General features: G+C 41.7%; 3 protein-coding genes and 1 long non-coding RNA gene across 7 annotated transcripts in view; all 4 read left to right on the top strand.

The window, feature by feature from the left end:
• Window positions 1–1,146, top strand: part of LOC132112320 (cytoplasmic dynein 1 heavy chain 1-like) — a 42,852-nt gene extending 41,706 nt beyond the window's left edge. Inside the window, exon 78 of the mRNA XM_059519760.1 lies at window positions 817–1,146. Within this exon, the coding sequence (XP_059375743.1) occupies window positions 817–945 (129 nt within the window). The 3' untranslated portion in view covers window positions 946–1,146. The remainder of the gene's footprint in view (window positions 1–816) is intronic.
• A 12,235-nt stretch (window positions 1,147–13,381) lies between these two features.
• Window positions 13,382–39,988, top strand: wdr20a (WD repeat domain 20a). The gene is made up of 4 exons (XM_059519759.1): window positions 13,382–13,679; window positions 31,855–32,037; window positions 32,396–33,616; window positions 38,708–39,988. The coding sequence occupies exons 1-4, from the start codon at window positions 13,422–13,424 to the stop codon at window positions 38,759–38,761; spliced, it is 1,716 nt and encodes a 571-aa protein (XP_059375742.1). The 5' UTR covers window positions 13,382–13,421; the 3' UTR covers window positions 38,762–39,988.
• A 12,670-nt stretch (window positions 39,989–52,658) lies between these two features.
• Window positions 52,659–52,981, top strand: LOC132113114 (uncharacterized). The gene is made up of 2 exons (XR_009425083.1): window positions 52,659–52,726; window positions 52,808–52,981. It is a non-coding gene; the product is annotated as an uncharacterized LOC132113114 (long non-coding RNA).
• Window positions 52,982–53,440: 459 nt separating this feature from the next.
• LOC132112318 (von Willebrand factor A domain-containing protein 5A-like) lies at window positions 53,441–71,095 on the top strand. 4 transcript variants are annotated; one of them, XM_059519756.1, is made up of 19 exons: window positions 53,441–53,599; window positions 62,499–62,550; window positions 62,650–62,852; window positions 62,931–63,153; window positions 63,790–63,950; window positions 64,272–64,386; window positions 64,715–64,890; window positions 64,971–65,059; window positions 65,149–65,293; window positions 65,375–65,454; window positions 65,536–65,650; window positions 65,735–65,893; window positions 67,967–68,070; window positions 68,518–68,774; window positions 69,651–69,689; window positions 70,102–70,158; window positions 70,467–70,603; window positions 70,683–70,806; window positions 70,914–71,095. In XM_059519756.1, exons 2-19 carry the CDS (start codon window positions 62,508–62,510, stop codon window positions 70,991–70,993), a joined length of 2,307 nt encoding a protein of 768 aa, XP_059375739.1. In that variant the 5' UTR covers window positions 53,441–53,599; window positions 62,499–62,507; the 3' UTR covers window positions 70,994–71,095. The 4 variants fall into 4 exon arrangements, with proteins under 4 accessions (XP_059375739.1, XP_059375738.1, XP_059375741.1 ...); XM_059519755.1 differs by having other exon boundaries at window positions 70,464–70,603; XM_059519758.1 differs by lacking the exon at window positions 70,102–70,158.
• Window positions 71,096–112,500: the final 41,405 nt, after the last annotated feature.

Below are 112,500 nucleotides of genomic sequence, written 5' to 3'. Positions count from 1 at the left end.
ACTTCATCTGAACAACTTTAAAGATGATTTTCTCAATATTTAGATTTTTTTGCTCCCTCAGATTCCAGATTTTCAAATAGTTGTATCTCAGACAAATATTGTCCTCCGAACAAACCACACATCACTGGAGAGATCATTTATTCAGCTTCAGATGATGTAGACATCGAGGTTTCAAAGAATTGACCTTTATGACTGGTTTTGTGCTCCAGGGCCACATCAAAAAATTTGTTTTAATTAATTTACTCCAAAAACAATATAATACATGAAATACATTTTAAGAAAAAAAAAACTATTACAAAACAGCTTTAAAATGATCCCTTTATACAGCTTTTCTAGAAACTATTTCATAGTTTATTAGCCCTAAATCTGATCAAGTATTGTCCTCTACAAGTGAGAAGATTCATATTTGAAAATTGATGAGTTAACGGTAAACTGATTAATTTAATTAAAATACATTCTAGAATGTGCGGGAGTTGTAGGAAAAGGAGTTGCTCAAACTACATTACAATATGAAAGATAAATTGAAGTATAATAAAACACAAGCAGACGCTCTGCAGTAACGGTTTAACTTCTCATGTTATCAACGAGTCTCATCAATAAAAACTCTAAAAAAGAATATAGTAGTTTGTTCGTGAGGCAGCTCGATAGTCATTTTTGATAAATCATTAGGGTGACATTTTCTTCACTAAAAATAACACTTGATTTTTTTGTTTATATATTTACAAATAATTAGTTTAAATGAACCCTAGCAGACGCAGTTAGAGCATGGTGTGCATGTTTAATCAGTGATTCTGTGTTCTCTGTTCTCGTCTGCAGGTCACGCTTCCCGTGTATCTCAACTTCACTCGCTCTGACCTCATCTTCACCGTCGACCTCGACATCGCCACCAAAGAAGACCCGCATCATTTCTACGAGCGCGGCGTGGCCATCCTCTGCACCGAGTAGATTACTGTAGTGAACCATAGCTGTGTGTTTAACTGGGAAGGGTTCGGAGGTCAGACGCATGTTGGAAGTGGATTGTGTTGGGGTTTCTGGGACAGATGTTTCAGCAGAACTGAAGAGGATTGTGTGGTTTAGATGGAAAAATGGAAGTTGATTCAAGTTTTGCATGATTGGTGGTTTCCAATAAAGTACATTTAGATGAAATGTTACTCAAGTGTATTTCATGTGTGTTTAATTCATCTGAGGCTGTAATAACGTTAAATGTAGACCACACCAGTCATAAGGGTGAGTATTGAAACAAACTGACACTGAACTTTCATTAGATCATGAAGCTGAAGAAACTAGCATTCAGATGAAAAACAATGGTCCACACACATTAACATTATGAAGAAGGCTTCTCTGGATGCCAATAATAAATCTCCACTGCACTCATATTTATAAGAAACTCAGTGAAACTGGCCTGTTTTCTCCAGACATTCGCTTGCTCACTGTGCAAAGACAAACTCACTGTGAACAGCCTGAGGTTAGGTTTATTAGTCTTAATTTACAGTATTTCACAATTACTAAAACATTAAACCCCATTCTCTGAACCCAATGCTCAGTGGCCTAAACCCATTTGTCAAATCAGTCATTTTGTAGGCAAAACCTTAAACAAGTTCGGGTAGTTAAGACACTGCAAATCTCATCCACTCTTTTTGCAAAACTAAACCCATTCTTACTCACTAAAACACATTTTGCACTGTGTTGCAAAATGGTAAAAACATGTGGCAAGAGTTAAACACAACTACAACACAGCTGTCATCGTTTACACACAACTCAAAATTGTTCACACTTGTTTCTAATGACGTGATCAAATCAGTTCTAGAATATGAGCCCGTACAGGTGACCCAGGTACAGTGAGTGAGAGGAAGAGCTTGTGTAAGAGGTGGACGAGGAGGAAGAGTACAAGGACAACGAAGAGCAAGACCAAGAATAGTAATTTCAGATCTAATTCGGGCAACTGTGATAGACCATGTTCTTGTTCATGGAATGACAATTAGGGAAGCAGGACAAAGAGTACAGTCGTGGCCAAAAGTTTTGAGAATTACATAAATATTGGTAAAATTTGGAAAAGTTGCTGCTTAAGTTTTTATAATAGCAATTTGCATATACTCCAGAATGTTATGAAGAGTGATCAGATGAATTGCATAGTCCTTCTTTGCCATGAAAATTAACTTAATCCCAAAAAACCCTTTCCACTGCATTTCATTGCTGTCATTAAAGGACCTGCTGAGATCATTTCAGTAATCGTCTTGTTAACTCAGGTGAGAATGTTGACGAGCACAAGGCTGGAGATCATTATGTCAGGCTGATTGGGTTAGAATGGCAGACTTGACATGTTAAAAGGAGGGTGATGCTTGAAATCATTGTTCTTCCATTGTTAACCATGGTGACCTGCAAAGAAACGCGTGCAGCCATCATTGCGTTGCATAAAAATGGCTTCACAGGCAAGGATATTGTGCTACTAAGATTGCACCTAAATCAACAATTTATAGCATCATCAAGAACTTCAAGGAAAGAGGTTCAATTCTTGTAAAGAAGGCTTCAGGGCGTCCAAGAAAGTCCAGCAAGTGCCAGGATGGTCTCCTAAAGAGGATTGAGCTGCGGGATCGGAGTGCCACCAGTGCAGAGCTTGCTCAGGAATGGCAGCAGGTGTGAGCGCATCTGCACCCACAGTGAGGCCAAGACTTCTGGAAGATGGCCTGGTGTCAAGAAGGGCAGCAAAGAAGCCACTTCTCTCCAAAAAAACATCAGGGACAGATTAATCTTCTGCAGAAAGTATAGTGAATGGACTGCTGAGGACTGGGGCAAAGTCATATTCTCCGATGAAGCCCCCTTCCGATTGTTTGGGGCATCTGGAAAAATATGGAAGGCATTTTCTGCCAAATTTAAATAAATAAATGAAATGATTAAAATTAAAACCAGATTAACTATTTCATTACAGATAACTGTACGCAAAATATGTGACAAAATTGAGAATGAAATTAAATGATTTCATTTTCACGGTGACATACCTGTCCAATTGAAAAATAAAATGCAATTGCTGATTTCACATTTCATTTTCAATAGAGTCTCGAGGCAAGACTGCCAATATATTAAAATGAAAAGCAAACGTGAAAAAGAAACTACACATACAGTTTTTACAAAGCTCTTTATTAACGCTCACGCAATAATAGTGACACAATTCAAATTTAAATGTAAATTTTACTTATTTTAATTCCTCTTTTATTTCACTGTTTTCATTTTCGTTTTCATTTTCAAAGACAACCTGCATACAAATTATATGTTAATGAGTGGGTGTGGCTTATTCAAGTAACGGCGCTAGAGACAATCGTCGAAGTCTCGTGTGCATGAGTTGAATGGTGGTTGAAACAATGTGTGAAACGACATTAAAATGTGAATATATTGTAATCGAGACATGGCGAATCTGTTAGTGAGCTTTTGCGGGAAGCTGCTGCAGCATTAGAACGTGGAAGAAACAACCAGCCTGACCAGCATGCGTCAAACCCTCGACCCACTGCAGTTCCTCGGCCTGAGCCTCCACGAGACTCCCCGGAAAATCTGCTGTCTGCTGAGTTTGTGACGGCTGCAAAATGTCCAAGTGTATCCAAGATTAGGGCTGCTCCGATCACGATCGGCCGATCGTTAATGCGCATCTCGTCAGTAAAGCCGGTTCTCTAATCAGCGGTTAATTCCATCAGGTGCGTGATTTCACATAGAGCAGCTGTTACTACACAGAGCCGTTGTTAACTGAGAAGATGCGCCAATAAACGCTGAAAATGAACGTGGATTTGCGCATCTTCTCAGTTAACAATGGCTCTGTGTAGTAACAGCTGCTCTATGTGAAATCACGCACCTGATGAAATTAACCGCTGATTAGAGAACCGGCTTTACTGACGAGATGCGCATTAACGATCGGCCGATCGTGATCGGAGCACCCCTATCCAAGATAGATTCAACTCGTAGCAAAATGAAGTCATTATCATCCGAAATGTTTGCTAGCTGGTTTAATTCTGCTGCTATACTGGCCATAACCGCCATTATAGCTCCTCCACGTAACAACGTAATTGAGCCACACCCACTCATTAACATATAATTTGCATGCAGGTTGTCTTTGAAAATGAAAACGAAAATGAAAACAGTGAAATAAAAGAGGAATTAAAATGACAAGTAAAATTTACATTTAAATTTGAATTGTGTCACTATTATTGCGTGAGCGTTAATAAAGAGCTTTGTAAAAACTGTATGTGTAGTTTCTTTTTCACGTTTGGCTTTTCATTTTAATATTGGCAGTCTTGCCTCGAGACTATTGAAAATGAAATGTGAAATCACCAATTGCATTTTATTTTTCAATTTGACAGGTATGTCACCGTGAAAATGAAATCATTTAATTTCATTCTCAATTTTGTCACATATTTTGCGTACAGTTTTCTGTAATGAAATCGTTAATCTGGTTTTAATTTTAATTTTAATCATTTCATTTATTTATTTAAATTTGGCAGAAAATGCCTTCCATAGAAAAAGGCTTGTCCGGAGAAGAAAAGGTGAGCGCTAGCATCAGTCCTGTGTCATGCCAACAGTAAAGCATCCTGACACCATTCATGTGTGGGGTTGCTTCTCATCCAAGGGAGTGGGCTCACTCACAATTCTGCCCAAAAACACAGCCATGAATAAAGAATGGTACCAAAACACCCTCCAACAGCAACTTCTTCCAACAATCCAACAACAGTTTGGTGAAGAACAATGCATTTTCCAGCACGATGGAGCACCGTGCCATAAGGCAAAAGTGATAACTAAGTGGCTCGGGGACCAGAATGTTGAAATTTTGGGTCCATGGCCTGGAAACTCCCCAGATCTTAATCCCATTGAGAACTTGTGGTCAGTCCTCAAGAGGCGGGTGGACAAACAAAAACCCACTAATTCTGACAAACTCCAAGAAGTGATTATGAAAGAATGGGTTGCTATCAGTCAGGATTTGGCCCAGAAGTTGATTGAGAGCATGCCCAGTCGAATTGCAGAGGTCCTGAAAAAGAAGGGCCAACACTGCAAATACTGACTCTTTGCATAAATGTCATGTAATTGTCGATAAAAGCCTTTGAAACGTATGAAGTGCTTGATATTTCAGTACATCACAGAAACAACTGAAACAAAGATCTAAAAGCAGTTTAGCAGCAAACTAATTTTGAAAAATAATATTTATGTAATTCTCAAAACTTTTGGCCACGACTGTACAACCCAATTTGTCCAGATTCTCTGTGGCCATTATAATCAGGACAATAGGAGAAGAGAACAGGTAAATGTATTGTTGTTCTAATTTGACATTTGATATAGTACATCAGTTTGTCATTAGAAAGGGGAGTGGGGAAAAAAGGGAAAAAAAGATTTACAATACATTTTATATATGAATGTGAAGTCCATTACTATTGTTTCTGTATGTATACATTTGTAAGAGCATTTTCCCTTTTGTAGAATTGCAAGACAACCAACTGAGGGTGGAAGGACTGCTTCGTTCTCCCAACAGCAAGAGGCTCTCGTTGTTCATATGGTCCGTCAAAACAATGTCATCCGACTGCGTGAAATACAGCAAATACTTGTAGAAGACAGTGTAAGCTTTGAAGCTATCAACAGTGTCAGGCTTTCTACCATTTCCCGTGTCCTCCATCACAACAGGGTAAGCATGAAGCAAGTGTACAGAGTTCCCTTTGAGCACAATTCAGAAAGGGTCAAAGATCTACGATATCAGTATGTGCAAGTAACTGTACACTTTCAGCACTGATGCTTACAGGACAAGTTTGTAGCCTACAGTTATTATCCTATAGTGTTACTGTAACTGCACTACATTGTAGTGTATGTAAATCAGGAGTGCATATACATATACATACACTTTTGCAGAAGTACGTCTTTCTGGAACACTTACAAACCTAGGAGAGGCCAGCGTGCCATTGTGGAAGTCCCTGGCCAGCGTGGTGGCACTGTCACCCTATGTGCAGCCATAAGCAGGGGGGGGGTTCTCCACCGTCATGCCACCCTGGGGCCATATAACACTGACCATCTTACATTTCTGGGTGGTCTTCGGAATGTTTTGTTTGAACGTGAGCAGCAGGATCATCAGCAGGCAGTGCATCCTGTCTATGTTGTGGTTTGGGACAATGTCCGCTTTCACCGTGGTGTCCAAACATGTGAGTGGTTCAACATCAACCAGCGATTCGTGAATATTTGCCTTCCACCATACAGCCCTTTCCTCAGCCCAATAGAAGAGTCTTTCTCTGTGTGGCAATGGAAGGTCTATGACCGTAACCCATATACAAGGGTAAGTATTTTACAGGAAATGGAATTGGCCTGTGATGACATGGGTGTGAGGTGTTGTCAAGGCTGGATCTGGCACATGAGAGGGTTCTTCCCCTGTTGCTGAGGAATCGCATGTGATGTGGACGAAGTCCTCTGGCCGGACCCAGCACGAAGACGGGATGCTGAGACAGAATGAGTCTCTCACTGACTTTGATTTTGCAATTGCACAATATTTTGTTCTTTGGGCTTATTTTATTTTTATGCTGAAAATACAGAAATTCAATACTGTATTACTTGCAGTACTTACAGTATGCAATATATTTGCTGTACTGAGTCGTGAACTATCTACTTTTATTTATGGCATAATTATTCTCTATATGCAATAAACACTTTTTTTTTCTCTGTAAGTACATGCCCTGGACACTGTGTTGTCGGGTTGGTGTTTTTTTAAATTTATTTTAATTTTTTTTTTTTTGATGTAGTGTCTATATATTGACTGGCTGTGTTTGTTTTGAAAGCAGTGTTTGATTTTGAGCACAGATCAAATGGTTTTGATGCAAGTGTTTGATTTTGCCAGAAGAGTCAGGGGTTTTGTGAATGTAGTTTAAAGACTGGGTTTTGTGTTTAAAGTTTTGAGAATATGGGTGAAGGTTTCAAGAAATGTGTTTTAGCTTTTGTGAACTACTGTATTACTGGAATAGCTTTGTGACATCAGTGTTGAAGCTGTCTTGTGCATATTTCTATGCCTGCACGTCAACCTCTTTCTGTCATTAGAGAGTCTCTATTTCCAAACGACTGACCCTTCACAAGCAGCACAGGCTTCAGTGACTCTGATGTGCGTCCACAGCCGTCTGGGGTTCGATCCTGACCTCCACGACACTGATGCACCGCCGCTCACCGAGAGTGTGTGTGTGTGTGTGTGTGTGAGAAAGAGAGAGATAAATGGACATTTGTATCTTTCATAAAACGTGGTTTCGCAGTAATGAGACTTTATATTGTCCAATAGGATACAAAGAAATTGTTGTGCCTTCATTAAAAACTTCTAAAATAAAATATGGCAGTGACTCAGAAACGCTTGATAAAAATGGTTAAAATTGAATCAGAATCAGAATCAGAATCAGAATCAGAAATCAGAATCAGAAAGAGCTTTATTGCCAAGTATGCTTGCGCATACAAGGAATTTGTTTTAGTGACATAAGCTTCCAGTAAACGGAGACAACAACACACAGACAAAAAAAAAAAAAAAAACTTTACAGGAGATTAACAAATTGGCAAATAAATAAGTGTATAAACAATTGTGCTATAAATGATAATGGAATAGGATTGAGTGAGATGCAGGAATGTTCTAGGATGGAGGGGTAACAAATAAATAAGGATATTGCACATTTTTGCATAAGCATACGTTTAAGTGGGAAACATTTAACTGTTCATGAGGTAGATTGCCTGGGGGAAGAAACTATTCTTGTGCCTTGCTGTTCTTGTATTTGCGGCTCTGAGGCGCCGGCCAGATGGCAAAAGTTCAAAGATGGGGTGACTTGGATGTGAGGGATCCAGAGTGATTTTCTGAGTCCTTTTCCTCACTCTGGATGTGTACAGTTCTTGGAGGGTGGGCAGGGGAGCACCAATAATCCTTTCAGCAGTCCGAACAGTTCTCTGTAGTGAAAGTGAAGTGACATTCAGCCAAGTATGGTGACCCATACTCAGAATTTGTGCTCTGCATTTAACCCATCCGAAATGCACACACACAGAGCAGTGAACACACACACACACACTGTGACCACACACACGGAGCAGTGGGCAGCCATTTATGCTGCGGCGCCCGGGGAGCAGTTGGGGGTTCGATGCCTTGCTCAAGGGCACCTAAGTCGTGGTATTGAGGGTGGAGAGAGAACTGTACATGCACTCCCCCCACCCACAATTCCTGCCGGCCCGGGACTCGAACTCACAACCTTTCGATTGGGAGTCCGACTCTCTAACCATTAGGCCACGACTTCCCCGATAGTCTTCTGATATCTGATTTTGTAGCTGAACCAAACCAGACAGTAATTGAAGTACACAGGACTGACTCAATGACGGCTGAGTAGAACTGTTTCAGCAGCTCCTGTGGCAGGTTAAATTTCCTCAGCTGGCGAAGGAAGTACAACCTTTGTTGGGCTTTTTTCACAATGGAGCCAATGTGATTGTCCCACTTCAGGTCCTGAGAGATGGTGGTTCCCAGGAATCTGAATGACTCCACTGCAGTCACAGTGCTGTTCATGATGGTGAGTGGGGAAAGTGCAGGGGGGTTTCTCCTAAAGTCCACAGTCATCTCCACTGTTTTGAGCGTGTTCAGCTCCAGGTTGTTAAGACTGCACCAGACAGCCAGCTGCTCAACCTCCTGTCTGTAAGCAGACTCGTCACCGTCCTGGATGAGGCCGATGACTGTAGTGTCGTCTGCAAACTTCAGGAGCTTGACAGAGTGGTCTTTAGAGGTGCAGTCGTTGGTGTACAGGGAGAAGAGCAGAGGGGAGAGAACACATCCCTGAGGGGCACCAGTGTTGGTGGAGCAGCTGTTTGACATGAATTTCCCCAGTCTCACTAACTGTTGCCTATCTGTCAGAAAGCTGGTGATCCACTGACAGATAGAGCTAGGAACAGAGAGCTGGGTCAGTTTGGTTTGGAGGGTTGTTGGGATGATGGTGTTGAAAGCCGAACTAAAGTCCACAAACAGGATCCTCACATAAGTCCCCAGTTTGTCCAGATGTTGCAGGATGAAGTGCAATGCCATGTTGATTGCATCATCCACGGACCTGTTTGCTCGGTACGCAAACTGCAGGGGGTCCAGTAAGGGTCCAGTGATGTCCTTCAGATAAGCCAGAACCAGTTTTTCAAACGACTTCATGACGACAGACGTTAGAGCCACAGGTCTGTAGTCGTTAAGTCCTGTTATCTTGGGTTTCTTTGGAATGGGGATTATGGTGGAGCGTTTGAAGCAGGAAGGCACTTCACACAACTCCAGAGATCTGTTGAAGATCTGTGAAAAGATGGGGGCCAGCTGGTCAGCACAGGTTTTCAGACAGGCTGGTGTAACGCCATCTGGGCCTGGTGCTTTTCTTCTTTTGTTTTTCTTGAAGACCTGGCACACATCATCTTCACAGATTTGAAGAGCAGGAGGTATGGAGAGGGGGATTGCAGGAGGTGTTAATGGTTGTGTAGGGAGATGGTCAGAGTGGGTGTTGGGGGTTTCAAATCTACAATAAAACTCATTCAGGTCGTTAGCAAGTCGTTGATTAGCCTCAGTGCAAGGGGATGGTGTCTTGTAGTTTGTGATGGCTCTCAGTCCTCTCCAAACTGAAGTAGAGTCGTTGGAAGTAAACTGGTCTTCCAACTTTTTAGCATAGGTCTTTTTAGCCGCTCTAATCTCTTTGTTCAGTGTGTTCCTGGCCTGATTGTACAAGACCCTGTCCCCATTTCTGTAGGCATCCTCTTTGGCCTGACGAAGGTGTCTGAGTTTTACTGTAAACCATGGCTTATCATTGTTGAATGTTAAATAAGTCCTGGTAGGAATGCATATATCCTCACAGAAACTAATATAGGATGTTACAGTCTCTGTGAGTTCGTCCAGATCGGTGGTAGCAGCTTCAAAAACGCTCCAGTCTGTGATGTCAAAACAAGATTGTAAATCCTGCTCTGTTTCGCTGGTCCATCTCTTCACAGTCTTTACTACAGGTTTAGCAGATTTAAGTTTCTGCCTGTAGGTCGGTATAAGATGAACCAGACAGTGATCAGAACGTCCCAAAGCTGCTCGTGGAACAGAGTGATATGCATCCTTTATTGTGGTGTAACAGTGATCCAATATATTACTGTCTCTGGTGGGACAGGTAACATGCTGTCTGTATTTTGGCAATTCATGGGAGAGATTGGCTTTATTAAAGTCCCCAAGAATGATTAAAACAGAGTCCGGGTGTTGTTGTTCTGTGTCTGTGATCTGATCAGCGAGTTTCTGTAAAGCTGAGCTCACGTGCGCTTGAGGTGGAATGTAAACACTAACCAGAATGAACGAGTGAAACTCCCGCGGCGAATAGAACGGCTTGCAGTTGATAAACTGCGTTTCTAGATCAGGACAGCACATCTTCTTTAACACAGTTACATCTGTACACCACCGTTCATTGATGTAAAAGCATGTCCCGCCGCCGCGCGATTTCCCCGTTGATTCTGCGTCGCGATCCGCTCTAAACAGCTGAAAGCCCGGCAGATGGAGCGCGCTGTCCGGTATGGCGTCATTCAGCCAGGTTTCCGTGAAACACAGAGCAGCAGAGTGAGAGAAATCCTTATTTGTCCGAGAGAGCAGAAGGAGTTTGCCCGTTTTGTTGGGTAGAGAGCGGAGATTTGCGAGATGGATGCTAGGCAACGGCGTTCGAAATCCGCGCTTCCTGAGTCTGACGAGCGCTCCCGCTCGCTTTCCCCGTCTGCGCGTCCTGAAGCGCTTGATCAGCGCCGCTGCTCCTCCGATAACAATGTTCAGTAAAACGTCTGTATAATAGAAATCCGGAAAAATATCATGTGGTGTGTTCTGCCGAATGTTCAGCAGTTCATCCCTGGTGAAACTGATCGTGTTTGTTAAACAAAAAACAGGAAAAACGAACAAAAACAGTACAAACACTGGAGAGCCAAGCACTGAAGCAGCCATGTGCGGCGCCATCTAGATGAAAATTCATCTATTTGGCTTGAAGCGAAATCAGTCGTATCACAGCATAATCTCTAGCTCTGCGTGCTCTATATTCCACCTCATGACTCTTTATTACAAACCAAGAGGACATATTCTCATATGTGGAAACATAAGACCGGAAAAGAAACTGATTATATAAATATTGTAGATAATAATCACATATCCAAGGACACCACGTTTCAACTCTTCAACTCAAACTCTGGCAACTATGTCTAACATTAAACAACCAAACAAACATAGAATAAACAAACCAAAAATAAAAAAAAAGAATATGTGGTTTAATAATGAATGCAAATGTCTCAGAAAAGACATTCAACAACTTGCTAACAAAAAGCACAAAGATCCGGCCAATCATACGCTACACCTCGCCTACTCCAGCTGCTTGAAAAATTATAAAAAGCTAATTTGTAACAAAAGAGAATGAAGCTAAAATTGATGAAATCGATCAACCAATAGACGAAAACAATTTCTGGAATATCTTAAAAAAATTTGAAAGCCCCAAATCAGACCCATTCCTCCAGAGCGGCACAGTCTGGAGCTCTTACTTTAAAACTCTTTACCAAACACTAGAACCAGACCTCAACCAGCCCCAAACTACAACACAGAGAAAACGAGACGATCTGAAGAAAACTATCAAAAAATACCTAACTTCAGAAATAACACACACACACACACACACACAGTGTCTCATCCTCTAAACACACTCGTGCTTCAACTGATGAAGGACACTAAAACTGAGTCTGACTCCAATCACAACCCCAGCATTCATAAACAAATTGAAAAAAATCTGAAGTATAATTAAGATGAAAAATAAAAAATGATTTTGACCTCCAAACCAAACTCCAGCATTATTCGGCCCTAAACAAAACCACAAAACTGGCAAATTACTTTGTGAGGTGCTTCCAGAAGTCATAGATCCTCTTCTGACTATTATTAATTCCTCATTGTCATTAGGATATGTCCCCAAAACCTTCAAACTGGCTGTTATTAAGCCTCTCATCAAAAAACCACAACTTGACCCCAAAGAACTAGTTAATTATAGACCAATCTCGAATCTCCCTTTTCTGTCCAAGATACTAGAAAAGGTGGTATCCACACAATTATATTCCTTCTTAGAGAAAAATGGTATATGTGAGGATTTCCAGTCAGGATTTAGACCGTACCATAGATTTACTGCTGGTTTCGTCTGGTCAGAGGAGAACTGGCCCCCAACTGAGCCTGGTTTCTCCCAAGGTTTCTTTCTCCATTCTGTCACAGATGGAGTTTCGGTTCCTTGCCGCTGTCGCCTCTGGCTTGCTTAGTTGGGGACACTTCATCTACAGCGATATCGTTGACTTGATTGCAAATAAATGCACAGACACTATTTAACTGAACAGAGATGACATCACTGAATTCAATGATGAACTGCCTTTAACTCTCATTTTGCATTATTGACACACTGTTTTCCTATTTAATCTTTTTTGTTTAAACCGCTATATAAATAAAGGTGACTTGAAAATATCGACTCAGCGATCGTGATCTGTAAAAAGAGATCGATAGACTTAAAAAATCCTGGCTTCTGAGAGAAGAGCGACTATGCAAACACTGTGAGCTGAATCAAACAGAGGATGAGAAACACTTCCCAAATACAGCACTACAAGAGAAACATTCTTCCCACAGTTTGAAGCTTTGAATCGTTCATTCTTGTCTCTAAATGACTCAGAGGAACTACTCTATATACTTGGAGAGAATGAGACGGCAGTCAAACTAGCTGCTAAATATGTATACCCCATACACACCATACGAAAGGGATAATTTATTGTACTCAACTGCTTTATTTTATATTCTTAATTAGATATAATAATTACTATTATTAATATTTGAAATATTATCTGCTGTTATTTTTATTGTATTGATCTACTTTTCTCTCATTCATTACTCATTTATTGTCTCCTTTTACTTTAATGGTGTAATCATATTTTATATTTTATTCTGTATTTAAATGCTTTGGCAATACTTTAACTCAAATATCACACCAATAAAGCAACTTGACCACAAGAATCCCTATATTCTGAAACATCAGATTTTATACTGAAGATTATTAAATACTTAAGAATCTTGTTCCAGACGTCAATTCTACCAATAATTTTTACACAAAAATTGGTAGAAGAAAAATATGTATGTAAAAACGGATGGGACAATAAATTAATTGGAGTGTGTTTAGGGTTCGTTGTTTTTATCACGCAATAAACTTAATATTTTCTACTTGATTTTTTGTTTAATTCTAAGAGACATAAAAAACTGTCTTTTTCTGATGTGACGATGTCTAAATAAAATAAATAAATAAATAAATAGAATAAAGATCCTCCCGTAAACTCGTGTTGAACCCCGGAGCGAGGCGGCGCGCAGGTGTGTAGTGCGCATGCGCGGCGCGTCAGATCCGGCTGCGGAAGGATGAACGTAAATGTCAAAGATGGCGGCGGAGGGAGGAGGGAAGGAGATGAACGAGATCAAGAGTCAATTCAGCACGCGGGAAGGCGCGTATAAACTCCTCACGCACTCAGAGTACAGCAGACCCAACCGAGTGCCCTTCAACTCTCAGGGATCGAACCCCGTCAGAGTCTCGTTCGTCAACGTCAACGATCAGTCCGGGAACGGCGAGCGCATCTGCTTCAATGTGGGCCGGGAGCTCTACTTCTACATCTATAAAGGCGTCAGGAAGGTGAGCGCGACGCGTTCATAGCGTTATTTCACATCACGCTGACGCGCGAATCAAAGTGAGCGGTTTGTTTATGTGTGTGTGTGTGTGTGTGTGTGTGTGTGTGTGTGTGTGTGTGTGTGTGTGTGCGTGCCTGTGCGTGCCTGTGCCTGCGTGCGTGTTGTAATGAGTGTGCTATTGTGTGTGTGTGTTATTGTGTGTGTGTTCTAACTAGTGTGTGTGTGTGTTTTTTAATGTGTGTGTGTTTGTGTGATGTAATGAGTGCATTTTTGTCTGTGTGTGTGTTGTAATGACTGTGTTATTGTGTGTTTGTGTGTTGTTTTGACAGTGTTTGCAGTTAATCAGTGAGTTGTTAATGCAGTGTTTGTCATCAGCTGATCATTAGTAGATTTGCAGGCATGTGATTGGTGTGTTTCTGGATTTGCAGCCGTGTGATTGGTGAGTTTCTGGATTCGCATGGCATGTGTCTCTCGATTCACAGGCGTGTGAAATATGTGTGTCCGGATTTGCAGCCATGTGAGTGAGTTTCTGGATTCGCAGGCGTGTAATTGGTGTGTGTCTGTATTCGCAGGCGTGAGATTGGTGTGTGTGTCTGGATTTGCAGCCGTGTGATTGGTGTGTTTCTGTTCGATAGAAGTATTGGACTGTAATAGGTGAGGATTTATTATTTCCAGCTTTACTCAATGGGGTGTCGTTCAGAACACAAGGGATTCGATCAGTTCTATGCAAAGGAGGTTTATTGTTGACAGTTTTGGCTATGCACAGAACAGCAGTACACAGGTTGCTTAAAGTATTTAGATGTGTGTGTTTATGGTATATATTTATTGACGCACTTTGCACACACAGTCTTGCTTGTACAGTCCCGCTCATACAGTCCTGCTCTCTGCTGACGATGACTGACAGTAAATAGCGCATGCGCATATGACTCGGCCTTTCCAACAGTTTCTGTATTTGCAGGCGTGTGATTGGTGTGTGTGTCTGGATTCGCAGGCGTTTGATTGGTGTGTTTCTGGATTCGCAGGCGTGTGATTGGTGTGTGTCTGGATCCACAAGCGTGTGATTAGTGTGTGTCTGGATTCGCAAGCATGTGATTGGTGTGTGTCTGGATTCGCAGGCGTGTGATTGGTGTGTGTGTCTGGATTCAAAGGCGTGTGAAATGTGTGTCTGGATTTGCAGCCGTGTGATTGGTGAGTTTATGGATTCGCAGGCGTGTGATTGGTGTGGGTCTGGATTCGCAGGCGTGTGATTGGTGTGTGTCTGGATTTGCAGCCGTGTGATTGGTGTGTGTTTCTGGATTTGCAGCCGTGTGATTGGTGTGTGTTTCTGGATTTGCAGCCGTGTGATAGGTGTGTTTCTGGATTTGCAGCCGTGTGATTGGTGTGTGTTTCTGGATGTGCAGCCGTGTGATTGGTGAGTTTATGGATTCGCAGGCATGTGATTAGTGCGTGTTTCTGGATTCGCAGGCGTGTGATTAGTGCGTGTTTCTGGATTCGCAGGCGTGTGATTGGTGTGTTTCTGGATTCGCAGGCGTGTGATTGGTGTGTTTCTGGATTTGCAGCCGTGTGATTGGTGTGTGTTTCTGGATTTGCAGCCGTGTGATTGGTGTGTGTTTCTGGATTTGCAGCCGTGTGATTGGTGTGTGTTTCTGGATTTGCAGCCGTGTGATTGGTGTGTGTTTCTGGATTTGCAGCCGTGTGATTGGTGTGTGTTTCTGGATTTGCAGCCGTGTGATTGGTGTGTGTTTCTGGATTCGCAGGCGTGTGATTAGTGCGTGTTTCTGGATTCAAAGCCGTGTGAAATGTGTGTGTCTGTATTCGCAGGCGTGTGAAATGTGTGTTTCTGGATTCGCAGGCGTGTGATTGGTGTGTTTCTGGATTCGCAGGCGTGTGATTGGTGTGTGTCTGGATTCGCAGGCGTGTGATTGGTGTGTGTCTGGATTCGCAGGCGTGTGATTGGTGTGTGTCTGGATTCGCAGGCGTGTGATTGGTGTGTGTTTCTGGATTCGCAGGCGTGTGATTGGTGTGTGTTTCTGGATTTGCAGGCGTGTGATTGGTGTGTTTCTAGATTTGCAGCCGTGTGATTGGTGTGTGTTTCTGGATTTGAAGGCGTGTGATTGGTGTGTGTTTCTGGATTTGAAGGCGTGTGATTGGTGTGTGTCTGGTTTTGCAGCAATGTGATTGGTGTGTGTCTGGATTCAAAGCCGTCTGATTGGTGTGTGTCTGGATTCGCAGGCGTGTGATTGGTGTGTGTGTCTGGATTCAAAGGCGTGTGAAATGTGTGTGTCTGGATTTGCAGCCGTGTGATTGGTGAGTTTATGGATTCGCAGGCGTGTGATTGGTGTGGGTCTGGATTCGCAGGCGTGTGATTGGTGTGTGTGTCTGGATTCAAAGGCGTGTGAAATATGTGTGTCCGGATTTGCAGCCATGTGAGTGAGTTTCTGGATTCGCAGGCATGTAATTGGTGTGTGTCTGTATTCGCAGGCGTGAGATTGGTGTGTGTGTCTGGATTTGCAGCCGTGTGATTGGTGTGTTTCTGTTCGATAGAAGTATTGGACTGTAATAGGTGAGGATTTATTATTTCCAGCTTTCCTCAATGGGGTGTCGTTCAGAACACAAGGGATTCTATCAATTCTATGCAAAGGAGGTTTATTGTTGACAGTTTTGGCTATGCACAGAACAGCAGTACACAGGTTGCTTAAAGTATTTAGATGTGTGTGTTTATGGTATATATTTATTGACGCACTTTGCACACACAGTCTTGCTTGTACAGTCCCGCTCATACAGTCCTGCTCTCTGCTGACGATGACTGACAGTAAATAGCGCATGCGCATATGACTCGGCCTTTCCAACAGTTTCTGTATTTGCAGGCGTGTGATTGGTGTGTGTGTCTGGATTCGCAGGCGTTTGATTGGTGTGTTTCTGGATTCGCAGGTGTGTGATTGGTGTGTGTCTGGATCCACAAGCGTGTGATTAGTGTGTGTCTGGATTCGCAAGCATGTGATTGGTGTGTGTCTGGATTTGCAGGCGTGTGATTGGTGTGTGTGTCTGGATTCGAAGGCGTGTGAAATGTGTGTGTCTGGATTTGCAGCCGTGTGATTGGTGAGTTTATGGATTCGCAGGCGTGTGATTGGTGTGGGTCTGGATTCGCAGGCGTGTGATTGGTGTGGGTCTGGATTCGCAGGCGTGTGATTGGTGTGTGTCTGGATTCGCAGGCGTGTGATTGGTGTGTGTCTGGATTCGCAGGCGTGTGATTGGTGTGTGTTTCTGGATTCGCAGGCGTGTGATTGGTGTGTGTTTCTGGATTTGCAGGCGTGTGATTGGTGTGTTTCTAGATTTGCAGCCGTGTGATTGGTGTGTGTTTCTGGATTTGCAGCCGTGTGATTGGTGTGTGTTTCTGGATTTGAAGGCGTGTGATTGGTGTGTGTCTGGATTTGCAGCAATGTGATTGGTGTGTGTCTGGATTCAAAGCCGTGTGATTGGTGTGTGTCTGGATTCGCAGGCGTGTGATTGGTGTGTGTGTCTGGATTCAAAGGCGTGTGAAATGTGTGTGTCTGGATTTGCAGCCGTGTGATTGGTGAGTTTATGGATTCGCAGGCGTGTGATTGGTGTGGGTCTGGATTCGCAGGCGTGTGATTGGTGTGTGTGTCTGGATTCAAAGGCGTGTGAAATATGTGTGTCCGGATTTGCAGCCATGTGAGTGAGTTTCTGGATTCGCAGGCATGTAATTGGTGTGTGTCTGTATTCGCAGGCGTGAGATTGGTGTGTGTGTGTCTGGATTTGCAGCCGTGTGATTGGTGTGTTTCTGTTCGATAGAAGTATTGGACTGTAATAGGTGAGGATTTATTATTTCCAGCTTTCCTCAATGGGGTGTCGTTCAGAACACAAGGGATTCTATCAATTCTATGCAAAGGAGGTTTATTGTTGACAGTTTTGGCTATGCACAGAACAGCAGTACACAGGTTGCTTAAAGTATTTAGATGTGTGTGTTTATGGTATATATTTATTGACGCACTTTGCACACACAGTCTTGCTTGTACAGTCCCGCTCATACAGTCCTGCTCTCTGCTGACGATGACTGACAGTAAATAGCGCATGCGCATATGACTCGGCCTTTCCAACAGTTTCTGTATTTGCAGGCGTGTGATTGGTGTGTGTGTCTGGATTCGCAGGCGTTTGATTGGTGTGTTTCTGGATTCGCAGGTGTGTGATTGGTGTGTGTCTGGATCCACAAGCGTGTGATTAGTGTGTGTCTGGATTCGCAAGCATGTGATTGGTGTGTGTCTGGATTTGCAGGCGTGTGATTGGTGTGTGTGTCTGGATTCAAAGGCGTGTGAAATGTGTGTGTCTGGATTTGCAGCCGTGTGATTGGTGAGTTTATGGATTCGCAGGCGTGTGATTGGTGTGGGTCTGGATTCGCAGGCGTGTGATTGGTGTGGGTCTGGATTCGCAGGCGTGTGATTGGTGTGTGTCTGGATTTGCAGCCGTGTGATTGGTGTGTGTTTCTGGATTTGCAGCCGTGTGATTGGTGTGTGTTTCTGGATTTGCAGCCGTGTGATAGGTGTGTTTCTGGATTTGCAGCCGTGTGATTGGTGTGTGTTTCTGGATGTGCAGCCGTGTGATTGGTGAGTTTATGGATTCGCAGGCATGTGATTAGTGCGTGTTTCTGGATTCGCAGGCGTGTGATTAGTGCGTGTTTCTGGATTCGCAGGCGTGTGATTGGTGCGTGTTTCTGGATTTGCAGGCGTGTGATTGGTGCGTGTTTCTGGATTTGCAGCCGTGTGATTGGTGTGTGTTTCTGGATTTGCAGCCGTGTGATTGGTGTGTGTTTCTGGATTTGCAGCCGTGTGATTGGTGTGTGTTTCTGGATTTGCAGCCGTGTGATTGGTGTGTGTTTCTGGATTTGCAGCCGTGTGATTGGTGTGTTTCTGGATTCAAAGCCGTGTGAAATGTGTGTGTCTGTATTCGCAGGCGTGTGATTGGTGTGTTTCTGGATTCGCAGGTGTGTGATTGGTGTGTGTCTGGATTCGCAGGCGTGTGATTGGTGTTTGTTTCTGGATTTGCAGGCGTGTGATTGGTGTGTGTTTCTGGATTTGAAGGCGTGTGATTGGTGTGCGTCTGGATTTGCAGCAATGTGATTGGTGTGTGTCTGGATTCAAAGCCGTGTGATTGGTGTGTGTCTGGATTCGCAGGCGTGTGATTGGTGTGTGTGTCTGGATTCAAAGGCATGTGAAATGTGTGTGTCTGGATTTGCAGCCGTGTGATTGGTGAGTTCATGGATTCGCAGGCGTGTGATTGGTGTGGGTCTGGATTCGCAGGCGTGTGATTGGTGTGTGTGTCTGGATTCAAAGGCGTGTGAAATGTGTGTGTCTGGATTTGCAGCCGTGTGATTGGTGAGTTTATGGATTCGCAGGCGTGTGATTGGTGTGGGTCTGGATTCGCAGGCGTGTGATTGGTGTGTGTCTGGATTTGCAGCCGTGTGATTGGTGTGTGTTTCTGGATTTGCAGCCGTGTGATTGGTGTGTGTTTCTGGATTTGCAGCCGTGTGATAGGTGTGTTTCTGGATTTGCAGCCGTGTGATTGGTGTGTGTTTCTGGATGTGCAGCCGTGTGATTGGTGAGTTTATGGATTTGCAGCCGTGTGATTGGTGTGTGTTTCTGGATTTGCAGCAATGTGATTGGTGTGTTTCTGGATTCAAAGCCGTGTGAAATGTGTGTGTCTGTATTCGCAGGCGTGTGATTGGTGTGTTTCTGGATTCGCAGGCGTGTGATTGGTGTGTGTCTGGATTCGCAGGCGTGTGATTGGTGTGTGTCTGGATTCGCAGGCGTGTGATTGGTGTGTGTCTGGATTCACAGGCGTGTGATTGGTGTGTGTTTCTGGATTTGCAGGCGTGTGATTGGTGTGTTTCTAGATTTGCAGCCGTGTGATAGGTGCGTTTCTGGATTTGAAGGCGTGTGATTGGAGTGTGTTTCTGGATTTGAAGGCGTGTGATTGGTGTGTTTCTGGATTTGAAGGCGTGTGATTGGTGTGTGCCTGGATTTGCAGCAATGTGATTGGTGTGTGTCTGGATTCAAAGCCGTGTGATTGGTGTGTGTCTGGATTCAAAGCCGTGTGATAGGTGCGTTTCTGGATTTGAAGGCGTGTGATTGGAGTGTGTTTCTGGATTTACAGGTGTGTGATAGGTGTGTGTCTGTACTCGCAGGCGTGTGATAGGTGTGTGTCTGTATTCGCAGGCGTGTGATTAGTGTGTGTCTGAATTCGCAAGCGTGTGATTGGTGTGTCTGGATTCGCAAGCGAGTGATTGGTGTGTCTGGATTCGCAGGCGTGTGATTGGTGTGTGTGTCTGGATTCGCAGGCGTGTGATTGGTGTGTGTCTGGATTCGCAGGCGTGTGATTGGTGTGTGTCTGGATTCGCAGCCGTGTGATAGGTGTGTTTCTGGATTTGAAGGCGTGTGATTGGTGTGTGTCTGGATTCGCAGGCGTGTGATTGGTGTGTGTCTGGATTCGCAGGCGTGTGATTAGTGTGTGTTTCTGGATTCGCAGCCGTGTGATTGGTGTGTTTCTGGATTTGCAGCCGTGTGATAGGTGTGTTTCTGGATTTGCAGGCGTGTGATTTGTGTGTTTCTGGATTTTGCAGCCGTGTGATAGGTTTGTTTCTGGATTTGCAGCCGTGTGATAGGTGCGTTTCTGGATTTGAAGGCGTGTGATTGGAGTGTGTTTCTGGATTTGAAGGCGTGTGATTGGTGTGTGTCTGGATTTGCAGCAATGTGATTGGTGTGTGTCTGGATTCAAAGCCGTGTGAAATGTGTTTCTGGGTTTGCAAGCGTGTGATAGGTGTGTGTCTGTACTCGCAGGCGTGTGATAGGTGTGTGTCTGTATTCGCAGGCGTGTGATTAGTGTGTGTCTGAATTCGCAAGCGTGTGATTAGTGTGTCTGGATTCACAAGCGTGTGATTGGTGTGTCTGGATTCGCAGGCGTGTGATTGGTGTGTGTGTCTGGATTCGCAGGCGTGTGATTGGTGTGTGTGTCTGGATTCGCAGGCGTGTGATTGGTGTGTGTGTCTGGATTCGCAGGCGTGTGATTGGTGTGTGTGTCTGGATTTGAAGGCGTGTGATTGGTGTGTGTCTGGATTTGAAGGCGTGTGATTGGTGTGTGTCTGGATTTGCAGCCGTGTGATTGGTGTGTTTCTGGATTTGCAGCCGTGTGATAGGTGTGTTTCTGGATTTGCAGCCGTGTGATTGGTGTGTGTTTCTGGATGTGCAGCCGTGTGATTGGTGAGTTTATGGATTCGCAGGCGTGTGATTAGTGCGTGTTTCTGGATTCGCAGGCATGTGATTGGTGTGTGTTTCTGGATTTGCAGGCGTGTGATTGGTGTGTTTCTGGATTTGCAGCCGTGTGATTGGTGTGTGTTTCTGTATTTGCAGCCGTGTGATTGGTGTGTGTTTCTGGATTTGCAGGCGTGTGATAGGTGTGTTTCTGGATTTGCAGCAATTTGATTGGTGTGTTTATGGATTCAAAGCCGTGTGAAATGTGTGTGTCTGTATTCGCAGGCGTGTGATTGGTGTGTTTCTGGATTCGCAGGCGTGTGATTGGTGTGTTTCTGGATTCGCAGGCGTATGATTGGTGTGTTTCTGGATTCGCAGGCGTGTGATTGGTGTGTGTCTGGATCCGCAAGTGTGTGATTAGTGTGTGTCTGGATTCGCAAGCGTGTGATTGGTGTGTGTCTGGATTCGCAGGCGTGTGATAGGTGTGTCTGTATTTGCAGGCGTGTGATTGGTGTGTGTCTGGATTCGCAGGCGTGTGATTGGTGTGTTTCTAGATTTGCAGCCGTGTGATTGGTGTGTGTTTCTGGATTTGAAGGCGTGTGATTGGTGTGAGTCTGGATTTGCAGCAATGTGATTGGTGTGTGTCTGGATTCAAAGCCGTGTGATTGGTGTGTGTCTGGATTCGCAGGTGTGTCATTGATGTGTGTCTGTATTTGCAGGCGTGTGATTTGTGTGTGTCTGGATTCGCAGGCGTGTGATTGGTGTGTGTCTGGATTCAAAGCCGCGTGAAACGTGTGTATCTGGATTTGCAGCAATGTGATTGGTGTGTGTCTGGATTCAAAGCCGTGTGAAATGTGTGTGTCTGGATTTGCAGGCGTGTCATTGATGTGTGTCTGTATTTGCAGGCGTGTGATTGGTGTGTGTCTGGATTCGCAGGCGTGTGATTGGTGTGTGTTTCTGGATTCGCAGGCGTGTGATTGGTGTGTGTTTCTGGATTTGCAGGCATGTGATTGGTGTGTTTCTAGATTTGCAGCCGTGTGATAGGTGCGTTTCTGGATTTGAAGGCGTGTGATTGGAGTGTGTTTCTGGATTTGAAGGCGTGTGATTGGTGTGTTTCTGGATTTGAAGGCGTGTGATTGGTGTGTGTCTGGATTTGCAGCAATGTGATAGGTGTGTGACTGATTTCAAAGCCGTGTGAAATGTATGTTTCTGGATTTGCAGGCGTGTGATAGGTGTGTGTCTGTATTCGCAGGCGTGTGATAGGTGTGTGTCTATTCGCAGGCGTGTGATTAGTGTGTCTGAATTCGCAAGCGTGTGATTGGTGTGTCTGGATTCACAAGCGTGTGATTGGTGTGTCTGGATTCGCAGGCATGTAATTGGTGTGTGTTTCTAGATTCGCAGGTGTGTGATAGGTGTGTTTCTGGATTAGAAGGCGTGTGATTGGTGTGTGTCTGGATTTGCAGCAATGTGATTGGGGTGTGTTTCTGGATTTGCAGCAATGTGATTGGGGTGTTTCTGGATTTGCAGCCGTGTGATTGGTGTGTGTTTCTGGATTTGCAGCCGTGTGATTGGTGTGTGTTTCTGGATTTGCAGGCGTGTGATTGGTGTGTTTCTGGATTCAAAGCCATGTGAAATGTGTGTGTCTGTATTCGCAGGCGTGTGATTGGTGTGTTTCTAGATTTGCAGCCGTGTGATTGGTGTGTGTTTCTGGATTTGCAGCCGTGTGATTGGTGTGTGTTTCTGGATTTGAAGGCGTGTGATTGGTGTGTGTCTGGATTTGCAGCAATGTGATTGGTGTGTGTCTGGATTCAAAGCCGTGTGATTGGTGTGTGTCTGGATTCGCAGGCGTGTGATTGGTGTGTGTGTCTGGATTCAAAGGCGTGTGAAATGTGTGTGTCTGGATTTGCAGCCGTGTGATTGGTGAGTTTATGGATTCGCAGGCGTGTGATTGGTGTGGGTCTGGATTCGCAGGCGTGTGATTGGTGTGTGTGTCTGGATTCAAAGGCGTGTGAAATATGTGTGTCCGGATTTGCAGCCATGTGAGTGAGTTTCTGGATTCGCAGGCATGTAATTGGTGTGTGTCTGTATTCGCAGGCGTGAGATTGGTGTGTGTGTCTGGATTTGCAGCCGTGTGATTGGTGTGTTTCTGTTCGATAGAAGTATTGGACTGTAATAGGTGAGGATTTATTATTTCCAGCTTTCCTCAATGGGGTGTCGTTCAGAACACAAGGGATTCTATCAATTCTATGCAAAGGAGGTTTATTGTTGACAGTTTTGGCTATGCACAGAACAGCAGTACACAGGTTGCTTAAAGTATTTAGATGTGTGTGTTTATGGTATATATTTATTGACGCACTTTGCACACACAGTCTTGCTTGTACAGTCCCGCTCATACAGTCCTGCTCTCTGCTGACGATGACTGACAGTAAATAGCGCATGCGCATATGACTCGGCCTTTCCAACAGTTTCTGTATTTGCAGGCGTGTGATTGGTGTGTGTGTCTGGATTCGCAGGCGTTTGATTGGTGTGTTTCTGGATTCGCAGGTGTGTGATTGGTGTGTGTCTGGATCCACAAGCGTGTGATTAGTGTGTGTCTGGATTCGCAAGCATGTGATTGGTGTGTGTCTGGATTTGCAGGCGTGTGATTGGTGTGTGTGTCTGGATTCAAAGGCGTGTGAAATGTGTGTGTCTGGATTTGCAGCCGTGTGATTGGTGAGTTTATGGATTCGCAGGCGTGTGATTGGTGTGGGTCTGGATTCGCAGGCGTGTGATTGGTGTGGGTCTGGATTCGCAGGCGTGTGATTGGTGTGGGTCTGGATTTGCAGCCGTGTGATTGGTGTGTGTTTCTGGATTTGCAGCCGTGTGATTGGTGTGTGTTTCTGGATTTGCAGCCGTGTGATAGGTGTGTTTCTGGATTTGCAGCCGTGTGATTGGTGTGTGTTTCTGGATGTGCAGCTGTGTGATTGGTGAGTTTATGGATTCGCAGGCATGTGATTAGTGCGTGTTTCTGGATTCGCAGGCGTGTGATTAGTGCGTGTTTCTGGATTCGCAGGCGTGTGATTGGTGCGTGTTTCTGGATTTGCAGGCGTGTGATTGGTGCGTGTTTCTGGATTTGCAGCCGTGTGATTGGTGTGTGTTTCTGGATTTGCAGCCGTGTGATTGGTGTGTGTTTCTGGATTTGCAGCCGTGTGATTGGTGTGTGTTTCTGGATTTGCAGCCGTGTGATTGGTGTGTTTCTGGATTCAAAGCCGTGTGAAATGTGTGTGTCTGTATTCGCAGGCGTGTGATTGGTGTGTTTCTGGATTCGCAGGTGTGTGATTGGTGTGTGTCTGGATTCGCAGGCGTGTGATTGGTGTTTGTTTCTGGATTCGCAGGCGTGTGATTGGTGTGTGTGTCTGGATTCAAAGGCATGTGAAATGTGTGTGTCTGGATTTGCAGCCGTGTGATTGGTGAGTTTATGGATTCGCAGGCGTGTGATTGGTGTGGGTCTGGATTCGCAGGCGTGTGATTGGTGTGTGTGTCTGGATTCAAAGGCGTGTGAAATGTGTGTGTCTGGATTTGCAGCCGTGTGATTGGTGAGTTTATGGATTCGCAGGCGTGTGATTGGTGTGGGTCTGGATTCGCAGGCGTGTGATTGGTGTGTGTCTGGATTTGCAGCCGTGTGATTGGTGTGTGTTTCTGGATTTGCAGCCGTGTGATTGGTGTGTGTTTCTGGATTTGCAGCCGTGTGATAGGTGTGTTTCTGGATTTGCAGCCGTGTGATTGGTGTGTGTTTCTGGATGTGCAGCCGTGTGATTGGTGAGTTTATGGATTTGCAGCCGTGTGATTGGTGTGTGTTTCTGGATTTGCAGCAATGTGATTGGTGTGTTTCTGGATTCAAAGCCGTGTGAAATGTGTGTGTCTGTATTCGCAGGCGTGTGATTGGTGTGTTTCTGGATTCGCAGGCGTGTGATTGGTGTGTTTCTGGATTCGCAGGCGTGTGATTGGTGTGTGTCTGGATTCGCAGGCGTGTGATTGGTGTGTGTCTGGATTCACAGGCGTGTGATTGGTGTGTGTCTGGATTCACAGGCGTGTGATTGGTGTGTGTTTCTGGATTTGCAGGCGTGTGATTGGTGTGTTTCTAGATTTGCAGCCGTGTGATAGGTGCGTTTCTGGATTTGAAGGCGTGTGATTGGAGTGTGTTTCTGGATTTGAAGGCGTGTGATTGGTGTGTTTCTGGATTTGAAGGCGTGTGATTGGTGTGTGCCTGGATTTGCAGCAATGTGATTGGTGTGTGTCTGGATTCAAAGCCGTGTGATTGGTGTGTGTCTGGATTCAAAGCCGTGTGATAGGTGCGTTTCTGGATTTGAAGGCGTGTGATTGGAGTGTGTTTCTGGATTTACAGGCGTGTGATAGGTGTGTGTCTGTACTCGCAGGCGTGTGATAGGTGTGTGTCTGTATTCGCAGGCGTGTGATTAGTGTGTGTCTGAATTCGCAAGCGTGTGATTGGTGTGTCTGGATTCGCAAGCGAGTGATTGGTGTGTCTGGATTCGCAGGCGTGTGATTGGTGTGTGTGTCTGGATTCGCAGGCGTGTGATTGGTGTGTGTGTCTGGATTCGCAGGCGTGTGATTGGTGTGTGTCTGGATTCGCAGGCGTGTGATTGGTGTGTGTCTGGATTCGCAGCCGTGTGATAGGTGTGTTTCTGGATTTGAAGGCGTGTGATTGGTGTGTGTCTGGATTCGCAGGCGTGTGATTGGTGTGTGTCTGGATTCGCAGGCGTGTGATTAGTGTGTGTTTCTGGATTCGCAGCCGTGTGATTGGTGTGTTTCTGGATTTGCAGCCGTGTGATAGGTGTGTTTCTGGATTTGCAGGCGTGTGATTGGTGTGTTTCTGGATTTTGCAGCCGTGTGATAGGTTTGTTTCTGGATTTGCAGCCGTGTGATAGGTGCGTTTCTGGATTTGAAGGCGTGTGATTGGAGTGTGTTTCTGGATTTGAAGGCGTGTGATTGGTGTGTGTCTGGATTTGCAGCAATGTGATTGGTGTGTGTCTGGATTCAAAGCCGTGTGAAATGTGTTTCTGGGTTTGCAGGCGTGTGATAGGTGTGTGTCTGTACTCGCAGGCGTGTGATAGGTGTGTGTCTGTATTCGCAGGCGTGTGATTAGTGTGTGTCTGAATTCGCAAGCGTGTGATTGGTGTGTCTGGATTCACAAGCGTGTGATTGGTGTGTCTGGATTCGCAGGCGTGTGATTGGTGTGTGTGTCTGGATTCGCAGGCGTGTGATTGGTGTGTGTGTCTGGATTCGCAGGCGTGTGATTGGTGTGTGTGTCTGGATTTGAAGGCGTGTGATTGGTGTGTGTCTGGATTTGCAGCCGTGTGATTGGTGTGTTTCTGGATTTGCAGCCGTGTGATAGGTGTTTTTCTGGATTTGCAGCCGTGTGATTGGTGTGTGTTTCTGGATGTGCAGCCGTGTGATTGGTGAGTTTATGGATTCGCAGGCGTGTGATTAGTGCGTGTTTCTGGATTCGCAGGCATGTGATTGGTGTGTGTTTCTGGATTTGCAGGCGTGTGATTGGTGTGTTTCTGGATTTGCAGCCGTGTGATTGGTGTGTGTTTCTGTATTTGCAGCCGTGTGATTGGTGTGTGTTTCTGGATTTGCAGGCGTGTGATAGGTGTGTTTCTGGATTTGCAGCAATGTGATTGGTGTGTTTATGGATTCAAAGCCGTGTGAAATGTGTGTGTCTGTATTCGCAGGCGTGTGATTGGTGTGTTTCTGGATTCGCAGGCGTGTGATTGGTGTGTTTCTGGATTCGCAGGCGTATGATTGGTGTGTTTCTGGATTCGCAGGCGTGTGATTGGTGTGTGTGTCTGGATCCGCAAGTGTGTGATTAGTGTGTGTCTGGATTCGCAAGCGTGTGATTGGTGTGTGTCTGGATTCGCAGGCGTGTGATAGGTGTGTCTGTATTTGCAGGCGTGTGATTGGTGTGTGTCTGGATTCGCAGGCGTGTGATTGGTGTGTTTCTAGATTTGCAGCCGTGTGATTGGTGTGTGTTTCTGGATTTGAAGGCGTGTGATTGGTGTGAGTCTGGATTTGCAGCAATGTGATTGGTGTGTGTCTGGATTCAAAGCCGTGTGATTGGTGTGTGTCTGGATTCGCAGGCGTGTCATTGATGTGTGTCTGTATTTGCAGGCGTGTGATTTGTGTGTGTCTGGATTCGCAGGCGTGTGATTGGTGTGTGTCTGGATTCAAAGCCGCGTGAAACGTGTGTGTCTGGATTTGCAGCAATGTGATTGGTGTGTGTCTGGATTCAAAGCCGTGTGAAATGTGTGTGTCTGGATTTGCAGGCGTGTCATTGATGTGTGTCTGTATTTGCAGGCGTGTGATTGGTGTGTGTCTGGATTCGCAGGCGTGTGATTGGTGTGTGTTTCTGGATTCGCAGGCGTGTGATTGGTGTGTGTTTCTGGATTTGCAGGCGTGTGATTGGTGTGTTTCTAGATTTGCAGCCGTGTGATAGGTGCGTTTCTGGATTTGAAGGCGTGTGATTGGAGTGTGTTTCTGGATTTGAAGGCGTGTGATTGGTGTGTTTCTGGATTTGAAGGCGTGTGATTGGTGTGTGTCTGGATTTGCAGCAATGTGATAGGTGTGTGACTGATTTCAAAGCCGTGTGAAATGTATGTTTCTGGATTTGCAGGCGTGTGATAGGTGTGTGTCTGTATTCGCAGGCGTGTGATAGGTGTGTGTCTATTCGCAGGCGTGTGATTAGTGTGTCTGAATTCGCAAGCGTGTGATTGGTGTGTCTGGATTCACAAGCGTGTGATTGGTGTGTCTGGATTCGCAGGCATGTAATTGGTGTGTGTTTCTAGATTCGCAGGTGTGTGATAGGTGTGTTTCTGGATTAGAAGGCGTGTGATTGGTGTGTGTCTGGATTTGCAGCAATGTGATTGGGGTGTGTTTCTGGATTTGCAGCAATGTGATTGGGGTGTTTCTGGATTTGCAGCCGTGTGATTGGTGTGTGTTTCTGGATTTGCAGCCGTGTGATTGGTGTGTGTTTCTGGATTTGCAGGCGTGTGATTGGTGTGTTTCTGGATTCAAAGCCATGTGAAATGTGTGTGTCTGTATTCGCAGGCGTGTGATTGGTGTGTTTCTGGATTCGCAGGCGTGTGATTGGTGTGTTTCTGGATTCGCAGGCGTGTGATTAGTGTGTGTCTGGATTCGCAAGCGTGTGATTGGTGTGTGTCTGGATTCGCAGGCGTGTGATTGGTGTGTGTCTGTATTTGCAGGCGTGTGATTGGTGTGTGTCTGGATTCGCAGGCGTGTGATTGGTGTGTGTTTCTGGATTTGCAGGCGTGTGATTGGTGTGTTTCTAGATTTGCAGCCGTGTGATTGGTGTGTGTTTCTGGATTTGAAGGCGTGTGATTGGTGTGCGTCTGGATTTGCAGCAATGTGATTGGTGTGTGTCTGGATTCAAAGCCGTGTGATTGGTGTGTGTCTGGATTTGCAGGCGTGTGATTGGTGTGTGTCTGGATTCGCAGGCGTGTGATTGGTGTGTGTCTGGATTCAAAGCCGTGTGAAACGTGTGTGTCTGGATTTGCAGCAATGTGATTGGTGTGTGTCTGGATTCAAAGCCGTGTGAAATGTGTGTCTGGATTTGCAGGCGTGTCATTGATGTGTGTCTGTATTTGCAGGCGTGTGATTGGTGTGTGTCTGGATTCGCAGGCGTGTGATTGGTGTGTGTCTGGATTCGCAGGCGTGTGATTGGTGTGTCTGGATTCGCAGGCGTGTGATTGGTGTGTGTTTCTGGATTTGCAGGCGTGTGATAGGTGTGTCTGTATTTGCAGGCGTGTGATTGGTGTGTGTCTGGATTCGCAGGCGTGTGATTGGTGTGTTTCTAGATTTGCAGCCGTGTGATTGGTGTGTGTTTCTGGATTTGAAGGCGTGTGATTGGTGTGAGTCTGGATTTGCAGCAATGTGATTGGTGTATGTCTGGATTCGCAGGCGTGTCATTGATGTGTGTCTGTATTTGCAGGCGTGTGATTTGTGTGTGTCTGGAATCGCAGGCGTGTGATTGGTGTGTGTCTGGATTCAAAGCCGCGTGAAACGTGTGTGTCTGGATTTGCAGCAATGTGATTGGTGTGTGTCTGGATTCAAAGCCGTGTGAAATGTGTGTGTCTGGATTTGCAGGCGTGTCATTGATGTGTGTCTGTATTTGCAGGTGTGTGATTGGTGTGTGTCTGGATTCGCAGGCGTGTGATTGGTGTGTGTCTGGATTCGCAGGCGTGTGATTGGTGTGTGTTTCTGGATTTGCAGGCGTGTGATTGGTGTGTTTCTAGATTTGCAGCCGTGTGATAGGTGCGTTTCTGGATTTGAAGGCGTGTGACTGGAGTGTGTTTCTGGATTTGAAGGCGTGTGATTGGTGTGTTTCTGGATTTGAAGGCGTGTGATTGGTGTGTGTCTGGATTTGCAGCAATGTGATAGGTGTGTGTCTGATTTCAAAGCCGTGTGAAATGTATGTTTCTGGATTTGCAGGCGTGTGATAGGTGTGTGTCTGTATTCGCAGGCGTGTGATAGGTGTGTGTCTATTCGCAGGCGTGTGATTAGTGTGTCTGAATTCGCAAGCGTGAGATTAGTGTGTCTGGATTCACAAGCGTGTGATTGGTGTGTCTGGATTCGCAGGCGTGTGATTGGTGTGTGTTTCTAGATTCGCAGGTGTGTGCTAGGTGTGTTTCTGGATTAGAAGGCGTGTGATTGGTGTGTGTCTGGATTTGCAGCAATGTGATTGGGGTGTGTTTCTGGATTTGCAGCAATGTGATTGGGGTGTTTCTGGATTTGCAGCCGTGTGATTGGTGTGTGTTTCTGTATTTGCAGCCGTGTGATTGGTGTGTGTTTCTGGATTTGCAGGCGTGTGATTGGTGTGTTTCTGGATTTGCAGGCGTGTGATTGGTGTGTTTCTGGATTCAAAGCCGTGTGAAATGTGTGTGTCTGTATTCGCAGGCGTGTGATTGGTGTGTTTCTGGATTCGCAGGCGTGTGATTGGTGTGTTTCTGGATTCGCAGGCGTGTGATTAGTGTGTGTCTGGATTCGCAAGCGTGTGATTGGTGTGTGTCTGGATTCGCAGGCGTGTGATTGGTGTGTGTCTGTATTTCCAGGCGTGTGATTGGTGTGTGTCTGGATTTGCAGGCGTGTGATTGGTGTGTTTCTAGATTTGCAGCCGTGTGATTGGTGTGTGTTTCTGGATTTGAAGGCGTGTGATTGGTGTGCGTCTGGATTTGCAGCAATGTGATTGGTGTGTGTCTGGATTCAAAGCCGTGTGATTGGTGTGTGTCTGGATTTGCAGGCGTGTGATTGGTGTGTGTCTGGATTCGCAGGCGTGTGATTGGTGTGTGTCTGGATTCAAAGCCGTGTGAAACGTGTGTGTCTGGATTTGCAGCAATGTGATTGGTGTGTGTCTGGATTCAAAGCCGTGTGAAATGTGTGTCTGGATTTGCAGGCGTGTCATTGATGTGTGTCTGTATTTGCAGGCGTGTGATTGGTGTGTGTCTGGATTCGCAGGCGTGTGATTGGTGTGTGTCTGGATTCGCAGGCGTGTGATTGGTGTGTCTGGATTCGCAGGCGTGTGATTGGTGTGTGTTTCTGGATTTGCAGGCGTGTGATTGGTGTGTGTTTCTGGATTTGCAGCCGTGTGATAGGTGCGTTTCTGGATTTGCCGCCGTGTGATTGGAGTGTGTTTCTGGATTTGAAGGCGTGTGATCGGAGTGTGTTTCTGGATTTGAAGGCGTGTGATTGGTGTGTGTCTGGATTTGCAGCAATGTGATTGGTGTGTGTCTGGATTCAAAGCCGTGTGAAATGTGAGTTTCTGTATTCGCAGGCGTGTGATAGGTGTGTGTCTGTATTCGCAGGCGTGTGATTAGTGTGTGTCTGAATTCGCAAGCGTGTGATTGGTGTGTCTGGATTCGCAGGCGTGTGATTGGTGTGTGTTTCTGGATTTGCAGCCGTGTGATTGGTGTGTTTCTGGATTTGCAGCCGTGTGATAGGTGTGTTTCTGGATTTGCAGGCGTGTGATTGGTGTGTTTCTGGATTTTGCAGCCGTGTGATAGGTTTGTTTCTGGATTTGCAGCAATGTGATTGATGTCTGTCTGGATTCAAAGCCGTGTGAAATGTGTGTATCTGGATCCGCAAGCGTGTGATTGGTGTGTGTCTGGATTCGCAGGCCTGTGATTGGTGTGTGTTTCTGGATTCGCAGGCCTGTGATTGGTGTGTGTTTCTGGATTCGCAGCCGTGTGATTGGTGTGTGTTTCTAGATTCGCAGGCGTGTGATAGGTGTGTTTCTGGATTAGAAGGCGTGTGATTGGTGTGTGTCTGGATTTGCAGCAATGTGATTGGTGTGTGTCTGGATTCAAAGCCGTGTGAAATGTGTGTTTCTGGATTTGCAGGCGTGGGATTGGTGTGTTTCTGGATTTGCAGCAGTGTGATTGGTGTGTTTATGCACTCTGAACAAGCAAAATTCACACAACACAAGTAGTGTTTTACATTCAGTTTGGAATGTATGTCGATTATTATTTTATGTGTATAGTTACTATGCAAAAATAACATATTTAGAAAACAGCTTTGAAAGAAGTGTTTGCTGTTGCAAGATGTGTGTGATGTTTTGTGGATTTGTGTGTAGAGTTGAGAAATGGAGCCCTAGTTTCAAATACTAAGCATTATTAACTAAACTGTAAAATGTCGCTCAGATTTCAGCTGTTTTCAGTGGTTTGACTCCAGAAAACCTGAGCTGAGCATCAATTACCCTGATATCAACAGAAGAGTGCTTGTTGTTTTCAGAAAGTGTTTGTGTGTGTGAGTATTTGAGTGTGTGAGAGAGTGAGTGTGTGTGTGTATCAGGTTGTTCTGCAGGTGTTCAGTCTCTCTCTCTCTGTTTGTGTGTGTGTTGGGCTGTAGGCTGCTGATCTGAGTAAGCCCATAGATAAGAGGATCTACAAGGGAACGCAGCCCACGTGCCACGACTTCAATCACCTGACGGCGACGGCGGAGAGCGTGTCTCTGCTGGTGGGCTTCTCCGCTGGACAGGTGCAGCTCATCGACCCCATCAAGAAGGAGACCAGCAAACTCTTCAATGAAGAAGTGAGTGTCAGCACTGTTTCTTCCGGCTTTAAACTAGTTTAAAAATGTGTATGAACTGTGATGAAAGCGCCGAATAAATTGGTTCATGCGAACTGATAGAGTCATGTGAGTGTGTGCTATGAGACGGGAGAACTGGACTAACAGCTCCGATCTCCTTCACAGCTTCTGAAATCAAAAGCCTGAATAAAGTCTGTGGTCAAAGTATTTCTGTAGAATTGTCTTAAACGACTGCGTTCCCAAACAGCAGCATCCACCTCTGAAAGCACTCACAGCATGTATTGTTACGCATTGATGATAATCAACCGCTCTGACTAACCTCATGTCCTCTCTGTCTTGTCTCTTCTCCTGCACCGCTCAGAGACTCATTGATAAATCCCGGGTCACGTGTGTGAAGTGGGTCCCGGGCTCCGAGAGCCTGTTCCTCGTGGCTCACTCCAGCGGGAGCATGTACCTGTATAACGTGGAGCACACCTGCGGCACCACGGCGCCTCACTACCAGCTGCTGAAGCAGGGCGAGAACTACAGCGTTCACACCTGCAAGAGCAAGTCCACGCGCAACCCTCTGCTCAAGTGGACGGTGGGCGAGGGCGCGCTGAACGAGTTCTCCTTCTCTCCCGACGGGAAGTTCCTGGCCTGCGTGAGTCAGGACGGTTTCCTGCGGGTCTTCAACTTCGACGTGGTGGAGCTGCACGGCACCATGAAGAGCTACTTCGGAGGCCTGCTGTGCGTCTGCTGGAGCCCTGACGGGAAGTACATCGTGGCCGGCGGCGAGGACGACCTGGTGACCGTCTGGTGCTTCTCAGACTGCCGGGTGATCGCTCGCGGACACGGACACAAGTCCTGGGTGAGCGTGGTGGCGTTTGACCACTACACCACCAGCGTGGAGGAGAGCGAGCCCATGGAGTTCAGCGGCAGCGACGAGGACTTCCAGGATCAAATCCACTTCGGCCGAGATCGGGCCAACAGCACACAGTCACGTCTGTCCAAGCGCAACTCCACGGACAGCCGACCGGTCAGCGTGACCTACCGCTTCGGCTCGGTGGGGCAGGACACTCAGCTGTGCCTGTGGGACCTGACGGAGGACATCCTGTTCCCACACCTCCCTCTGTCCCGGACACGGACGCACACTAATGTGATGAACGCCAGCAGCAGTGATGGCTCCAGCTCGCTCCCCGCTCCGCTGCCGCGCTCCAACAGTCTCCCGCACTCCGCCGCTAACAGCAAGAGTGCCGCCTCGGACAACCCCATCGCCGCCGGAGTCAGCAAGTTCGCCACGCTCTCGCTGCACGACCGCAAAGAGCGGCACCCCGACAAAGACCACAAGCGCAACCACAGCATGGGCCACATCAGCAGCAAGAGCAGCGACAAGCTCAACCTGCTGACCAAAACCAAAACAGACCCCGCCAAGACTCTGGGCACGCCGCTGTGTCCGCGCATGCAGGACGTGCCGCTACTCGAGCCGCTCATCTGTAAAAAGATCGCACACGAGAGACTCACCGTGCTCATCTTTCTAGAGGACTGTTTAGTCACCGCGTGTCAGGAGGGGTTTATTTGCACGTGGGCGAGACCCGGCAAAGTGGTGAGTAGGGATGAGCGTCTGGGGTTTAAAATATATATATCACCTTACCTTCTGGTATTTATTGCATTAACGTTATCAATGAAAATATTTCAGGGAATCTTATGCAAAAGTGTTATGTTTCCTATTTTTAGAGAAAAAACATGTCACGTTTTATTTCATTCAGTAATAGCCCATCATGACGTATTTTTGGATTGATGCGACTTATACTCAGGTGCGAGGATATTTTAGTTCCCCTCACTCCACAACAAATCCTGCCAATTAAAAAAAAAAGAATAAGAATTAAAAATATAAGAAGCTATAAATGACAAGCCACAGCTAATTAATTTAGTCCAAAACTAAACTGAATAATGAACAGGCTGTATTGTCAAGGTAGTGAAGCTTAACTGTGTGAGCAAGCAATCACATGAGTGTTTATTTTTTTCAGTGGAAGCAACTACTCCTTTAGTCAAGACAAGACACAATATTATAAGCCTAAAGAAAAGCGGATGCCGCTCTGTGCCATCTGTTTTCTGTCGCGCAGCACAAAAACGAACTGAAACTCTGCGTTCTAGGCTACATGTTGCACAGGTTTTCATTCATTTTCTTAATTTATTATTTAAGTAAAAATATATTTCTTGTATAGGCCTATTTATATTCGCTTTATATAGCCTAGTTTTATTATGTTTTCTCCGCTGGAGTGATGTGAGATGAAGAACATGTGAATCCTCAGGTTCTGTAGTTTGCTTTTTGCACATGTAAAATTAACCCCTGGGAAACAAATGTTAGTATTTTTAACGGGTCACGGACACTTATCCTTTCTAATTTAATTCAGTTAGGAAAAATAACAGAAATGAACATCTCTAGCATGCATTGCAGAAGTAATATCACTGAGGACGCTTCATGAAATCATATGAACAGAAGTATCCAGTGATCCCTGTAGCTGAATAAAAAACACAGATAGAGACATTCTTACTGAGGAAACTTGAAGACAATAGACATACAACTGCGTCAATACACGGTTTATCTCTGTTAAAGCAATCGGGTATTTTTACAAGGATAAAGTATAATTATAATGCAATGCTTTTTTTGGCATATAACTATAAAATAGTTTGATCTCTTCCTCATTCTGTGATATTAAAACCACGTCTGATCACAAAAAGTTATTTGAAACACGATTATGTTAAGCTAATTTGCAGAAAAAGCTTGTGATTAAATGATATCTTTGCTTGAGAACAGGTTTGTAAACAGACTCATAAACATGCAAAGCTGTATCTCTACTGAAGTACATTTATTCAAGGCTCAGACTGATTTTTGACCAAACCAGTTCCAGATTATAGAAGGAGCAATAAACTCCTCCTCAGTTTCACATCCTCCTTCCTCCGTGTGTCAACAACTAGACTTTATCATTATTATCCAATAAAACCATTTCTAATCATGGGGAGAGTTTTTTACCGGTATATCACAAACGCTAAGATATCGTCCATCTCTACTGATGTATTCCTGCATTCACGTCAGTCAAGCGTTGCTTCAGTCGCTCGTTCTGAGAGAGGCTAGAGCTGATGGACGATAGTATTGTGAATCCACGATGATAATCAGAGATATCGGCTGTGACTGACCATTATTATTATTATTTATTAATTTTTTTTATTTTTTATTATCAGGCTAGTAATACTATCTAGTTAATATTAGGGTTTATTTGTTCCATCATATTTCTTTTTGCAAATTTTTACTGTGTTGTGTCATAACCAATCAGACTAGATTTCGTTGAGTTTATGAGTGTGTTGGCCAATCAGAGGCGTTCAGATGAGTCACCGCTGAAGGTTGTTGTTGAGTGATCTCTGACTGAATTCAGCTCTCAACAAAGTGTAAATGTACATGCGATATAAGTATTATTCATCGTACAATGTAGACTGCTTCACTGATTATAACGGGAGTGTTTGTAAAAGTGCATAAACTCGCACTAAACTGAGCTTGTGATGTCCTTTAAAAATGGGAATGTTCTTTGCTCATTTTCTGTAGTTGCTGTTTGAATAACTGAGGAAATGTAAGCACTATAAGTAGTAACTTACACTGTTTCTATTAAATTATCATCAGTTTATATTAGGGCTGTCAAAATTGCTCAAAATTGACATTCGAATATTCCCTCTAAAAAATACACGAATATTCGAACTATTCGAACATCTGGTGGCGCATGTTGTCAATGACGTGCATTACGTCAATAACAGGCAAAAATAATACAAAGAGACATAACTACTTGTATAGATAGTCTATTTAAGTTTAAACATATATGACAACGTATTACCTACACAAAAACAAGGAAATCAACTAATGGCCAAGACTGCAGACCTCACACTCTCTCACCCTCACGTTCTCTGCGCATAATGGTTTAAATGAACAAACACATTTTTGTGCAAGCAATTTAAGGTCGCGACTGTTGTCCCAAATATAGCAGGCTTCATTCAGTGATTGAAACAAATATTATTGATATTAATTGAAGTTTTGCAGCATATAGAACTGACATTGAATGCTTGGAGCGAGCTGTGCTGTGGTAAACATGGAACTTTTCCTTGACATGAAACAATAAATAATCAAACCTCGGATCCATTGCTTGATAGAACTCCCCAAAACCTGCCCCATCCGCGATACTGATCGGTCTCATGTCCTTAAAAATGAACGAAATTATTTTATCCGTTATGGCCTCTTGTCGTGTTGCAGACAAAGAGCTTGCGGCGAGCGATGCAAAGTAACGTTAACTGTCAAGACGTGACTGTTTAACTGGAGTTCCACACATTATGCCATGCTCATTTGGGTGCACATTTTTGAGATGTGACCTCATGTTGCTAGTTGTCGAATGGTATGCTAACTGTATCTTAAATAGCTTGCATACAACAATCTCGTGGGTCAACAATTTTACCTCATTTTCTCTGCTGCGGTCGAGTTGGGCTCTGCACTTGCTGGCATCTTCCATGAAGACGCGTCAACTTCCAGCAGTGATGCTGTGCCAGACAGTGCGACTCCTGTGAGGCTGTGACCTGTCCCTGAACCCTGAACCCTTTTTTATTCGAATATTAATTTTCACCTTCGAAATTCGTTTTTTTTTTTAAACTATTCGAATACATATTCGAATTTAGAATATTCGTTGACAGCCCTAGTTTATATACATATTCAGTCCCATTATAAACATCAGGGTTATGCTGGAGTTGGTTCACTTTCCGGCATTGAAACGAAGTAGATAATTAAATAAATTAGCTTGATAATACAGAGTAGTAGTGCTGCAACGACGCGTCACACTGTTTACATCTCGCGTAATGGCATACTGGGAATGAAAAAAGTTGCATTCTATCACAAAAACAGAGACCACTGTTATCAAAAGTATGGGAATACTTCAAACAGAGGCCAAATAAAATGGCCATTTGGCGATATGGTGTACCACGGCAGCACAACTGCGATGCACGAGCACCTCAGAGGAAAACATCCTGGCGCTCTCCGGTGTTACGGTTTAACTGGTTACCGTGTGATCTGGCGACCAACTTCCTGGTTCAGGTCTCTGCTGCAGATGTGATGGAACGACCACAGCAGATTTGGCGATTCTAAAAGCACAAACTGATGTGATATTGTTAAGTGTCTAATAAACGAGACTTGCTCATTGCATGATTCTGATATTCTTGAAAAGATTACAAGTTATTGGTATGATCACCCGTAGCGGCTGAAGTAATGATAAAATAAAAAATAAAGTAAGTCTGTGTTGGCGCGGATTTCGAACACGCGTTAGGGGCCGTTCACATAACGCGCCTAAAAACACGCTTTCTCCTTCTTTCCAAAGCACCCCTGAGGCGCCTGCCGTTGCTAAGCAACCATGACATGCTCTCTCCATGAAGACGCGTAAATTTCAGCAAAGGATAAATGGATTTGCAGCACTAAAAATCACTTGCAGTAGTTCTGCTACTAAATTTATTTCAAAATGGCAATCCATATACAGTTATGATCAGCTGTTCCTTCATCTTAGCTGAGCTTTCAACGTTGTTATGGGAAAGGATGAAGCTGATTGGTAGTTCTTGTCACATGACCCGCGGTGCGCTTGCGGCATTCTGAAAAGTTGAGATGTTTTTAACTCTATACTGTTTTCGCGTGTGCGTCGCGACCGCGTCGCTTCTATTATGAGCATGCATACCGTGCGCCTACATTGGAAATAACGAACTTGAGCGCGCAAAAGACGCGATATGTGAACGGCCCCTTAAAAGACAACAGTCACAGACCACCGAGCTACCCCGAATCAGCTCCAGATCTCTGGAAACCATGCTGAACCATAGCAGAACTCTGACTACATTTTATGGTTTGTGATGCTAAAGAACATTTCATGACGTCTCAGACAACTGTAAATTTGTGGCTACTGTGGTTTAATTATAAGCGCTATCGTAAACTCATATTTACCATAGTAAAATAATTTTCTTTGCCTCTTTATTTTTGTATACTGTAAAAACTTCAACCACATTGGTTGAAAATGAATAAAGGTTGAAATATTATATTAGAAGTTGTACTTATATTTTTTTGTAAAGTTATCCAAAGGATTCATTATGCTAATAAAAAAAAAACATTAGATTAATTATTTATTGTAATAAAAATAATCGTTAGAGTAGTCGACTAATCGGAAAAATAATTGTTAGATTAGTCAACAGAAAAAATAATCGTTAGTTGCAGCTCTACAGAGTAGCAGCGATCTCACAGGCTGACGATATAGCGATTGAGAAATATATCTCCTCTCCATCAGCGGGGGTCATGCAGCGCTGCGATCCACAGGACCAGGGTCAGGAACTTCAGCGGCATAAAATAGCCTCTTTGTTAAGAACTAGTTTGAGCAGCTTGGGTTAGTTCCTTTCTCGGGCTCAAAGCCTCTTTACTGAAGCAGTGACACAGTGGACAGTCAATTCAGTGGACAGCAGACATCTGTCCAGTCCAGAAACAAATGGTTACAGTCACATATGAGATCACAGAGCATACAACTGAGAAAACAACAGAGACAATGGATCATGTGTGTGATCTGTATGTTTGGTCAGATGTGCTTCCTCCTGTGTAGTTCTTTGTTCAAATGTCTCTTCTTCTTCTCTTTTCCAGGGTTTGTTGTCATCCCAGAACCAAGCCAGTTCTCCCAGTGGAACAGTAGTATAGCCTCTCTTTCTGCTGCTATGAGATCCGCATCCGTCTCCCCTCAGAACTCCCAGTTTTCCTGCTTTCTGTCGTTCCGGAGGCTCGTGGAGAGACTGTACCACGGGGCTCCTTCCATTTCTTCTGTTCTCAGAGTATTTATTTAATTGTTTTATTGCTTTCACTCTCAGATGCATCTCACTGTTATTTGTCCTCCTGTGTACTTCAAGCTTCCCGAGGTGTGTGAGCTCATTCAGTCGTGTAACGCAGTGGGTTTGAACTCCGTCAGGAGACTCGCTTCAGCACAGATCCTTTCCACACGCTCTTACTTTCACCCTCCTTCTTCAGGAACAGATTTCATCCCCGCTGTTAAAAACTTTGCACTGATTTTATTTTGGTTGTTTATTTTTCTGGTCACTACCATAAAGGATCAAAAAAGACGAAAGGAAAGCGAGAGATGTTTGGGGAAGGCCTCGATGCACTTGGCTTTAATATCCTCTGTCTTGAAATCTGAATCTGAAAAGCTGGATGCTGCAATCATAGTTTTTTTAAAGAAAATTTCTTTGCACTTAATAGTTTATTAGAAGAGAATGGCTTTACATTTTTGTGTGCGAGGACTCACAGACTGGTATAATGTGGAGAATTATGATTAAAACTTTGTATCTATGAGCATTTATTTTAATAGTGTTTCAGATAAAAATCTGCAATCTTTGTATTATATGTATAATATTGTAATTCAGTGATTTATCGGGGCGAAAGCAAATGATCAGTAACTCTAGTGAACGTTTGTCATCATTACAGGAAATAGTGACATTTCTAAAGCAGAAGAATAGACTTAATAATATTAAAATAAATCTTGAATATGCAGGTTTCTGTTTGTTTAGATTGGTTTTTACTGTCACCCAGATGTATTTTGATCTAGTGTAAGAGAGTGGCTGGTCTCTGGTCACAGATTCACACACGTCACGTGACTCTGACGCTCAGGAAGTCTAACAGACGCAGAGGAAACAAACCGCACGAAAGAGTTCATATTTTGCTTATGTACTACTAAAAAAGCCACTTGGTCGATCGCTAGAATCTCAGTGTGACACTATTAAATGTTTAATGTACCCCTTTTTTGTGATTTCCAATCACTGTTGATGAAACACACTAACTGAGAAAGACCAGGATGTGCAAGTGCTCATATTTTTTATTCTTGTTGTTAACATTTTGCATTTCACATTTTGTTCTTCATTAAAAAAAGTATATATATGTCTTGTGTGTGTGTGTGTGTGTGGCTGTTGTGTTCAGTGTAGTGGTTCTCTGTAGACCACTAACTAGTGCTCCAGTGTGACTGATAACACTTCCTGTCCTGTTTTGGGAATATTTTGTTCTATTGTACATCAGCCAACATTCATAAATTTTGAAAGTGTGTTTATTTGATCACCCCGTTTTGTTTTTATTTATGATGATTGGTGTAATTGGGGAAGAAAAGAGCAGAAAAACTAATGTAAAGGAAGATTTTGTGGTAAATTTCATGTTAAAATGCATTAATTTAAAATCACCAAATGTATGAATACAGATCTGCTGTATGTGCATCAGTGTATAGTGATGATGATTACTCTTAAAGAGCGTTCGAAAGTAATGCAGATGTCAAATCATGTCAAAACCCCTTCATTGAAGACTTTAGAGTCCACATGAGAAAGTGACAGCGGCTCCTGACAACAGCATCCTGTTGAACTTCAGTCCCATCATACTCTTGAGACTTCTGAGCAAGTGTCAGATGTGTGATAACAGCAGGATCAAGAGCGGTCTCCGTCTCTGAGACCATCTCCGTCTCTGTCTCTGAGACCATCTCCGTCTCTGTCTCTGAGACCGTCTCGGCCTCTGAGTCCGTCTCTGTCTCTGGGACCGTCTCTGTCTCTGAGTCCGTCTCTGTCTCTGAGTCCGTCTCTGTCTCTGAGACCGTCCGTCTCTGTCTCTGAGAACGTCTCCATTGCCGTCTCCGAGACCGTCTCTGTCTCTGAGACCATCTCCATCTCTGTCTCTGAGTCCGACTCTGTCTATGAGACCATCTCCGAGACCGTCTCTGTTTCTGAGACTGTCTCTGAGTCTCTGACACTGTCTAAATTTCTGAGACGTCTCTGTCTCTGTTTCGGAGACCGTCTCCATCTCTGTCTCTGAGACCGTCTCCATCTCTGTCTCTGAGACCGTCCGTCTCTGTCTCTGAGACCGTCCGTCTCTGTCTCTGAGACCGTCTCCATCTCTGTCTCTGAGACCGTCTCTGTCTCTGAGACCGTCTCCATCTCTGTCTCTGAGACCGTCCGTCTCTGTTTCTGAGACCGTCTCCGAGACCGTCTCTGTTTCTGAGACCGTCTCTGTCTCTGTCTCTGAGACCGTCTCTGTCTCTGTGTCCGAGACCGTCTCTGTTTCTGAGACCGTCTCCATCTCTGTCTCTGAGACCGTCTCTGTCTCTGAGACCGTCTCCATCTCTGTCTCTGAGACCGTCCGTCTCTGTTTCGGAGACCGTCTCCGAGACCGTCTCTGTTTCTGAGACCGTCTCTGTCTCGGAGACCGTCTCTGTCTCCTTCTCTGATACTGTCACCGTCTCTGTCTCTGAGTCTCTGACACTGTCTCCATCTCTGTCTCTTATACCGTTTCCATCTCCGTCTCTGAGACAGTCTCTGTCTCCTTTTCTGATACTGTCTCCGTCTCTGAGTCTCTGACACTGTCTCTGAGTCTCTGACACTGTCTCCTTCTCTGAGACCGTCTCTGTCTCCTTCTCTGACACCGTCTCTGTCTCTGAGACCGTCTCTGTCTCCATCTCTGTCTCTGAGACCGTCTGGTTTAGACAGATTCATTTATCCGATTTGGGTTAGATGATGGAAAGCAGCAGACTTTTTCTTCATTTTTCACCGCGTTGAGTTTTGGGAAATGTGAGCTGTGCTTGAGATGCTGCAGAGAGTCTGTGAGTTTAACTCTTTATGTACTGCTCTCTCTGTCAGAACAGCAACTATGTTTAACGTTAATTAGATGAAGACAAAGCACAACTTAAATTGAATAATGTTTGTTAAACGTTTTATGTTTTAATCATTGCTGCTGTCAAATGATTAATCAGCCCCAAAATAGGTTTGTGTACATAATATACACTGTAAACACACATAATGTTAATATAAAGACACAAACAGCATACATGTTGAACATATTTGTGTATATATTTATATTATAGAAATATAGTATATAGACGTAACATATTTTTCTTAAATGTATACATGCGAGTGTATTCATCAGTAAATAAGTTTCACCGTACAAACACATATTATGCAAACAAAGTTTTTATTTTGGATGGGAATAATCGTTTGACAGCACTAGTATTTATTGAAGTTAACAAAAATGTGCTGCTGAAATAATACTCCAAAGAAGCACAATACTCACTCGTCATTGTCTGTTTAGGTTAATTCACTGCATCATTATTGTATCCATCACGTCACTCGTCTATTCTGTGCAAACGAAGCTCCTGCAGAGCTGTTTATGTGTGTTCACGTGATTTATGTCTGAAGGGATGTTCGTTCAGCTTCAGCTGCTTCCCTCATGTTTTCATTATTAGTGTCTCGTTAATAATTGTGTGTGTGTTGTGTCTAATATATAATATAATACCTGATTGTGCCACAGCTGATCCACGATTCCTCTCGGACATTCTGCAGAAAACACCCCACAGAAAGCCTGCTGGAGTTCTCTCACATCACTGAGGAATGCATTTACAGGTCAGATGTTCATCTGTAAGTGAAGCGTACCGTGGTTCTCTGAAGCAGGGTGCTGATGTTCTCCTCGGGGTCATAGGTCAACATCTGCTGCAGAACAGTGAGGGATTAGATCACTCTTTATCTCTTAGTTTGTGGTAATTTGTAAATATAACGTTCTACTAAAGAGGAAGCAGGTCCTTCAGTGTGTAATATTGTGAATCTGTCATGTTCATGGAGAGTTTTCCGCTGTATTAGACTGTACAGTGAGTCTCTGAAGGATGTGTATTAGTCTCCGTCTCATCTGATCCTGATCTACATTCATTACAGACTCGCTCTTCTTCAGATAACCAGGTCTCTGTGTCGTCCAGCTCTCTCTCTCTCTCTCTCTCTCACTCACACACACACACACACACACTCACACTCTCTCTGTCTCTCTTACACACACACACACACACACACACACACACACACACACACTCTTTCTCTCTCTCTCACACACACACACTCACTCTCTCACACACACACTCACACTCTCTCACACTCACACACTCTCTTACACACACACACACACTCTCTCTCTTTCTCTCTCTCTCTCACACACACACACACACACACTCACACACACTCTCTCACACACGCGCGCACACACACTCTCACACATACACACGCACTCTCTCTCTCTCTCTCTCTCTCTCTCTCTCACACACACACACACACACACTCTCTCTCTCACACATACACAATCACACACACACTCTCTCTCTCTCACACATACACAATCACACACACACACACACACACACACTCTCTATCTCACACGCACACACGCACACACACACTCTCTATCTCACACGCACGCACACACACTTTCACACATACACACTCACAATCACACGCACACACACACACACACTCTCTCTCAGACATACACACAATCACAAACTCAGTTTTACACACACACTCACACAGGGCTGCACAAATAATCATATTTTAATCTAGATAATGATATCCACTTTTCTTGATTAATTAAAAATAATCGTCACGATATTGGCCGATTGAAACCTTAAACGTGTTTTTAATTTGGCATTTGCATTAATTATCTTGCATTGCTCTTCATTAGTGTTCATGCTTGTGGTTGCCAGATGTAAAGAGCTTTAAGCCCCGAGACAGAGCATTTCTTTAAGGATACACTTTCTTCCCGGAATTTTATTTAATTTGTGCAATCTGGCAACCCTCTGCGCGCTCACTGATGCACTGTTCTGATATTGCTGAGGTGTATCTAGGTCAACATATTTTGTTGACCCTGGAACAACATTTTACTCAAAAAATGTAGTCTTGACCATATCCCTACACCTAAACCTAACCTTAACCATGAGTGATCCTTAAAATCAGAGGAAATGATAGATGAATGACACTGATGTACAAGCACCTAACAGTGATTGTAAGCGTAAACTTCACAAAATCTATTAACTTGTTTTTCAAATCTGATTGGTTGATCACAATGTTGTTCTAGGGTCAACAAAGATGTTGTCCCAGAAACATGTCTCACTTGGTAAAATCAGGTTCTGCCTCACGCACTGCGGAACAAGCGCTGATGATGATGATGATATGGTGTACAAGTCTTTTGCATAGACTTGAACACTTTGTTGGCATCAATGGAAGTGCATTAGCATGGTTTAAATCGTACTTATATGACCGCCATCAGTTCGTAGCAGTGAATGAAGATGTATCCTATCGATCAGAAGTGCAGTATGGAGTACCTCAAGGCTCAGTACTAGGGCCGCTACTCTTCACGCTTTATATGTTACCCTTGGGAGATATCATCAGGAAACATGGTGTTAGCTTTCACTGTTATGCTGATGATACTCAGCTCTATATTTCTTCGCGGCCCGGTGAAACACACCAATTTGAAAAACTAATGGAATGCATAGTCGATATAAAAAACTGGATGACGAGTAATTTCTTACTGATAAATTCTGAAAAAACAGAGGTGTTAATTATAGGACCTAAAAACTCCACTTGTAATAACCTAGAACACTGTCTAAGACTTGTCTAAGGTTGCTCTGTCAATTCTTCGTCATCAGTTAGGAACCTAGGTGTGCTATTTGATCGCAATCTTTCCTTAGAAAGCCATGTTTCTAGCATTTGTAAAACTTCATTTTTCCATCTAAAAAATATATCTAAATTACGGCCTATGCTCTCCTCCATGCATTTATGACCTCAAGGTTAGATTATTGTAATGCTTTATTGGGTGGTTGTTCTGCACGCTTAGTAAACAAACTACAGCTAGTCCAAAATGCAGCAGCAAGAGTTCTTACTAGAACCAGGAAGTATGACCATATTAGCCCGGTCCTGTCAACACTGCACTGGCTCCCTATCAAGCATCGTATAGATTTTAAAATATTGCTAATATAAAAAATAATATAATCCTCTACGTCCGCTACGTTCTCAAAAGGCAATTTGATTATACCTAGAATATCAAAATCATCTGCGGGCGGCAGATCCTTTTCCTATTTGGCGCCTAAACTCTGGAATAACCTACCTAACATTGTTCGGGAGGCAGACACACTCTTGCAGTTTAAATCTAGATTAAAGACCTATCTCTTTAACCTGGCTTACACATAACATACTAATATGCTTTTAATATCCAAATCCGTTAAAGGATTTTTAGGCTGCATTAATTAGGTAAACCGGAACCGGAAACACTTCCCATAACACCCTATGTACTTGCTACATCATTAGAAGAATGGCATCTACGCTAATATTAGTCTGTTTCTCTCTTGTTCCGAGGTCACCGTGGCCACCAGATCCAGTCTGTGTCCAGATCAGAGGGTCACTGCAGTCACCCGGATCCAGTACGTATCCAGACCAGATGCTGGATCAGCACCTAGAAAGGACCTCTACATCCCTGAAAGACAGCGGAGACCAGGACAACTAGAGCCCCAGATACAGATCCCCTGTAAAGACCTTGTCTCAGAGGAGCACCAGGACAAGACCACAGGAAACAGATGATTCTTCTGCACAATCTGACTTTGCTGCAGCCTGGAATTGAACTATGAGTACCGTTGGTACTGTTTGTGTTACCAAATGTGCCATGATCAAACTTTCACTGAGTTTCAATAATGGATCTATTGTGTTGTAGGCAGACATGGGCAGTATTTCAATTAAATGTATTTTAAATACGTATTTAATTACTTTAGTGTATTTTGTCATTTGTATTTTGCAGGTGTGGAAAAAATAAAATGTAGTTTGTAACAAAATATTTTGAGGGAGTGTATTTAGAGTATTTCAAATACTTAAATAATTAAGAAAAATCACCATATACTTATCACCATAGTAAATGATTTTGCCATATTGTCGGTCCGATGTTGGCAATGGCAATGTCCAGGTTAGATGCACGAAAATCACGTGACACCCTGTAGACCGGGCTCCCTCCAAGAAGAGAATGAGTTTTGAACACAGGAGAAGTGGCGCTGCTCCTCTTAAAAACGGCATTAAGGTAAAGTGTTTTGTGATGTGAAAAAATATACAGTCTACACACACATATTGCACACTGAACGGCATTATAGATAAAATAATTGTGCCTTATGAGATCAATGCACTGTGTTGTCATTCATAAAAGGACATCATACCTATTATGAAACGACTGTCGTAACTCCACTGAAAGCTCCATGCTAAGCAAGCGTTCACAATATAACATCCATCTGCAGTTTTTTACACGTTTTTAAACGTATTACATATGAGATATATTGATATTCCGTCGGATTTTGTATAAAATAATCATCAATCCTATTGTTTTTCAATAATTGCGCACGCAGCGCAGTTCTAATTCGCAATTCTACTATGGAAAAGGCATACGCGGTCAGGGCAGTTAGAGTCTCGTGTGTAAAACAAACCCACACATATTATGATTAATCATATATATTATGATTAAAATGGAATTTTGATTTTGTGATGAAAATTCTCGGTCTGTTATTTTTGGAGTAACGTTAGCTTATCCCCAACATTTTCTGCAGTAATACGTTAGTTCTCCACTGATCTGAGCTAATGAGCTGATTACCTAGTGAGGTACGGGTCTCGGGAGAATAATATACAGTCGTGGCCAAAAGTTTTGAGAATTACATAAATATTGGAAAAATTTGGAAAAGTTGCTGCTTAAGTTTTTATAATAGCAATTTGCATATACTCCAGAATGTTATGAAGAGTGATCAGATGAATTGCATAGTCCTTCTTTGCCATGAAAATTAACTTAATCCCAAAAAACCCTTTCCACTGCATTTCATTGCTGTCATTAAAGGAGCTGCTGAGATCATTTCAGTTATCGTCTTGTTAACTCAGGTGAGAATGTTGACGAGCACAAGGCTGGAGATCATTAATGGATTGCATATTCGATATAAAAAACTGGATGACGAGTAATTTCTTACTGCTAAATTCTGAAAAAACAGAGGTGTTAATTATAGGACCTAAAAACTCTGCTTGTAATAACCTAGAACACTGTCTAAGACTTGATGGTTGCTCTGTCAATTCTTCGTCATCAGTTAGGAACCTAGGTGTGCTACTTGATCGCAATCTTTCCTTAGAAAGCCACGTTTCTAGCATTTGTAAAACTGCATTTTTCCATCTCAAAAATATATCTAAATTACGGCCTATGCTCTCAATGTCAAATGCAGAAATGTTAATCCATGCATTTATGACCTCAAGGTTAGATTATTGTAATGCTTTATTGGGTGGTTGTTCTGCACGCTTAGTAAACAAACTACAGCTAGTCCAAAATGCAGCAGCAAGAGTTCTTACTAGAACCAGGAAGTATGACCATATTAGCCCGGTCCTGTCAACACTGCACTGGCTCCCTATCAAGCATCGCATAGATTTTAAAATATTGCTTATTACTTATAAAGCCCTGAATGGTTTAGCACCTCAGTATTTGAATGAGCTCCTTTTACATTATAATCCTCTACGTCCGCTACGTTCTCAAAACTCAGGCAATTTGATAATACCTAGAATATCAAAATCAACTGCAGGCGGCAGATCCTTTTCCTATTTGGCGCCCAAACTCTGGAATAACCTACCTAACATTGTTCGGGAGGCAGACACACTCTTGCAGTTTAAATCTAGATTAAAGACCCATCTCTTTAACCTGGCATACACATAACATACTAATATGCTTTTATTATCCAAATCCGTTAAAGGATTTTTAGGCTGCATTAATTAGGTAAACCGGAACCGGAAACACTTCCCATAACAACCCATGTACTTGCTACATCATTAGAAGAATGGCATCTACGCTAATATTTGTCTGTTTCTCTCTTGTTCCGAGGTCACCGTGGCCACCAGATCCAGTCTGTGTCCAGATCAGAGGGTCACTGCAGTCACCCGGATCCAGTACGTATCCAGACCAGATGCTGGATCAGCACCTAGAAAGGACCTCTACATCCCTGAAAGACAGCGGAGACCAGGACAACTAGAGCCCCAGATACAGATCCCCTGTAAAGACCTTGTCTCAGAGGAGCACCAGGACAAGACCACAGGAAACAGATGATTCTTCTGCACAATCTGACTTTGCTGCAGCCTGGAATTGAACTACTGGTTTCGTCTGGTCAGAGGAGAACTGGCCCCCCAACTGAGCCTGGTTTCTCCCAAGGTTTTTTTCTCCATTCTGTCACCGATGGAGTTTCGGTTCCTTGCCGCTGTCGCCTCTGGCTTGCTTAGTTGGGGACACTTCATCTACAGCGATATCGTTGACTTGATTGCAAATAAATGGACAGACACTATTTAACTGAACAGAGATGACATAACTGAATCCAATGATGAACTGCCTTTAACTATCATCTTTGCATTATTGACACTGTTTTCCTAATGAATGTTGTTCAGTTGCTTTGACGCAATGTATTTTGTTTAAAGCGCTATATAAATAAAGGTGACATTGACATGTCAGGCTGATTGGGTTAGAATGGCAGACTTGACATGTTAAAAGGAGGGTGATGCTTGAAATCATTGTTCTTCCATTGTTAACCATGGTGACCTGCAAAGAAACGCGTGCAGCCATCATTGCGTTGCATAAAAATGGCTTCACAGGCAAGGATATTGTGGCTACTAAGATTGCACCTAAATCAACAATTTATAGCATCATCAAGAACTTCAAGGAAAGAGGTTCAATTCTTGTAAAGAAGGCTTCAGGGCGTCCAAGAAAGTCCAGCAAGCGCCAGGATGGTCTCCTAAAGAGGATTGAGCTGCGGGATCGGAGTGCCACCAGTGCAGAGCTTGCTCAGGAATGGCAGGAGGCAGGTGTGAGCGCATCTGCACGCACAGTGAGGACAAGACTTCTGGAAGATGGCCTGGTGTCAAGAAGGGCAGCAAAGAAGCCACTTCTCTCCAAAAAAACATCAGGGACAGATTAATCTTCTGCAGAAAGTATAGTGAATGGACTGCTGAGGACTGGGGCAAAGTCATATTCTCCGATGAAGCCCCCTTCCGATTGTTTGGGGCATCTGGAAAAATATGGAAGGCATTTTCTGCCAAATTTAAATAAATAAATGAAATGATTAAAATTAAAACCAGATTAACTATTTCATTACAGATAACTGTACGCAAAATATGTGACAAAATTGAGAATGAAATTAAATGATTTCATTTTCACGGTGACATACCTGTCCAATTGAAAAATAAAATGCAATTGCTGATTTCACATTTCATTTTCAATAGAGTCTCGAGGCAAGACTGCCAATATATTAAAATGAAAAGCAAACGTGAAAAAGAAACTACACATACAGTTTTTACAAAGCTCTTTATTAACGCTCACGCAATAATAGTGACACAATTCAAATTTAAATGTAAATTTTACTTATTTTAATTCCTCTTTTATTTCACTGTTTTCATTTTCGTTTTCATTTTCAAAGACAACCTGCATACAAATTATATGTTAATGAGTGGGTGTGGCTTATTCAAGTAACGGCGCTAGAGACAATCGTCGAAGTCTCGTGTGCATGAGTTGAATGGTGGTTGAAACAATGTGTGAAACGACATTAAAATGTGAATATATTGTAATCGAGACATGGCGAATCTGTTAGTGAGCTTTTGCGGGAAGCTGCTGCAGCATTAGAACGTGGAAGAAACAACCAGCCTGACCAGCATGCGTCAAACCCTCGACCCACTGCAGTTCCTCGGCCTGAGCCTCCACGAGACTCCCCGGAAAATCTGCTGTCTGCTGAGTTTGTGACGGCTGCAAAATGTCCAAGTGTATCCAAGATTAGGGCTGCTCCGATCACGATCGGCCGATCGTTAATGCGCATCTCGTCAGTAAAGCCGGTTCTCTAATCAGCGGTTAATTCCATCAGGTGCGTGATTTCACATAGAGCAGCTGTTACTACACAGAGCCATTGTTAACTGAGAAGATGCGCCAATAAACGCTGAAAATGAACGTGGATTTGCGCATCTTCTCAGTTAACAATGGCTCTGTGTAGTAACAGCTGCTCTATGTGAAACCACGCACCTGATGGAATTTACCGCTGATTAGAGAACCGGCTTTACTGACGAGATGCGCATTAACGATCGGCCGATCGTGATCGGAACACCCCTATCCAAGATAGATTCAACTCGTAGCAAAATGAAGTCATTATCATCCGAAATGTTTGCTAGCTGGTTTAATTCTGCTGCTATACTGGCCATAACCGCCATTATAGCTCCTCCACGTAACAATGTAATTGAGCCACACCCACTCATTAACATATAATTTGCATGCAGGTTGTCTTTGAAAATGAAAACGAAAATGAAAACAGTGAAATAAAAGAGGAATTAAAATGACAAGTAAAATTTACATTTAAATTTGAATTGTGTCACTATTATTGCGTGAGCATTAATAAAGAGCTTTGTTAAAACTGTATGTGTAGTTTCTTTTTCACGTTTGGCTTTTCATTTTAATATTGGCAGTCTTGCCTCGAGACTCTATTGAAAATGAAATGTGAAATCACCAATTGCATTTTATTTTTCAATTTGACAGGTATGTCACCGTGAAAATGAAATTCATTTCATTAATTTCATTCTCAATTTTGTCACATATTTTGCGTACAGTTTTCTGTAATGAAATCGTTAATCTGGTTTTAATTTTAATTTTAATCATTTCATTTATTTATTTAAATTTGGCAGAAAATGCCTTCCATAGAAAAAGGCTTGTCCGGAGAAGAAAAGGTGAGTGCTACCATCAGTCCTGTGTCATGCCAACAGTAAAGCATCCTGACACCATTCATGTGTGGGGTTGCTTCTCATCCAAGGGAGTGGGCTCACTCACAATTCTGCCCAAAAACACAGCCATGAATAAAGAATGGTAGTACCAAAACACCCTCCAACAGCAACTTCTTCCAACAATCCAACAACAGTTTGGTGAAGAACAATGCATTTTCCAGCACGATGGAGCACCGTGCCATAAGGCAAAAGTGATAACTAAGTGGCTCGGGGACCAGAATGTTGAGATTTTGGGTCCATGGCCTGGAAACTCCCCAGATCTTAATCCCATTGAGAACTTGTGGTCAATCCTCAAGAGGCGGGTGGACAAACAAAAACCCACTAATTCTGACAAACTCCAAGAAGTGATTATGAAAGAATGGGTTGCTATCAGTCAGGATTTGGCCCAGAAGTTGATTGAGAGCATGCCCAGTCGAATTGCAGAGGTCCTGAAAAAGAAGGGCCAACACTGCAAATACTGACTCTTTGCATAAATGTCATGTAATTGTCGATAAAAGCCTTTGAAACGTATGAAGTGCTTGTAATTATATTTCAGTACATCACAGAAACAACTGAAACAAAGATCTAAAAGCAGTTTAGCAGCAAACTTTTTGAAAACTAATATTTATGTAATTCTCAAAACTTTTGGCCACGACTGTATTTATATATATATATATATATATATATATATGTGTGTGTGTGTGTGAGAGAGAGAGAGAGCAGACTTCTGAGATTATAGTCATGAGCTGCTGCTGTTGATTTCTTTAAGCAGTTAGTTACTTTGGCAGTAATTAAGTAACTGGATCAATTTTTTTTTTATTATAAAAATTTCTTAAAGTAAATGATAACATAGCATACTTTGCATTTAAAGAATCATTTAACGATCCTTTAATAATACAACTACAAAACCAATGTCATAATAATGACTGGATCATAAAGGGTCAATCCCATTTCTAACCCTACTCAAATATTGCCATTTCTAGAGAAAGAGATGAAAGTTGTGAGTCTGTGTCTCTTTATAGTGAGTGAGTTCACTTCAAAAACTGCGATTTTATGCTCTTGTGGCTTGAGTGTGTGTGTGTGTGTGTGTGTGTGTGTGTGTGTCAGTATGCGGTGCAGTATTATAGAACGGTAATTAAAGGCTCTAATGCACACCTGTACAGGTGTGTGTATTGCAGGAGCTAGACGATGTGTGACGGTGTAGTAGTGGAGTCCCAGTTCCTAGAGGAATATTCTGAACTCTTCCCCTTCACACTCTGTTTCAAGGGACAAGGAGAAGGGTGTCAGATAGAATTGGGAGTGTAAATAAGCATATCAAAACATTTTTTGCTATTACTACAGTGGAACAGCATACACGTGGCTGTTTTATGCTGCAAATAGACAGTAAAAATGATTTTATTGATATTATATTATCAATCTACAAATTAAATTCTTATATATTTTTGAGCTTTTTTATTCAAAGTCATATTACTCAGTCTTTTATATTGTTTCCCTCTGATAGAAAAGCTACAGTCATGGTGTTTTCTTGAACTTTGAACACGAACAAAAATCTGCTAAATTTTTCTTACGTGTTAAAGACGTGTATATGTGGAAAATACTGATGATTGATGTGCATCTGACAGTGATAATGATCATAATTATCACTCACTGTCATACAGTGAGTGTTTTTGTGTTTGTTCTGCAGTTTGGGAAGACCGTCTTGTCACAAGGTCATCTGACGCCGCTGCCGCTCTACGTGTGTCCGGTGCACTGGCCGTACGATTACGCTCTACGAGTTTATCCTGTTCCTGACGTCATCGTCTTCGCCGACAAATACGACCCGTTCAACGTTTGCAACACAGACTGCCTGTGCATCAACCCGGTACACAACACCACACGTGAACATGAAATATAATATATACATGTGTGTGTCACAGCCGGACTGAGGAATCTGATCGTTCAGTGAGTTTGATGTGAAATCTGTTTCTGTCTTATGCTTTCAAGGCTCTTTTCCGAGAAGTGGCTTCTCCTTTAAGGTTTACTATCCTTCCAGCAGAACCGTGGAGGACAGGTATGATTATTAATATTACCATCAACATTTAAAGACTGCTTTGAGAGTCATTGCTCGTATTTCTTATTCTTACCTTTACAGCAAACTGCAGGGGCTTTAAACAAGTGGAACATCGTGTGCTTCATGGTTTTAATGTTTTTCTATTGCACTCTTTAAAATCTAGATTCCTTGTTCGATTCTGTTAGTTATATTATTTGGTAATGTTTGATTTGTGTTGATGCATTTTTAGAGTAAAATAAATATGGATAAAATGTGGTTGTTGTGGGATTCATTATTATTCAGATGTGGATCATGTCTTTGTTTTAAAATCTCACATTCAGTATCTAGAATAGATAAAGTCTTGTGAGATACTGAACACATTTTTTCAATGTTAATAATCAAAACAAGTGGAACCTGCCTGATAGTTATTACATTTTACAGATATATTAACATTAGGGAGGGTTACAGTCTAAAATTATATTATTATTACACTGACAGTACAGGTGAATATCTCATTGTATTGTAAAGTGCTTGTTTTTCTGTTGTTCAGGACAAAAGGTCACACGAAACCTTATCAGATATATTGATGACCAAAACAATGCTGTTATCCTCATAAAAACAGGAATACTAGCGATGGGGCAACTGTTTAAAATGCAATCACATCTCATGGATAAGTGTCATGTAAAGCGAGTTTAAAGGTTATCACGTGCTGTGGGCGGTCCAGAGAACGTCATATCCTACTTAATATTCATGAGCCACACCTTTAAATACTGCAGCGTTTCCTTCAGTTTCTGGACTCTACACATCTCTTCTTCAGTCTCCTCCTCGACATCCTTCAGAAAGTCATCTTCATCTGATTTACTGAGTCGCTGAATCACCGAGTTTTTAAAGGCAGTAAGTCGTCTTTTGTGTTCATTTTCACTTTGTAAAAGAGCAAATAAGATCGTCGAAAAGAATCGCTTTCGGTTTCTTTGCTTTGAAAAGCTGTGGGGACACGGAGCAACTTGATATGCTAGTGTTTTTTACTTAACCTGGTTTACTTTGGGACTGGGTTTAGAGTTGGATAAACGTAATTTTCGCCTTTCAAATATACATCAGTATATGTACAGTAGCTGAGGGGGGACAGATCACTGAACTTCTGCGACTGAATCTCAGTTGGTCGCACGAGAAAGGTGTTTGTTTTTACCAGTCCTCGCGCTCCCAGCTCCGCATGTTTGGCATTTCTCTCTTTAACACCTGATTCAGATCAGCAGATCCGTGCATGGACTGTGTTTACATCGACATGTTCCCTACAAAGTGTTCATTGCTCTCTACTCCCTGAGCAGGGAATCTGTTGAAGTTTATCTCACTTAGGAACATTTATTCACTGATTTGCGCAACGTCTTCACACACGGACAGGTGTGACATCATATACCAATTAAAGTGACGTCACGCACACTGCAGCGCACTTTAATGTATAGGGACATTCTACCAGAAACGTACTTTTCCACTTGTAAAAAAATATCTAATTGTTAAATCTGAACATTGAGTCATATGGATGACATGTCGATCTATATGTAACACACATCGTGCCATCTCAGCGTGTTTTTATGATTGAAATAAATGCATTTTTATACGCATTTCATTCCTAAAATGTCAGGCCCTGTCACAGACCAATTGTAATGGTTGTAATCCTAATTAATTTCTTTGATACAGATAGAATTTTATTATTGGTCACATGTCCCTGATTGTATCTAACATGGTTTTGTAATTTCTATAAGGAATATAAGCAACTTTTCGGTCATCTGTAGGACACAGAGTACCCTCCAGGCACTCGTATATAGGAGACATAGTATATATAACACAGTAGTGGATAATACACCCCAACCTTCATCTACACAGTTACACAGATTAATTCATCAATATTTCCTCAAATATTGCATATTTATAATATAATGTCCTATGTGACAGGACTGACTTTATGGATTTCATTGATGCAGAAAGTTGTGTTTTGTGTTCTTTAAGTTTTGATAAGAATTCCTATTTTAAATTATTATTATAATTTTAATGTTAATGTAATATAAGACTATGGTAAAGTTCAGGAGTGAAAAAAATTTGTAATGGTACAAGTACTATGTTAAAATTAATTTAACAGTAACAATTGCCAACTTGAGTGACACACTCGGATGTGAAAACTAACCCTGTGTTGTGCTACGCATACGCGGGTGTAATAAATATACATATAACTTCATAATATATAAAGTATATTTTACTATGATACAGCGAATGTATAGACATTTAACTGAACAGCAAAAAATAAAGTAACTGTGGTACCACATAATACGGCTGAGTAATAACAGGGCAATACAATGGTAATATCTGCATTATTACTTAGGAAATGACATGGTAATAACAGAAATAGCATGTCATTTCCTAGGTTATAATGTAGATAATACCATGTTATCTGTATGAATTGGAATAATTACAGTCTTCATTACATAAAGCTTATATAGATGACAATTACATCTATATATTAAGAGTTTAATTGCAGAAACGGATAACTCTGTTTTTGAAATGTTCAAAAATCATATTTTTATGCAGTGTTTTTGTATTTTATTGTTAGTTTGCTGTAATTATTAGTTATTTTTTACCTAATCAAAATAATCCAGCTAAAGTTTGATTGAAATTAATTGGAATGCACAATGAAAAAACATCAGAGAATTTCAGAGAATTAAAAATGGAGTTATCTGTTTTTGCAAATAAACTCTTAATGTATTGTAATACAATATATATTGTAATATGCAGTGCTACATAGGCCTTGGTAAAAGAGGGATAAAAGTCAAAGTCAAGTCAAGTCACCTTTATTTATATAGCGCTTTAAACAAAATACATTGCGTCAAAGCAACTGAACAACATTCATTAGGAAAACAGTGTCAATAATGCAAAAATGATAGTTAAAGGCAGTTCATCATTGGATTCAGTGATGTCATCTCTGTTCAGTTAAATAGTGTCTGTGCATTTATTTGCAATCAAGTCAACGATATCGCTGTAGATGTAAAATAAAAACAAATTGTCGATTAGTATAAAAAGCTTCAGATTTACAGTGTAATGTCTATTTATTTAAATAACGTTTTACTATGGCATGCATTAAATACATATTATATGCAATAAACAACAATTCCATTCATTTGTAAGGCAGTGTCACAGGACACACAGGAATGTGATGGGGCCTGACGGTTGGCCATTACTACCATTACTCCGCCTGCTAGCATAAGTCAAGTCAAGGCAAGTCTGCTTTATTGTAAGTTTCCACATGTACAGTACATACAGAGAATTAAAATTGCATTACTCTCAGACCCCGGTGCATACAGATAACATTAACAATAGAGGCTAAAAATCTAGATCAAATCTAAAATATATATATATATATATATATTTTTTACATGCCCTTATTGTATAAAGTTAAATAAAGCAGCGCAAGGCACATGGCAGATAGAGTGCAAACCAGTGAAGTGAACAAACAGTGCAGATAAAAAGATTGTAGTGCAAAAACACTTATTCAGTCTGTTTAAAGTGACAAAAGGCTCTAGAGCAGTTATTTTATTTAACTGAGCAGACTGAAGTAAGCTGTGTGACAGGTGGGTGAGATCACCTGTGATGCAGAGGGCTTTACAGGTGAGACTAGTCTCATAAATGTGCTTGAGGGAGGGGAGAGAGACACCAATGATCTTCTCAGCTGCTCTCACTATGCGTTGCAGAGTCTTTCGGCAGGAAGCCTTGCAGGTGCCATACCACACAGTGATGCAGCTCGACAGGATGCTCTCGATGGGTTTACCTTGACAGGGCCTGATACTTTAGCTCATGCTCTTCAAAAAACTCATACTAAAATAAGCTTAAAATCATACAATGCAATAACAGAACTCACCCTTGATCTTTCAGCTTCATCTTGGTAAAATTATGTCACTTCCTTTTGAGTCATATCTTTTAAAGGTGCATTTCACACATTTTGTGTTGAGTTTTATATTAATGTGACAGGACTTACTGAAAACATGGGGACAGTTGTAAAATATAATAATAAAGGTCATACTTAGCGGATCGAACTTTTTGTGTTATCTTAGGTGACTCTGTATCCTCCTCTGCTCCTCTCTTGTGTGGGGTCCCACAGGGCTCAGTCCTCAGCCCTCTACTTTTCTCTCTGTATTTGCTTCCACTTGGTTCCATACTTAGAAAGTAAGTCATTTCATTCCACTGTTATGCAGATGACAGTCAGATGTATGTACCTCTTAAAAAGAAAAATGATAACTCTGTTGGACAACTACTCAATTGTCTCGATGACATAAATGCCTGGATGGCTCTGAACTTTTTAAATTTTAATGATAAAAAAAACAAGTGATTGTTTTTGGAGGCACCACTGGGACCCCTCCTGTAGATCTGGGCTCTTTGGCAGTGGCACCCTACATTAAATCCAGTATCACAAACCTAGTAGTTAAAGTGGACCCTGAGTTTAAATTTAACAGTTAGATCAAAGCTGTTGTCAAATCAAGCTCCTCTCATTTGAGGCAGCTGGCCAAAATAAAGCCAATTCTGTCAACACAACATTTTGAAACTGTTATCCACGCCTTTGTAACTACACGGCTGGACTACTCTAATTCACTATATGTGGGGGTTAGTGGGTCCTCCATCACCCGTCTCCAGATGATACAAAATGCAGCAGCACGTCTTTTAACGGGCACACGTAAACATGAGCACATTTCCCCTATTTTAGCTTCATTACACTGGCTGCCTATTCAATTTAGGATCCATTTTAAAATTCTGTTATTTGCTTTTAAATCACTAAATGGTCTTGCTCCGCCATACCTCTCTGAGCTTCTACACTCTTATAAACCCGTCCGCTCTCTCAGATCAGATGATCAGCTGCTCCTGACTGTGCCTAAAACTAAGCGTAAGCTCAGAGGGGACCGTGCCTTTGCTGTGTCTGCCCCTAAACTATGGAATGATCTGCCTTTGCATGTTAAGCAAGTCTCTTCTTTATCTGTTTTTAAAACCCTTCTTAAAACCCATCTTTTCTCTTTGGCTTTTGACACCTAGTAAGATGTCGACTTTATTTACTTGATTTAATTTGTTACTTTGCTTTTATTGTGTGGTAATTATATGTTTATTTTTTCTTTACAGCACTTTGGTCAACTTTGGTTGTTGTAAAGTGCTTAACAAATAAAGTTGGTATGATATGGTAATATCAAAAAAAAAAAAAATCCACAATAAAACCTAATTCGTTCACTCTCTGTGATTCTCCACGGCATATGTGAAGATGTATGCAAGCAAAAAATTAATGAATGAATAAGAACTGCGGTCTTCTACAGTACTTCAAATATGCCGTGGAGAATAAACACCGCTCACTTGGAGAATGCAGTGAAAACTCCTCTTCTCGGTTCTGCCCTAGACCCTCGGCACAAACATCTCAGGTTTCTCGATGAAAACATGAGAGAAGTAAGAAATTTTTTTTTTTTGAACATTATCAGAACATTTTCCTTGATGCGAGTGGTGCGGATGCAGCCGCTGTCACCAACGATGAAGAGGAGGCAATCCTCTGGTCGGAAAAGGCTGAGCCAGTTCTTCAGCGATGATTACAGAGAGTCCAGTCGAGACGAGTGGGAACAGTTCTTGCTGGAGCCATGTATTCCACCAGATGAGGATCCCATTCAGTGGTGAAACAAAAACACGAAGCGCTTCGCAAAACTTATTCGCTTAGCACACCGTTATTTGTGAGTCCCGCCAACGTCTGTGCCGTCAGAGCGCGTTTTCTCCGCGGCCGGCCTTATTGTTAACAAACTAAGGAGCCAACTTTCCCACGATCATGATTACATGCCCGTGTTTCTTAACAAGAACATGTAAAACAATAGAAAAAAAGAAAAAAAAGATTTGCTGACAGTTTAAAAGTTTCAAAGTTAAATGTAGGCTATACATTCTGTACAATAGCCTAATTGCTGCAGGCTGCTTTATTTACGTTTTATCTTTGTTCACTTTTTTTTTTTTTGCTTTTAATGTGTATTTTTGCACGGATTGTTAAAGGTTTTCAGCTACAAAACACGATGTGTAATGTTCAAGCTTATTGGGTGTAAGCTTGTTCAAAAATGACGGAAACAATATGTTGCTGAAAAATAACGTCTGTCTCATTAAAGTTAATTTAAATAAACGAATATTCGAATATTCATTTTTTGTGAGGTCAAATATTCGAATGTGATATATCCCTACTAATAAGATGAGGCATGGCGAAGGCCTACATGCTGTATTATGCTATTTAGTCTAATGACTAATAAATTACAGAATGTTTTAGACTTGTGCTGGTATTCGGTAATGCGATATATTGCGGTGATTAATATGCACGATATTGTTATCATGGGCACTTCTAAATACCGTGAATAAATATACATTACAAATTATTCAGAATTTGGAATGCATTTGAAGAATATTATTAAAATGCACAACATCGCTGTGTGCTGCTTGAAAGAGCGCATGCGCTCTGATGTGAACAAGCGCGCATGAGAAGCACATGGAGGAACACGTGAGAGACGCTGAATGAAAGCACATTCACTCTCTGACAGCAGATGGCGCTAAATGCAGCCCTTACCCTGTAAACAAAAATAATCTTAAATAACCATTCAGATTTGTGTTCCCCCTATGGTGTTTATTACAGTGCCATCTACTGAAATATTTAGACTTAACAGGCTATATATCTTCAAACATTCATTTTTTTGTCCTAGCCCTAGATATTGTTTGAAAGTGTTTTGATCTTTTATTGTTCATTCACACTTCACATTATGGCTTCATTAGTTAACATAAACCTGCCAATGAAAAAATTTTATTCTGAACATTCATTAATCTTAGGTATTCCAATATTTAATAACACATTGTTAAAATTGAAAGTTGCAACTGTGTTATTTAATGAGCTAACATGAACTAAGACTTTTAAGATTTTTTTAACAAAGATTAATAACTTCTATAGCAAATGTAGCTATTGCTCATTGTTTAGCTGTGCATTTATTGAATGAGCACTATGCGATGTCCGAACTGATTACACTATATTTTATGTATTGCACTGTATTTTATGTAAAATCATTTTCTATTTTTAAACTGTCTTAAATTCATTTTGTCAATTTTTAAAATCATTTTCATTTTCAAGTTCTTAAATTGCTTGTTTTATTATTGTTTTATTATTTTTCATGACTTTTTTTTTTTTTACTTTCTTTTTGAATTACCATTGTGTTCGAAATGTGCTATATAAATAAACTTGCCTTGCCTTGAATGTTAATGCATTAACTAAGGTTAACTAATGAGGTCTTTTGATACCTATTGGTTTTTATAGTTCTTTTGCACTTTAATGTGTAAAACATTTAACTTTTATATATTTTTCTGTATTGCTTTATTGTTTTAAATGTTTAGTTATTTTTGTTATAAGAAAAAAAAGTTATTTAACCTATTATACTGTATTATGACCACTTTTTAAAACAAAATTTCAATACCATGATAATACCGTATACCATGATAAAAGCATTATCTATTTAACCGCAACAGGAAAATTTGATACCGGCATATCCCTAGTGTTTTAGCAAACACTGAGGAATCAAAAAAGCCTCCATAACTAACCTAAGGGAAACAGCGAAGATATGCTTTACAAAATGAAAACAAAACAAAAAGAAGTAGTAAAACTAAACTTGGTGCCAGTGATAGTGCTTGCATGTTTTTTTCCGCCACGGGAATACCAACATGTTCACCTTCTTGGTCTTTTACTTTACTTCAGCGTGAAAGTATCAATATTCACGTTATTTTTGCTGAGAGCATCTTCGTGCTCGTGCTGACGCGACGAGTATAAACCAGACTCCACATTAGAAGCGCTGCGCAGCTCAGACGAATTTAGTCAGTCGCAGTCTGGAGACCTGCAATTAATAGTAACTATAACCAAAACAGGTTATTATTTTTTATATGAATAATAATGACATTACGAAAAGTGCAACAGCTGCAAATCACATCGTTATTTCACTGCACGAGATATGCATACGTAAGGAGTCAAATGTATGGAGTCAATATAATGCTGCATATATATTCAAAAGAATAAAGTTTTGCAAACGAAAATGAAAGTATTGAGAAAATGAAATGTGATTTTTGCAAACAAAAATAAACAATTGCAAAATATATATGAAAACATGTTAAAGCAATGATTTTACTATACATATTTTCCATGGTTATACCTATAAATTTATTTGCAATGCTGCTTTTATTTCGTGTTTCAGTCAAGTTTGAGCTTGCGATACCGTTTTCCCTTTGCGCTTCACATTTCTGCATGTCTCACTTTGTGGCACGGTTTTGATTTGGGGGTGGAGTCAAGGGATGGGGGCGTGTACATCAGAAGTGACATCATCGGCCTGAGACGCAGCTCACTGATCCAGGCACCATCATGGGCAGAGGCTTGGGAGTGGATCGTTCCTTTTAATCTCTAGCATTAAAACATGCATGTTTTTGTTTTATTAACTTGATTAACAAAGCTATATGTATATTAGCAGCATTTGCTCAAGTTAAAGAAGTTGTTAACATCTGCTGTTTATTTCTCTCAATGTGCATGCTTTTGTAGCATTTAAAATGTGTATTGTTTCATTTGGTTAACTGCATGTGAATTAACTGTTTTTTTTTTTAATCTCTTAACTTGTGGGAGGGTGCCAGCACACAGAAGCGGTCTTTGTTTACATTAGTTCAAAATTACTGCTGGTTTTAATGTAAAATTATGCAATTCACTTTGTAAACTATAATTTACATTATTTAAAGGTCTTATTTTCTTTTGCAAAACTTTACTCTTTTTTTTATATATATGCGGCATTATATTGACTCCATACACATGTTTTTTGTTTTTATCACCTTAATTAGATTACGAAGAATGATTTGTTGATCTTGTTTTCCCTTTAATACATACTTTACGCAAGATATTTTTCAATTACTTAAAAAAAGAGGTAGGGACGTGTCCCACTTGTCCCACCCGCAAATTACGCCTATGCATCTCTAAAAAAACAAGTAAACTAGCTAAAAAAACCCAGAACAACGTTTTTATATGCTGACCCAAAAAACGAGTGTATCCGCACAATCCGAGCACTGGTTTTAAGTATAAATCAGTGTAGTGTAAGTTGTTAAATTTTTTCACGAGCCAAGGGTGAAAATATGTGGCTTGTTAAACATTGAGAAATGAAAAATGATGGAAACCCGTTTAGCAGGAACGTCACCAATGGTTTGGTGTTTTAAGAATTACAGTCTTTACGGTTATGACTACAAACTCAAACTATGGCAAGAAGAAGAAACAGAACGTGAACAATATGCAGAACCGGGCAAATTATCTCAAGAGCACAATCATCCATAAAATCATCGTCGATTGAAGTGGAAAGTTCTTCTGATCTTCTAACAATGAGCAAATGAAAGAATACAGATGCAGGTAATTTCTAAAAACGACAAATACAGCAGCACAGACACAAAACAGGTTCATTATGATTAGGGTGAATGAAGCACATGAAGGATACAGCCGCTTCTTTCTTCAGAACGGAAAACTTCCACTGTAGACTATTCAAAAGTTAGATGAATATATTCTAGGAAGAAGGAAGTGATCTTAAAAGGTAGTGGTAAAATACCTTTAAGATATATTTCTCTGATGATCTCATTATTATGTGTTATACAGCAGCTGTTTATTTCTGAGCAGATTGTGTAGTCATGACAGATTATGTCCAAATAGACACGTTATGAAATATAATGTGCAGTAAGAGCTGATTTGTTGTCTCAGAGCATCATCATGGTGAACTGCTGTGGTCTCGTGTCTGAAAAAAACAAACCAGGTATGAACATCTCTTCTTTCTTTTCATCAAAGCTTTAACAGTTTATATTTCATATGGTGTCTGTCTCTCAGAAGTCATTGTCTTCTGTTTGTCTCTCAGTTCCTCTGAAGAGCATCTCGGTGGAGCTGCAGGTTCGGGATCACGTGGCCTCCGTCAGCTCCTGTCTGCAGTATGTGAACGAGGAGGAGCGTCCGCTGGAGGCCGTGTTCGTCTTCCCGCTGCCCGCCGACGCCGCGGTCTGTCACTTCAGCGCCAGGATTGGAGAGCAGGAGATTGTGGCCGAGGTGCAGGACAGACAGAGTGTGAGTCCTGCATCTTTCTCTAGTGCTGTCTGATTGTGTCTTTGAGTTTGTGGATACGGATGAGTTTGTCTCTCACAGGCGCGGGATCAGTATGATGATGCTGTGAGCTCGGGCCAGCAGGCGTTTCTGCTGGAAGAGAGCGAGGAGAGTTCAGATGTGTTCAAACTGAGTGTGGGCTGTTTGTCTCCGGGTCAGAAGGCCTCCATCACCATCGTCTACATCATCGAGCTCAGTGTCCAGGCCGATGACGCGCTGCGCTTCTGTCTTCCGGCTGTACTCAACCCACGATACACACCTGCAGGTAACCCTTACCTGATCTTGAGATGATAGTGACGACCTCAAGATCATAATCCACATCTGTAGCTTAGATACAGAAGTATTCTCTAATATGCTGCTTTGCTGCTCGAGAAACATTTCTTATTATTATTATCATCAGTGTCAAAAACATTTTGTTCACATTCAGAAGATTTAAAAAAAACTTTTATTCATGAAGGATGGATTAAATTGATCAAAAGTGACGGCAAATACATTTGATGTTAAAAATTATTTCTATTTTAGGAAAAAAAATATTTTGAGCTTTCAATTAAACAAGTAATCCTGAAAAAAACCATCACAGTTTGCACAAAAACACAAAATCTTAATTATTCCTAGCTTTTGATCGTTAGAGCGGTGTTGGCAGAGTGTGTGGAATCATCTGCACTGCGAGAGATGCTTGATCATAGTAGAACTGTAGAAATGTAATGCATTTTTATCTGTAGTTCACAGGTTTTATGATCCGCAGTCGAAAGTGCTTTTTATCACAAGTGGGAGCAGCAGTTCTCAACCAATCAGTAAACTCTTAAATCTGCCTGATGCACAGGTCACTTCCGGTCAGGAATAAAGCCTCTAGATTGATACTGTGTTATAAAGTGTTTCTGTTTGTCTGTGGTTCTCTCAGTTTCAGCGGCTGGTGTTCCAGAAGTTTCCTCAGCATCAGTTATTCCTTACACTCTGTCTCTGAGTGTTGAAGTGAGATCTTCAGACCGTATCTCCAAACTCGAGTCCAGCTGCCCTCTGGATCCTCTGGAGTTCCTCGATGCGCAGCACACTCACGCCAAGGTACTGTGTGTGTTTGTGTGTGTGTGTGAAAGAGTGTATGTTTCTCACTCTGTGTGTGTGTGTGTGTGTGTGTGTGTGTGTGTGAAAGAGTGTATGTTTCTCACTCTGTCTGTGTGTGTGTGTGTGTGTGTGTGTGTGAAAGAGTGTATGTTTCTCACTCTGTGTGTGTGTGTGTGTGTGTGTGTGTGTGTGTGAAAGAGTGTATGTTTCTCACTCTGTGTGTGTGTGTGTGTGTGAGAGAGAGAGAGAGAGAGAGTGAGAGAGAGAGAGAGAGAGCAAGAGTGTTTCTCACTCTCTGTGTGTGTGTGTGTGTGTGTGTAGGTCAATCTGAGTCCTGGTCACCGGTTCGATAAGGATGTGGAGCTGTTTCTGTATTATGAGAATTCCCATCATCCCTCTGCTGTCGTGGAGGCAGGAGCGTCCGTGGCTGAGTCAGGTACAACTCTGAACGTCCTGTGCAAATCTTAGTAAAACATACAAGATATGATGCTTTTGTTTGCCTCCGAGTTCTGTTTGGTGTAAGTATACTCATAATGTTCTTCATAAAGGCAATCATTTGACCTTTGGTGTTCATATCTTACTGTTTGATCAAAGAATGCTGAATGTTACAGCAAAATATATCTGTTTTTATTCTAGAAGGTTGTGCACGGATCTGTGATGTTTAGGGCGGGTGGTGTGTGAGTTGGGACGCAGGGCTTCATGAGTTGTTCAGGAAGCTTCGATTGGCTCTGCAGGATCGAGTTTAACACGTCTCTCTGTTGCAGGTTCTCTGATGGGCGACCCAGCGCTCATGATCAGTCTGTACCCAGAGTTCCCTGCAGATGTGATGTCATCACTGGCGTCTCGGGGCGAGTTCATTTTTGTGGTTGACAGGTCAGGCAGTATGGACTGCAAGATGCATCATGGGAATGACGCACAGATGCGCATCGAAAGTGCAAGAGTAAGATGTAGGATTTCAGACATGATGCATTAATCTGAGTGTATTGAGTTGCGTGCTCATCTGCACATGTGTGTCTCCAGGACACGCTGCTGCTGCTGCTGAAGAGTTTGCCCATGGGATGCTACTTCAACATCTACGGATTCGGATCTCACTTCGAGTCCTTCTTTCCGTCAGTAACTAATGTTAATTAATCTTCAGAAGTGACTTTGTGTGGGTTAGCTGTGGTTTTGTGAGAGACTGTGGTGTGTGTCGTTGCAGTCAGAGTGTTGTGTACAGCGAGGACACGATGGAAGAGGCTCTGAAGAGAGTGAAGAGCATGAGCGCAGACATGGGCGGCACAGAGATCCTACAGCCGCTTAAACACATCTACAGTCAGCCCTGTTACCCAGATCACCCTCGACAGGTACAGCACAGCCACACTCTCACAGATTCCTTCAGGAAAACAAACAGAGATCATTTACTCCTCTCTCTTCCTCTCTCTCAGCTGTTCATGTTCACCGATGGAGAGGTGTGGAACACTAAGGAGGTGCTGGATCTGGTGAAGAGTCACGTTTACTCTCACAGGTGCGTTCACTCGTCTCAGTCCTCCTCATTTACTGATCTCATGTCAGGCGCTCAGCACTGGAGCTGCTCTTGTGTTTGCAGGTGTTTCTCCTTCGGGATCGGTGAGGGTGCGAGTACGGCTCTCATCACAGGAATGGCCAGAGAAGGTTCTGGTCACGCTCAGTTCATCACAGGCACTGACCGCATGCAGCCCAAAGTAAGACCTACTGTGGCAACTGACTGGACAGAGTCAGCATAAGATATTTAGGGTGTGTATGTACCAGCCTCTCTCCTCCGTCAGGTGATGCAGTCGCTCAGGTTTGCTCTCCAGCCGGCCGTGGATAATATCTCTGTGGACTGGACCGTTCCCGAGGGTGTGATGGTGGACATGCTGTCTCCATCCATCAATACTCTGTTCCAGGGTCAGAGGGCGCTCATCTACGCTCAGATTAAAGGACAGGTGAAAGCTTTGAATGGTTTTATCTAAAAGGCTTTTAGAGACCAGCGTCAATCTTTTGTTTAAACCAAGGGTTCAACTGATTATGTAATCCGTATGAAAGGTGGATTTCTCTCTGAAGTGCATCACTGTTCTGCAGATTCAGCAACGACTCCAAAAACACTAGGCAGAAGTAAAATTAGCTTATTAATCAACTAAAACAGCCCTAAATAAATGACATATTTTCCATGTAAATCAAAGTTTTGTTCTAACCAACTGTGACAGCGATACATAAGCGTCGGGAGATTCTGTTTCTGAAACTGTTTCTATTTATTTGTGACATTGCAGCTGAAAGAAGAAAATACAAAATTAATATCCACTGGCAATAATCAGTCATGATTCTGCAATCGCAGAATTTAAATCAAAATCAAACAAGCTCCACAATATTTGGATTTTTCTAAATGGCAGATTTCCTGCAAAAATGGGCGATCAGCCTGACACTCTCTGACAGTAGGTGGCGCTCATGTTACAGCAGGAGTACAGGCGTTTCCAGTTTTACTGCTGTTAACACAGCAGGCTGAACTACTTTCTGATTCTGACACGCTTGTCACGGAAAAGAAAGGAAGTCTGTTTGAAATTATAGTGATTATCAACAAAAAAACAGTCCTTCTAATAGAAGTCCTATTTAAAGTTGCATTCTTTTGTACTTTAATATATTTGATCCATTTGTTTGCTTTGTAAATTCCTATTTTTCAAAGGTAGGCAACTGTTACATTTGCATTTCTTTCTGTTATATTATAAAAAACTAACTTAAGCCACTTTTCCACCAAAATTACCTAGGACAGTTAGTCCCAGGAACGTTTTTCCATTGTGGTCCATGAAGATGAGGCAAATAAATAGTCTGGTGACGTAGGACCGCACGACTGCTCCTCCCCGTCCAGGGCCATTTCTCAATATCAAGTACGCCAATTTCAGACTTGTGTTTTGGTAGTTCAGACTTCACAAGTTTGACTCGAGAGCGTAACGCCTGCGGACGGGTGGACACAAGCCCGGTGATTCTGCAAACATCAGCGTACTTGATGACGTCAGTTAGAATTTACAATAAGAGGAAATATAAATTATACCTCATCATGTTTATCCACTACAGAGTCATCAGAGCCGGCGGTGAATGTCCAAAGGTCAAGCCGAGGTTGCTCTGGTCAGGAAACATGAACACCGATTTCTCTGAAATCAGCGATCGCACATGTCTTTATAAATAAACCACAGATTTTAATTTTAAACAACTACATTCATGTGACTTGAATTATGAAATAATAACATAAATATTTGTAAAAACTATGCTTATGCTCATGTTGCAAATGTTGAATTAAGAATGTTGTCTGTGGTATTTTTTCACTGCAAAATGACACAAAAAAAAAACTACATTTTTTTTTGCCTCAAATTGAGAAAAGCCACCACAAAAAATTTAGTCTTTTTCAGCTACAAAAATCAGAAAAACATCCCATTGAATCCTGGTGGGATGATCATCTGAGGTACTGATTGTGGGATTTAGGATGTTAAAAGGGTTTAATTTAAATTTATGATCAAGATTTTAAAAAATATAAATAGAACAAGAACCAATATACCGTATTTTCCGGACTATAAGTCGCACTTTTTTTCTTAGAGTAATGTTTTCCAAGAGAAAACATTACTGTCTACAGCCACCAGAGGGCGCTCTATGCTGCTCAGTGCTACTGTTTCCTACACTGAGCAGCATAGAGCGCCCTCTCGTGGCTGGAGACAGTAATGTTTTCTCTTGGTTTTGGATAAATGCGACTTATAGTCCAGTGCGACTTATAGTCCGAAAAATACGGAACTGGACGTCATATGAAAAAAAAAAAAAAAACTCAGCCTAGAGACAGCAGTGAATTTGAAGGAGGCTCTGCCCACACACTCTTTGGCTGAGATGTCTGATTGATTTTGTCACATCCGGTACCATTGCATTTATTTAAAAAAATAAATGATACATGCAATCACATATTTAATCTAAATAGTTGAAGAGCCCTGTAAAGTCCTTAAACATCAAAAGTGTTACCTTCTTTTTCTTCCTCATCGTAGAGTTCAGGACAGACTGAAGGATCTGTAACTCTGAAATATAGGCTGAAAGATCAACCGGTGACTAACCAGCTTGAGTTCACTCTTAAACCAGCGGAGGACACAGGGTAACACACACACACACACACACACACACACTATCATTCTTGCACGCTGTCACATACAGGTTTCATCCGTCTCATTGGACAGAATCCGTTCGCTCATGAATAGGACGGTGCTCTTGAGCCTCAGAGGGTTTGGATTTCTACAAAATTATAAATTATATGCTTTTGTTTTTATGAAATTTAGCTGTCATCCTGTAAAAAGGATGTAATTGTTTTTTGAACATGGCCGTCCCAAGCTAAACAAATGCACACTGGCCAACAGTATATTTCTCCAAGACAGTTTTATTGCTATTCATTGTATTGCTTTTTATGGCTTTAATAGGACAATTACAGATTTTACATGAATCAATACAAAAAAAAAATGTGGGATGAAATCATCCAAAAGTGTCACCTTATCAGACGCTCACTAGCCTCCGGGCCACGTCTCTAATAGGTTTGTGTTTGTTGTAGACTGACGATCCACTGGCTGGCGGCCCGGTCTGTGATCCGCTCTCTGGAGCTGGAGGAACGAGCTGGAGGAGCAGACGCAGAGAACATCAGGAGAAGGATTGTGGAGCTCAGCGTTCAGGCCGGAGTGAGCAGTGCTCATACAGCCTTCATCGGTGTTAATAAAGACAGCAAACAGACAGTGAAAGGACCGCTGCTGCAGAGGAGAGTGCCAGTAGCACGTACGTTCTGTGTGTGTGTGTGTGTGTGTGTGTGTGTGTGTGCGTGCATTCACTGATCTAGAACAGTCCTGATCCTGGAGAGTCACTGTCCTGCAGAGTTTAGTTCCAGTCCTAATTAAACACATCTGGACCTGCTGAACGAGGTCTTCAGGATGACTAGAAACTTCAGGAAAGTGAAGTGGAGCATGCTGGAACTAAAGTCTGCAGGACACTGGGGCTCCAGGGTGAGGATTGGACAAAGTCAGTTTTCCTGTCACACAGTAGGTAGACGTGCATAATAATTTGGTGTTTTCACATCATCATCATGTGACATTGAATTCTTTTACTAGATATGATGTCTGCGTTTGGTGCTCCCCGTATTAAAATGTGCGGTAAGAAATATCCTCCAATATTCATTGTGTTCAAGGTTCAGTCCATCTCAAGTGGCCCACTGAAGGATGTTTGACTATTTCTAACTTTCCACATTTGTTTGTTGAGAGATTACCATTATGTACAGTTATTTAAAAAAGCATGTTTTGGTTATGCAGATGTTTACATTAACCTCAGTATCTCAGCTCAGGATGGTCGGAGCTCCTTGGGACGAAACTGATCTTTAAAGCACAATTTTATGTTATAGCACAGAATTTCAGATATTGAGGTTTTCATAAGTGTCTGTATAACCAAAATTTAATGTGGGTCATGACACAAATATTGCTGTTGTAGTTAAACCAGGTAAAATAAAAACAAAAAAATAGGTAGTTTCAATACCAATACATATAGTTAAATTAAATTAATAATTGTCAATCAACCAACTTTAAAATTTTTGGACGACTTGAGATTTGTGAAAAGTTGGTTTGGTGTGATTGTTTTTTGTTTGTGATTCTGTCAGACATGTTTTTATTCTTGTACAGTATCTGCTTTTCTCTGTTTTCTCAGTAGGAATGGCTCCCAGAATGATGAAACGTTGTGCAAGTCGTAAGAGAAGTACACACACATCAGCACTTCACTGATTGATTATTTTTAGCATATGCTTTTAACAGCCCAGGATTTTCTCTCTGTTTTCGCAGCCAGAATGTCTCCCCATAAGACACTTAATTCTCCAATGCGTAAGAGAAATCTCACCTCACTGATCTTGTGTTATGTTTTTATTTTTTTTCTTCATCTAATTGACTTTTATTTTGTCACTCATTGAATGATTGTTTTTAGCACATGCCATTAACAGCCCTGGGTTTTCTCTCTGTTTTCTCAGCAATAGCTTCCCGGATGGCATTTGATTCTCCAATGTTTAAGCAAAGTATACAACCACTTGACTGAGCTTTTCTTGTTCTTTTTTGAATGTTTATATCAATCAATTTGCTTTTCATGAACGAATGATTGTTTTTTTTAGCATGTTACATAGAATCGAACAGCATGGGGATTGAATGTGATTCTGTCTCATATGAGGGTAAGTTAAAGAAATCAGACACAATGCCCTAATCAGACAGGATGATTTGATATGGGGCTCTTCGGGCTCAGGACTGATCTACACACACCGTACATCACCACATTATGTATTAGTAACTGAGCTGCTTTTATTAATACCTTAATTCATTTTTCCCATTCCATTTTTTTTTTCAATTTAAAGCATTTATGCCTTCTATTAATTACCCTCAACAACATATATTTATCTGCTTTAATTATAAACATATCAGAAATAATGCCGCTATAGGTGTCCAGATGACTTCTGTCTGATTGATCTGTGTATTTCAGCAGAAGCTGAGCCCCAGAAGGACCCTTTGCTCCAGCTGATCTCTCTTCAGAAAGCCGCGGGATGCTGGGAGCTCAACGCCTCATTGGCTGCTGTGTTTGGGAAGACAGAGGACCAGGTGACCAATCAGAAAGCAGCACAGGTGGGACATATGATGTCATCTCCTCAGACAGGCTGATGATTGGTCCAGTGCGTGTGTTTGATGTGTTCTTGTGTTTCAGGTGGATGGGTCAGTGTGGGCCACTGTCCTCGCTCTCATCTGGTTATATGCGTTTAAATCAGATCAGCAGGTTGAGTGGCAGTTTGTGGCCATGAAGGCGGCATCATGGATCCGCTCACAGAAACGTGAGACTATATTCAGCTGTCAAATTATTTCACACCACATGTTCTGCGAGTTAGTGCTTTTCATGTTATTTTACAGTGATTTGAGATTGTAGGTGTGTGTGTTTCAGCGAATGGCCTGTCTCAGTGTGTGTGTGATGGGAACGCTCTGTTGGGATGTCAGGTGACTGAAGACATGCTGGGAATCTGAAGACAGCAAATCCTGTGTTCTGAGAAGACAAAATATCTCCTAAACATTTGTGTTGTTTCTGGTATAAGATATGAATGAATTGTTTTTTAAAAGAATAAAAAAATTTAAAAGCAGCAGTGGTGTTTTAAGTGTATGTAAGTTTCAGGACCTGTCCTTAAAGGCAGGGTAGGTAATACATGTATAAACAACTTTCTTCCAAATTTGTTTAAACTTTCTTTATATATCAATGCATAATTAAAATGTAAGTACTCTGATAAAAAGAGTATAAAAATCGAGTGACTCTAGACCGTTTAATCTGTATTAAACACAGCTCATTATTTCCATTTCGGGACGAAACATAGGATTGGCTTAGGTGACTGTCACTCTCTCGCAACCATGGCAACCACCCTTTTGCCACACATGACCTGCCCACTTGCGTGTGCACGTTTGATTTGTGGAATTCAACAGGCACGGATCCTAGGAAAACCAAAACAATGGCAGAGAAACAGCAAGCAAAATTCACAGTACCAGCCTATGCAGTTAGTGAAGGCAAACCAGGCAAAAAAAGGAAGACAGTAACAGTACAAGAAAAGGCAATGAACAAAAAGTCTTTGGATAAACAAAGAAATAAAACGCGAGTTAATATCAGCGTGGCTTTCCAGCGATGGCGAGAACTGAGGGAACTCAAGGGGCTGAAAAGTGACTCCTTGATGGCTTTATTTCTGCTGGACAGGTAAATCTTTCTTTTTGTATTTTGATCATACATATTTTTTCATGAAGCATGTGTCATTAGCACACGTAGCTGCGTAATATAGCTAACATAACATTTCTTAGCAAGCCGTAGTAGAGGCTTTGGAAGGAGCCCAGAAGGGAGGGGGTGGAGTGAATGGAAATAATGAGCTGTCTTTAAAACAGTCGTGAGAGGTCTACAGTCACTCGATTGTTATACTTTCTTTTTCAGAGTACTTACATTTTAATTATGTATTGATATATAAATAAAGTTTAAACAAATTTGGAAAAAACGTTTTTTATACATTTTTTTTTTTTACCTACCCTGCCTTTAAATTTATGTATGTCTTGCTATTTTTCATATTTTATCCATTACTTCAACGTACAGTATGGGATTTTTGGCCACCAGGGGTCACTCAATCAAAATAATAACATAAGACGTACTTTGATGACGTCGGGAAAGAGCGTAGGCTCATGGGAGTTGTTGTTCATTGGAACTCGCGCTCTGTCGCTCCCCACATTCCTCACTCATTTTAACTGAGGCCGGTGACACACTGGATGCGTGGCGCAAGCGTCTCAGCTGCATGGCGTGTCAGTTTTTAATTCGGCTCCCATGTTAATAGGTTAGAGCTTGCAGACTGCCTGCGTGAGTCGCGCGGCTCCTGCATGCTAGAAATAGAACCGACGCCTATTTTTCACGCGACACGCAAGCGTGTTGGAAGCGTTTCCAGGCAAAATATAATAGGAAAATATGTTTATATGTAATTATGTACACAAATAAATATTAATTCATGACATTTTGATGTTTGAAAGTCTATAGGTTGACATAAATTCAGATATAAATGTAATTTAAAAAATAAATAATTATCGATTTTCAAATATTGCACCTGTCAAACATAGTCTATTTTGCCGTCAATACTGTTGACTGTGTCCTTTATCAGTAGGCTTTATATTTATGTTCAACATGAAGTATAGATATTGTTGTCATGAAGACAAGAGCCTGGTCTGTCAGCGGTCTCCCTCTATGTCACCTACAGTAGCAGCAGCACGCCGCGCCGCGTCAGGCACGGTTCTGGTGTGTAAAGACACAGAAAACGCGAGGCAGCCGCCACGCTTCTGGCACGCAGCAGAGACGCCACGCAGCCAGTGTGTCACCGGCCTTAGTATTTTGACAATCACGTATTTTCGAACAGAGAGATATATGAATTATCAGACCCCTATCAAATCAATATTCCATCTAGCTAGTAGTAATATATGTTAAAAAAACACTGTTGCCTTTCGTTAATAATTATAATTACGTTTATACTATGATATCGAAGATAGTGAACTGCATTTGAAGCTACTTTATCCAGCTAGATATAGAACACATGTAGATTTACATTATACTCTACATGAGAGCTAGTCCGTCTGCGTTTTACACAAGACATCACAAACTTTACGGATAGATATAGTTAGCTGAATGGATGCATACCTGTTTATTAGAATGCAAGCATCTCTCTGTAGTTTCAGCTTGTCACGAAGCTCTCTCTATCTTGGAAATGCAACTCCAATATTTACCCGTGTCTCGTATCTTCTCTTGTCCCAAAACCTTCTCAGGTCACTTATTTCACCCGTACATTTGCGCTTCACAGAACGTGCAGGCAAAGCATAATCATGATCCATAAGTAAGTTATTGATTGAGGTATAAATACGAATATAAACAATATAAAATATAATAGTCTCGATCAAGGCTAGCTACTACTTTTTCTTCTTCGTCTCGTCTTTGCTTCTGTTCACCTTTGTATTTGGCGGTTCCGCAGGAAGTTAGATAAACTAGAGGGGTCAAAGTTTATATGACGCCATAGACGGGCAACAAAACGGAAATAAAGAAACGTGCCGTGTCTTCTAATTAAACCATAATTTTCTCCGGATTTGAAAGTTCGTGGAAACTGTCGGGATAATGTAAGTACACAACTAAAATATATATATAACATAGATATAGTGATATCTGCTATTTTTAAAGCAGAAAAATTACATATTGCGCCTTTAAAATTAAGTGTTTTAACCGCTTCTGCTCGAATGCTATTTTGGGGATTTCTGCCTGGCATTTTTCTTACCCAAATTCAAAAGCTTCCCATACCCACATGCAGTGGTGAACATACAAACGTTTGGTATCATTTTACAGGAAACCTGTCTCAGAGGAGCACCAGGACAAGACCACAGGAAACAGATGATTCTTCTGCACAATCTGACTTTGCTGCAGCCTGGAATTGAACTACTGGTTTCGTCTGGTCAGAGGAGAACTGGCCCCCAACTGAGCCTGGTTTCTCCCAAGGTTTTTTTCTCCATTCTGTCACCGATGGAGTTTCGGTTCCTTGCCGCTGTCGCCTCTGGCTTGCTTAGTTGGGGTCACTTCATCTACAGCGATATCGTTGACTTGATTGCAAATAAATGCACAGACACTATTTAACTGAACAGAGATGACATCACTGAATTCAATGATGAACTGTCTTTAACTATCATTTTGCATTATTGACACTGTTTTCCTAATGAATGTTGTTCAGTTGCTTTGACGCAATGTATTTTGTTTAAAGCACTATATAAATAAAGGTGACTTTGACTTTGACAGGAAACCATTTGAAATTACATAAAACACTGTTTAAATTGATAAAAATTATTTTATATGTTGTCGGTGTTATAATAAATAATCTTTTTTTCTGGATTCTTTGATAATACATTGTAAACTTTGATAATATCATTGTCCTGATATTATCGATCAATCTTATCAGATTAACTTTGATCGTTCACTTTTATTTTATATCCGTGAGAGCAGTACAGCTGCAAAGCGTTAGCACTCGTTAGCTTGTCATTAGCGTTTTCATTCGAACCTATCACTGTTTTTCTTTTCTCCTCTCCTCTCTCTCGCTCCAGTTTTTCACAAGTTCATCAAACAACCTCGGTAAGAATATTTCATCAAGCACGGTGAGTAATGGCTTCTCCTGCTATTGTTATTTGCACCTCTTGCCACATGTACAGTTTATCTATCTCTGTCGCTGATGAGGGATTCACATGTGATAAATGCAGGGAAATAGTTAGGCTGACAGAGAAGATTTCAGAATTAGAGACACGCATCCAAACTTTAATTGAGGACAGTAAGAATGTCAGGGCTCTAGATACGGCTTTGGATGCGTCTAGCTCAGGGATTCCTGTACATTGTTCGGTTCCGGAAACAGAGCCCCAGCAGCAGGGCAACTGGGTGACGGTGAGGCAGCGTAGTCGTGGGTCAAAACACCGCTCTTCTGTTCCGATCAAAACATTAAACAGGTTCTCCCCACTCAGTGATGCACCCACTGAGAAACCTGATTAAAGTGCTCTAGTTATTGGTGATTCTATTGTACGGAACATGAATATAGAGACACCAGCCACCATAGTCAAATGTTTACCGGGAGCCAGAGCGCCTGACATCTTGGCAAATTTAAAAGTGCTGGCTAATGCTAAACGTAAATACAGTAAGATTGTTATTCATGCCGGCGCTAATGATGTTCGACTTCGCCAGTCGGAGATCACTAAAAATAATATTAAAGAGGTGTGTGAACTTGCAAGCACGATGTCAGACACTGTAATATGCTCTGGTCCCCTCCCTGCTTACCGTGGTGATGAGATGCATAGCAGATTGTCATCACTCAATGGCTGGATGTCTAAGTGGTGCCCACAGAATAACATAGGTTTCATAGACAATTGGACAAGCCTTTGGGGCAGACCTGACCTGTTTAAAAGAGATGGTCTTCATCCCTCCTGGGGTGGCGCCACTCTTCTCTCTAGAAATATGGCAAATAGTCTTAGTGTTTATACTTGACTAACTGGGGCCCAGGTCAGGAAGCAAACAGACTGGCTAAACTGACCATCTGCTAGCTGCCTCACGTCACAGAGGTCAGCTAATTCTCAGCACATAGAGACTCTTTCACCTAGATATCACACTATAGAGACTGTGTCTGTTCCCCGAACTAGAAAATACAAAAAATGTCCAAACCAAGTTAAGATTAACAATTTGAGGTTCAACAAATAAAAAACAGAAGCAATGTGGATAAACAAATGATAAAGCTTGGCTTATTGAATATCAGATCCCTTTCTACGAAAACACTTTTTGTAAATAATATGATCACTGATCATAATATAGATGTACTCTGTTTGACAGAAACCTGGCTAAAACCTGATGATTACATTATTTTAAATGAGTTCACCCCCCAAGATCACTGTTATAAACATGAGCCGCGTCTAAAAGGCAAAGGTCGAGGTGTTGCTTCAATTTATAACAACATTTTCAGGATTTCTCAGAGGGCAGGCTTTAAGTATAACTCGTTTGAATTAATGGTGCTTCATATAACATTATCCAGAGAAACAAACGTTAATGATAAATCCCCCGTTATGTTTGTACTGGCTACTGTATACAGGCCACCAGGGCACCATACAGACTTTATTAAAGAGTTTGGTGATTTTATATCCAAGTTAGTTCTCGCTGCAGATAAAGTTTTAATAGTTAGTGATTTTAATATCCATATTGATAATGAAAAAGATGCATTGGGATCAGCATTTATAGACATTCTGAACTCTATTGGTGTTAGACAACACGTTTCAGGACCTACTCATTGTCGAAATCATACTCTAGATTTAATACTGTCACATGGAATTGATGTTGATAGTGTTGAAATTATTCAGCCAAGTGATGATATCTCAGATCATTATTTAGTTCTGTGCAAACTTCATATAGCCAAAATTGTAAATTCTACTTCTTGTTACAAGTATGGAAGAACCATCACTTCTACCACAAAAGACGTCTTCCTGATGTATCCAAATTCCCTAGCATATCCAAAACCTCAGAACAACTTGATGATGTAACAGAAACTATGGACTCTCTCTTTTCTAGCACTTTAAATACAGTTGCTCCTTTACGCTTAAGGAAGGTTAAGGAAAACAGTTTGGTACCATGGTATAATGAGCATACTCGCACCCTAAAGAGAGCAGCCCGAAAAATGGAGCGCACCTGGAGGAAAACAAAACTAGAGGTATTTCGTATTGCTTGGCGGGAAAGTAACATATCCTACAGAAAAGCATTAAAAACTGCTAGATCCGATTACTTTTCTTCTCTTTTAGAAGAAAACAAACATAACCCCAGGTATTTATTCAATACAGTGGCTAAATTAACGAAAAATAAAGCCTCAACAATTGTTGACATTTCCCAACACCACAGCAGTAATGACTTTATAAACTACTTTACTTCTAAAATCGATACTATTAGAGATAAAATTGCAACTATTAGCTACAGCTACAGTAACTAGCTACAGTATCACATCAGACAGTGCACTATAGACCCCCTGAGGAACAGTTCCACTCATTCTCTACTATAGGAGAGGAAGAATTATATAAACTTGTTAAATCATCTAAACCAACAACATGTATGTTAGACCCTATACCATCTAAGCTCCTAAAAGAGGTGCTTCCAGAAGTCATAGATCCTCTTCTGACTATGATTAATTCCTCATTGTCATTAGGATATGTCCCCAAAACCTTCAAACTGGCTGTTATTAAGCCTCTCATCAAAAAAACACAACTTGACCCCAAAGAACTAGTTAATTATAGACCAATCTTGAATCTCCCTTTTCTGTCCAAGATACTAGAAAAGGTGGTATACTCACAATTATATTCCTTCATAGAGAAAAATGGTATCTGTGAGGATTTCCAGTCAGGATTTAGACCGTATCATAGTACTGGGACTGCTCTCCTTAGAGTTACAAATGATCTGCTCTTATCATCTGATCGTGGGTGTATCTCTCTATTAGTTTTATTGGATCTTAGTGCTGCGTTTGACACAATTGACCACAACATTCTTTTGCATAGACTTGAACACTTTGTTGGCATCAGTGGAAGTGCATTAGCATGGTTTAAATCATACTTATATTACCGCCATCAGTTCGTAGCAGTGAATGAAGATGTATCCTATCGATCACAAGTGCAGTATGGAGTACCTCAAGGCTCAGTACTAGGGCCGCTACTCTTCACGCTTTATATGTTACCCTTGGGAGATATCATCAGGAAACATGGTGTTAGCTTTCACTGTTATGCTGATGATACTCAGCTGTATATTTCTTCACGGCCCGGTGAAACACACCAATTTGAAAAACTAATGGAATGCATAGTCGATATAAAAAAAACTGGATGACGAGTAATATCTTACTGCTAAATTCTGAAAAAACAGAGGTGTTAATTATTGGACCTAAAAACTCCACTTGTAATAACCTAGAACACTGTCTAAGACTTGATGGTTGCTCTGTCAATTCTTCGTCATCAGTTAGGAACCTAGGTGTGCTATTTGATCGCAATCTTTCCTTAGAAAGCCACGTTTCTAGCATTTGTAAAACTGCATTTTTCCATCTCAAAAATATATCTAAATTACGGCCTATGCTCTCAATGTCAAATTCAGAAATGTTAATCCATGCATTTATGACCTCAAGGTTAGATTATTGTAATGCTTTATTGGGTGGTTGTTCTGCACGCTTAGTAAACAAACTACAGCTAGTCCAAAATGCAGCAGCAAGAGTTCTTACTAGAACCAGGAAGTATGACCATATTAGCCCGGTCCTGTCAACACTGCACTGGCTCCCTATCAAACATCGTATAGATTTTAAAATATTGCTTATTACTTATAAAGCCCTGAATGGTTTAGCACCTCATTATTTGAATGAGCTCCTGTTACATTATAATCCTCCATGTCTGCTACGTTCTCAAAAGGCAATTTGATAATACCTAGAATATCAAAATCAACTGCGGGCGGCAGATCCTTTTCCTATTTGGCGCCTAAACTCTGGAATAACCTACCTAACATTGTTCGGGAGGCAGACACACTCTTGACACTTACTTGGGGTTGATCATCCAAGCAAGCCGGCCTCAGTGTGAGGGTGTATAGTGTTTATAAGCCAAAACACTCTATGATCCTTAGGTACACTACTGAAGAGGTTGTCTTGAACATTTCCCTCAAAACTCTGATTTGAGGTAGCAGGAAAGAATAATGCGGGGCATCACATTTCTATCAGACCTCCCTCCTAGAAGTTTCACATGATGGTTATTTAAATTATTTTAAAGAATATACTCATATTGTGCTTCTCCAAATATGTCTGACAAAACTATATAGTTTTATCATGATTTTTTCACTAATAAACTGCAGTATGTAACGTTTAAAATCCGCTTTCTTGACAGCTAAATCAAAGTGTGGATTACTGGTTCAGTGACATTTCTGGGGATTTAAGTGTATTTTTCATATATTAAACCCTGTTTTCTGATCCCTTTTGCCTAAATGTTCCGTTGGTAATATTAGTTTGCTTGTGTTAGCGTACTAATGTTAATATTACTCAAATAATCTTTAATAAATTACTATTGAATACTATATGGTAACCCTAACCCTAACCTAACCCTACCCCAACCCCAACCCCTAACCCTAACTACCCCTAGCCCTACCCCTAACCCTTAACTACCCCTACCCCAACCCCTAACCCTTAACAACCCCTACCCCTAACCCTAACCCTTAACTACCCCTACCCCTACCCCTAACCTAAGTTCTAACCTACCCTTACCCCTAAACTAACCTAACCTAACCTAACCTAACCCTAACCCATACTTTTATCCTAACCATCATGGAATGACGGGCAGGAAGTAGCCTTGATTAATTTCTGGTTGGCTCAGTGGTAGAGTGAGGGGCTTTGGATGGGGGGGGACCCAGGTTCTTCTCCCAATCATTGCAGGGTTGTGTTTTCTATTGTTTTATAAATGGACAGAAACTAGACCTGAACAGATTGACACTCAAATCCAAATACTCATAGAATGAAAGGCAGGAAATAGCCCTCACTTAAGGAGACAGCTTTGTGTGTTGCTCGTTGGATCAGTGGTAGAGTGATGGACTTAGAGCGAGGGGACACAGGTTCGTGTCCCGATTGTTGCAGGGTTGTGTTTTCTATTGTTTTATAAGTGGACAGAAACTAGCCCTGAACCAATTGACACTCAAATCCAAATACTCATAGAATGAAAGGCAGGAAATAGCCCTCACTTAAGGAGAAAGCTTTGTGTGTTGCTCGTTGGATCAGTGGTAGAGTGATGGACTTAGGACGAGGGGACACAAGTTTGTGTCCCGATCGTTGCAGGGGTGTGTTTTCTATTGTTTTATAAATGGACAGAAACTAGCCCTGAACCGATTGACACTCTAATCCAAATACTCATAGAATGAAAGGCAGGAAATAGCCCTCACTTAAGCAGACAGCTTTGTGTGTGGCTCGTTGGCTCAGTGGTAGAGTGATGGACTTAGGAAGAGGGGACACAGGTTCGTGTCCCAATCATTGCAGGGTTGTGTTTTCTATTGTTTTATAAATGGACAGAAACTAGCCCTGAACCGATTGACACTCTAATCCAAATACTCATAGAATGAAAGGCAGGAAATAGCCCTCACTTAAGCAGACAGCTTTGTGTGTGGCTCATTGGATCAGTGGTAGAGTGATGGACTTAGGAAGAGGGGACACAGGTTCGTGTCCCTATCATTGCAGGGTTGTGTTTTCTATTGTTTTATAAATGGACAGAAACTAGCCCTGAACCGATTGACACTCTAATCCAAATACTCATAGAATGAAAGGCAGGAAATAGCTCTCACTTAAGCAGACAGCTTTGTGTGTGGATCAGTGGTAGAGTGATGGAAGTAGGAAGAGGGGACACAGGTTCGTGTCCCGATCATTGCAGGGTTGTGTTTTCTATTGTTTTATAAAGTTTTTCTGTGGTCACCATGGACGAGGTGACTAGGACAAGGTATGGGGTGCATGAAAGAGACAAGGGACTTTTGGGCAAAAGTTTGTGACATCTGACGGTTATCCTGGAAAGGATGATGTCTGTTCAGTTCTAAAATGCATGAACTTTGAAGAGGGGTGGGCTGGTAGAAGCTTGGTATTCAGAAATGCGCATCTGCCAGTCTCACACTCTCGGCCAAAAAGAGGGATGAACAGGTGGTTTTAAGATTGGTATTGGGCTTTGGACAAGCCTTTTTTTCAGGTGACCCGGATACCTTGCGGTATTAACAAAGGGTCACTTGCACGGTGAGTATCCAACCTCCCTGGGTCCACTTGGACAGCACGCAGGGCAGGTGGCCTGGGGCTAACAGGCCTTAATTGGAGCCCAGTCTTCTATGGGGACGAATCATTTGCTTAGAACATTGGGTGCACCTGGGATGGTGAGGGAGGATATATAGGGGGTTAGGGCTAGTGGAAGAGTCCAGTTCAGGATTTTCTTGCCTTGATTTGTAAAGTGGTCTCAGACAGCCGGGGGTGGTTGTAGTATAAAGCAGGTTATCGAGAGTTATTGGGATCCCAATGGTAGCATTGTGGATCCGGTGAAGGTTAGGGGGAAAAAAAATCCAAGATCTAGGGCCCTGAGGCCCCAGAAATGGTTGGGCACAGTCCTACTTTCTACTGACCATTAATGGCCACCCCGGGCCCAGAAAAAAACAATCCTGAAGGTCCACGCAGCCCCGAAGAAGTCCAAAACCAAATAAAAATGTTTTTGAGATGGGGTTAGAGTTAGGGTTAGAGTTAGGTTTAGGGTTAGGGTTAGGGTTAGGGTTAGGGTTAGGGTTAGGGTTAGAGTTAGGGTTAGAGTTAGGGTTAGGATTAGGGTTAGGGTTAGTTAGGGTTAGGGTTAGGTATATAGGGTAAAATAGGTTAGGGTTAGGGTTAGGTTAGGGTTAAGGTTATAGGGATAAATGCGAAGATTGATCACCTTTGAATTGATCGACCCCCCATATCTTGTGATCCGTATCTGCTAGAGAGCTGAAACGTGGTTTATCATACTCCTTGGCCCCTCCCCAGTCGATTGCACTTGGTTTCGTCGGTCTAGCGCCACCAGGTGCCGAGATATGGAGTTGATCACTTACTTGATTTTCGAATGTATGGGTGGGACTTAGTGTTTTTGGGTGGGTTGGACTTAGTGTTTTTTGGGAATTTTGGACTTAGTCATATGGTTGGTCTTAGTGTTTTTGTGGGGGTTGGACTTAGTGTTTTTTAGGAATTTTGGACTTAGTCATATGGTTGGACTTAGTCTTTTTTGGGAATTTTGGACTTAGTCATATGGTTGCACTTAGTGTTTTTGTGGGGGTTGGACTTAGTGTTTTTGGGGAATTTTGGACTTAGTCAATGGTTAGGGTTAGGGTTAGAGTTAGGGTTAGAGTTAGAGTTAGGTTATAGGGATAAATGCGAAGATTGATCACCTTTGAATTGATCGACCCCCCATATCTTGTGATCCGTATCTGCTAGAGAGCTGAAACGTGGTTTATCATACTCCTTGGCCCCTCCCCAGTCGATTGCACTTGGTTTCGTCGGTCTAGCGCCACCAGGTGCCGAGATATGGAGTTGATCACTTACTTGATTTTCGAATGTATGGGTGGGACTTAGTGTTTTTGGGGCATCATGTATGGTGCGAATCGTTCATTTATTTGCAATACGATAAGTGCTCTATTTCAGAAATGACTTTGTGTTTTGTCTTCATTCTTGTTAGAATTAAATTGTCATACTACTGTCTTAAAAAAAAAGATTTTCATGTTATGAATCAAAGTTTTATAGAAATAAAAAAATAGATATTTGTCTCTTGTCACAATATATTTATGGTATGTAAAAAAGTCTTATTGGAAAAATTATATATCTATATATTTAAATATACATTTAGATACATACATATACAACATTCCCTTTTCACGTGTATATGATTTTAACAGGTTCACACGTTATGTGACATCTACATCTTGTGGTCACACAAAGGTACTGCACTGTCGAGTATCCTTTTTATATGTAGTATTTTTGTAGAATCTAATAAACAGAATATACAATATATATAATATAAATCTATCAATGTATTTCTCACGTGTTCACTACCTCTTTTTGTGAAAACCAACCGAAAAAATAAATTATTTACAGTCACACCAAAGAAGACTCCCCCACTGTGATTGAATTTATTATTTTTATTCTGTTCTATTTGAAAATGTATAAGTATTTTATTTCAGAAATGACTTTGTTTTTAAATATTCACTCTAGGGCAAATGCCTGAAGGTGAGGAGACTGGTGTGTAGGTTTTTCTCGTGCTTTTACACAGATAAAATAATAATAAAGATAATAATGATTCTTACAAATGAATGAATCAATGCACAATTAAATTAAACTGGAGAAAGTTTTATTTGAATTTAAATGTATTTACAATAGCATTGATAAAAAATAAACTCATCTTGATAAATCACACTTAACTGATGTATAATACATATGTGTATATGCATATGTGCATGTATATTTGTGTATGTATGTATATGGTTTTCACAGGTTCTCATGTCTTTAGGGGTTTAGGGTCTTTGAGGGGCTCGTCCCGATCGCGACGTAAGTGGTCCGGCGTCTCTGTCATGTTCCACTTCAAAATGAGCCCTGTTGAGTTTTGGCACAAGTGGCGCGAGTGAGGCATCACATATGGTTCGGTGCCTATACCCGGGGCCTTGTGGGTCCCACGGAGACCAGAGCGGGCCCAGGTAGGGTGTCGGGGGGCGGGCTTTGGATCGCGGGCGGTCCCGTCTCTCTAACACCACCAGGAGCCGAGTTACAGGGTCGATCCCACCAATAGCCCTATAAGCGTTAGGGTTAGGGTTAGGGTTTGTGTTAGGTTATAGGGATAAATGCGAAGATTGATCACCTTTGAATTGATCGACCCCCCATATCTTGTGATCCGTATCTGCTAGAGAGCTGAAACGTGGTTTATCATACTCCTTGGCCCCTCCCCAGTCGATTGCACTTGGTTTCGTCGGTCTAGCGCCACCAGGTGCCGAGATATGGAGTTGATCACTTACTTGATTTTCGAATGTATGGGTGGGACTTAGTGTTTTTGGGTGGGTTGGACTTAGTGTTTTTTGGGAATTTTGGACTTAGTCATATGGTTGGTCTTAGTGTTTTTGTGGGGGTTGGACTTAGTGTTTTTTAGGAATTTTGGACTTAGTCATATGGTTGGACTTAGTCTTTTTTGGGAATTTTGGACTTAGTCATATGGTTGCACTTAGTGTTTTTGTGGGGGTTGGACTTAGTGTTTTTGGGGAATTTTGGACTTAGTCAATGGTTAGGGTTAGGGTTAGAGTTAGGGTTAGAGTTAGAGTTAGGTTATAGGGATAAATGCGAAGATTGATCACCTTTGAATTGATCGACCCCCCATATCTTGTGATCCGTATCTGCTAGAGAGCTGAAACGTGGTTTATCATACTCCTTGGCCCCTCCCCAGTCGATTGCACTTGGTTTCGTCGGTCTAGCGCCACCAGGTGCCGAGATATGGAGTTGATCACTTACTTGATTTTCGAATGTATGGGTGGGACTTAGTGTTTTTGGGGCATCATGTATGGTGCGAATCGTTCATTTATTTGCAATACGATAAGTGCTCTATTTCAGAAATGACTTTGTGTTTTGTCTTCATTCTTGTTAGAATTAAATTGTCATACTACTGTCTTAAAAAAAAAGATTTTCATGTTATGAATCAAAGTTTTATAGAAATAAAAAAAACAGATATTTGTCTCTTGTCACAATATATTTATGGTATGTAAAAAAGTCTTATTGGAAAAATTATATATCTATATATTTAAATATACATTTAGATACATACATATACAACATTCCCTTTTCACGTGTATATGATTTTAACAGGTTCACACGTTATGTGACATCTACATCTTGTGGTCACACAAAGGTACTGCACTGTCGAGTATCCTTTTTATATGTAGTATTTTTGTAGAATCTAATAAACAGAATATACAATATATATAATATAAATCTATCAATGTATTTCTCACGTGTTCACTACCTCTTTTTGTGAAAACCAACCGAAAAAATAAATTATTTACAGTCACACCAAAGAAGACTCCCCCACTGTGATTGAATTTATTATTTTTATTCTGTTCTATTTGAAAATGTATAAGTATTTTATTTCAGAAATGACTTTGTTTTTAAATATTCACTCTAGGGCAAATGCCTGAAGGTGAGGAGACTGGTGTGTAGGTTTTTCTCGTGCTTTTACACAGATAAAATAATAATAAAGATAATAATGATTCTTACAAATGAATGAATCAATGCACAATTAAATTAAACTGGAGAAAGTTTTATTTGAATTTAAATGTATTTACAATAGCATTGATAAAAAATAAACTCATCTTGATAAATCACACTTAACTGATGTATAATACATATGTGTATATGCATATGTGCATGTATATTTGTGTATGTATGTATATGGTTTTCACAGGTTCTCATGTCTTTAGGGGTTTAGGGTCTTTGAGGGGCTCGTCCCGATCGCGACGTAAGTGGTCCGGCGTCTCTGTCATGTTCCACTTCAAAATGAGCCCTGTTGAGTTTTGGCACAAGTGGCGCGAGTGAGGCATCACATATGGTTCGGTGCCTATACCCGGGGCCTTGTGGGTCCCACGGAGACCAGAGCGGGCCCAGGTAGGGTGTCGGGGGGCGGGCTTTGGATCGCGGGCGGTCCCGTCTCTCTAACACCACCAGGAGCCGAGTTACAGGGTCGATCCCACCAATAGCCCTATAAGCGTTAGGGTTAGGGTTAGGGTTTGTGTTAGGTTATAGGGATAAATGCGAAGATTGATCACCTTTGAATTGATCGACCCCCCATATCTTGTGATCCGTATCTGCTAGAGAGCTGAAACGTGGTTTATCATACTCCTTGGCCCCTCCCCAGTCGATTGCACTTGGTTTCGTCGGTCTAGCGCCACCAGGTGCCGAGATATGGAGTTGATCACTTACTTGATTTTCGAATGTATGGGTGGGACTTAGTGTTTTTGGGTGGGTTGGACTTAGTGTTTTTTGGGAATTTTGGACTTAGTCATATGGTTGGTCTTAGTGTTTTTGTGGGGGTTGGACTTAGTGTTTTTTAGGAATTTTGGACTTAGTCATATGGTTGGACTTAGTCTTTTTTGGGAATTTTGGACTTAGTCATATGGTTGCACTTAGTGTTTTTGTGGGGGTTGGACTTAGTGTTTTTGGGGAATTTTGGACTTAGTCAATGGTTAGGGTTAGGGTTAGAGTTAGGGTTAGAGTTAGGGTTAGGGTTAGGTTAGGTTATAGGGATAAATGCGAAGATTGATCACCTTTGAATTGATCGACCCCCCATATCTTGTGATCCGTATCTGCTAGAGAGCTGAAACGTGGTTTATCATACTCCTTGGCCCCTCCCCAGTCGATTGCACTTGGTTTCGTCGGTCTAGCGCCACCAGGTGCCGAGATATGGAGTTGATCACTTACTTGATTTTCGAATGTATGGGTGGGACTTAGTGTTTTTGGGTGGGTTGGACTTAGTGTTTTTTGGGAATTTTGGACTTAGTCATATGGTTGGTCTTAGTGTTTTTGTGGGGGTTGGACTTAGTGTTTTTTAGGAATTTTGGACTTAGTCATATGGTTGGACTTAGTCTTTTTTGGGAATTTTGGACTTAGTCATATGGTTGCACTTAGTGTTTTTGTGGGGGTTGGACTTAGTGTTTTTGGGGAATTTTGGACTTAGTCAATGGTTAGGGTTAGGGTTAGAGTTAGGGTTAGAGTTAGGGTTAGGGTTAGGTTAGGTTATAGGGATAAATGCGAAGATTGATCACCTTTGAATTGATCGACCCCCCATATCTTGTGATCCGTATCTGCTAGAGAGCTGAAACGTGGTTTATCATACTCCTTGGCCCCTCCCCAGTCGATTGCACTTGGTTTCGTCGGTCTAGCGCCACCAGGTGCCGAGATATGGAGTTGATCACTTACTTGATTTTCGAATGTATGGGTGGGACTTAGTGTTTTTGGGTGGGTTGGACTTAGTGTTTTTTGGGAATTTTGGACTTAGTCATATGGTTGGTCTTAGTGTTTTTGTGGGGGTTGGACTTAGTGTTTTTTAGGAATTTTGGACTTAGTCATATGGTTGGACTTAGTCTTTTTTGGGAATTTTGGACTTAGTCATATGGTTGCACTTAGTGTTTTTGTGGGGGTTGGACTTAGTGTTTTTGGGGAATTTTGGACTTAGTCAATGGTTAGGGTTAGGGTTAGAGTTAGGGTTAGAGTTAGGGTTAGGGTTAGGTTAGGTTATAGGGATAAATGCGAAGATTGATCACCTTTGAATTGATCGACCCCCCATATCTTGTGATCCGTATCTGCTAGAGAGCTGAAACGTGGTTTATCATACTCCTTGGCCCCTCCCCAGTCGATTGCACTTGGTTTCGTCGGTCTAGCGCCACCAGGTGCCGAGATATGGAGTTGATCACTTACTTGATTTTCGAATGTATGGGTGGGACTTAGTGTTTTTGGGTGGGTTGGACTTAGTGTTTTTTGGGAATTTTGGACTTAGTCATATGGTTGGTCTTAGTGTTTTTGTGGGGGTTGGACTTAGTGTTTTTTAGGAATTTTGGACTTAGTCATATGGTTGGACTTAGTCTTTTTTGGGAATTTTGGACTTAGTCATATGGTTGCACTTAGTGTTTTTGTGGGGGTTGGACTTAGTGTTTTTGGGGAATTTTGGACTTAGTCAATGGTTAGGGTTAGGGTTAGAGTTAGGGTTAGAGTTAGGGTTAGGGTTAGGTTAGGTTATAGGGATAAATGCGAAGATTGATCACCTTTGAATTGATCGACCCCCCATATCTTGTGATCCGTATCTGCTAGAGAGCTGAAACGTGGTTTATCATACTCCTTGGCCCCTCCCCAGTCGATTGCACTTGGTTTCGTCGGTCTAGCGCCACCAGGTGCCGAGATATGGAGTTGATCACTTACTTGATTTTCGAATGTATGGGTGGGACTTAGTGTTTTTGGGTGGGTTGGACTTAGTGTTTTTTGGGAATTTTGGACTTAGTCATATGGTTGGTCTTAGTGTTTTTGTGGGGGTTGGACTTAGTGTTTTTTAGGAATTTTGGACTTAGTCATATGGTTGGACTTAGTCTTTTTTGGGAATTTTGGACTTAGTCATATGGTTGCACTTAGTGTTTTTGTGGGGGTTGGACTTAGTGTTTTTGGGGAATTTTGGACTTAGTCAATGGTTAGGGTTAGGGTTAGAGTTAGGGTTAGAGTTAGGGTTAGGGTTAGGTTAGGTTATAGGGATAAATGCGAAGATTGATCACCTTTGAATTGATCGACCCCCCATATCTTGTGATCCGTATCTGCTAGAGAGCTGAAACGTGGTTTATCATACTCCTTGGCCCCTCCCCAGTCGATTGCACTTGGTTTCGTCGGTCTAGCGCCACCAGGTGCCGAGATATGGAGTTGATCACTTACTTGATTTTCGAATGTATGGGTGGGACTTAGTGTTTTTGGGTGGGTTGGACTTAGTGTTTTTTGGGAATTTTGGACTTAGTCATATGGTTGGTCTTAGTGTTTTTGTGGGGGTTGGACTTAGTGTTTTTTAGGAATTTTGGACTTAGTCATATGGTTGGACTTAGTCTTTTTTGGGAATTTTGGACTTAGTCATATGGTTGCACTTAGTGTTTTTGTGGGGGTTGGACTTAGTGTTTTTGGGGAATTTTGGACTTAGTCAATGGTTAGGGTTAGGGTTAGAGTTAGGGTTAGAGTTAGGGTTAGGGTTAGGTTAGGTTATAGGGATAAATGCGAAGATTGATCACCTTTGAATTGATCGACCCCCCATATCTTGTGATCCGTATCTGCTAGAGAGCTGAAACGTGGTTTATCATACTCCTTGGCCCCTCCCCAGTCGATTGCACTTGGTTTCGTCGGTCTAGCGCCACCAGGTGCCGAGATATGGAGTTGATCACTTACTTGATTTTCGAATGTATGGGTGGGACTTAGTGTTTTTGGGTGGGTTGGACTTAGTGTTTTTTGGGAATTTTGGACTTAGTCATATGGTTGGTCTTAGTGTTTTTGTGGGGGTTGGACTTAGTGTTTTTTAGGAATTTTGGACTTAGTCATATGGTTGGACTTAGTCTTTTTTGGGAATTTTGGACTTAGTCATATGGTTGCACTTAGTGTTTTTGTGGGGGTTGGACTTAGTGTTTTTGGGGAATTTTGGACTTAGTCAATGGTTAGGGTTAGGGTTAGAGTTAGGGTTAGAGTTAGGGTTAGGGTTAGGTTAGGTTATAGGGATAAATGCGAAGATTGATCACCTTTGAATTGATCGACCCCCCATATCTTGTGATCCGTATCTGCTAGAGAGCTGAAACGTGGTTTATCATACTCCTTGGCCCCTCCCCAGTCGATTGCACTTGGTTTCGTCGGTCTAGCGCCACCAGGTGCCGAGATATGGAGTTGATCACTTACTTGATTTTCGAATGTATGGGTGGGACTTAGTGTTTTTGGGTGGGTTGGACTTAGTGTTTTTTGGGAATTTTGGACTTAGTCATATGGTTGGTCTTAGTGTTTTTGTGGGGGTTGGACTTAGTGTTTTTTAGGAATTTTGGACTTAGTCATATGGTTGGACTTAGTCTTTTTTGGGAATTTTGGACTTAGTCATATGGTTGCACTTAGTGTTTTTGTGGGGGTTGGACTTAGTGTTTTTGGGGAATTTTGGACTTAGTCAATGGTTAGGGTTAGGGTTAGAGTTAGGGTTAGAGTTAGGGTTAGGGTTAGGTTAGGTTATAGGGATAAATGCGAAGATTGATCACCTTTGAATTGATCGACCCCCCATATCTTGTGATCCGTATCTGCTAGAGAGCTGAAACGTGGTTTATCATACTCCTTGGCCCCTCCCCAGTCGATTGCACTTGGTTTCGTCGGTCTAGCGCCACCAGGTGCCGAGATATGGAGTTGATCACTTACTTGATTTTCGAATGTATGGGTGGGACTTAGTGTTTTTGGGTGGGTTGGACTTAGTGTTTTTTGGGAATTTTGGACTTAGTCATATGGTTGGTCTTAGTGTTTTTGTGGGGGTTGGACTTAGTGTTTTTTAGGAATTTTGGACTTAGTCATATGGTTGGACTTAGTCTTTTTTGGGAATTTTGGACTTAGTCATATGGTTGCACTTAGTGTTTTTGTGGGGGTTGGACTTAGTGTTTTTGGGGAATTTTGGACTTAGTCAATGGTTAGGGTTAGGGTTAGAGTTAGGGTTAGAGTTAGGGTTAGGGTTAGGTTAGGTTATAGGGATAAATGCGAAGATTGATCACCTTTGAATTGATCGACCCCCCATATCTTGTGATCCGTATCTGCTAGAGAGCTGAAACGTGGTTTATCATACTCCTTGGCCCCTCCCCAGTCGATTGCACTTGGTTTCGTCGGTCTAGAGCCACCAGGTGCCGAGATATGGAGTTGATCACTTACTTGATTTTCGAATGTATGGGTGGGACTTAGTGTTTTTGGGTGGGTTGGACTTAGTGTTTTTTGGGAATTTTGGACTTAGTCATATGGTTGGTCTTAGTGTTTTTGTGGGGGTTGGACTTAGTGTTAGAGTTAGGTTAGAGTTAGGGTTAGAGTTAGGGTTAGGGTTAGAGTTAGGGTTAGAAGGGTTAGGGTTAGGGTTAGGTTAGGGTTAGGGTTAGGTTAGGGTTAGGGTTAGGGTTAGGGTTAGGTTATAGGGATAAATGCGAAGATTGATCACCTTTGAATTGATCGACCCCCCATATCTTGTGATCCGTATCTGCTAGAGAGCTGAAACGTGGTTTATCATACTCCTTGGCCCCTCCCCAGTCGATTGCACTTGGTTTCGTCGGTCTAGCGCCACCAGGTGCCGAGATATGGAGTTGATCACTTACTTGATTTTCGAATGTATGGGTGGGACTTAGTGTTTTTGGGTGGGTTGGACTTAGTGTTTTTTGGGAATTTTGGACTTAGTCATATGGTTGGTCTTAGTGTTTTTGTGGGGGTTGGACTTAGTGTTTTTTAGGAATTTTGGACTTAGTCATATGGTTGGACTTAGTCTTTTTTGGGAATTTTGGACTTAGTCATATGGTTGCACTTAGTGTTTTTGTGGGGGTTGGACTTAGTGTTTTTGGGGAATTTTGGACTTAGTCAATGGTTAGGGTTAGGGTTAGAGTTAGGGTTAGAGTTAGAGTTAGGTTATAGGGATAAATGCGAAGATTGATCACCTTTGAATTGATCGACCCCCCATATCTTGTGATCCGTATCTGCTAGAGAGCTGAAACGTGGTTTATCATACTCCTTGGCCCCTCCCCAGTCGATTGCACTTGGTTTCGTCGGTCTAGCGCCACCAGGTGCCGAGATATGGAGTTGATCACTTACTTGATTTTCGAATGTATGGGTGGGACTTAGTGTTTTTGGGGCATCATGTATGGTGCGAATCGTTCATTTATTTGCAATACGATAAGTGCTCTATTTCAGAAATGACTTTGTGTTTTGTCTTCATTCTTGTTAGAATTAAATTGTCATACTACTGTCTTAAAAAAAAAGATTTTCATGTTATGAATCAAAGTTTTATAGAAATAAAAAAAACAGATATTTGTCTCTTGTCACAATATATTTATGGTATGTAAAAAAGTCTTATTGGAAAAATTATATATCTATATATTTAAATATACATTTAGATACATACATATACAACATTCCCTTTTCACGTGTATATGATTTTAACAGGTTCACACGTTATGTGACATCTACATCTTGTGGTCACACAAAGGTACTGCACTGTCGAGTATCCTTTTTATATGTAGTATTTTTGTAGAATCTAATAAACAGAATATACAATATATATAATATAAATCTATCAATGTATTTCTCACGTGTTCACTACCTCTTTTTGTGAAAACCAACCGAAAAAATAAATTATTTACAGTCACACCAAAGAAGACTCCCCCACTGTGATTGAATTTATTATTTTTATTCTGTTCTATTTGAAAATGTATAAGTATTTTATTTCAGAAATGACTTTGTTTTTAAATATTCACTCTAGGGCAAATGCCTGAAGGTGAGGAGACTGGTGTGTAGGTTTTTCTCGTGCTTTTACACAGATAAAATAATAATAAAGATAATAATGATTCTTACAAATGAATGAATCAATGCACAATTAAATTAAACTGGAGAAAGTTTTATTTGAATTTAAATGTATTTACAATAGCATTGATAAAAAATAAACTCATCTTGATAAATCACACTTAACTGATGTATAATACATATGTGTATATGCATATGTGCATGTATATTTGTGTATGTATGTATATGGTTTTCACAGGTTCTCATGTCTTTAGGGGTTTAGGGTCTTTGAGGGGCTCGTCCCGATCGCGACGTAAGTGGTCCGGCGTCTCTGTCATGTTCCACTTCAAAATGAGCCCTGTTGAGTTTTGGCACAAGTGGCGCGAGTGAGGCATCACATATGGTTCGGTGCCTATACCCGGGGCCTTGTGGGTCCCACGGAGACCAGAGCGGGCCCAGGTAGGGTGTCGGGGGGCGGGCTTTGGATCGCGGGCGGTCCCGTCTCTCTAACACCACCAGGAGCCGAGTTACAGGGTCGATCCCACCAATAGCCCTATAAGCGTTAGGGTTAGGGTTAGGGTTTGTGTTAGGTTATAGGGATAAATGCGAAGATTGATCACCTTTGAATTGATCGACCCCCCATATCTTGTGATCCGTATCTGCTAGAGAGCTGAAACGTGGTTTATCATACTCCTTGGCCCCTCCCCAGTCGATTGCACTTGGTTTCGTCGGTCTAGCGCCACCAGGTGCCGAGATATGGAGTTGATCACTTACTTGATTTTCGAATGTATGGGTGGGACTTAGTGTTTTTGGGTGGGTTGGACTTAGTGTTTTTTGGGAATTTTGGACTTAGTCATATGGTTGGTCTTAGTGTTTTTGTGGGGGTTGGACTTAGTGTTTTTTAGGAATTTTGGACTTAGTCATATGGTTGGACTTAGTCTTTTTTGGGAATTTTGGACTTAGTCATATGGTTGCACTTAGTGTTTTTGTGGGGGTTGGACTTAGTGTTTTTGGGGAATTTTGGACTTAGTCAATGGTTAGGGTTAGGGTTAGAGTTAGGGTTAGAGTTAGGGTTAGGGTTAGGTTAGGTTATAGGGATAAATGCGAAGATTGATCACCTTTGAATTGATCGACCCCCCATATCTTGTGATCCGTATCTGCTAGAGAGCTGAAACGTGGTTTATCATACTCCTTGGCCCCTCCCCAGTCGATTGCACTTGGTTTCGTCGGTCTAGCGCCACCAGGTGCCGAGATATGGAGTTGATCACTTACTTGATTTTCGAATGTATGGGTGGGACTTAGTGTTTTTGGGTGGGTTGGACTTAGTGTTTTTTGGGAATTTTGGACTTAGTCATATGGTTGGTCTTAGTGTTTTTGTGGGGGTTGGACTTAGTGTTTTTTAGGAATTTTGGACTTAGTCATATGGTTGGACTTAGTCTTTTTTGGGAATTTTGGACTTAGTCATATGGTTGCACTTAGTGTTTTTGTGGGGGTTGGACTTAGTGTTTTTGGGGAATTTTGGACTTAGTCAATGGTTAGGGTTAGGGTTAGAGTTAGGGTTAGAGTTAGGGTTAGGGTTAGGTTAGGTTATAGGGATAAATGCGAAGATTGATCACCTTTGAATTGATCGACCCCCCATATCTTGTGATCCGTATCTGCTAGAGAGCTGAAACGTGGTTTATCATACTCCTTGGCCCCTCCCCAGTCGATTGCACTTGGTTTCGTCGGTCTAGCGCCACCAGGTGCCGAGATATGGAGTTGATCACTTACTTGATTTTCGAATGTATGGGTGGGACTTAGTGTTTTTGGGTGGGTTGGACTTAGTGTTTTTTGGGAATTTTGGACTTAGTCATATGGTTGGTCTTAGTGTTTTTGTGGGGGTTGGACTTAGTGTTTTTTAGGAATTTTGGACTTAGTCATATGGTTGGACTTAGTCTTTTTTGGGAATTTTGGACTTAGTCATATGGTTGCACTTAGTGTTTTTGTGGGGGTTGGACTTAGTGTTTTTGGGGAATTTTGGACTTAGTCAATGGTTAGGGTTAGGGTTAGAGTTAGGGTTAGAGTTAGGGTTAGGGTTAGGTTAGGTTATAGGGATAAATGCGAAGATTGATCACCTTTGAATTGATCGACCCCCCATATCTTGTGATCCGTATCTGCTAGAGAGCTGAAACGTGGTTTATCATACTCCTTGGCCCCTCCCCAGTCGATTGCACTTGGTTTCGTCGGTCTAGCGCCACCAGGTGCCGAGATATGGAGTTGATCACTTACTTGATTTTCGAATGTATGGGTGGGACTTAGTGTTTTTGGGTGGGTTGGACTTAGTGTTTTTTGGGAATTTTGGACTTAGTCATATGGTTGGTCTTAGTGTTTTTGTGGGGGTTGGACTTAGTGTTTTTTAGGAATTTTGGACTTAGTCATATGGTTGGACTTAGTCTTTTTTGGGAATTTTGGACTTAGTCATATGGTTGCACTTAGTGTTTTTGTGGGGGTTGGACTTAGTGTTTTTGGGGAATTTTGGACTTAGTCAATGGTTAGGGTTAGGGTTAGAGTTAGGGTTAGAGTTAGGGTTAGGGTTAGGTTAGGTTATAGGGATAAATGCGAAGATTGATCACCTTTGAATTGATCGACCCCCCATATCTTGTGATCCGTATCTGCTAGAGAGCTGAAACGTGGTTTATCATACTCCTTGGCCCCTCCCCAGTCGATTGCACTTGGTTTCGTCGGTCTAGCGCCACCAGGTGCCGAGATATGGAGTTGATCACTTACTTGATTTTCGAATGTATGGGTGGGACTTAGTGTTTTTGGGTGGGTTGGACTTAGTGTTTTTTGGGAATTTTGGACTTAGTCATATGGTTGGTCTTAGTGTTTTTGTGGGGGTTGGACTTAGTGTTTTTTAGGAATTTTGGACTTAGTCATATGGTTGGACTTAGTCTTTTTTGGGAATTTTGGACTTAGTCATATGGTTGCACTTAGTGTTTTTGTGGGGGTTGGACTTAGTGTTTTTGGGGAATTTTGGACTTAGTCAATGGTTAGGGTTAGGGTTAGAGTTAGGGTTAGAGTTAGGGTTAGGGTTAGGTTAGGTTATAGGGATAAATGCGAAGATTGATCACCTTTGAATTGATCGACCCCCCATATCTTGTGATCCGTATCTGCTAGAGAGCTGAAACGTGGTTTATCATACTCCTTGGCCCCTCCCCAGTCGATTGCACTTGGTTTCGTCGGTCTAGCGCCACCAGGTGCCGAGATATGGAGTTGATCACTTACTTGATTTTCGAATGTATGGGTGGGACTTAGTGTTTTTGGGTGGGTTGGACTTAGTGTTTTTTGGGAATTTTGGACTTAGTCATATGGTTGGTCTTAGTGTTTTTGTGGGGGTTGGACTTAGTGTTTTTTAGGAATTTTGGACTTAGTCATATGGTTGGACTTAGTCTTTTTTGGGAATTTTGGACTTAGTCATATGGTTGCACTTAGTGTTTTTGTGGGGGTTGGACTTAGTGTTTTTGGGGAATTTTGGACTTAGTCAATGGTTAGGGTTAGGGTTAGAGTTAGGGTTAGAGTTAGGGTTAGGGTTAGGTTAGGTTATAGGGATAAATGCGAAGATTGATCACCTTTGAATTGATCGACCCCCCATATCTTGTGATCCGTATCTGCTAGAGAGCTGAAACGTGGTTTATCATACTCCTTGGCCCCTCCCCAGTCGATTGCACTTGGTTTCGTCGGTCTAGCGCCACCAGGTGCCGAGATATGGAGTTGATCACTTACTTGATTTTCGAATGTATGGGTGGGACTTAGTGTTTTTGGGTGGGTTGGACTTAGTGTTTTTTGGGAATTTTGGACTTAGTCATATGGTTGGTCTTAGTGTTTTTGTGGGGGTTGGACTTAGTGTTTTTTAGGAATTTTGGACTTAGTCATATGGTTGGACTTAGTCTTTTTTGGGAATTTTGGACTTAGTCATATGGTTGCACTTAGTGTTTTTGTGGGGGTTGGACTTAGTGTTTTTGGGGAATTTTGGACTTAGTCAATGGTTAGGGTTAGGGTTAGAGTTAGGGTTAGAGTTAGGGTTAGGGTTAGGTTAGGTTATAGGGATAAATGCGAAGATTGATCACCTTTGAATTGATCGACCCCCCATATCTTGTGATCCGTATCTGCTAGAGAGCTGAAACGTGGTTTATCATACTCCTTGGCCCCTCCCCAGTCGATTGCACTTGGTTTCGTCGGTCTAGCGCCACCAGGTGCCGAGATATGGAGTTGATCACTTACTTGATTTTCGAATGTATGGGTGGGACTTAGTGTTTTTGGGTGGGTTGGACTTAGTGTTTTTTGGGAATTTTGGACTTAGTCATATGGTTGGTCTTAGTGTTTTTGTGGGGGTTGGACTTAGTGTTTTTTAGGAATTTTGGACTTAGTCATATGGTTGGACTTAGTCTTTTTTGGGAATTTTGGACTTAGTCATATGGTTGCACTTAGTGTTTTTGTGGGGGTTGGACTTAGTGTTTTTGGGGAATTTTGGACTTAGTCAATGGTTAGGGTTAGGGTTAGAGTTAGGGTTAGAGTTAGGGTTAGGGTTAGGTTAGGTTATAGGGATAAATGCGAAGATTGATCACCTTTGAATTGATCGACCCCCCATATCTTGTGATCCGTATCTGCTAGAGAGCTGAAACGTGGTTTATCATACTCCTTGGCCCCTCCCCAGTCGATTGCACTTGGTTTCGTCGGTCTAGCGCCACCAGGTGCCGAGATATGGAGTTGATCACTTACTTGATTTTCGAATGTATGGGTGGGACTTAGTGTTTTTGGGTGGGTTGGACTTAGTGTTTTTTGGGAATTTTGGACTTAGTCATATGGTTGGTCTTAGTGTTTTTGTGGGGGTTGGACTTAGTGTTTTTTAGGAATTTTGGACTTAGTCATATGGTTGGACTTAGTCTTTTTTGGGAATTTTGGACTTAGTCATATGGTTGCACTTAGTGTTTTTGTGGGGGTTGGACTTAGTGTTTTTGGGGAATTTTGGACTTAGTCAATGGTTAGGGTTAGGGTTAGAGTTAGGGTTAGAGTTAGGGTTAGGGTTAGGTTAGGTTATAGGGATAAATGCGAAGATTGATCACCTTTGAATTGATCGACCCCCCATATCTTGTGATCCGTATCTGCTAGAGAGCTGAAACGTGGTTTATCATACTCCTTGGCCCCTCCCCAGTCGATTGCACTTGGTTTCGTCGGTCTAGAGCCACCAGGTGCCGAGATATGGAGTTGATCACTTACTTGATTTTCGAATGTATGGGTGGGACTTAGTGTTTTTGGGTGGGTTGGACTTAGTGTTTTTTGGGAATTTTGGACTTAGTCATATGGTTGGTCTTAGTGTTTTTGTGGGGGTTGGACTTAGTGTTAGAGTTAGGTTAGAGTTAGGGTTAGAGTTAGGGTTAGGGTTAGAGTTAGGGTTAGAAGGGTTAGGGTTAGGGTTAGGTTAGGGTTAGGGTTAGGTTAGGGTTAGGGTTAGGGTTAGGGTTAGGTTATAGGGATAAATGCGAAGATTGATCACCTTTGAATTGATCGACCCCCCATATCTTGTGATCCGTATCTGCTAGAGAGCTGAAACGTGGTTTATCATACTCCTTGGCCCCTCCCCAGTCGATTGCACTTGGTTTCGTCGGTCTAGCGCCACCAGGTGCCGAGATATGGAGTTGATCACTTACTTGATTTTCGAATGTATGGGTGGGACTTAGTGTTTTTGGGTGGGTTGGACTTAGTGTTTTTTGGGAATTTTGGACTTAGTCATATGGTTGGTCTTAGTGTTTTTGTGGGGGTTGGACTTAGTGTTTTTTAGGAATTTTGGACTTAGTCATATGGTTGGACTTAGTCTTTTTTGGGAATTTTGGACTTAGTCATATGGTTGCACTTAGTGTTTTTGTGGGGGTTGGACTTAGTGTTTTTGGGGAATTTTGGACTTAGTCAATGGTTAGGGTTAGGGTTAGAGTTAGGGTTAGAGTTAGAGTTAGGTTATAGGGATAAATGCGAAGATTGATCACCTTTGAATTGATCGACCCCCCATATCTTGTGATCCGTATCTGCTAGAGAGCTGAAACGTGGTTTATCATACTCCTTGGCCCCTCCCCAGTCGATTGCACTTGGTTTCGTCGGTCTAGCGCCACCAGGTGCCGAGATATGGAGTTGATCACTTACTTGATTTTCGAATGTATGGGTGGGACTTAGTGTTTTTGGGGCATCATGTATGGTGCGAATCGTTCATTTATTTGCAATACGATAAGTGCTCTATTTCAGAAATGACTTTGTGTTTTGTCTTCATTCTTGTTAGAATTAAATTGTCATACTACTGTCTTAAAAAAAAAGATTTTCATGTTATGAATCAAAGTTTTATAGAAATAAAAAAAACAGATATTTGTCTCTTGTCACAATATATTTATGGTATGTAAAAAAGTCTTATTGGAAAAATTATATATCTATATATTTAAATATACATTTAGATACATACATATACAACATTCCCTTTTCACGTGTATATGATTTTAACAGGTTCACACGTTATGTGACATCTACATCTTGTGGTCACACAAAGGTACTGCACTGTCGAGTATCCTTTTTATATGTAGTATTTTTGTAGAATCTAATAAACAGAATATACAATATATATAATATAAATCTATCAATGTATTTCTCACGTGTTCACTACCTCTTTTTGTGAAAACCAACCGAAAAAATAAATTATTTACAGTCACACCAAAGAAGACTCCCCCACTGTGATTGAATTTATTATTTTTATTCTGTTCTATTTGAAAATGTATAAGTATTTTATTTCAGAAATGACTTTGTTTTTAAATATTCACTCTAGGGCAAATGCCTGAAGGTGAGGAGACTGGTGTGTAGGTTTTTCTCGTGCTTTTACACAGATAAAATAATAATAAAGATAATAATGATTCTTACAAATGAATGAATCAATGCACAATTAAATTAAACTGGAGAAAGTTTTATTTGAATTTAAATGTATTTACAATAGCATTGATAAAAAATAAACTCATCTTGATAAATCACACTTAACTGATGTATAATACATATGTGTATATGCATATGTGCATGTATATTTGTGTATGTATGTATATGGTTTTCACAGGTTCTCATGTCTTTAGGGGTTTAGGGTCTTTGAGGGGCTCGTCCCGATCGCGACGTAAGTGGTCCGGCGTCTCTGTCATGTTCCACTTCAAAATGAGCCCTGTTGAGTTTTGGCACAAGTGGCGCGAGTGAGGCATCACATATGGTTCGGTGCCTATACCCGGGGCCTTGTGGGTCCCACGGAGACCAGAGCGGGCCCAGGTAGGGTGTCGGGGGGCGGGCTTTGGATCGCGGGCGGTCCCGTCTCTCTAACACCACCAGGAGCCGAGTTACAGGGTCGATCCCACCAATAGCCCTATAAGCGTTAGGGTTAGGGTTAGGGTTTGTGTTAGGTTATAGGGATAAATGCGAAGATTGATCACCTTTGAATTGATCGACCCCCCATATCTTGTGATCCGTATCTGCTAGAGAGCTGAAACGTGGTTTATCATACTCCTTGGCCCCTCCCCAGTCGATTGCACTTGGTTTCGTCGGTCTAGCGCCACCAGGTGCCGAGATATGGAGTTGATCACTTACTTGATTTTCGAATGTATGGGTGGGACTTAGTGTTTTTGGGTGGGTTGGACTTAGTGTTTTTTGGGAATTTTGGACTTAGTCATATGGTTGGTCTTAGTGTTTTTGTGGGGGTTGGACTTAGTGTTTTTTAGGAATTTTGGACTTAGTCATATGGTTGGACTTAGTCTTTTTTGGGAATTTTGGACTTAGTCATATGGTTGCACTTAGTGTTTTTGTGGGGGTTGGACTTAGTGTTTTTGGGGAATTTTGGACTTAGTCAATGGTTAGGGTTAGGGTTAGAGTTAGGGTTAGAGTTAGGGTTAGGGTTAGGTTAGGTTATAGGGATAAATGCGAAGATTGATCACCTTTGAATTGATCGACCCCCCATATCTTGTGATCCGTATCTGCTAGAGAGCTGAAACGTGGTTTATCATACTCCTTGGCCCCTCCCCAGTCGATTGCACTTGGTTTCGTCGGTCTAGCGCCACCAGGTGCCGAGATATGGAGTTGATCACTTACTTGATTTTCGAATGTATGGGTGGGACTTAGTGTTTTTGGGTGGGTTGGACTTAGTGTTTTTTGGGAATTTTGGACTTAGTCATATGGTTGGTCTTAGTGTTTTTGTGGGGGTTGGACTTAGTGTTTTTTAGGAATTTTGGACTTAGTCATATGGTTGGACTTAGTCTTTTTTGGGAATTTTGGACTTAGTCATATGGTTGCACTTAGTGTTTTTGTGGGGGTTGGACTTAGTGTTTTTGGGGAATTTTGGACTTAGTCAATGGTTAGGGTTAGGGTTAGAGTTAGGGTTAGAGTTAGGGTTAGGGTTAGGTTAGGTTATAGGGATAAATGCGAAGATTGATCACCTTTGAATTGATCGACCCCCCATATCTTGTGATCCGTATCTGCTAGAGAGCTGAAACGTGGTTTATCATACTCCTTGGCCCCTCCCCAGTCGATTGCACTTGGTTTCGTCGGTCTAGCGCCACCAGGTGCCGAGATATGGAGTTGATCACTTACTTGATTTTCGAATGTATGGGTGGGACTTAGTGTTTTTGGGTGGGTTGGACTTAGTGTTTTTTGGGAATTTTGGACTTAGTCATATGGTTGGTCTTAGTGTTTTTGTGGGGGTTGGACTTAGTGTTTTTTAGGAATTTTGGACTTAGTCATATGGTTGGACTTAGTCTTTTTTGGGAATTTTGGACTTAGTCATATGGTTGCACTTAGTGTTTTTGTGGGGGTTGGACTTAGTGTTTTTGGGGAATTTTGGACTTAGTCAATGGTTAGGGTTAGGGTTAGAGTTAGGGTTAGAGTTAGGGTTAGGGTTAGGTTAGGTTATAGGGATAAATGCGAAGATTGATCACCTTTGAATTGATCGACCCCCCATATCTTGTGATCCGTATCTGCTAGAGAGCTGAAACGTGGTTTATCATACTCCTTGGCCCCTCCCCAGTCGATTGCACTTGGTTTCGTCGGTCTAGCGCCACCAGGTGCCGAGATATGGAGTTGATCACTTACTTGATTTTCGAATGTATGGGTGGGACTTAGTGTTTTTGGGTGGGTTGGACTTAGTGTTTTTTGGGAATTTTGGACTTAGTCATATGGTTGGTCTTAGTGTTTTTGTGGGGGTTGGACTTAGTGTTTTTTAGGAATTTTGGACTTAGTCATATGGTTGGACTTAGTCTTTTTTGGGAATTTTGGACTTAGTCATATGGTTGCACTTAGTGTTTTTGTGGGGGTTGGACTTAGTGTTTTTGGGGAATTTTGGACTTAGTCAATGGTTAGGGTTAGGGTTAGAGTTAGGGTTAGAGTTAGGGTTAGGGTTAGGTTAGGTTATAGGGATAAATGCGAAGATTGATCACCTTTGAATTGATCGACCCCCCATATCTTGTGATCCGTATCTGCTAGAGAGCTGAAACGTGGTTTATCATACTCCTTGGCCCCTCCCCAGTCGATTGCACTTGGTTTCGTCGGTCTAGCGCCACCAGGTGCCGAGATATGGAGTTGATCACTTACTTGATTTTCGAATGTATGGGTGGGACTTAGTGTTTTTGGGTGGGTTGGACTTAGTGTTTTTTGGGAATTTTGGACTTAGTCATATGGTTGGTCTTAGTGTTTTTGTGGGGGTTGGACTTAGTGTTTTTTAGGAATTTTGGACTTAGTCATATGGTTGGACTTAGTCTTTTTTGGGAATTTTGGACTTAGTCATATGGTTGCACTTAGTGTTTTTGTGGGGGTTGGACTTAGTGTTTTTGGGGAATTTTGGACTTAGTCAATGGTTAGGGTTAGGGTTAGAGTTAGGGTTAGAGTTAGGGTTAGGGTTAGGTTAGGTTATAGGGATAAATGCGAAGATTGATCACCTTTGAATTGATCGACCCCCCATATCTTGTGATCCGTATCTGCTAGAGAGCTGAAACGTGGTTTATCATACTCCTTGGCCCCTCCCCAGTCGATTGCACTTGGTTTCGTCGGTCTAGCGCCACCAGGTGCCGAGATATGGAGTTGATCACTTACTTGATTTTCGAATGTATGGGTGGGACTTAGTGTTTTTGGGTGGGTTGGACTTAGTGTTTTTTGGGAATTTTGGACTTAGTCATATGGTTGGTCTTAGTGTTTTTGTGGGGGTTGGACTTAGTGTTTTTTAGGAATTTTGGACTTAGTCATATGGTTGGACTTAGTCTTTTTTGGGAATTTTGGACTTAGTCATATGGTTGCACTTAGTGTTTTTGTGGGGGTTGGACTTAGTGTTTTTGGGGAATTTTGGACTTAGTCAATGGTTAGGGTTAGGGTTAGAGTTAGGGTTAGAGTTAGGGTTAGGGTTAGGTTAGGTTATAGGGATAAATGCGAAGATTGATCACCTTTGAATTGATCGACCCCCCATATCTTGTGATCCGTATCTGCTAGAGAGCTGAAACGTGGTTTATCATACTCCTTGGCCCCTCCCCAGTCGATTGCACTTGGTTTCGTCGGTCTAGCGCCACCAGGTGCCGAGATATGGAGTTGATCACTTACTTGATTTTCGAATGTATGGGTGGGACTTAGTGTTTTTGGGTGGGTTGGACTTAGTGTTTTTTGGGAATTTTGGACTTAGTCATATGGTTGGTCTTAGTGTTTTTGTGGGGGTTGGACTTAGTGTTTTTTAGGAATTTTGGACTTAGTCATATGGTTGGACTTAGTCTTTTTTGGGAATTTTGGACTTAGTCATATGGTTGCACTTAGTGTTTTTGTGGGGGTTGGACTTAGTGTTTTTGGGGAATTTTGGACTTAGTCAATGGTTAGGGTTAGGGTTAGAGTTAGGGTTAGAGTTAGGGTTAGGGTTAGGTTAGGTTATAGGGATAAATGCGAAGATTGATCACCTTTGAATTGATCGACCCCCCATATCTTGTGATCCGTATCTGCTAGAGAGCTGAAACGTGGTTTATCATACTCCTTGGCCCCTCCCCAGTCGATTGCACTTGGTTTCGTCGGTCTAGCGCCACCAGGTGCCGAGATATGGAGTTGATCACTTACTTGATTTTCGAATGTATGGGTGGGACTTAGTGTTTTTGGGTGGGTTGGACTTAGTGTTTTTTGGGAATTTTGGACTTAGTCATATGGTTGGTCTTAGTGTTTTTGTGGGGGTTGGACTTAGTGTTTTTTAGGAATTTTGGACTTAGTCATATGGTTGGACTTAGTCTTTTTTGGGAATTTTGGACTTAGTCATATGGTTGCACTTAGTGTTTTTGTGGGGGTTGGACTTAGTGTTTTTGGGGAATTTTGGACTTAGTCAATGGTTAGGGTTAGGGTTAGAGTTAGGGTTAGAGTTAGGGTTAGGGTTAGGTTAGGTTATAGGGATAAATGCGAAGATTGATCACCTTTGAATTGATCGACCCCCCATATCTTGTGATCCGTATCTGCTAGAGAGCTGAAACGTGGTTTATCATACTCCTTGGCCCCTCCCCAGTCGATTGCACTTGGTTTCGTCGGTCTAGCGCCACCAGGTGCCGAGATATGGAGTTGATCACTTACTTGATTTTCGAATGTATGGGTGGGACTTAGTGTTTTTGGGTGGGTTGGACTTAGTGTTTTTTGGGAATTTTGGACTTAGTCATATGGTTGGTCTTAGTGTTTTTGTGGGGGTTGGACTTAGTGTTTTTTAGGAATTTTGGACTTAGTCATATGGTTGGACTTAGTCTTTTTTGGGAATTTTGGACTTAGTCATATGGTTGCACTTAGTGTTTTTGTGGGGGTTGGACTTAGTGTTTTTGGGGAATTTTGGACTTAGTCAATGGTTAGGGTTAGGGTTAGAGTTAGGGTTAGAGTTAGGGTTAGGGTTAGGTTAGGTTATAGGGATAAATGCGAAGATTGATCACCTTTGAATTGATCGACCCCCCATATCTTGTGATCCGTATCTGCTAGAGAGCTGAAACGTGGTTTATCATACTCCTTGGCCCCTCCCCAGTCGATTGCACTTGGTTTCGTCGGTCTAGAGCCACCAGGTGCCGAGATATGGAGTTGATCACTTACTTGATTTTCGAATGTATGGGTGGGACTTAGTGTTTTTGGGTGGGTTGGACTTAGTGTTTTTTGGGAATTTTGGACTTAGTCATATGGTTGGTCTTAGTGTTTTTGTGGGGGTTGGACTTAGTGTTAGAGTTAGGTTAGAGTTAGGGTTAGAGTTAGGGTTAGGGTTAGAGTTAGGGTTAGAAGGGTTAGGGTTAGGGTTAGGTTAGGGTTAGGGTTAGGTTAGGGTTAGGGTTAGGGTTAGGGTTAGGTTATAGGGATAAATGCGAAGATTGATCACCTTTGAATTGATCGACCCCCCATATCTTGTGATCCGTATCTGCTAGAGAGCTGAAACGTGGTTTATCATACTCCTTGGCCCCTCCCCAGTCGATTGCACTTGGTTTCGTCGGTCTAGCGCCACCAGGTGCCGAGATATGGAGTTGATCACTTACTTGATTTTCGAATGTATGGGTGGGACTTAGTGTTTTTGGGTGGGTTGGACTTAGTGTTTTTTGGGAATTTTGGACTTAGTCATATGGTTGGTCTTAGTGTTTTTGTGGGGGTTGGACTTAGTGTTTTTTAGGAATTTTGGACTTAGTCATATGGTTGGACTTAGTCTTTTTTGGGAATTTTGGACTTAGTCATATGGTTGCACTTAGTGTTTTTGTGGGGGTTGGACTTAGTGTTTTTGGGGAATTTTGGACTTAGTCAATGGTTAGGGTTAGGGTTAGAGTTAGGGTTAGAGTTAGAGTTAGGTTATAGGGATAAATGCGAAGATTGATCACCTTTGAATTGATCGACCCCCCATATCTTGTGATCCGTATCTGCTAGAGAGCTGAAACGTGGTTTATCATACTCCTTGGCCCCTCCCCAGTCGATTGCACTTGGTTTCGTCGGTCTAGCGCCACCAGGTGCCGAGATATGGAGTTGATCACTTACTTGATTTTCGAATGTATGGGTGGGACTTAGTGTTTTTGGGGCATCATGTATGGTGCGAATCGTTCATTTATTTGCAATACGATAAGTGCTCTATTTCAGAAATGACTTTGTGTTTTGTCTTCATTCTTGTTAGAATTAAATTGTCATACTACTGTCTTAAAAAAAAAGATTTTCATGTTATGAATCAAAGTTTTATAGAAATAAAAAAAACAGATATTTGTCTCTTGTCACAATATATTTATGGTATGTAAAAAAGTCTTATTGGAAAAATTATATATCTATATATTTAAATATACATTTAGATACATACATATACAACATTCCCTTTTCACGTGTATATGATTTTAACAGGTTCACACGTTATGTGACATCTACATCTTGTGGTCACACAAAGGTACTGCACTGTCGAGTATCCTTTTTATATGTAGTATTTTTGTAGAATCTAATAAACAGAATATACAATATATATAATATAAATCTATCAATGTATTTCTCACGTGTTCACTACCTCTTTTTGTGAAAACCAACCGAAAAAATAAATTATTTACAGTCACACCAAAGAAGACTCCCCCACTGTGATTGAATTTATTATTTTTATTCTGTTCTATTTGAAAATGTATAAGTATTTTATTTCAGAAATGACTTTGTTTTTAAATATTCACTCTAGGGCAAATGCCTGAAGGTGAGGAGACTGGTGTGTAGGTTTTTCTCGTGCTTTTACACAGATAAAATAATAATAAAGATAATAATGATTCTTACAAATGAATGAATCAATGCACAATTAAATTAAACTGGAGAAAGTTTTATTTGAATTTAAATGTATTTACAATAGCATTGATAAAAAATAAACTCATCTTGATAAATCACACTTAACTGATGTATAATACATATGTGTATATGCATATGTGCATGTATATTTGTGTATGTATGTATATGGTTTTCACAGGTTCTCATGTCTTTAGGGGTTTAGGGTCTTTGAGGGGCTCGTCCCGATCGCGACGTAAGTGGTCCGGCGTCTCTGTCATGTTCCACTTCAAAATGAGCCCTGTTGAGTTTTGGCACAAGTGGCGCGAGTGAGGCATCACATATGGTTCGGTGCCTATACCCGGGGCCTTGTGGGTCCCACGGAGACCAGAGCGGGCCCAGGTAGGGTGTCGGGGGGCGGGCTTTGGATCGCGGGCGGTCCCGTCTCTCTAACACCACCAGGAGCCGAGTTACAGGGTCGATCCCACCAATAGCCCTATAAGCGTTAGGGTTAGGGTTAGGGTTTGTGTTAGGTTATAGGGATAAATGCGAAGATTGATCACCTTTGAATTGATCGACCCCCCATATCTTGTGATCCGTATCTGCTAGAGAGCTGAAACGTGGTTTATCATACTCCTTGGCCCCTCCCCAGTCGATTGCACTTGGTTTCGTCGGTCTAGCGCCACCAGGTGCCGAGATATGGAGTTGATCACTTACTTGATTTTCGAATGTATGGGTGGGACTTAGTGTTTTTGGGTGGGTTGGACTTAGTGTTTTTTGGGAATTTTGGACTTAGTCATATGGTTGGTCTTAGTGTTTTTGTGGGGGTTGGACTTAGTGTTTTTTAGGAATTTTGGACTTAGTCATATGGTTGGACTTAGTCTTTTTTGGGAATTTTGGACTTAGTCATATGGTTGCACTTAGTGTTTTTGTGGGGGTTGGACTTAGTGTTTTTGGGGAATTTTGGACTTAGTCAATGGTTAGGGTTAGGGTTAGAGTTAGGGTTAGAGTTAGGGTTAGGGTTAGGTTAGGTTATAGGGATAAATGCGAAGATTGATCACCTTTGAATTGATCGACCCCCCATATCTTGTGATCCGTATCTGCTAGAGAGCTGAAACGTGGTTTATCATACTCCTTGGCCCCTCCCCAGTCGATTGCACTTGGTTTCGTCGGTCTAGCGCCACCAGGTGCCGAGATATGGAGTTGATCACTTACTTGATTTTCGAATGTATGGGTGGGACTTAGTGTTTTTGGGTGGGTTGGACTTAGTGTTTTTTGGGAATTTTGGACTTAGTCATATGGTTGGTCTTAGTGTTTTTGTGGGGGTTGGACTTAGTGTTTTTTAGGAATTTTGGACTTAGTCATATGGTTGGACTTAGTCTTTTTTGGGAATTTTGGACTTAGTCATATGGTTGCACTTAGTGTTTTTGTGGGGGTTGGACTTAGTGTTTTTGGGGAATTTTGGACTTAGTCAATGGTTAGGGTTAGGGTTAGAGTTAGGGTTAGAGTTAGGGTTAGGGTTAGGTTAGGTTATAGGGATAAATGCGAAGATTGATCACCTTTGAATTGATCGACCCCCCATATCTTGTGATCCGTATCTGCTAGAGAGCTGAAACGTGGTTTATCATACTCCTTGGCCCCTCCCCAGTCGATTGCACTTGGTTTCGTCGGTCTAGCGCCACCAGGTGCCGAGATATGGAGTTGATCACTTACTTGATTTTCGAATGTATGGGTGGGACTTAGTGTTTTTGGGTGGGTTGGACTTAGTGTTTTTTGGGAATTTTGGACTTAGTCATATGGTTGGTCTTAGTGTTTTTGTGGGGGTTGGACTTAGTGTTTTTTAGGAATTTTGGACTTAGTCATATGGTTGGACTTAGTCTTTTTTGGGAATTTTGGACTTAGTCATATGGTTGCACTTAGTGTTTTTGTGGGGGTTGGACTTAGTGTTTTTGGGGAATTTTGGACTTAGTCAATGGTTAGGGTTAGGGTTAGAGTTAGGGTTAGAGTTAGGGTTAGGGTTAGGTTAGGTTATAGGGATAAATGCGAAGATTGATCACCTTTGAATTGATCGACCCCCCATATCTTGTGATCCGTATCTGCTAGAGAGCTGAAACGTGGTTTATCATACTCCTTGGCCCCTCCCCAGTCGATTGCACTTGGTTTCGTCGGTCTAGCGCCACCAGGTGCCGAGATATGGAGTTGATCACTTACTTGATTTTCGAATGTATGGGTGGGACTTAGTGTTTTTGGGTGGGTTGGACTTAGTGTTTTTTGGGAATTTTGGACTTAGTCATATGGTTGGTCTTAGTGTTTTTGTGGGGGTTGGACTTAGTGTTTTTTAGGAATTTTGGACTTAGTCATATGGTTGGACTTAGTCTTTTTTGGGAATTTTGGACTTAGTCATATGGTTGCACTTAGTGTTTTTGTGGGGGTTGGACTTAGTGTTTTTGGGGAATTTTGGACTTAGTCAATGGTTAGGGTTAGGGTTAGAGTTAGGGTTAGAGTTAGGGTTAGGGTTAGGTTAGGTTATAGGGATAAATGCGAAGATTGATCACCTTTGAATTGATCGACCCCCCATATCTTGTGATCCGTATCTGCTAGAGAGCTGAAACGTGGTTTATCATACTCCTTGGCCCCTCCCCAGTCGATTGCACTTGGTTTCGTCGGTCTAGCGCCACCAGGTGCCGAGATATGGAGTTGATCACTTACTTGATTTTCGAATGTATGGGTGGGACTTAGTGTTTTTGGGTGGGTTGGACTTAGTGTTTTTTGGGAATTTTGGACTTAGTCATATGGTTGGTCTTAGTGTTTTTGTGGGGGTTGGACTTAGTGTTTTTTAGGAATTTTGGACTTAGTCATATGGTTGGACTTAGTCTTTTTTGGGAATTTTGGACTTAGTCATATGGTTGCACTTAGTGTTTTTGTGGGGGTTGGACTTAGTGTTTTTGGGGAATTTTGGACTTAGTCAATGGTTAGGGTTAGGGTTAGAGTTAGGGTTAGAGTTAGGGTTAGGGTTAGGTTAGGTTATAGGGATAAATGCGAAGATTGATCACCTTTGAATTGATCGACCCCCCATATCTTGTGATCCGTATCTGCTAGAGAGCTGAAACGTGGTTTATCATACTCCTTGGCCCCTCCCCAGTCGATTGCACTTGGTTTCGTCGGTCTAGCGCCACCAGGTGCCGAGATATGGAGTTGATCACTTACTTGATTTTCGAATGTATGGGTGGGACTTAGTGTTTTTGGGTGGGTTGGACTTAGTGTTTTTTGGGAATTTTGGACTTAGTCATATGGTTGGTCTTAGTGTTTTTGTGGGGGTTGGACTTAGTGTTTTTTAGGAATTTTGGACTTAGTCATATGGTTGGACTTAGTCTTTTTTGGGAATTTTGGACTTAGTCATATGGTTGCACTTAGTGTTTTTGTGGGGGTTGGACTTAGTGTTTTTGGGGAATTTTGGACTTAGTCAATGGTTAGGGTTAGGGTTAGAGTTAGGGTTAGAGTTAGGGTTAGGGTTAGGTTAGGTTATAGGGATAAATGCGAAGATTGATCACCTTTGAATTGATCGACCCCCCATATCTTGTGATCCGTATCTGCTAGAGAGCTGAAACGTGGTTTATCATACTCCTTGGCCCCTCCCCAGTCGATTGCACTTGGTTTCGTCGGTCTAGCGCCACCAGGTGCCGAGATATGGAGTTGATCACTTACTTGATTTTCGAATGTATGGGTGGGACTTAGTGTTTTTGGGTGGGTTGGACTTAGTGTTTTTTGGGAATTTTGGACTTAGTCATATGGTTGGTCTTAGTGTTTTTGTGGGGGTTGGACTTAGTGTTTTTTAGGAATTTTGGACTTAGTCATATGGTTGGACTTAGTCTTTTTTGGGAATTTTGGACTTAGTCATATGGTTGCACTTAGTGTTTTTGTGGGGGTTGGACTTAGTGTTTTTGGGGAATTTTGGACTTAGTCAATGGTTAGGGTTAGGGTTAGAGTTAGGGTTAGAGTTAGGGTTAGGGTTAGGTTAGGTTATAGGGATAAATGCGAAGATTGATCACCTTTGAATTGATCGACCCCCCATATCTTGTGATCCGTATCTGCTAGAGAGCTGAAACGTGGTTTATCATACTCCTTGGCCCCTCCCCAGTCGATTGCACTTGGTTTCGTCGGTCTAGCGCCACCAGGTGCCGAGATATGGAGTTGATCACTTACTTGATTTTCGAATGTATGGGTGGGACTTAGTGTTTTTGGGTGGGTTGGACTTAGTGTTTTTTGGGAATTTTGGACTTAGTCATATGGTTGGTCTTAGTGTTTTTGTGGGGGTTGGACTTAGTGTTTTTTAGGAATTTTGGACTTAGTCATATGGTTGGACTTAGTCTTTTTTGGGAATTTTGGACTTAGTCATATGGTTGCACTTAGTGTTTTTGTGGGGGTTGGACTTAGTGTTTTTGGGGAATTTTGGACTTAGTCAATGGTTAGGGTTAGGGTTAGAGTTAGGGTTAGAGTTAGGGTTAGGGTTAGGTTAGGTTATAGGGATAAATGCGAAGATTGATCACCTTTGAATTGATCGACCCCCCATATCTTGTGATCCGTATCTGCTAGAGAGCTGAAACGTGGTTTATCATACTCCTTGGCCCCTCCCCAGTCGATTGCACTTGGTTTCGTCGGTCTAGCGCCACCAGGTGCCGAGATATGGAGTTGATCACTTACTTGATTTTCGAATGTATGGGTGGGACTTAGTGTTTTTGGGTGGGTTGGACTTAGTGTTTTTTGGGAATTTTGGACTTAGTCATATGGTTGGTCTTAGTGTTTTTGTGGGGGTTGGACTTAGTGTTTTTTAGGAATTTTGGACTTAGTCATATGGTTGGACTTAGTCTTTTTTGGGAATTTTGGACTTAGTCATATGGTTGCACTTAGTGTTTTTGTGGGGGTTGGACTTAGTGTTTTTGGGGAATTTTGGACTTAGTCAATGGTTAGGGTTAGGGTTAGAGTTAGGGTTAGAGTTAGGGTTAGGGTTAGGTTAGGTTATAGGGATAAATGCGAAGATTGATCACCTTTGAATTGATCGACCCCCCATATCTTGTGATCCGTATCTGCTAGAGAGCTGAAACGTGGTTTATCATACTCCTTGGCCCCTCCCCAGTCGATTGCACTTGGTTTCGTCGGTCTAGAGCCACCAGGTGCCGAGATATGGAGTTGATCACTTACTTGATTTTCGAATGTATGGGTGGGACTTAGTGTTTTTGGGTGGGTTGGACTTAGTGTTTTTTGGGAATTTTGGACTTAGTCATATGGTTGGTCTTAGTGTTTTTGTGGGGGTTGGACTTAGTGTTAGAGTTAGGTTAGAGTTAGGGTTAGAGTTAGGGTTAGGGTTAGAGTTAGGGTTAGAAGGGTTAGGGTTAGGGTTAGGTTAGGGTTAGGGTTAGGTTAGGGTTAGGGTTAGGGTTAGGGTTAGGTTATAGGGATAAATGCGAAGATTGATCACCTTTGAATTGATCGACCCCCCATATCTTGTGATCCGTATCTGCTAGAGAGCTGAAACGTGGTTTATCATACTCCTTGGCCCCTCCCCAGTCGATTGCACTTGGTTTCGTCGGTCTAGCGCCACCAGGTGCCGAGATATGGAGTTGATCACTTACTTGATTTTCGAATGTATGGGTGGGACTTAGTGTTTTTGGGTGGGTTGGACTTAGTGTTTTTTGGGAATTTTGGACTTAGTCATATGGTTGGTCTTAGTGTTTTTGTGGGGGTTGGACTTAGTGTTTTTTAGGAATTTTGGACTTAGTCATATGGTTGGACTTAGTCTTTTTTGGGAATTTTGGACTTAGTCATATGGTTGCACTTAGTGTTTTTGTGGGGGTTGGACTTAGTGTTTTTGGGGAATTTTGGACTTAGTCAATGGTTAGGGTTAGGGTTAGAGTTAGGGTTAGAGTTAGAGTTAGGTTATAGGGATAAATGCGAAGATTGATCACCTTTGAATTGATCGACCCCCCATATCTTGTGATCCGTATCTGCTAGAGAGCTGAAACGTGGTTTATCATACTCCTTGGCCCCTCCCCAGTCGATTGCACTTGGTTTCGTCGGTCTAGCGCCACCAGGTGCCGAGATATGGAGTTGATCACTTACTTGATTTTCGAATGTATGGGTGGGACTTAGTGTTTTTGGGGCATCATGTATGGTGCGAATCGTTCATTTATTTGCAATACGATAAGTGCTCTATTTCAGAAATGACTTTGTGTTTTGTCTTCATTCTTGTTAGAATTAAATTGTCATACTACTGTCTTAAAAAAAAAGATTTTCATGTTATGAATCAAAGTTTTATAGAAATAAAAAAAACAGATATTTGTCTCTTGTCACAATATATTTATGGTATGTAAAAAAGTCTTATTGGAAAAATTATATATCTATATATTTAAATATACATTTAGATACATACATATACAACATTCCCTTTTCACGTGTATATGATTTTAACAGGTTCACACGTTATGTGACATCTACATCTTGTGGTCACACAAAGGTACTGCACTGTCGAGTATCCTTTTTATATGTAGTATTTTTGTAGAATCTAATAAACAGAATATACAATATATATAATATAAATCTATCAATGTATTTCTCACGTGTTCACTACCTCTTTTTGTGAAAACCAACCGAAAAAATAAATTATTTACAGTCACACCAAAGAAGACTCCCCCACTGTGATTGAATTTATTATTTTTATTCTGTTCTATTTGAAAATGTATAAGTATTTTATTTCAGAAATGACTTTGTTTTTAAATATTCACTCTAGGGCAAATGCCTGAAGGTGAGGAGACTGGTGTGTAGGTTTTTCTCGTGCTTTTACACAGATAAAATAATAATAAAGATAATAATGATTCTTACAAATGAATGAATCAATGCACAATTAAATTAAACTGGAGAAAGTTTTATTTGAATTTAAATGTATTTACAATAGCATTGATAAAAAATAAACTCATCTTGATAAATCACACTTAACTGATGTATAATACATATGTGTATATGCATATGTGCATGTATATTTGTGTATGTATGTATATGGTTTTCACAGGTTCTCATGTCTTTAGGGGTTTAGGGTCTTTGAGGGGC

The sequence above is a fragment of the Carassius carassius genome, chromosome 32, assembly GCF_963082965.1.
Source record: "Carassius carassius chromosome 32, fCarCar2.1, whole genome shotgun sequence".
Lineage (NCBI taxonomy): Eukaryota > Metazoa > Chordata > Actinopteri > Cypriniformes > Cyprinidae > Carassius > Carassius carassius.
Note: the sequence above shows the minus strand (reverse complement) of the source record. Positions and strands in the feature narration are given on the sequence as shown.

Excerpts from the sequence above, each read along its gene's own strand:
- wdr20a (XM_059519759.1), top strand. The coding sequence starts at position 13,422 with ATGTCAAAGATGGCGGCGGAGGGAGGAGGGAAGGAGATGAACGAGATC. Across the intron at positions 32,038-32,395 it reads GCAAACTCTTCAATGAAGAA|AGACTCATTGATAAATCCCG; the intron begins GTGAGTGTCAGC and ends TGCACCGCTCAG. Across the intron at positions 33,617-38,707 it reads GGGCGAGACCCGGCAAAGTG|GGTTTGTTGTCATCCCAGAA; the intron begins GTGAGTAGGGAT and ends TCTCTTTTCCAG.
- LOC132112318 (XM_059519755.1), top strand. The coding sequence starts at position 62,508 with ATGGTGAACTGCTGTGGTCTCGTGTCTGAAAAAAACAAACCAG. Across the intron at positions 64,891-64,970 it reads TGCGCATCGAAAGTGCAAGA|GACACGCTGCTGCTGCTGCT; the intron begins GTAAGATGTAGG and ends GTGTGTCTCCAG. Across the intron at positions 65,651-65,734 it reads CTGACCGCATGCAGCCCAAA|GTGATGCAGTCGCTCAGGTT; the intron begins GTAAGACCTACT and ends CTCCTCCGTCAG.